The following is a 144179-nucleotide window of genomic DNA, read 5'->3' as shown; positions in this document are numbered from 1 at the left end:
ATGGTATCTGCTTTCTGATTGCTATCCAACATTATTTCTACATAATTTTGCAAACAAAACCCTCTTGCATTCCACATGTAGGGCTCAGGACAGTACCGTGAACCCCTTTGCAGAGGTGGAGCTTTAGCTTTGGTGAGGAGGAGCAGGGAGCCTCCAGGGGGAGAGGGTCAAGGGAAGCAACCCTGTTTCCCAGTCCTTGTCCAGCTGCTGGCGTGGCAGCACACACACTGCAGCTGTAACAAGAGTCTCAGCAAGTCTGCAAAGGTTGAGCTTCCTGCTGTCACTCGTCTTGTGTGACACAATGAAGGCACTAGAGCTGAGGAGAAGGTGACTGGCATGGAAGCTGTACAATGTTTACTTAAAAATTATTTTTCTCCTGGATTGTTGGACCTATCTCACAAGGACAATATAAAGCTACAGCCACAGAACAAAGATGAAGTTAGCAAAATACTGGTTTTGTTAATCTTGCCAGTTTGTCAATGTTCAGACTAGGCTTTAATAAATACGACCTTGAAGTTGCTCTCTTTCTTTCTGCTGCATTGTGCTGACAGTGAGAATGGAAGGAGTACCTGTCACTCCTCCCAAGGTAGCCTGGACTCTGATTCCTGTCCAGCTACCTCTTTTTGCCTGGACTGCTCTCCAATTCTGTGCCCATTTATAGATTCCAGGGCATTCCTTTGTCCTCATCTCTCTGTGTGACCAAGACATTTTCCCACCACATGGATCTGGTGGAGGAGCTGCTTTTGCAGCTATCCTCTCCCATTTGCCCTGACCTAAAAAGCACTGAAACTAAACAGCCTTGTTTGGAAGACTCTTATGCCAAGCTACAGGCTCCTTGCTCAGGCAGGTTCTTCTATTAAAGGCAGCTGGGTGGAGCATTAGCAGGCTTGCAGGTTACTGTCATTTGTCTTATGAGGTGACCTAAATCAACTGAGTGATCCACCTATCTGGGACAAACACCCACAGAGTTCCTTCCTTCTGCAGCATCTTTTGATGCCCTCATTCCAGTATAGATTACAAATACTTCTATGATCATGTTCGCTGCTTTATTCATCCCACACATTAACCAGAATCTTTATGTATTCTTGTGGATCACCTGTTAAGTTGGTTGACTTGGGGCAGGGAGGGGGGTTGGAAATTAGACAGCATCCAAGTGTATTTAAAGCAGAAGTAATCTCCTGGGGATGTAAAAGAGAATTGTGGGAATATACTGTAGGAGTTCCTAAATGTCAGCTCAGCTGTTCTCACTTCTGCTGTGTCCTCACTCTAAAGTGATTAGCTCAGGACTTTTCTGACATAAATACTTGTTTCTGCCTCTGCATCTAGCTGCAGAGGTGAGTATGGATTCAAAAGATGTGTCAGCATGAATACAGGGATGTATCTGCTGACCGTCAGGTTATCCGGGCCTGAGTCAGAGTCCAGAAGCCAGGGCAGGACTGAAGCTAAGTCCTACCCTCAGCTGGTTCTTGGTCATCTTAGTGACTTTTGAGAAAAAAAGCAGATGCAGTTTTGCATGTTTCCAGGATTAAGGGGTAAAAACCCCTTTCATTTACAGCCCTTTCTCACGGAAAAGTCTTGCCTGCTCTTGCAATCTCTTACTCTTTCCTCTTTTTAGCACATGTGATCAAAGAAATAATGAACCCTTTTTTTTTCTCCCCCTACTGAGGGTTGTGTGTTTCTTCCAGAAATGCCAAGGGACTTTGGCTCACCCAGCTAAGCAGGACATTCAAAACTGACCCTGGGTTTGTAGGCAGTGTGATTTTATTGTCCTTCCTGTTCCTATTGTTTCAACAGGTTCCCACAGCCAGCGTCACCATAGAAGGAGCCTCTGCCCTCAACCGTGTCCGCTGGGCCCAGGCTGGGAAGGAGGTAGCAGTTGGTGATTCAGAAGGCCACATATGGATCTATGATGTTGGAGAGGTATTATTGTTTTGGGGGGGTTTGTGGGTTTGGTTTGGCTTTTTGTTTGTTTGTTTGGGTTTGGTTTGGTTTGTTTGTTAAATTCATCCTGGGGATTGAAACATCCAAGTTTGAGAAAGAATAAGCCAGATTTCTTTCAGTGGAGTCCCCACTGAATTTGGGTTGCCAACGTGTGTTAGTCATAAAGTTACCTTGTAAAAGAGTTAACTCATTAAAAGCTCATGAGAGAAGTCTCTTTTGAAAGTTTTCACTGTTTTTAAAACTGTTTTTTTAATGGTTCTATGGGTACAGTTGGACAAACTTAAAAGAATATAAAGAGAAAAATCGAGGTGCAAAAAGAGACTGTGCTGTTCTGAAGTTAGTCCTGAAGGATTCACCTTTCCAGTAGCTCTTATTTTATGACTGGCTTAATGCTGTACATTTTTCTCAGCATGAGAGGTACAGAATGCATCTGTTCTTTTGATACTGCATGATGCTTCATATGTCTCAATATGTGCAAAAGTACTAACAGGAGGAAATGAGAGGTGTCATTGTGGAGGATGGTAGGTGCATGTGTGATAAAAGAGTATGCAGGTGCTGAGAATAGCAGGATGCATGTTTTATGTCTAAGGCTGCTCTCAATTCACTCTGCTACATCTTATAACAAATACCTAAACTGCAGTGTGTTTGGCAGTGATGAATCTACCTCTTTGTTGATGAATGCTGTATAAAGTGTTCCATTGGCATTACAATCCCTTGGAACAGTTAAGAGTGAATCTCTGAGCAATCAGCTTTTATGTAGAGAATTTGTTTTCCATCATTATCTGTGATAGGATACTGAGATATCCATCTCTACACAGTAGGGAAACATTATAGAATGCATACAGAATTATCTGTAACTCTCATAAAGTGATTTTATGGCCCATAGCAAAATTGCTTGTGTGTGACTCATATTTTTGGATTGCATTCACTTGTGCAGGAGTTGCCCTTCCTCACAAATGTTTGCTGAAACTTCTTGCCATATTGTTAGCATAATCTCTAAATTGTCTAAGGTTACTGTGCTCAGATTTCCACTGTGATGCTGGCAAGTCAGGCTGGTTTTATTTATTTTTCATTTTTACATGATTGTTCTGAAAAGGTGTTTTTTCTGTCTTTCAAGTGATACGACAGGCTATGGAAATGTCTTTGATGACAGCACAGAGCGATCTTTTCTGGGAGATGGGCTGTAGAAATGTCTCTTTTTCATATCATACACCAAATCATTCATAGGATTGTTTACTCCTGCAAACTCACTCAGGAGAAAATAGATTTAGTGTTCTATACAGAAGTAGTAATATTTTAAGGTTTTGGCCTTTCCTCTATGTAATCAGACGTCAGCTTGCAAAATGAGTCACAGCGATACACCCGGATAAAAAAAGACAGGCTTCTATTACTTGAAGAAGAAAAGAGAGTCATTCAACAGTATTGATTTGTGTGAGTCCAGTTCAGTGGTACATAAAGGGCTTTGCTTCACAGATGTTGCATGTCCTGCCCGTGCAGAGCCTCAGTATCTCCAGCTCAGCTCTGTATGCAGTTATGTAAACCAATGGATGTCCATTCACATGGCTGCTGACAGACCATTGTAAACCCTCCTCCTCTCCTGTAAGGAATGAAGGAACTCATTAATTTGTTGCCTTGTTCATTCTGGCAGTATCAGTCTCTGCCGTAATTCCTGTATCAAATTCAGAAGAGGTGATCTGGACTGCAGCAACTTCAGATGCTACTGGGGCTGCTGTATTGTAGTGCCTTTTTCTGATTTGGAAAAGAAGGGTGTTCATATATTCTCCAGCCCAGCTTTTCTCACTATAAAGCCTCAAGTGAGATGCAGAAATGCTTTGCAGCTCAAGAGTCTGGAACTGAGGGGGCATATACAGTGAATAACAACCTCTTTGGTCATTAACCCTGTATGCCAGTCCATAAAGAGCTCTTTGATGAGTGAATCCATGCTTAGCTGTCCTCAGCCATGACACATGGGGGACTCATAGCGTGCATATGCACTTTTGGAAGTGTCTGGCAGAAAAATGGCAGCCTCTAAGGCTCTGCTTTACTTCAGTGTGCAGTCACCAGCCAGTTCCTTGTCTCAGCTGGCATCCTCCTTTGACTGTCCTTTTTGTATGGGTTTGATTTTGGGATGTGGCGGGGTTGGTCTGACAGTTTAAAAGGGGCAGCCCTTCCCCTCCCAGCCACCTCTACCCATATTCCTCACTGCCCAGTTTTTGTGTAGGTAGCAGTGCTTGTTAGCACTCCTGTTGTGTGGTGGGAGGCAGATCAGTAGAGAAGTATTTATTTGTTTGGTTTGTTTTCTTTGGACTATTTTTCTTCATGAACTGACTCAGTGTAGGAATAGATGAGTGAGCATGTGGCTGGAGTCGAGGGGCTGGGAGCTGGACTGTACAGCACTTGGCAGGACCTAACTTTCGTATTTGACCCAGAAGTGTTGCAAATCCTGACACTAAGCTGTGACAGTTGACCTTTCAGCAATCGCTCTTCCCATCTCCTACAACATCAGCTTCTGAAAAGGCCTCATCACTGGAAGAACTCATCCCTGCCTGACTGATAACTCAGTAGCATCCACTTGTTTGAAGGTGCATCTCTCTGATTTGGGAAGATGGGTGTGATTACTTGCATTAGAAAGTCAGCAGGCCACTTTACAAAGACCCTAAATACACTACCAAAACCATTCATGCTCCACTTATACTGCACCCTTTTTAAAACCTTTCTTTTCTTGTGACTGTTCCAAATACCATGTTAGATTAGCTGTAAATGCATAAAACATTGCTTCCATTAGAAAAAAAGTGATTATATTTGTATTTTAATAAAGCACAGTGTCTTTGAATTTCACATCACCAGATAAACAATTTTTCTTACCTGTTTAAACAGACAGCATTGACTCCATTAATTTTGATTAAAACAGAAAACATCAGGTTATCAAATCATTAAGGAAAAGAAATAACTGGTAGGAATTTTTACTTTGGTAGATTCATCATGGTTTTAAGGAACTATCCTAGAGAGCAGTAAAGTTTACTGCTGCTATTAACCCATACGGTGTAAAGAGAAAACATATGACCGAAGTGAAAAACATAGGACATGAGGGCTAACCTTGCGTCCTTTGTGAAGGCAAGGAGTGTGAGATCTGGGATGCTTTTGCTTGTGTAAGAATTTAGGGTTTGGCCCTTGTTGATATGTTATCCAGTCATGGTTTTTATGACACAGGAAATGTCAGAAACATAAAGAACATGTCAGGGTCCATGACCAGGGAGTTTAAAATAGTGGTGACATTTTCAGTTAGGCTGTACAATGTTATCTCCTTAGAGTATGTAGTTTTAGTTGTTTGATTTCAGCATCGCATCTGAAAATAACTGAACACATTTATTTTCACAGTGAGGGGTCTATTTTCTCCTCTATGTGTGTGCTTTATGCCCATTAGCATTAATGGGAGTTACACACACACTTCCAGGGGAGAGGAGACTTAAATAGTCCATATAGATGTGCTCTCGTGGATCAGTAAGCACTGACTTAAAGAATGTAAATTATAAAATGAAATAAAAACCAAAACACAAAAAAATCTGATTGTTTCAATGTGATAGGATCTTAAACCTATATAACTTAAACAGAATATATAACCAGTCATTGTAAGTACACTTTACTCTCGGTAAGATCTAAATATTAAAACTTTTGCTGGCCTAGTAGCTGTGATATTATTATTCTGATAGTTTGTATAATATATTTTAACTTCTGTGGGCAGCAGAAGCTTATTTACTTATTTACTGGGCAGCAAGATTTCTGTATGGTAGAAGTTGATTTTAACAGAACATGGACCACTGACTTTAGATTTATTCACATGTCCAGATGATTGATAGTTAGACCTAACTGCATGTCTGTTTTGTAGATATATTTTCTAGAAAGCTTGCTCCCATTGTGCACGCTTCAGTGATGTTACACAGTGGATGCTGTCATAAATATTCTCTAACAACCATGTTTGTTGCTTACCTGGCTTATTGAGAATGCTCTTTGCACCTTTGGTTGTGAAAGAAGCAGCTTCTCATCTGCCTTCAATTATTTTTCTTTTTTTTTCCCATTTATCTCTTCCAGGTCACATTCTGCTTGCACTGTGAGTATATAGATAGAAACTGTAAATCAACAACTTATTATTTGATTGTAATGAAATACAAAGTAAGTTTGTAGCACAGGACTGCAGAGTTTGAAACTGTAATCATGAGTAGCTTAATGCAGTACATTATTTTGTTAAACTAGTTACAGGACAACCTGTTGCATCTGTTTGGCAGCCTTTCAGACCATTGGTTCTAGTCATCCTTTTCAAAGGTAGCTATTGTGACAGGTGGAACTGGAGAAAAGTGAGGAAAGTAAGAAAACGTCCTTTTCTAGACTCTCCAGGAAGGCTGGCTCTGCCAAAGAAAGCAGTTACCTAGGATTCTTGGTTCACTTATTCCCTCTGTCATCATTTCCTTACAGTGAAATCTGAATCATACGGGTGGTTATGTGATTTTGGTAGGTTTCAGAGCTACTATCGACTTAAGCCCTTTTAGTGCTGCTATGTTAGGTTGTTTGTGTACTTCCCTATTTGCTCCTTGATAGGTGTTAATCCTGTATCTCATTTTCGAGTATATGACCAGTGAGGGAGGAGCTGAAAACTGCCTGAAGTATGTGGATGAAGTGGTATAGTAAGGAATATCCCGCTGGTGCCTATAAAATAATTTCCTTTGATTTCAGCAGCCTTTAACAGCTGCCCTGAGATTTTTTGGGTTCTAGACAGAAATAAGTGTATATTTGTGATCAACTCTCACATTTCAGCGTGGCTATTGAGTCACTTGTTTTTCTGTCTAGAGTGGGAAGGATTTGTACTTTGTACTCCTGTCCTGTGATCCCTGTGTTTCACTATAGATGTCATATGGAAAACATATTCAGCATCTCTTTCATGCAGTTAAAAACTGCTGTATGCCCAGAGAGAGAAATATGAAGCTAGGTTTTGTGTCGTAGTCATCCAGGTAGATTTTCCAGTAGGTTTGCTTTTGCCATCATAAAGCTTCTGTAGAGCATATATTGAGTTGGGAAATGTTTTTGCCACAAAAGTGAAGTTGAGACTTACCATAAAATGTTTTATTTTAAAATCTCTGTTGAGTTGCAGGTATTCTTGGAACACAGATAAATGGCTCACGCACGTATCGTGAAGGCAAATTTGAGCAATAATAAAGGGTTGTGCTTACAACCAAGTTTTATTCAAAAGTGTTCAAAGATTAAGTAAGACATGGTAGTTACAACAATATGCACAATCCAGGCATAAAGGATAATTAAATGGATTGTGTGGCACTGCATGAATTTCACCATTGATATTTTGCTAGGGAGGTTGGAACGCTGGCCTCAGAGAATTTTAAAAGCATATTTTAACATGGCAGAATCTCTTACAAGTTTTTGGAAAATGTAAAGAGCTAAGGTTTTGATTTGCTTCCCTTCTACCCCCACTTTTATAATATTCAGTCTTGAAAGACTTTTAAAACAGGAAGCATTTAGAGATGACCAAAAAAAAAGTACTAGGAACTTCAGCTTTTTACTTGAATAATATCTGAACTATTGAGAAGAACAAGCTCCTCATCCCTCATCATTTGAATTTTGACTGATATAGTCAGTATTCACAAAGGGATTTTTGAAGTAGGTTAAAAAAGAACTCCCTAATGAAAAAAATGCACTAGTTTGAAATCAGTCAATTTAATTACTGTGTTTTATGAAGGCCATTACCCGTTGCTGATTACTAGGGTGATAAAATCTTTAAGCTTTGGTAGCCTCCATAGGGGGTGAGCCGATCTAAGTAGAGCAAAGTCCAGTCATTATCACCCTAAATACTTGTGTTTCTCATTACAATATTCATTACTTTAGGTTACTGTGAACGCTTTGAGGTCTTTTTGTAAGCACTGGTTTATTCTGTTGTAGAAAAACAATGTTATGTTGGTAAGTTAAAACCAAGCATTTATATACTTTTACAGTTTAAAATGGAACTTGGCTATATCCATACATAAAAATGTATAGATTTATACTTGTGATATCCCTATACATGCATATTGGTGGTGGAGTGCTTGTCAATGAGGTCATACTAGTCTGATAAGAAATGGAAAAGGATATGAGTTACCTTGTTCTTTCAGTGTGTTTTGATACTTAAAGAAGCTGTAATGGAGGCTTGTGTTCTTAATAACAATCTTTATTAGGGAAGGGAAAACCGAGCCATGGCCTAATTAATCTGAGTTACCTAAGGCTGGATGCTGAAGATTGGAGCTCTTTATCTCCAGTGCCAGCCTAGGGCCTTTTGCTTCCCTTTCCCTGCCACCTCTTGCACATCATGTGGAGTCAGTGGCTCTCTGCCCTTCTCAGTCTCCGTCATCGTGGCCTTCAGACTTACAAAGCAGCTTCATAAAACAGATATTATTTAAAAGATGATGCAAAATCATTTACTCTTTTGTTTAAAAATGTGTATTTTTAAAAAAAAGAACACTTGAAATATATCAGGGAGAGGTGTGGATCCGAGGTACTGGGAGAGAAGAGTAGCCTGTAAGAAGAGGCAGAAGAACTTGGTGTGACTAAGCTAGGGAACTCTGAACCTGGTGGCAATATAGATGTTCCATATCCTTTCATATCCTAGGAGTGCTTGGGGCCAGAGAGGGAGAAATAGTGAAGCTGAGGACATGCTGCCAACAGTGCATGTGGCTGCAAGCTGGCCATGTATTCAAGTCAAAAATTAGAATAATATTTTTAACTATCAGAAGGCTGAAGTTTCAGAGCAGGTAGAGGCAGTAGGACCTCTCAAAGCAGAGCCTGTCAACAGGATTTCGTGATGTGCTTGTGTGTGATACTGCAGTGGGTCACACCTGCTGTACAGGGTCACTCTCCTGCCTATGCCCTGATGTATGCTTGCTCTTGTTAACAACACAGTTCCTTCTGTTTCTCTCTCTAGAAAAGTGAACACGAAATTCCACTTTGATTCTACTATCTGAATATTACTTAATAAAATTAAAGGAGGAAGTACCAGATTTTTAATGAAAATATCCTTTTTCTCATTCATTGACTAGACAGTGAAAGTAAATGGACATTAGTGAAAACAGACAGAAAAAGGTGGGGGATTTAAAGAGTTATACTAAAAATTCAATTGATTCTTTATTCTTACCTTCCAGTTGCTTATGATGAAATATTTCAGTAATTCTCCAGAGACAGCTTACTTGTTCCCTGGAGAATTTCACGGGGTAAAAAGACATGAGTTTCCAATATGATACAAATGTCTTTTAAAATGATTCTTCAACTCCTCATCATGTGAAATAAAAGACTTAAGAAACCCAGTCAACCGACCAACAAAAATCTGGCCCTAGTCCTTTTTATTAATTTGCACACTATTTTAAAGCTGACTTATGTTTCCTTTTCCTTTGCAAAGGCACAGATCCTCCCCCTGCAGAGAGGATCAGAGAGAACAAGCCACATGTGACAGGAGTTAATCATGTAGCTTAATGCACTATTAGAAGGCACTCAGATAACAAAGTGATGAGAGTGGCAGAAGAGAAGCTGTAAGAGATCATTCCCTTTCTGCACAGTAAAGCCTGCAGAAGGGGGAGAAGAGAGAGCTGTATGGTATTTTCCTGTTGAACTGGGAAGCAATGGCAAGAGAGAAGGGGTAAAAGGAGGCCCAGATTGGACATACCAATCTGTCCACATCGGCACTACTGGTGGCTTCAGTGCTATCTCCTCAGTTACTGCTTCTCCTGAAAACTTGTCAAGAGGCTTAGTGGAAAAGATAATCTGTGTCCAGGCTTTCTGTGGTAGTTGTAGCTGAGGCAGTAAAACCTGAGCGAGTGCTGGTCTGCCCTGTCCTGACCCTGTATCCTGGAACACTGTGGGGGGATACAGCTATAGTCAATGCATGTTAATAGTGTCACAGAGTATGTATTTTAAATATCTAGTTATTCTGTTGGGTAACATTTTCTCTGAAAAATACAAAATTTAGTTTAAGCTCAGTTTGTGTGCAGCAATTTGCAAATTTCATTAGAATTCGTGAGTTATCACTGTGGTGTTAAAACACTTCAGGAACAAGAGCTGCTTTGTATAATTAATTTTCTTCATGGTGCTTTTGTGGTTTCAACCTGTCACATCCAGTAGCAGTTTTCATTTTGAGAATCCTTAACTATGTTTTCAATCTTTATGGTTTGCAAAATGGTCTGTATTTTGAACATGAAAAAATACTTAATTTGTGACTTGGAAAGTAACAGTAAAACCTAAATACCAGCTGAGGATAACTCTGGGCCTTAATGCATCCTATTTTGCAGCTAAAATTCTATATTCATTTAAATGTGAAATGTATACTCCAGTGCCTAGAGTGATGGAAGAATCTATATCTGAAATGAAGAAAAAAAAAAGGAAAAAGAACATAACAAAACCCCCTGCTATTTCATGGATGAGCTTTTGTAGATAATGGGATGTATTCAAAATCTCAGAGAAAACAGCAACTCTCCTGCAAACTTAAAATCTTTGAGCAGTTCATAAGCTACTTATGGTGAGAGTCCATATGCCAACTGAGAGTCAGAAAGCTCTGGCAAAAGTCCTTTACAGTTCCTACTCTGCCGAATTTCTGGGCATGAATCGTGACGTGGACACGGCCAACTTGGTTTAGATAGAAAGCAAGCTGAGCTGAAGATGATTTATTCCCTTCCCTGAGGCAATAGTCCTTCACTCAGCTGAACTTCCAGGGAGGCACCTCTGCCAGTGCAGCTACCCCATGGACTGAAGCTCTGGTGGTATTTCCAGTGAAACTCATGGGCTCGTTCTTCCAGTCAATGTAGTTGTCAGTAAAAAAAATGTAGATATTGGAAAGAACAATAGGTTATGGGCTCCTTCTAGTTTTGATTCATTTAGTATTTTTAGGCTTTCTTGTGCCGTGATGACAACTGATAACATAATTTGGTAGAGGAGGAATTCTGATCCCTTAGCTCTAAATGTTAAATGTCCTGACAGTCATAAAAAATTCGTGGAGTTTTCAATGGCTTTGAGAAATGACAATCGGAGCAGGACTGAGATCCCCATGGGAGATGAATGGCAGGCAGCATGACTGAATGTTTTTCTCAATCCACCTGTAAATTGATGCTGTTACAGAAGAAGTGGAATGGTAGGAACTACAAGAACTTTGTTTTTCAGGGCATCAGCTCTGTTGAATCAAAACTGTTGGCTTTCCTGAAGCGTGGCAGATGCTCTTTCTGCTCCTGTGGCTGATTAATTATATTAAATCTCTTCTCTTTCCAAGGACTTACAGGCCAATAGTCTCCGCCACTGAAAGTATCACTTGAGGAGACACATAGGAGAGGCTCCTCCCAACATGACTAAGTGAAAGCACTTCAGTGCTTAAGAACAAGCTATAAGCTTATAGTCAGTGTTACATTTTTAAAAATAAGAGATGATTTAAGGAAATAAAATTATTTAAATTTCAATTTTCAGTCACCTCTTTCTGGTGACTGGTGATTACTCAATATTTTATCCTCTGTAGTCTATATCAAGTGCAGCATTGTGATACATAAGTTGAGGAAGGCATAATCTGTTTGATAGCTTGGACATCAGCATGAGCCAACTCTGGTATTAGAGGTGGAACTGTAGCATTGTCTACAATTAAAGATACTTTTCACTTCCTTGTTTTCTTTTCCATATACCCTATCAAGTTGTAATCCTTCAGGGTGGAGTTTTTCATAATTGGTGTTTGCTTCTAGCACAGGTTTTGTTGTTTCTTACTTTTTTTTTTTAAGATTAAAGACAGTGTCATAAGGCAAAATGAGTAACATGCTCGAACTGAGGGAGTTAGCTTTAATTCTGACATTTCCTATCTTTGAAGTGTTACAGTCTGCAGTCTTAATGTTCTGTTAACATGCATTTATGTGTCATGTATGTATAATTTAAGGGCTATATTTTACTCTCTTCTCATGTTAGACTGGCATCAAGATGACTGATGCAGACAAAGAGTACTAAGTTTTCAAAAGAATTAATGGGCATTCAAATGCTTCAGTTCCTATGTAGGCCCTTTATACAGTGTATCTTTGCACATTACATATAAATTATTAAAATAACACCATTGTTAGCTTGGTATTCAAAACATAATTTGCCATTAACTGTGTAACAATTCAGCAGCTACTGTTCTTAGAAGAAAAAAGTCAAAGTCTGCTGAAAGCTGATTCAGTTTTTGTTTGAGATTGTTGTTTTTTTTTGATAGAAGCTAATATTTTGTCTTCTTTTTACTAAGGCAGCACTAGTTAAATCAGACTCTGCTGGTGAATTGCAAAGAAATAAATCACAACAGACATTAATCTAGATGAGGGCTAAGTAATTAACTTCATAGAAGGGTAGTGTATACTGTGTCTGTGACACTAGACTGACTGCTGTGCATAAAATAAATGCAGTATTTAGGCTGCCTATGGTATTCCACCCCTTCAATTAAGTAAACAAATATATATAGAGCTACTCTGGAGTGTATCCTTTGTGGTCTAAACACTGTATCTTATTAAAATCATCTGCATGCAGTATGTGGGGTTTGAGTTCCTGCCAGTGGTTTCATCCATTGTTAACAGTGATGTTCAGCTCTCCCAAGAGTTAAATACAGTGGTACTGTAGTTATGTGAAAAGGGTGCTCTTGGTTACTTCGGTGGCCATTTCCCTGCATATTACCTCCCACTTTGTTTCCATCCATGTGTGTGGCACAGGGTGTTGCCTGGAAAAATATAGACTTTTTCAGGACAAAAATTATCCATATAGGTTTAGAAAAATATCAAAGGCAATCTGTAATTGATTCTGAGGGGCAAGAGCAGGGCCAGAATAGGTGCATGCCTGCCTGCTCTATGTGTGTATCAAGGTATTTACATTTGCATATCTGTTTTCAACTCAACAATAGTGATAAAGCATCTGTTGAACTCCAGAAGATAGGATCAGTTCTTAAAGTGGAACTGTAATTGTTTGTTATTGTTTGTATTACAATCCTCATTCTGCAAGTGCTGTCTTTTACCCAGAAAACGAGACCAATTGCCTGTTCTACTTTTAGAAATCGTCAAGTTCAAGTAGTTGTATTTTGTCATCATGAAAAACATTTTTACCTACAATGTCATAACTGCATTCAGATGTTAATCTATTGCTCAAAGTATTTGCAGCAGATTTCTTTTCAGTACAGCATTTAATTTTAGAGGGTGACATGGACAATATAGGGTGACAAAAATTTTGCTCAGAGAATATATAGCTAAAATTACATTTGCCTGAAGCTATGTTTATTTGATGATGCTATTAAATTGAAAGAATATTAAAATGGTGATAAACCACATACAAAAATAACTTAGTGTGAAGTCTGAGATTTTAGTCATTAGTTTACCAGACTTGGTGTTGTCCACAAATTCAGATTAATCTGAATATTTACTAAGCTTTAATTAGCTCTCTCTTCAAAGGGAGTTTAACTTGCCCTTCTAAAAAGTTATAATACCAACAGAATAGTTTAGAACATTAGTTTTCATGGAGTTTTATTTAGTATTTATTTATATTTTTATCAGTTTTTACTTTCCCTGCTGAATTTTCTGGTAAATATGGCTGTGTGGAAGTGGAGACAGGTAAACAGAATTGTCTAAAATAAGGTCAGCCTTTTACTCCAAACAGCAACAAGCCCAAATGCAACTGATGAAAGATGCGTGTTAATGGGAAAGTTTCTGATCTCTGGGAGCACGGTGATTAGCTATAGAAACTCATCAGTTTAGATCTGAATGAGTTTTTTCTTAACACAAAAATAAGAAAGCATTGTATTTCCATGATGTGTGTTTGAATGGGTCGCAGATTTTTGAATTGGGGACCACTGTCACCCTTAGAGTGTATCTTGGACCACCATGCAGGCTTGTCTGCAAACTTCTAATTGAAAACAGTGTGCAGCAGTCGGGTTGTGCAGGCCACTGCAGACCACATACTTTGGCAGATCATTCCGAGTCGTGGTGTAACAGTTCATTTTCAGATTCTCCATTTACACCTGTGTCCATGGGATGTGTGTGTTAGAAGTGATTACAGGCCATTCTGGTTGGAAAAATTCGCCACTTTGGAACAACCCCTCCGTCAGTGACAATGCTGGGGAGGTTCTTCCCATGGCTATTTTTGCTTTGAGGCTTCTGAACTCTAGGTGAAGACAAAAAAAAAAGTGACTATTAAGCTGGTGATTGGGATTGCACAATTATTTCACCAGTGATCAGCGCTGCAGGTTATGACCCAGTGTCTCAGTGACAAGTAAATTAGTCCATGAGGTACAGTCATTAAAAGGAATGTAACAGGTTCAACATGGATGACTGTGCTCCCTTTGAGCCTATGGGACAGTAGGTTCTCCAAAGTGGAGGCTGCTGCTGCTGAAATTGCATTTTTTAGTTCTTCTCAGGAGAGTCCTCAGCCCTCAGAGGAGAGCTGTGATGGACAAGAGCATGGATGGATGAAGGCAGGAAGAGTTTGTCCACACCCATCCCAAAGATTTACAGGCTCCAGGGAAGGCAAGGAGCCAGGAATAAAGTGAAATATCCTCAATGAATAATTCATTTGTTGGAAAGTGGTTTTTCAGGGAAACTGATGCTATACAAAGATTTGGACAAATTCAGCTGAAACACACTCTCAGCCATAAAAAAGATGGATAGGAGGGGAATATACAAAAATCTTGAAATATGTTGTAATATTTTGTTTCAACCATCTGGATAGATTCCTTTAAAAGGCACATTCAAAGCCTTGGGTTTTTGTCTCAAAATAATTCATTTTTCTTTCTTTTTTTTTCTTTTTTTTTTTAAAATATACATAACTTAAAAGAGCAAATGTACTAGAAGGTGGTAAATGATCTGAAAAAGAAATTGATGCTGATTTGTGTCCTCAGGCACTGTTATTTTGTTCCTTTTATGCTTGCATAGGGAGCCCAGGACTAGCTGACACAGCGACCAGCATCGAGATTTGTCTGGTCAGAGCATCTCCTTTTCCTGAGTTCTGGTGTAGTTCAGTGAAGCTGCTAATAGCACAGTTTCTGGGAAAACACAGGAAACATAGCTTGTGTTTGTAAAATCTCTGGTGTATGGATTGGAAGGTTTGCACACCTCGGTGAGAAGATGGAGGAGGCCGGTTTTGGTGAAGTTCACATTCACACTGCTACCTGCGGCCAGGTGGCCTGGCGAGCCTCGGGGCTCCAGGTCATCCATCACTACTACTGACCATCTCCTTGGTCAGCAGTAGTGTGGAGCAGGGCACGTGTTGGTGCTTTAGGGCAGGAAAGGTAGCAGGTAAATAAAGCACTAGGCTAGAATGATCCCTCAAGAACAGAGAAGCTTCAGAAGGTTCAAGGGCTCTGTGGTGGCACTGTGGGATACAGTTTCGCTGTGCACTGTGTAAATCATGAGGAATTGTGACACATTGGCAAGGCAAAGACAGGAAGATCCTGGTAGTCGTTCCTTTTTGATAATACTGGTTTTCTTCATTAGAATTACTGTCTGATGCAACCTAAATGTACCATGGTGCTTAAGTTAAAGCAGTGTGAGTAATTTAGTCAATTAATTAGGTGGGGGTAGCACTTACCTTCCATTGCAAAGGGATCAAAGGAAAACACTTAATAGCATTTATATTCTTGTTGTTCTGCTCCATACCTTAGCATCAATTCATTCAAATAAACCTCTGACCCAAATGTTAATGTAAGTTATTATATTAAATTATTCTGCTTTGGTGAACATTTCTACCCTGTATCAATGTCACGACTGCTGGAACTCAACACATGCTGCTTTGTAGTAACTGGAAGTGGACAGAAAAATGGCCACACGAGTGAGGAACACCCAGATAGCTCTAAACCTCTGGCCTTCCTCTATGAAGTATTTCCTTGTTTCTTCCACCAAAAAAACATGTGCAGAGAAGCTGAGAGGGAGATTCCACAGATAGACCCGGGCCTCCAGCACTTGTGGGTGTCAGTGTCCCCAGATGAAGGAATCTGAATGGAAAATTACTAGAAGGGGAGCATTAATACAGAGAAGAATTTGAATTGGAGTTTGTGGATACTTTTTATTTGTGGTCTTCTGCTATTTAAGTGTTGTGGTTCAGTAGTGGGGCCTCTGCAGAAAGAAGGGGGCATGGAAAATAAAGGATAATTTTTCCTTTGACTTCATTATTGCCAAGGTTTCCCTCCACATCGCTGAGGAATTTATATTAGAGAGGTTTATTCTACTAACAATCTATTAGCAGGATTGGCCCCTTATTGAAAGCATGATGCAGTGCATAAGATTAAATAAGGTAAAATAAGATTAAGTTGTAAGAAGTTACTGTGTGTGGACACTGAATGTTTTTACTTCTGTGCTAGAGGTATTCACTTTGGTCGTTGATTGCATTGTGAACTGAGCCATTAGAAATGGCCCAGACCTTGCTAAGACTGTCAGCTAAGAGTAACACATGTAATACATACATTCCTGGGGAGATTCTTCAAGTTTGAGATACCAAGTTGTTTCAATAGCCTGGACTTCGATTTTATTTGTCTGTGGTCATGCTGTAGAGTAAAGGCAATTAAATTATCTCAATGTCATAAATATATTTATTTTTTTCTTTAGAATGACATATCATCTTCTTCAGCCATTTAATAGAATTTAATACTGTTTAGGATTTTAAAAGACAAGGAGAAATGAGGCTTTATTAAATTCAGTAAGTCCTTTGCCTAGGATATTTTTCTACTTTAAAGATTTTTCTACTTGAAATAAGTGAGACTCATTTCATGTTTCCATTCAAGAGTTTGACAAATGGTAGTGTTGTACACAATCACAAGAAATAAAATCTTTTAGGACACGAGCAGCAGTAAAAAGGAGATGGCTATACAGCTGGTTTTGGTTGTATCTCTGATAGAAGGATCTTTGCACTGTCCCTTAATACTATACAGAAGGTGGTATAGGTCTGTGGCTGTGACTAAATGTGTGCTATGGGTACTTGTGTGCTGGTTCACTGACCTCCACTCAAGTGTTACATTTTCCTCTGCTGAAGGTTTTTGAAAGAACAGAGCAGTCTTTCAGGTGTAGGCCATACCAGATCCACATCTCTGTGTGTGAGCATGAGAGACAGCTGTCTCGAATGATTTACTCCTGCAACTCTGGTCTCTGTCATCCACTTTTGGCATTTTTCTCCTTTACTTCTCTCAGGAACAAAGAAGGGAAAACCCAGAGACTGCAGTGACACCTATTAAGGCTTTCTCACGGATTGTATTTCTCAATCCATAGCCTCGACAAATGCTGAACTGTACTATATTCGGTGTTTCAACAGGCAAAAAACCAAACTCTTGCACACCAGCCCTTCATAATGTCGCTGATCACTGTCACTCAGTCACTCAAATATACCCAATACATGGGAAGCTTTAATACACATGCTGTGTTTTCTCCCAAAATACTGCATGTAGAGCCAAAGCTAGATACAAAATAGTTGAAAAACTGATAATCACCCATGAGATCTGTTTGGATCCAATATTGCATTCCTGTCCATCAGATTAACACTGCACTGCAGCAGTGTATGTGGAGTTTTCACATGCATAATCTTGGGAAAATATACAAGCTTTTTCCCCAGCTGGTCATGTAACAGATCCTTTTCTTAGTCTCCAGTTCTGTGCATCCAGTTGAGATGTAAGGAGAGGAAAATAATTTGACTGTATTCCAGTACCATGTACCCTAAAGCCTCGTGTGCACCTATGATCTACTAGTGCCAATTAGATGTAGTTAGCATGGTACTTTTGGTAGTGTTTGGTCTTTGTAAAGATTTAAGTCAGTTCAGATAGAATATTGGGTAGTACAAACTGGATTAGCTACAGTCATACTCATTCTTCAGTCTAAAGGTATCCATTTGCTAAGGTGGACAGCAGTTTATGTAAACCCTGTTGTTTCCAACCAGTTACGTTCTTCAGTACCAAGCACTGCGTAATGTCTTGAAACAGTTATTCTTTCATATTACATTCGGGACATGACTGAAGGGCTTCAAGAGGGCAGTAAAAATGTGTATGGTTCATCTGGATGTTTGTTGCTGTTTTCTGGAATTTGAGTTAATGAAAACAAAGTTTGAGAAAACTGCTTGTTTTGTTTTGGTATTTTGTTTTGGTTTTTTGTTTTGTTTTGGTTTTGGTTTTTTTGTTGTTGTTGTTGGTTTTTGTTGTTGTTTTTCCTTTTTAATTATCTCAATCCCAGCTTGCATTATCTTCCAGAAATTCAGTATTGAATCCAGCTGGAAGTGACTGCAGTATTATTTTGCCATAGCACTAAAGCGTTTTGTCTGGAAGCTCAGCTATTTAGATTACACGTCCCTCTTGAAGCTTAATGTTCAAGAGCTCTTCATTAGAAACATCAATGGTATTAAATAGAAATGGATCTAGCATGATGTTATAAAAAAATCAGACAGTAATGCAGTATCCACTTGGTATAACATTTCCATTATAATAAACTTAATGTAACTCTGAATTCTTTAACATAGAGGAGGGTAACTAAAATAACACAATATATTTATTTTACTACTATAAAAGCTTTAATGAACTTCAGGAAAATAGTTTCAGTACAGTGTTGTAAAAGCTCTGTTACCTTGTGCACACTGACCTCAGTCCTGCAAACAATTACACTTGGGCACAACCCCGCTGAATGCCAATGGCCAGCTCATCTGTAAAGTGAAACATGCATGTGTATACTTGTAGAGATCAAGGCCTTGCTCTAGTTTGGAAAATTTGAAATATTTTAACCAAGGGGTAGGTTTTGCAGCAACACTCCAGCAAGAAAGTTTTCCTTAAAATCAGGCAGATAAAGCTTTTTTTCTCTGCCACTGACTAAAAGCTCCTTCTAGCTGGTACTGAATAGGAAACTGCCAGGTGTGCCCTGTGAACTTGGCCATGCTTCATGGATAATCAGCCCACGGCAGGTTGGTGAGGCCTATGCCTTGGTCCTTCACCATGCACAGCCACCCTCATTGCGGTAGGAGCTCTCCTCAAAGGAGGTGTCTCAATTTTGGGCCAGAGAGAGAACCAGTTCCCTCTCCAGTCTCTTAATTCCCTGTTGGTTTCTCCCACAGCTGGCTGTTCCACACAACGACGAGTGGACCCGCTTTGCTCGGACCTTGGTGGAAATCCGTGCCAACCGAGCAGACAGTGAAGAGGAAGGGGCAGTGGAGCTGTCGGCCTAGAGGAAGAGGAGCTGCAGCGCCTGCCACCGCCAGAACAGCAGCTTTCACCCGCTGAGTACGCCGGTGTTCAGTGTCAGAGTCTGTCTTGCTGTGGCTTTTGATGCCAGTGTACATGCCAGTATTGCTCAAAGCATTCTATATTAATCACACTGCTTTACACAAGGCTGAAAATATCCAGAGCATTTTCATACTTTATATTTCTGTCTGAAAAGTAAGAAAGAAAAGACAAATCAACCCTTTATGGGTTTAGTTGTTGCCTTTTAACTACTTAGTAGCTGTATTTAATAGCTAGGAACCCCTGGTTAAACTTGTGCTCACATTGCCCTTCTGGCATAGTCCTATTAAATCCATATGAAGCCAGATATGATTATGTGCAGATGTGGTGTGCTTCACTGTATGGGACTGGGCCAAAGACTTTAGATGTGGTGTTTCACATGGTGACTTACATTATGAATGGATGTACTATACGAAAGTTGCTGCTCCTTATTTATTGCGGTGTGCTGCATGGAACATATTTATTTGAAAGCATTAAAATAAACGATCCTAAAGCATGTGCATAATGAGAGAACTGCATTGTCTGTGTGCTGCTGTAGAGGTTACATTAAAGTCCACGTAACAATTACAGTACATCAGTTGTGCTTAAGATATAAGATCTATAAAGGTTGGCTTGAGTGGATGGAATGAGTTTCCTTTCCTTTTTTTTTTAAGATGCCTATTATTTCTAGGCACTTTAACTATATTTCAAATACAGTTGGTCACTGATACTTGTCATGCAAGTTAACACTAACAGTCTGACTAAGGGTTGTGGTTCCTGAGTATGACACTAGTATTTGCCAATAAAATGTATCAGGCCTGTTCTGTTGCAGTGTGGTTAATCTTTCCTTGCCAGCAGTGCTCAGCGTGTTCATTACCAGTCACTGGTGAAGCACTGGGAAAATATGACTGCCCTGACTCACAGAATGCTCCTGCAGCTGCCACGTAAATAGATACCTTTGGTATGGGACTGGCCAGTAATGGACTTGAGCACATCAGATCCTGTTACAGATTTTACATGAGCAGGCACTAAGGAGTGTCAGCTTCTAGGCTAATTTTTATTTTTCCTCCGTCTTTAGCATGCTCACTTGCACACATGTGCACACACAGAGAAGCACTGTGCTGCCATATGGGCTAAGAGAAAAGGAATAGGAAAGACAAGGCCTCCTCAGACTGTCTTGAGAGACAGGTTGGAACAGGGGACAAGGGAATAGGCTCCTTTATGATAATCTCTTGTGGCCTGAGAAAAGAAACAGAGTGCAGACTGATTTCATTGAGTGCTGTGGTCCAGAGGGACGAGACTTGGTGCTGAGGCTGCTCGATACATTCATGTCACAAAACTGCTGGGCCAGAGCACAGCTCTGATGCCTGCATTTAGCAGTGGTTCACACTCAGAGCCATGGGGTGAGCCATTACAGCAAGAAATGCTGCGAGTCAGACAAGAAAGATCTTGTATGTTGCTTGTAGGGAGCCATGTCTTGTCTTTGCATAATCATGTTGAGGAATATATCATCTAATCATCTTTGAGGCTATAGTCTAAGACTAGGTTAAGAAAATGAATCCTTTGGAAAAGCTACATTTCCCTTATCCTCTTGGTGGTTAGAAATAACTCCCAGTGAGAGTGCATGAAGAAAGTGCTACTTTCTTCTTCACGGTGCAAAGTGCAACTATCTGCCAGTGCCCATGGAAGTGTTCTGCCATTGGGCTGAGAGGAGTGTGATGACCGACTACACACAGCAGAGATACATCAGCCACTGGTTCTGTAGCTCCCTGAGGTTGTAGCCATGTATTAAAAAGCTCTGTGTTCCTGCTGCTCCCCTGGGTGCTTTGGGAGCTGTCCTGAAGGACCAATGTAGCACTTGCAGCACTTCTGTAGCTTAAAGGTGAGTGCTAACAGCCAGGTGGGAAGCAGAGGTGGGTGCTTGCTACCCTTCCACCTGCTAAGTAAATCCACACCTCAAAGTGTGGGACACCCTCCTGTTACACTGTGGTGTAACAGGAAGGGTGTTTAACCAATGTCATCTCCTGTTCATCGTAACCAGTGCAGTGGGAATGGCTGGCAGATATGCTGCTTCTTTTTCCATATTACTGTTTGGGGGGCTGCATGTTCATGTCCAAGCTTCCTTACTTTATGGCATTAACAGCTTTTAAAATGGTTTTAAGGGCAGCCTCAGAAGACCTTCAGCATTTGCTGCTGCGTGCGAATCAATATAACCAACTCCTTTTTTAAAATTTTTCCTTTTTTTTTTGTTATGAGGTTTAGCAGCACACAGAGGGAACAAGGAAAAGATGCAGATTTCTACAGAAATGACCAGGTTTGTAAATACAGAGCAACAACATGAAAGGGCCATTTCACACAGCTAAAAGTAGATGGAAGAGCACCCAAGAAGAAGAGGCATTTACTCCCCTTCTGTTGCTCATGATGTTGTGTGGTGGAGTTTCTGACCTGCCCTTGTTGCTGCCCTTCCAGGAATCTCCCACAGTTCTTGTTTGTTTGATTTTCCTGCTGCTAAACAAATAGTTCCACTTTACTGGCTTTCCAAAAAGAGCCTGTATGACAAAATGTTCCTCAGAATCTGCCCAGTAGGGAAATAAATACAAAATTATCATTTATTTTGAGCAAAGAGATATCATCTTCTCCAGGCTCTTTAGCCTACAAACATACAGAGAACAGAAGGAAGAACATGAAGAGTATGTCCCATGCTCTAGCACTGCTGGGATGCTGCCATGACTGCTCCGGGTGTGGAATGAGTCAAAAACAGCCTGGCTCTGTTTTAGGACCATTGCAAGTAAGCTTTGGTAAGACATAAACTGTGTGCTCAGACTGATCTGGAGAGCACATCTGAACCACAGAGGTCAGAAAAAGCAAACCCAACTAGGACAGAAGCAGGCAAGTGGCAGGAAAAGGCTGAATTGAGGTTTAGGATGGAGGAGAGGACTGCGAGGTGGATGTGGAAGGGACACGTCTTGAACTTGATGAAGGGAAGACCTTGATTTTGGTGCCAAGGACTTGGGATTTGTTCTGAAAGAAGGTGCGAAAGGACATAGCGAAACATGACAGGTGGTCCTGGGGGTGGGAGCTGAAGGCATTTGCTAAAAGGGGAAGCAGGGTACTTCACCTTTATGACATGTACTCTGTTCAAGAGCCCCCATGGTAACATAGAAAGAAGATGAGCTCACAGAGCAAAACGGCATCCCATGTAGAGTGGGATGGTCTCCACTGACCAGTGACAAAGGAGACTCTGCTATCATCAGGGCAGCATCAGTCCTAAGGAAGGACTCAGCACCTAATGGTGCTGAAGAGTAGCCACCTGTCCTTGAGAAGCTCACAGAACTGGTTCTCCTTCAAAGTCACGAGCAAAGCTACTTCTGTAGTAGCACCACCATGCCTGGTACACAGTGTCTGCACAGCCTGGGGTGTGAGTAAGCACAGAGAGAGGCCAGGCAACCCTTTGCATTGTAACTACAGCAGCTGGAATGAATCTTGCAAGCAATGGTACTGCTTCCTGCTGCAATGAGGAACAGTGCAAGTAGCAGTTAAAATGATAAATATGCTTCTTAAAATGTCATGTCTCTGAGGGGCAACAGACACCTCAATGACGTTCAGCACTGGGAGAGGCTGCCCGAGCTCACAGCCTGAATTATCCAGTGGCAGGTGGCATTAAAGAAGCTGCTTCATGCCAGGCTGCTTCTGTGTTATTTGCTGTGTTTGAAGCTCTCTGGAGACACTTAAAATACAAATGTCTTGAGACTTCTATATTCCCAACCATTAAATAACTTACAAATGATCACCATCTCTAGAAATCGCCTTCTAGCTTATGCAAAAATGGCAAATATTTAAACTGAAAACAAAGTCTGAATTTCACAGCAGTGTTTAAAAAGCTGTAGGATTCCCAATAGTCCCTCTGCCACGTGTGCATTGGAGAGCTGAGGAGCTCAGCAGTAGGCAGCATGACATGTATGCACATCACGCAGACTGTCCCCTCCTAAGAAGATGCAGAGCAGTTTGTCAGGTTTTATATTTTTAGGAGGTTTAGAAAAACCTGCTCAAGTTATTTTTGAAGCCTGTGGTATGTTTGCTCACACAAGTGTCCCTGCAAACTGTCATTATTAAGTCACCTTAAACCCAACCAGTTCCCTGGTGACTAGGCAGAAAAGCATCTCTCGGCTTCTACTGGACTGAGAAACACAAATATGAGGTAACTGCTCCAGAGACACCCCTGATGGGTAACATCACCAGTATTTGGCCATTTCTTTTTTTCTAGAAGTGCTGTCACAGGGAGTTAGCTGGGCTGCAGGAAGCAAGTGAGGTTACATTTTATCCATTTGCATAATTCACTCAGAAACCCAGAGAGGACAAACATTGTCCTCAGGGCCTTTTGTTTGTTTGCAAGGCAATCTGACAATTTCTTGGCCTGTAAACTTTTCAGAGCAGGAATGCATCCTTTTGTGTCTAGAGGAAACCAACTGCGGGCACAGATCTTCCCCAAGATCTTTGAAATGTTTTGAACTGGGTTGCCTGTTAACCAAGCAGCCACTGGCTCTTCAACCCTTCTGCCCCTGCCTCCACTGTCTACTGGCTCTGAAAAGATGGGCGGAAGGAGAGAACAATCCTCCAGAAAAGTTAATGGGAAAGGGAAGGGCCACCATGGGTGGGAGAGTCAGTCAGCCCTGCTGATGTGCCTGCCAGGGAGAAGATGAAGGTTGTGGCCTTCTGAGATGGATCTGCCATAGGAGAGCTGTGCCTGACCTTTGTCCCTGGGATGAGAGCTTTCTCCTTCATCCCTGGAATAAAGAACAAGTCATAAATATACTGCCAGGCCCGGGAACGAGAGGGCACCAGGAAGCAGGGAAATCGGTCTGAGTTATGCTTTGTTTTGTGGAACACAAGCAATAGTCTTTACCACACAAGCCAAGAAGTTGTGCAAGCCCGACAATAACCCAGCTCTAATTCCTCTTCTGTTCCTGGCTGCAAAGCCCCAGCAGCACTGGGGTTTGGTGTCAGGCAGCAGAGGGACATGCTCTGGAGTGTACAGCCTGGGTGTCCCTCTCCAGGCTGAGCCAGGAGGGAGCAGCTGCCGGCCAAGCCCATGCACATGGTCAGGCACTTCCTCTCCTGGACCGGGAAGAAGGTGCAGTTCAGTGCTCAGACATCGCCCCTGAGCTCCTGACTTTCCACAGAAACCCTTGACAAAGTATGTCAGCAAATGCGAGGGATGAAGTGTAAAACCAGCTCTTATGCAGCCTGAAATCTCAGGTGTCAAGCACAGGCAGCTCCCAGAGAGAATGTTTAATTCTTATGACAAGCCTTAACCAAAAATCCTGACAGTTAATTTTGAAGTAATAAAAGGGGACAGCTTTTTTTCCTTCCATTTCTGAAATGAAGGAGCTGTCATTTGGGGAGACTCGGATACACAGGGCTGGGAGGAAGCAGCTGGTGGCTGTCAGAGCCCAGTGCAGTCTCTGCACACTGGTTTAGCCAGACTCCAAGATGCAGCTTCAGATGAATGTCATCTGCTCCCCACGTCTTAACATGCCTGAGTACTGCAGACCTCAATTTCACTGGTAACTTCAAAATACAAGTTAATCCAAGAGAATAATTTTTATGATGACCCAAATACAAATGAAAAACCAGAGGGATTTCCATTTCAGGATTTCCACAAGTTACAGCACAACAATATGATATTGCACACCAAACTCATTCTTCTCCAAAGATGCTGCATCTGTGCCTTCCCTCAGTTTACAGCCAAGGTTGAAGGCAACCACCCAAAGGAGACAAGCAAGACCAAATTCCTCCTGATCTTAGGAGATATTATAGAAGATATCCAACAGGACCTTCAAGTGACTAGGTAATTAAGCTGTTCATAACTGTTAACCTCCACCCAAAAGTAAAGGTCAAAATATCAAAGCTTACTCCAATCCTGGCTTTTGACTGAGGAAAATTTTTTTTTTTTTTTTTTTTTTTTTTTTTGAGTGACATCTCCATCAATAGATGTCTTTTTTATGCAGGGGAATTGAGGTAATTTGTTCACAAGCTGCAGGTGTTTTTGTAGCCTACAAGTGCAAATATTAACTTTATCTTAACCTGGCTTTGTAACTGAAGTTGAACAAGACATTTGATGTACTGCACTATTTCCGTAACAGAATACCATGTGTGCATCTGTTTGAAAGGTTTATTTCTATCTTCATAAATACAGAATTTTCTAAACACTGTGCAAGGCACCAAAAATTAAGTAAAATCTTTTATTTTAGATTATTTTAATCTCTTTTGACTTGATGAAGTAAATAAGAATCTGAAACCACCTATTTGCCAATTACAAGCCAGCAATTAAGGCAGGTACCATTGATACAGTGCATGAATTTTCTATTGCAGTTATTTAAACAAGCAGCGTTTTACTATAGAAGTGCATATACAAACTGAATTCCAAACACCAGCAACCCAAGATAGGCACCTAGTTATGAAATTTCCTTGTATGTGTAGTAGAATGCCAAAAGTTCTGCCATAAAGTGCAAAGACTATGGACAATAACACTTTCTTTTGAGCATTTTGATACCGGTAACATAATACAACGGCTAAACATTTATAAATGTGGTTTTCATTACAAAAACATGTTCCACATAAAAGCTTCATAATACGATCCAGAAACAGAAGTTGTGCGTGTACAGATTTAAAAAGTTGAAGCTGTACTGGCATACTTAGGTACCGGGTATGTATTTGCTGACCTCTGCAGACACGCACCAAGTTTATAACCAATTTACACATACAGTCAAAATCATTCTGCTTTGAGCACCGTGATATCCACTGAGTTTTTCCATTCGAGTGATGATGTGCGACATCTGCCCTGGTAATCTGCAACTGCGCACTGCCTGTAAAATGATCTGGTTCACAGCTCTCACCCAGCCCTCCCTAATAAACGGAACCTAAAATTAGTGTCTTCCCAACACAAGCACATGTCAGATGTGGACAAATACATTCATGGTCCCAAACTTAAAACAACTGGTAAGAATTTCACAGTGATCTGGTTACGGAAGCACAAAGACAAATGATTACGTTTAAGATGAAAATTACCTTAAAACTCAAATGAAGCTAAACTTTTATATGATGAGAAGCTAAAGGAACAAAGTATTAACCAATTAGAAAAGTGGCTCTTTCCCAACTAATAACAAAAACCCTACAGCGATAAACTTAGGGTCCTACTGCTGCAGCAGCCTTTGAGGTAGGTGGTGATGGCTTAAACCGAGGTAGGTAAAGTCCAAACTTGTTTTCAATCCCTGCAAAAGTGGCAACTGCCAATTTATAACCGCCAACATGGTCAGGGTTAGGAGCAGGGAGCGTGATCCTAGATTTAGGAACTGTATCTGATCCAGCTGGTTTTCTGCAAAATAATAAAAATAATAGATTAATTTCCATAGAGTAAAATCAGTATTCACAAAAATCTCCTCCATAAAGTAAGTTTAATAAGACATCTGAGTGTACTTCCCCATAAGTAACTAAATTAAATGATGCAATGTAAGGAGACATACCCTGTTTTAAAACCTTCCAGAACAGTTAGGAGCCTTCATGATGATGATGGCCAAATCCAGATAAAATTTGCAGTGCATTAATAGAGACTGCAGTGTGGAGCAGCAGGGGTTCATAAGTCTTTGCTTCAGTGCACAACCAATCCAGGAACCTAGCAGCATTTAAGTAATTTTTGTTGTGGTTTTCAAACTGCTGTCCCCAAAGATCCATAAACAGTCTGCAGCTGCTCCTGGGATCAAGTTTAACAGCAATATGCACATCCACCTGTATTGCTAACAAAGGCAGGAGGCAGACCTGAAGCCCCAACAACAGGTTTTGAACTTGGTGACAACTATAGACTTTTTTGGATGTCAAATGCCCTGTCTAATCAGGTACAGCTGATCAGGTACAGGGGTACAGCTCCTCCACCAAATAATGAGGATTAATGCAGAGCGTATCCTGACTTGGCAGGTATCACATTTCCCCTGCAGTTATATCCTCAGCCCATTATTTGGCCTCTCACTGTCTCTGTTTACACTAACATAGGTCCTCAGCTTGAAATGGTGATAAAAAATGTGGTAATACCTTGCTATGAAACAGGTACTGGAATATCATCCCAACCTCCACCAGTGTAGTGTGGTTTAAGTAATATCTACAAAGCCTTTGCAACATGTCCTGACATGTTGAGGAGCACCAAGACCCAAACAGAACCAAGTGTAGCTTCAGGGTCCCTGGTAGATTCAGGCAATATATACTTACACTCCTCCAAAGTCCACATACAACCATCTCTGCAGTAGCTCGTAAGTCACCAGAGTTACACCAAACTGAGGAGAAGATCGAAATACACGAGCTGGAAAGAAAAGAAAAGAGCTCCTAAGTGACAAAAGTCACAAATAGAAATCACTTGGCAATCCAAGCTCTTTTACACACCTCCTGCTCCTTTCCACAGAGCCTTTGGACCTTCCTCTCGCAGGATCTTGACAAAGCAGTCTACGACGCCGCTGTAGGTGGTCTGTCCTGCCCGGGCTGCCACCTGTAGCCTTGTTTTGATCACATCTGCAGGGGTGACCAAAGAGGCTGCAGGCATACCTGCACAACACAAAAATCATCAGGTGGATACCTCTGGCTTGTCACACATGATACACACCTCAATTACCCAGGGGTAAGCAGGCCTTTCCTCCTTACACCAGGAGAATCCAGTCACATTTGATTTAAGCAGAAGCTGGGAGGCAAAAAGAGGTGGTTGTTGTGGACATGGCTTCACCCAGAGAGAGCTTCTCCCTGAGAAACAACAATATCACATGCTTCCTGCCAAGCTAGGAGGCATGGACTGAAGTTTTCAGTGCTAAACAGAAACTGGCACAGTTAGTAAGAACAAAGTTTTTGGAGGTAAGGTTTACCCTTTTTCTTTTCATGCCTCTCTATGGTACCTGGCATCCTGGTTGTACACTGTGCTAGAACAGCCTGTACACAGATACACACACACACACACACACACCCACACACCCACACAAACATCCCTCATGCAGCAAGGTCCCCGTGAACCAGATAATGCCATGCATGCTCAGCAAGGCATGGGAGCTAAGGCTTACAAAAAGGGTCATTCTTCTCATCAGGAATGGCAGACAGCTCAGCTGCAAAGCCACAGCTGACATCCTCATCAGAATATTTGGAGAAAGATTTAAATTTACCCTGGCAGATAATCAACTGAAAGCAAAAAGTACCAAATTATCAATGGGTGGTATTTCTAAAATCATTCCTATCCAAACTGGGGCTGCCCATGTTTGGAATTGAAAAAAAAAACAAAACCAAAGAAAAGCACCGGGACTGTACCCAGAAGACACTGTCTCTTATGGTTTTATTACTTTTCCATTCTGCATCTGTTCCAAACCAACTTGGCTAGATGTATAAATCTCCTTTCCTTATTTTTTTTTTTTTCAGGCTTAATAATTCTGTAACAACTTTTGTCCAAACCAGCATGGTTTGGCTTCAAATTCCAGAGCACCCTTCCTGCAGAACTGCTCCAAGATATCTAAATGTGTGCATATCACCAAAAGAAGAGCTCCTCCTCCTCTCCTGGACCCCCCAAAATAATGCATACACTGAACTTGCACAGTGGGCTGTCTGGTAGGCAAGTGCTAAAACCTGGTCAGGGTTTCTGAACTCCAGAAACACTGAAATTCCTCTTTGCTTAGCCTTACCCACATCAGGATATTGCTTGAGTCTTCAATTTAAAGAAGGACTTTTGTCCTTCAAAAGCCAGCCAGTGTTTTCAAGGAAAACTGAAGGTCACACTTAGAAACAATTCTGCTTACTACACGTTGACTTCCATCTTCTTATTCCACACTCTGTATTACTGAGGATATTTTGCAGTTAAAGATGTTTTAAATCCTTTTTAGGAGCTATGTGTACAGGACAAAAGACTTTATAGACAAATTGAATTTACAGATTGTTGCCACGAGGAACTTACAATCAGAATGTGACAAATAGCACAGCAGGAGCTGACAAGAAAAAAGAGGAGTGAAGGGAGGAGAAGGAAGTTCACGGAGGCAATAAGCAGATGGAGCAAATTAAGGAGAGACCCTGTAGATGATATTAAAATCATTAGAAAATGCCATGGCACAACAGGTTGAAATGTCTGGTGAACAGCGAAAACCAGAAGCAGATCAAGCTAGAAGACATGCATGTTGCCTGTGACCCCACAACAATGAAAAGGAAGACAATGTAAGCAGTACAAGCAACACCCACTGGCAAAAGACACGTGCACATATGACCATGGCCAGCTTGAATAATCCAGCACCACGGGCTGTGGAAATGGGGAGTTTCAAATCTGCAGCCAGAGCTCATGCACACATCTGAAGTCCAATGACCAGGTGAGATCCCTGGCCACAGCAGAGACATCAGCCCAGAGACCGAAGCCAGAGTTTCAGAGGCGGTGGGGTTTTAGTTTTGTCTTCCCCTTGACTTTCTCATGGCAAAACAGTGGACACGTGCACCCCTGCAAGGCTTTACTTGTACCCAGTAAAATAAATTTCTTGTTTTTGTAAACAGTACGATGAACATTGTATCTCTAACACTATAATTTGCTCATGAGATTTAACCTAGGATGGGATTCACAGGAAGCACTGGATAAAATTCACATTATAGCTAGATTGGTGAGCCATATCGGCAACAATAAAGACTGCTTCTGTGCCTGAACTTCAAAGGGACGGTTATCTCAGTCTGCAATCACCTGACAATGGCTAGAATGAGAAAAATAGGAAAATCTAAGAAATGACTAGGCTTAAAAACGCCAGCTTATGTTTCAAGTCTGTAAATATGATCTAAAGTTCAAAAATTGTTTTGTTCCATTAAAATGGGTGAGAAATAAGCTGGCTGTAAAAACTCGTGTTGCGGGGCTTGGAGCCTGGCCTAGGAATGGGGTGGGGGAGGGGAGAGGACACGGGGGTTTAAGCAGCAGTCATTGGAACACAGCTGGTTTTGCTAGTGCCAGGTTGTTCCTCTGGACTATGAGCTACTGAATAGAGAGCTACATGCTTCAACAAGACAAATCAACTGATCTTAGCTATCATCTAAGACCAGATATTGGCTACAAAAGGACCCTCCTCCTCAAGGGACATGGCCCTGCATATAATCTTGACAAGAAGAGTTTTCTCAGGGAGAAGAAAGCTCAAAATCAAATGAGAAAGCATTGCTAAACCACCTTTCTGTACTGGATTCATGGCACTCCATCATTTTTCTCATGTGGCAGTTTGCAGCAGCCTGCCAGGGGCCACACTGGAGGAAGAACTTGGCTGCAGCTCAGACAGACCAACCAGCCTCCAATGAACATGGTGGAAATACCTCCTGATGTGAGCCCTCCTGCTTGCTACACACCCACCCAGAGGTCCTGTTGCACAAGTCTGCAAGACCACTTGTTTCCTGAGGGAAAAACCATGGACACAGCAGGAGGATGTCTCTCAAGCTGCCCTCTCCAGGGGGCAGCTACCAAATGGTGGTCCCCCTTGGATGTAGAAGTTGGGTGCTGTGGTGGAACCAGCTTTGCAGCAGATGCAAAGGCAAGATGAGGCTTACAAAGTGTGTCTCTGTCTTTTCCCTTAGGCTCTGGCATGCTCAAGTTAAATGCATCTGTGAGAATTTAAGCATGATTTGGCTTTTCTGTCTGTTATGCAGCAGACTAAAACAAACAAGTGCTCAAGATCACACTCAGCACCTCTGTCATATCTGGTACACTAGGAATTAGCAACCTGAACACCAGAAATGTTTTCAAGCTTTTCTGTTTTGTTTCTCTTTTGATATAAAAAAATGATAAACATAAAATCCTCAAGAGCCAAGTAACTTCATGGGACACTGAGGGTAGCAAGCACTGTCATCACTTTGTCACCTGTTAGTCATTGTGTTTGGACAGTTGCATTGCTAGTGTGGCTTCTGGACTCTATATACCAAAATTCAAGATTCATTTTATCATAAAGAATTTCATGAATGCCATGATTTCCTTTATAAATCATTTCAACAAAACATTACCAGTCAGTCAGACACAGCCAAAACCAGCACAGTAACTTCACAAGGAATGATGACATATGGTAACAAAATATCAGCACTTTATTTTCCTTTCTTTCACTTCCTGAACATTATGACTAAAACAGGAACTTGTAGTATCATTAACATCAACTCACTCTACAGCACGATAACTTTGTTGCTTCTGCATAAGGCTGCAAATGCAGTACTGTTGTATATAGTCCTTTAGGGCATCTTTTGTTGTTGTCCTCACTGCCATAACTATTGTGCTGCCTGTGCAATACAGTGCCATGCAAAACGAAATCTGGGCACTTACCAGCTATTGATCCAGCCAAGAGCAGATTTCCAGGGCTAACCCTCCCATCTTCACTTGCAAATGAAGCTTTCAAATGAGCATAACAAGGGAAGTAAATGGCAGAGAAGGGGATATCACGCAAAAAACATGCCTTAGCACCCTGTGTTGAAAAACAGAAGAAGTTTTGAAAATGAGCAAATTTAACACCATGAACTAGGAGCATCAGAGAACAGAGCAATATTGGGGTTTTTTGGTTTGTTGTTGTTTGTTGTTTTTATGGGGTTTTTTTGCTGCAAAGGGCTTATAGAAAGAGCAATTTCTCCTCTCAAAATTTTGAGAGATCCATGTATTTCACAGAGGAGTGTCTGTGTGTCGTTTCTTGGTTCAGTAATTTCTGTCACTATATGTATCTTGTCTACTTATGCTCCCTCACTCCATGGTACTGTAGTTATGTGCTGGTAAAGGAGAAAATGTCAGGTGTTTGAGTAAACTCTGATACACTTTAAACAGTTGACATTGTAGTCATGAACCTGTAGTGGGAATTTAGGATGTGTTTGAAGGAGATTGAGCCACAGGACAGGTCTGTCCTCTCCCATTCCCACTTAAAATAAATACTTCAGGGAAAACAGTGCCCAGTCCATACACCTAGAGAGACACTTTAATTTATAATGCAACATATATCAAGGGAAAGAGGCAAACAAAGAGAGTAGGGCCATAACACTAAGTCTTTTGTGGAACAGTAACAGTATGATTGACATATGAATTTTCAAGTACAAGTTATCTAGAATACAGTTTGTTTCAATAAATTTCATCTCCTACTGTTAAATTTGTGGCATAAACAGCCAACGAAGCTACCAGCAATACAGCTGGTTTCCAATCTAAGAGGGTGGTAAACAGGCAAGGAAAGTTTGGTACTAGCAAGCAATCAAAAAAAAAGAGCAAAAAGTCCACTAGGGAAAGTCAACCAAAATAAAATATCAAACAATATCCATGCTCCAACAGCAAAAGGGGCTTTCAATCTGCCTTTCCTCAATATGGAGATCTAGAGGACAACAGAGCCTGAACATACCAGCACTGAGACCAGGAGGAAGGCACAAACAAGAGGTGGCTTGGAAAAATGGGTAAAATGTTTCAAGCCTGAGAAAGAAATAGTTCATGAATGAGCCTAAGCCTCTTCTCTTTGAAGCAAGGGTGGAGACCTGGTGAAACAGCTTGAGGTTCATCCACGAACCCTCCTGGAGTGCTTTTATTACTGTACTTCTCTTGTGCACAGGTCTACCTGCTCACGGCTCAGTGCCAGACATTTCCCAGAGCACATGTTAATATCCACATAATTTAACTAAATCTAATTATATGCCTGGACACATCTGTAAGCTTAGCTTGTACTATGATATCAGTTAAAATATAGTGCTTCTCCAAGTTAGATGCTGGCTATCAAAGACAAAAGAGCTGCAAGGTGTCAGAAACACTGTAAAATTGCCTTCCCATGAGGCAAGCAGGATGTGTGACAGGTCCTGTAAGCCAGTTCTCAGGAGATGCTAATAAGTGCAGTTTGCAGTCTGAGAATGCCTATGAGAAAATAAAGGTTTATCTAAAAAGGCCATTAGGTCTTACAGTCAGACTTTTTGTGTGTCACAGACTCAGCACAACATGCTCTGCTCCAGCCCCTGCTGGTTCCCACCACACTTTCTCAGCTTATTTCTTGATGTTTTCAGACTGAGAACTGACCACTTCCCCTGACGCTCCCTTTGGAGGTTAATGACTCCTGCTGTTCAGACCCTTTGCCTTCTCACTCAGTGGATTTTCTCTGATTTATGCTGCCAGTCACTGGTTCTTGTATGCCTTTCTAAGAGACACTAAGGAAAATGCCATAAAGGAACTCAAAAAGTGCTGCCATTGTAGCTGCTCTGCTGTTTGCCCGCACTGAATGGGGTTATCAGCCACAGAACAAAGTGATGCTGGGCTGGATTCTCCTCTCAAAATTACCTGCAAAGCCCATACACTCTACCTTGAGGACACAGAGAAGGTGAATCTTTTGTATTCACCAGAGACAAGAATTATGGACTCTTGTGCACAACAGAAGCCTGTTTAACAATTTACCTTTAATCTTCACATAGAAAGACAAGACTAGGGTTTTACCAAGTTCTGTATGAAAAACTCCCACTTTTTAAGAATCAAATGTCTGCCCTGTATTCACTTCACAGAAAAATTATGAAACTCACTAACAAAACATTCACAGACTGACATGGTTTCTTCAAAGATTTATTTTTAGAGCATGCTTTTCCTCAGAGCAAATCTTCTCACTGCCTTTGCCCTCAGGGCACATTACTTTTATTTGCTTTGCAATGTTGTCATTAAATATTGTGCACATTTTTCCCTCTGCATTTTGTTCATACTCTGAAATATTTTGACATGATTAAAATAACTTACTGAAATCAGTAAACTCCAAATGCAAGCAACTCTTAGCTCAACCTGAGCTGTTAATATTCTTCCCCCTTCATTAAAAAGCTCTCTTTCATGGGGCAGAAGTGGCATATTGTTAATATTACTAATAGTATACATTCAGGTATAGAGGGAGGGATGTCCATCAACTTAGTTGGCTCAGTGTAAATAAACCTGGATCAAAACTTGGATCCACTTTAATAATAACGCAGCTTGGATCCAGTCCAGCATTGCAACAGTCTAAAGTTTCCCCCCACCGTTCCCGTTTAAAGTCTGGGAAAGCATGTTTCAAAGCAGGCTTCATTTAACTTCAAGTTAATCATCCACAACCAGCCTACGCCAATTAGGAAGGCTTAGGGAGATTGGCCACAGTATCTTGAAAAGCAAAAGACACATTTATTTTACTTCTTGCACCTTTTTGATGTGGACAACGTGCTGAAAGCCAAAAGGAGTTTTAATCAATCCCCAGAAAGCTGTAAGGATCATCCGCCCAAGTTTATTCTGGCAGCCAAGGTGCAGACCTGCCAGGCATGAAATTGTTGGGAGATCCTACACACCATGACATGCGCCTCCCTCGAACAAGAGCCAGTTGGCTCCCATCTTCAATCTCTTTAATAACCTTAAAGCTCTTAATCTGGGATAGTATCTTGCTGAATAAACCAACGGAGGAAAAAAAACCCTGATTGTCAAAGATTCTGATAAATAAACCCAAGTCAGTGCTGGGGCAGGTTCTTTAGCATGCTAATTCCTGCTTATACCAGCTCTACCTGCAAATAAGGCTCTAAACAAACTATTTCTACTACAAGGGGAGGGTAATTATACTGACAAAGGCACCTCTGTGTCGGGTTGGGCAGAAGGAGCCGGCAGGTCTGGGAGACGCAGGCTTAGCCTAGTCTCCTGCAGTGAATGCACATTGTCTAGTGCAGGGGGAAAAATGCCAGACTGGGGGGACCTAGCAGCATTCAAGACAACAGTGGTGCACCTTGTCTGAGAGGGTTATTTAATGCTTCTGGCACCTGTACTTACAGCCACCCCCTCTTTTTCTCTTTTACAGGTTTAGAATTTATTTGGCATGTATAATTGTTATTTTGATCCTATAGCTACAAACAATAGGCAGCATGTCATTTCTTGATCATTTTGCATTCTTCTTGGGTTTTACTACAGACTTAACCCTTTGGAATCAGAGCCCTAACAGCACCCAACAGGTTTTGTAACTGTCTGTCAAATATTACCGGTGTTTGCTTTCAAGGGCTGCAATTTTTTTTCTACTGTAAAATGACATTTCCTTAAAAGCTACCATAGGTTTTTATTCACATAGATTTATACCAACCAAAATAAGAAACTGATTTAGAACATCAAGTTAGAGGAATAAAACACTGCTTTCAAATGCTCTATCAGCAATTTTGATTCAGTTTGCAGAAAAAAAATATAGCAGTTTTTAGTTGGAAGAGCATTTTTTTGGTTAATTTCAAAGGAAATTTCTGAAAAGCAGGTTCTCATATATGACAACAGTCACAAATGCGTGTGTTCACAGGCAAGGTGGATGCAAATGAATGTAACTCAAAACTTTTATTACTCTGTTTTTCCTACGTTTATCATCCTGCTGTAAACTTTCAGCGTCAAAACTTGAAATACCTCAGCTGTTATCAAAGGAACCAGATGAGAGCTTGGTACACATCCTGTCACCTGAGATTACACTTTCCAGGTCAACACACCAGAAGCTCATTTTTTAAGTATTTGGAGGTGGGGGGAGGGGGGAAAGAGAAGATTTTGAAAGCTTTTCTGACCAATTTGGGAAATGAAAACCATGTTGGCAATATCAGCCAAAGCACAGAGCCGAGTTTAATACCTTGTAGTATTTCTAAAAATAAACATTACCACAACCAACATACCATTTCCTTGAAGAATCATTTACTACTGTATTGTTTAATGTCATCCTAGGATCCAGAATAACTTTGTTGTGTATAACTATGGAGTGGTACTGTCTATTATGCTGTAAAGTGCTATTCAGAATGAGTATTTATAAGAAGAATAACATTTTATTAAAAATTTTATAACAGATATTACATAGATATGAATTTCTATGATGTTCAAAATAAGCAGGTATACTTACAGTGTTTATTTACATGAACACTTTAAAGATGTCTTTCAAAACCAATAGAATATAAATTCAACTGACTTTACAGGACTATATGCATGTTAATGCATTAAAACAGGCAAAAGACAGAAAATGTATTAGCTAATCTTGGACTATGACTTCAATATTCAACTGTGACCAGAAATGAACTAAAATCTATTAAAAATACTGAAAACCAGAAACGTATCCTTTCCTATTTCTGCCAACACAAATGACTTTTGCATTAGATTAAATGCTATTTTCCCTGACTATGTTGTCTCTATATTTTTAAGAATGGTTGTCATCTACAGAACATCTGAAGCTAAAGAATTTACTAGTTACAAGCTTCCATGCCCTGGTGCTTTCAGAAGAACAATTACTGGCAGAAAGAACACAAATAGAGAAAACAAATTCCTTCTGCAAAAGTGTCGTTACATGCCTCCCCAAAGTAGAAGCTGGATCTTGAGAAGTACAATGTTTTAAAATACTTATTTATACAAATAGTTCAGAATTTTAGACAAAGGCAAAAAAGAAAATATTTGCTTTCTACCTTTAAAGAACTACGGGGGTTCAACCCAGCAGTCATCTTAACGACCTGTTTGTGTCCAATCTTTTTATTGCTGGAATTAACATGCATTTTATTTCTAAGCTGCATATCATTCCAGAGTGGTTAGTATCTGACCACCCAGTGAAGGCACAGTGAGTCTGGGAGGAAGCTCTGACTGTAAATTGTTGCACTTATTATGAGCCCTCTGTTTTTCCAGACCTACTGTTCTTTAGTTCTTTGGTGGGGAAGGAAAAGAAGAAGAGATAATTTATCTGACCTGGACCTCTATGAGCTGTGATAGAAATTTTCCCCCAAATAAAAAGTTCTAGAGTTACAAAGGTCCACCAAGGACAGTTTCCTCAAAGCACTAGGATGGTTCATTCCACTGTGTAGAAGGTTTTGAGCAATGATGTCGGAAGACCAGCACAATGAACTCATGACTGATGCAGAGGTGGGTATGGGCTTCCCAGGATATATAGAACCACTGCTTGGGCATGCAGCAATTGAGACAGAAAAGTGAAAGGACAGCAGCAAAAGGACTAACTAAATAAATAGTGAGGCTGTTGTACAATAGAAGCAAGAAACCTAGTGACAAAGTACATGGAAAAGGCAGAGAAATTACTTTTGCCTTGCTTTTTACTAGTAAAATCTGTCCCCAGGCCTTTCAGCTCCACAAGCTTACCAGAAAATCTGCAGAGTATTACCTACAGACAGAGCACCTAGAGCCACTGCACATACCTAATCCTGAGACCAGATTAGATACCTCCAGTGGTGCTGAGACAGCTGGCTGATGACCTCATCAGGTTGTTATTACCTTCAAAAGGTCAAGTCAGTCAAAGGAGTTCTGATAACTAGAACAGACAAACATCACACCCATCTTGAAGAAGAGTAAGAAGGGAGGTCTGGAAAACTACAAACTGTTGGGGCACACCTTTGTTCCTGGGAGGTTTATGGAGCAAATGTATTGTTATGGAGCAAATTTATGGAAGCCATTTCCAAGCATATGAAGGAGAAGAGAGAGATTGGGAACAACCAATATGGATTTACCAAATCACAGTAGAGCAACCAGTTTGCCAGATCTGTGGATAAGGGGACAGCAATGGATGTTGTACACCTTGACTAAAAGCAAGGCTTTTGAGATGGTCAGTCATAGTATCCCATAGTTAAACCAGTGAACATGAACTGCACTCTCAGCATATTAGCAGATGTTGCTGAATCAGGGAAATGACTATGCTGTAGGGCAAGGCTGCTATTTAGAGGCACCTTCACAGGATGGAGATAAGCTGAAATGAACATCATGAAGTTCAAATCAGCAAAGTCCTGCATCTGGATTGGAATTGCCCTGTGCAGCTGCACTGAGCGGCCAGAAAGCATCTTTGGAGAAAAGGTCTGGAGGGTACTGGTGGCCAAGTTGAGTATGGGTCAGCAATGCCTCTGCAGTAAAGTCAGACAGCCACACCCTGGGCTGTAGTAGCAAGAATGCAAGGGAAGTGATTATGGCCCTCCATTCAGCACTGCTGGGACCACATCTGGAGTCCTGTGTCCAGTTGTGGTCTCTCCCAAATGAGAAAGAAACTGCCACACTGCAGTCCCATCAAGCCAGTCGAGTAGCCCATTGTATATAAGGAGAGGAACTCAGTGTGCACAACTCTGAGAAGAGCAGGCTGGGGAGAGACCTTATTCTTTGCTTCAACTACTTAAAGGGAGGGCGCAGGGAAGAAAACTCCTCTTGGAGGTGCACAGTGGAAGGATCAGAGGCAATGGACAGATGTTTGAACGTCACCAATTTAATTAGGTATTAGAAAAAGGGTGAGAGTTTTTTGCTTTTGTTTGTTTTAAACCATGAAGGTAGTCAAATGCCAGGTCAGGTTGCCCAAACGACGGCCAGAACTGGTTTCCAGCACAAACTGTTCTATCATCAAGTCTACAAGTAAAGCAGACAGAGAGTAGAGTTCTGAGCACAGTACTACTGCAAACTATTTTCTGTCACTAGCACAGTAAAGTGTCACATTAACATGCCAATGAATGACCCAAAACAATATTAATCTCACTCATATAGAGGGGCATCAAAATTATGCAACTGAGTTTCTCAGTGATCCTCAAAGGCTATTCATTTGGACTAGAATGCTGGGATAATTATTATCATAATCAATACAAGATTCACTCAGCTGAGTGCAAAAAAGGTTTAAATAGCATTTCCTTTGTTAATTTTTTCACAAGAGACATAAGGCTTATTTATCAATGCCTTGGTTTTCTCTGTTAATGCAAGACAGGAACACTGAAATTATCTATATCAGGGGTGTGGGTGCACTTTATTTTAAAATCTTCTGGATGTGCTTCATAGGTAGAAAAATATATAAAATATAGGAATTCAAACAACAAGCAGTAGATCTCATCAAGACATGCAGGAATTTGTCTCATGGAGCTAAGACCAATTCTTAGCATCTTCCAGTTGCACTTATAATTAACAAAAGTACATACTTCCTTACTGATTACTATATGGGACTATTACAGATTTTTACCTGAATTTCAGCATAAATGATTCATATGAACTAAGCAGAGCATGCCAGATTGATCTGTGGCGCTAAGAACAGCTTTCAAGCTGATTTATCTCTGAACAGGAAAAAGAGAATTTTCACTGCAGTCCTTGCAATGCAGTAAACAAAACTTAGAGGGGGGAAAAAAAGGACACTCATTTCTTTCAATTGAAAATTTCTGAAATTAAAAGTCAAAAATTTTGCTTTCAACACTTGAAAAAGAAAGTTAATCAGTTAGTCTAAATCATGGCTCAAACAGACAAGTGTTTAAACACCTGCAATACTTACATGAAGGCCCTTTAAGCCAACAAAGAGACTCCAAGATTCACAAATAAAACTGCTTTCCAAAACAAGTATCTATTCTCATTCTTCCACAGCAGTATGTATGGTGTCTTACCTAGATCTACTAAAGTACATTCGGAGTTTGAGATGCAAACTTTGTGTCTTGAGACACAAAAGACAAAAGCTAAAGCAAAGATTTCAGGTGAAAATGAAAGAGTTGTTCATGTTAGAGTGAACAAAATGAAAGGTACGGAGACAGACACAAAATCCTCATTCCTATTCTGTAGTTTAGAGCTAATTTGACTGATTACGAGCATTCCAAATGTATCAAGATATTTCAGTTCTCATCAGTAGAACATTCATTATTATTTCATGTCTGTTTGGTCATTATACTCAGTAAATTAATCTGCTAGGAGCACCACCACAGAAGGCAGCATCTACCAAATCTAGTCTCATCTGAAATTCATTTTGGACAATTGATGTCTCTGAGTAGCATTTACTGGGGCAGGTGACTGATGCAATGAGTTATTAATGCCTGCCTGGCCTTACCAGCACTGCCAGCTCCAGCACAAGCATTCAGGAAAGGGTTGGTTTTGTCCCTAACACTGCTGTTCCACAAGCACCTCAAGGCAGTATAAAACTCCTCTGAGAAAGACTGATGGGCTCCCCATGCCACAGCCATTCCTCCCTTCACTGGGTACAACCATCCCGAGAAGCTACTGAGTGATCTGGTCTGAGTTCGAAACAAACCAAGCCTTAAGGAGGAAGAGTCTTCAGTTTTAATGACTTTCTTGTTGCAGATCATTATGTGGGTGCACAAGCACTCTCACTGGCTTACAGGGGAGGGGGCAGATAGGAGTGCCTTTTGGCTGCAGTGCCATGTGTTTGGTGGATAACAGCAGAAACTTGCCTAGTTACAAACCTAATTGCAACTGAGGGTGCACTTGGACACAAGCCTTCTGGCATGGCCTGTGCTCTCTTGGGTGGATGACTGTCATTGCGAGGTTAAATTCTCTAGTTTTGTCAAATCACTCTAGGCAATGAATCCAAACTGGACATACAAAAGGACATAAACATCAGGAGGGCTTGAGAAAGACAGAAACAGAGACCACAGATGAGTAAAACCAAAACCAAACCCTTCTGTGGCTTTTTTTTGTGGAGGTAAATGGACTTAATAAATGAACCAATGAAGCTGTGTGCCTTGTGATTAAATAAATGTCTGTTTCAGTGCAACACAGTGCTGTAACCAGCTCCTGTTCATGTGTATTCCTGACAAATATTTCCTCTAGAAAACAGAAATAATTCACGATATGACCCATGACATTAATGCTACTGAAAAATGTAGCAAATTCTGCTCAACCACCAAGAGCAGATATTCAGGGGGAAAAAAAAATCAAAAAAAATGCTAATTTAGTAAACTAGTTCATCACTCTTTCCCATTTTATGTTTTATTTTTGCTAGTCCAAGTAAAAGTCAGTAGCTGACCTCCATTCCAGTACCTCAGGGAAGTAGACTCTTTACAATATCCCTGTTTTCAGTTGTAAATGTTAACCTGATCAACATCATAATGCCATTTACTAGGAGTTTACACAATAGCCTCAGCTTGAGTAAAACACCTAAAAAATTAGCAAGTCAATTTAAAGGGAAAAATAACTCGCCATTAAATCCTATTCAGACCTGCAACTTCTCTCCAGGCCAAAACATACATACAAGTTCTCCAGGCAGGCTCCTTCTTTGTAATGTTAACAGAACAATTTAAAAGAACTGGATGCTTAAAAAAGGACATGGAATTTAAATATTGTGGCAGAGGGGGATGGGGCGCATTTTGTGTCTTTTGAAGCATCTTCAGTTTATGGTTGCACAGCTGTAAATAAGAAACAGGAATACTGCCTGCTTCACTGGCAATACTGTGACAAATTGGTAGTGTGAAAGCCTTCTCCCAAGTCACAGACTGCAGAATCTGAAGAAATGCCACACGGTGCTCTGCAGTATATGGTATTCATTACATTTTTTGTTTCAGTACTGTGTGTAATGGCTATCTCAGAGGACTTCAAGACCTTTCATATTTAAGACCCATATCTAGTCTTCTTCATCTAAAAGTAGAAGGCATCATAAAAGTATGTTAATCCTTTAAATTATTTGCAGGATATATCCTATTAGTTTCAAGAGAAGATGTTTTTAATCCTGCTGCTGTCATCAAACCTAACTTTACTTCTATATATTTGTGTATCTATGTGAACACAGTAGTGTAGAAAGCAGAACTGCAGTGTTTGTAGCATACACTCAAAATGGCAGCTTTTCCTTATATTATTTGTGGCAATATTCTTCTAAAGAAGCAAGGGGAAGCTTGCTTTAGAAGTTTATTTTAATGCTGGGCTCCCACTGTCTGTGTTTCTTCACTATTATTGTGCTGCAATTAATTCCCACCACCAAATGAACGATGACATCTGGGAAAGTTGTAGAATCAAACACAGAAGAGTAAAAGCACAGTTTCAAAACTGTAAGCTCTGTATCATCATGTAGCAGATGAAAATAAGCTTATTTTTACACCAGGCAGAATATCAGGAATCACAAACTAATCCTCAACAAACCTTAATCCTGCTGAAGTGAGTAAAGAAATTTTAGTAAGATTCACAAGAACCCTGTGCTCAAAAAGGTGACACAGTTTCTTCCCTTAGTCAGAAATGAAAATTGAAAATATGTTATCGCATAATAAAGAATTTTTTAAAAAGTAAAATTGTGAACACCTATGAGAGTTTGTGAGAACAATGAAATTATAAATTGATTTGGAAGATAGGCTTTTTTATCATTTTTTAAAAACATACCTTGTAGAGACCAAAGAAACCTAAGTCCCTTAATACACTGAGGGCACTAACTCGTGGACCAGTAGTAATTTCTCCAGCCACCTGCAATCGAATCTTGACAATTTCCAGTGGATTGGTAAAGATCACTTGAGAACCTCCAGCCTGAAATTAAAAGCAGAAATCAATACATTAACCTGTAACATCGTTTGTAGTGTATGTCCCGTTACATTCAAAATAGGACATTTTCATTTCTGCTGCAGTCAGTTAAGCTATTAGCAGACAAGAGTTTTAGTATTAGTTAATGCACCCAAGCTATGAAACCTACTCCCCCACAAGCTGAGTGGTCAGGAAAAAGAGAGAGGAAGAAGGTCAGCCACTGCAGGACACTGCAGTACACCAGACGGACATTAGCTCAATTCTTGTGACAATAATACATTCACCAACACCAAGTTATGCAATACTGACAATCCAAGAACACTGTAACACAAGTAATGAAGTGAAAGGAAAAATTTGTAACTAATAAAGAAACTGTGATGTGCATGCCAGTCTATAGAAAGTGAAGACATACTATTGAAGAGTAGAAATCTGGCAGAAACTTTTCAATTTTGACAAAGAACACGTGGTCCAAAGACAAGAACTTTTTAAAAAACCCTCTGAACTACCAGTTTCAATGCCATTAAATGCTGTTTGATTCAAGAGTCTGAGCTCTGCATCATTATTTATGCACCAGGCATTAAAGAAAAGAAGGTCCACAGACTGAAGGATTCTATTAATCAAGAACTGCTAAATGTTTTTAATGTGTCAGTCTCTGCTTGTTGGGATCGATTTTGAAAGTCAGTATTAAAACAACAGTGGCAAGCATTTTGGACTCCCCACTAGCTCTTGTAAAGTTTGTCTCATTCATAATATGTCACATAGGGCACAACCTTTCTGCTACACTGACAGATCCAGAGCTAAAAATTTGCAACAAGAAAAAAGGTAATGTGAAGGTTACCTAAGTGTATTCAAAAATAGTCATTCAAACTCCGTCTGGCTCAAATTCAACAGTGTCATTCTAACTTCTGCTAAGTTCATAACTCTGTGGCCCGACAGCTATGCTCTTCTTAATGTTCTGAAATCACATGAACTCACCCTCCCCACCATAAAACAAGTGTTCTGTTCTAGAAGGTAATGACTAAAATGAAATAAGATGCATTTAAAAACACTTGCATCTGGCCATGTCCAGTATGTAAACACCATGTGCATATCTTTTTTAAGTTATCCAAATGTTAAAAGAATTAATTGTAGCTCAGATTAGCTATCATTCAAAATAAAAAATAAATGCAATAATATGGTTTAAATGATGTGCTGAAGAAATGGCAAATCACACGAACAACTACTCTTGTCTACCACTTAGACTGAGCATACACAGTGTGGTTACAAATTAAAGTCTTTACATAACCCCCAAAATATCCCAAATGTTTCCTATTTTGACCAGAAAAAGCATGCTCTTGTGTAACTCAACTGGTTTTGACTTTCAAATTGGCATAATTTAATTTAACTGCTTTTACCAAACCAGAATCCTGGTACATTTAAAACTGCTATTCTTGTTGCCATCAGAAATTAGACTGATAAATTATTTGGCACATATGCTGCCTTCAGTTTTGCACTTAAACTGAAACATATTAAATAAGTAAGTATTCAAAACACAAAATTGTTTCTTTTACTTGTCTACTCATCTTGCAAATTCTCAAAATAAATAAAAAGAATCCTGGAAAGGTTCTCTGGTGAATTACATATTCCTATGTAATAAATATTTTGGTGTAGGTATTACAAATATTAAGCATTCCCACATGCCAACATACTCATTTTCTTCTTAAAGAGGATAAAATCTCAACTGCAGGAGATAATGTTCATTTGCAAGTTTGTTACATCACAGCCATCCTCTAAAAGCACACTACTGAAAAAGTCATATCAATTGATCTATTAGCACAATAAAACTACTTTCCCTCAGTATGATACTCTTGCAGTTCATTGTGCCATGACTCCATGAGAACTGTTCCTTTAATTTTCACTATGGGAAAACCATATTAAAATTTAAAAGATTACAAGAAAATTAAGTAGCAGTAGTATTATTAATGCACCAAAATATGGAACAATTTTAAAATCTATAAAAATGTTTATAAGTGAATGCCATATTTAAAAAAAGAAAACAGAAACACATCTCTGATTTTAAAAGAGAATAAAGGCAAATAAATTCTGAATACAAACAAACGGGAATTACTTCAGGTGCTAGCACATATAAATGTTTATGTTTGCATGTCCAACCTGGCTGTGTTGGCACTTCCAGCATTAGATGTTTGCTGCTCTGGCTAAATCATACAAGACTTCTTCTGCTTCAGCCTGCTATATAAAAACGGGGATGTCATTATTTACCCACCTCATACAATCAAGCTCCCAGTATTCAAATTTTTAAAAACACTGAGACATGCATGCACCAGGCAGTACTAAAAAGACTAACAATTTTGCTGTCCTCACAGCAAGTGTGAAGAAAGACACTGGTCATTTCCACTGAAGTCTCCAAAATGTCCAGGTACTAGCCCAGAACTCCCTGAACAATCTCTGAATTTGATCAAAGATATACTCCAAAAATCAAATTGTGAATAACTGAATGTGGTGAGCCAGACAATACCTGACAGAGGGTCTCAACAGGAGGGTTTCTACCACCTGCCTGCCTTGTGATGGAGAGGAAGCCTGGTTTATCAGCCTGTGCAGAGGCAGTTCCAGCGGTAACAAGTACAGTCGCCTGGTGGGGAGCTTTGATCATTCTGTTATTTAAGCATCTGTGCTGGTAACTGCAGCTCCTCACTCTCAAAATGGGGGGGGAAGCAAACCGGAGATGGCTACTATACTCTCTAATGAAATGATTTCTTGCTTATCTAGTACTGGTAACTCCTATTGTGCTATTCATCATCATAGTATGCAAGTGTCTCATAAATATTAATGTATTTTCTCCCAGTGCTCCTGTAAGGAAAGTACAATGACTCTGGTTTTACAAGAAGGGATTTTGAGGCAGAGAGGTTAATTGTATGCCCAGTGTGCATCCCCCCAGCTCAAACACACACAGCTTGTAAGAGTCTCCAGATATCCTGATCTCAAAGTCAGTGGTTTGAATCAAAATAACATGGTTTCTGTCTTCTTTCTGAGTTTTTGCATAGTGAATACAATGAAAGAAATCTCATCAATCTATTTGTTTGCAGTCTGTTCAAGGCACTGGTATAAACTGGTATGGAAAAAACAGACAAAACATCAGCAGCACATTGTATCACCCTGTTCGTTTGGCCAAAAGTTGAAGACTATGGCCTTTTTGTTTGCTAACTTTTGCAGTTAAAAGTGTATTTCATTACAAAATTTTGAAATATGCTCCCAAAGGGCAGAATTTGATTTTTTTTTTTTTGTCCAGATTAAGCACCATTTAAGCTCAGGTTGCTCAAGCTTAATGATTTCTCCAGTAAGTGTCAGAAAAATCAACTTCATCAACTGTTTAATATAGACAATTCCCAGTGACATCAATTTTTCTGTACTAAAGTTATAAACTTGAATACCCTTGACTCGACCCTTCCAATAATTTTTTAAAGAAACAAATTATCTGACTGTAAAAGCAAATCTATTACTTTTCAGTTATTATCATAAAACTACAATTTTTAATTACTTAGAGGAGTAGATACCTAGAGGTATTGCAGAGACAATTAACTGTAAGGGCCTCCAAAGGGTCCATATTATTCTGAAAGAATTTAATATTTGACCTAATCACAAGTAATTATGGTCTTGTTTGATTTAAAGTAAGAAAATAAAATATCTCTCTCATCCAAGAACTCCCCATACCCACATAACTAGAAATCTGCATGTCCTTAAATGTGCTTTAACACACAGTCAGCTAGCTATGCATTCACACACATGTGAATTTTTAAAAATAAGTTGTTTTTTTTTCCCATTTTTGCAGTTCTTTAACTCTGCTATTCGTATGATATCATCCAACACCTCTCGATGGCAGTATAGTCTTGTACAGTAATACAGCACTATCATGTCTCCTTCTACTTTCCTGCTTCACTGAACAGAATAGAGAAGTAGAAATAGCTAAAGGTTGGTTGGGGTTTTTGTCCATGGAGAAATAAAACCCACTATGTAGTGATAAAAAAAAGTTTAATAACAACCACTAAAAATACTCCAGTTCGAGAAGTCAGAATGTTTTCTACTTCTTCATGTGTTCAAATCACTCTGCAATAAACTTACTGGAAAATAAACAGATTTTCACTCCCCTCATTACACTAAGAGAAGAAATTCCTGTTCTTTTTAATGTAACTGCATTTTGTGCCCTTATGAGGTTAGATAAGAAATGAGCACACCAGACACAACTCTCCTCGGGCTTTCACATCTCCATTTGAAAGCTTCAGTGTACCTTCTGAAGAGAATACAGCTTGCAATTCAGGATGGAAATTCTCTGTTTTCCATTCCAGAAGAAAGTACTAGATTCTTTTCCTTTCAGTGCTACTGACCACCAAATGTTCTTGTTCCTCTAATTAAGCTTATTACCTACTTCAAATCATAGGTCCTTTCCTGCTTTCAGCTAACAGCCTTTAGGGTCAGCCTGGATCTTTCCTCTGCATCCCATCCGACTTACATATCCCCTCTTATGGTTTCACAGATGAAGAAAGGACTAGTACTTCTATTAGAGTGTTAATATTTCTCAACAATATCACCCAAGGATTGCAATTATGGCAATTAAAGGCAACCATTAAAATACATTAGTAACATATTATGCAATTATCAAAAATCAACCTCTGCAAAAGAAATTGTCTACAATGTCTTGTTACTTGTTTAATTCACAAAAAGACAAGCAGGTGCAAGTTCCAAAATTTTTAGTCAACTATTTATCACATTAAGTCCTACTGAACATTGTACTCTGTCCCAAGTCCTTACTCCTTGCCAGTTGCCAGATGCAGTTTGTTTTCCTGTGCACTTCCTATCATCCATTAATCTTATTTAAAATCAAGATTCCTAAAGTACAGACACAAAATAAAGATTGTTCTCTGTCATAAAAAAAAAATGTACTCAAGAGTTGCAAGAATGGAAGAACTGCCATCCTCACTGCATAATAAAAGGGAGCTAAGGCGCAGAACTATTCAATCATTTACCACAAAATCACATACTAACTCTACAAAAGAACAAGGCTAAGAAGCCAGATTTAGAGTGCCACTGTAGTGCTTCAAACTACCTCTAAAAGTCTTCATATTGTATGGCAACAGACCCCAAGAACATTAGATGAATTCAGTTGAACTGCTGACGAGGGGATTTTACTCTCCTGTAATTAGTCTGAACAGAAGTACATTCCTGCTATTGCTTCAGACAGATTTCCAAGACTTGATACAAGTTGTGAAGACTGTCCTACAATAGAATATTAATGACCTGGCTAAACAGAAACAAACAGGAGTATGGTTTGTTTATAAGCACTGACCAAGTCTGCAGTGAGAAAAAAATTAAAATTGTGGATTTGATATTTTCCACGTTATAGGTAATTCAGTTCTCAGAAGCCTAGCCAAAAAATCAAAGTGGAGCCTACTTGATTGGCATTATAAAAGCAATTAGGTTACAGACCTGTCAAATATGTTAACATTTGGCTCTGTCTGCTCTACTTGTATGTTTTGACTAGTTGTAGAATCATTTAATGATTTACCGACCTTTCAAGTCTTAAGGCATGGTAGCTGTATTAAAACTATGACCCATTATTTCTTGGTCACATTATAAATTACTGTGACATCATAAATATCTTTCTTTTTCTCATAGAAAGCTAGATTTTAATTCCTGATTTGAGTTTGAGCCTTTGTTTTTTGGTTTGTTTTTTTTTTTTTTGAACCTGCACTGGTAAACACTGTAATATTTTACTGCCAGTAAAAGAAGAAGTAATAGGAGAAAGGGATGTGTAATAAAATATAATTGTCAAAACAAATATATGTTTTAAACTGTAATGTCTGTTCATATAAAATTTTGCAGTCATTATTTCTAATATAATAGGAAAAAAGAGTACATTTCAAATACAATGAATATTAAGTATATGTTTTTTAGAAAAAAATGAGCTTTTTAAGCTTTCAGAATTGTTAGGTTCTGGAATCAGAAACATATCAACCTAAACCTATGAATCCCTCCTTGTTTTACAGTTTGAAAAATTTTCTCTCTCACTCTTTTCACGGGAGAAAGGAAGTGAAAAGAAAGAGGAGAGGAGACACAAAATAAGAAAGCATCCCTAATTTGTTATGGAAAAATACTTTTTGGAAAAGAATTAGAATTAGATTAACTAATCCAAAAGGAAAATTCAAAACGGAGTGAAATCATGTTCTGCAAAATTCACCACTGATTTGAGAAAGGCCAATTTAAACAGGTATGACTAGGTGAAAATTTCAGAAAACTGCAAGGAAATATGGGGTGAGCTCACAGAAAAGCAGGAACTTTTACACCAGGAACTTTCCCACCCTTTGATACAACCTCTTGGAAGGGGTATCATGTTACTGTATGTTGCCTTCCCAAACTTCATCATAAGGTTTAAATCTAAAATTAGATGAAAATTTATCAGAGACAATTAAAACAGAGCAGTGTTGAAATACGAGTTTCCAAATGTGAAGTGAAATTTAAGTCCAGATCTAGTTGGGGTTTTCGTACTAAAAATTTACACTTGGTTTAAAGGATTTTCAGTATGCTGAAAATAACTACAATTACAGTGGTTCAGAGAAGAAAACTACACTATAAAAATACCTAATTAATTATAGTATATTCTGTTACATTATATTAATTATATTAAATAGACTTTAAATCTAATTAATTCATTTAACAACATAAATTTTATGCAAGAAGAAAACAGCTTTAAACTTAATCAAGGAAAAAAAGTATGTTTTAGGAGATTCTGAACTTTTGCTTAAACCAGATGTGAATGTCGGGCATACACATGCAGGTAGAACTCTGCTTGAAAGTAATGGAACTACATTCCCTAACTACAGGGAGAATAGACCTCTGAGAATAAATCTTTTAAGCATTCAAGAGACATATGCCATTTGCTTTCAAAGCTAATATTAGCAATCATCAAGACGACCATCATTAGTTAACTATCCAATAAACTAGACCAAAACTTTTCTGTGTAACAGCACTTGTTTGCCTTTTATTTTTTTTCCAGATATACATGCAGGGATTTTTTTCCCCTGGCAAATATAATGCTCAGTTTCATTTTACCCACAGCTCAGCCTCCCTTGCCAGATATAACAGAATGTTATCAGATTTAGGTTTCTGAATAATGAAAGCGAGAATGACACCTTCAGTCTCCTTTAGTCTGAAACTTCCAAATACCTGAATTTTTGCAAGTAAGAGATCTAAGTGTGGGAACTGCAGTCTATACACCTTCTATCTCCATTGCAATGCCACAGAGAAAATGCAGCTCAGATGTGGACTTATCTTTATTACTCTCTGAAACATAAAATAAATATTGTAAGTAGCTTAATAAAACTATTTGCACTGGATCTGTTATTTGGCACAATTTATCTGGAATTTCACATCACATTCCTTTATAAAAATTAATTCTGGACAGGATTTTGCACTGCATCTTAACAGTATTTAATTTTTATCTTCCATAGCAGAGTTGAGGTTTTCCAAGCAGGTCCAATATGTTTTAACTTTATTACAATTACTATAAAGTCTCTAGAAATACATCTAAAATTGTCTTGACAATTTAAACAAAAGCAGATCTGTATGGGATCTGTAATTGTACCACGCTACATGATTTAAGCTGGCTAATAGTGAGCACACACTGAGCAGCTGGGAATGAAAAGACTGTGTGTGCTGGGAAAGAGGAGGGAGAGCAGAAGCAAAGGTTAATAAAGCAAAATGTATTTCTCTTTTCTTGTTCAAAATTTAGCCGCGTATTTACCTATATCATTGTATTAATATATGCAGACAAGGCAACATATATTATATAGTTAATTCTTTTTAGTCATCCTAATCCAATATTTCTGTTTTTCTTAGTATTTTTTCTGGTTTATGATTTTTTCTGTTTTACGATTTTGCATATTTGCATCTCTATCCCAGTTACACAAACGTAAATTTTTCATTAAATGTGGAAATGCTTTATTTATGGTACTAAGTAAAACGACTGTCTTACCTAAAAGTTAGTGTTAAAGGTAATACCTCAAAACCCCAAATATAATATTTATGACACTTTTACAAACAGAGGTTTCAGTTGGTTAATATAAGCAAAAAAAAAAAAATAATGACCAGAGCTACATAAAAAAATTCAGGTTTTTTTTATCAGAAGCCTCTAAGTGAATTAAGTTTATAAGAAGCAAGCAGCTAAACTTGGTATGACTTACAATTATTTTTTACTTAAAATATACAATCAAGTGAAAGACCATGAAAGAAAGCTACAGAAACTTCAAGATTATTGCCACTCTAAAAAAGAGATTTCAAGTCGTACTTATAGCTTATACAAGAGCATCTTTTTATTAAAGAACTCCCAAAGGTAAGTTATAGCATTAGCAGAAATCAAACCTAGCATATTTGTGCACATTTCCATTCAATAAGGTTAAGTCAGATTTGTGATTTAGATGCTCAGCAGATCCTAGTTCTACAGTATCATTACACTGTGCCTTGGAACTGAAGCTTTTTACTAGCCTAATAATGACAAGGGCTATATAGGATTTGCATGTGTCCTAAATGCACAGCACAGACCAGAGTTCATGGTGGGTGTCAGGCATTGCACAAATATGAAAGTTACATATATTTTTTATGCGTAACAAATATTATAGTCACTAGGAAAATTTCTTACAAACAAAGGAGATGGTAATTTTGAGTTAGTAATTTACATAACAACCCTTCCTAAGTATAAAGGTTATACTTTTAATTATATTCTTGGGGGTCCCCAAAAAACTCAACCGAACTATCGCTTTCATCTTCACATAATAAAAAGCTATGAAACAGGCTGTTAACTGAATTAAGTGCCACAAGGTCATGAAATAAAAGAACTATTTTCTTCTTTTCTTCTTTCTTTTTTTTTTTTTCAGGAGAGAAAACAGTTTACAAAACAGAAAAAGACTTGTTCAATGAAACAATCAGCTTTAGTTACAAGTGCAAAAGTCAGCCATGTGTACTAATTCTCAGTAATTATGATGCAAAGCGAACTCCTTGGGGACTTAAAAGTCAACGCCTGGCAATGGTTGGGCAAACAGCAGAGTGGAGCTAGTCAGGTGATACTGACCCCTTCAAAGCCCTTTGTGTTACTGAACAACCCAAACCATCCAAGTATCTGCTTGTCCTCCCTTTCTTAGGTGAATACAGGCTGGTATCTAAAACATTACAATCTAGAATGCATCCCAGCACACAGCTCTTGCATAAGCAATGAATACACTCTAAGGAAACAGAAGCACTGAAGAAGGAAAATCTAAATCTGTGTTTGTAACACAATCCCAGCTGAGAATTAGATGTGGAAAGCGGAAAGGTGGTAGGGCAGGTGTCTTATAAAATTCATCTTAGTTGGTTTCCCCATTTTAGACTCCAACACATTATGCACTCCTGTCTTCTTGCCTCCCACATAAGCGATTACTACATTGTGAAATTGGGTAAAAATCCAAGACTGAAAATTTTCAAAAGCGTTCAACAGTGTCCTTGCTGCTTCCACAGTGAAATCATAGGTTTCATGATGACTTAAACGAGGGCAAAAAGTTAGGCCAATACAATGCTGAAAGCTATAGGAAAAAAGCCTGTCTTGGGCATCTCATATTTTACACATATCTTTACATCATGAGAAAAAAACTCACCCCCCAAAAAATAGGCACTGCTGGTAATGAGAGACTCTGTTGCTAGTCTGAATTGGGTTTAAAATTACAAAAAAATCCCCAAAGACCACCTGCACAAGAAACAAGTTGCAACCTATCTACCTGGCACCAAACTATGCCCTTAAGTGGAGCATTCCAGTTAAAAGAAAACTCAGGGCACTCTGCCACCATACATCTACTGCTACAACTTTATGCAGCATCTCACTGTTAATATTAATTTCTAATATCAAAGAGGACAAGCCAACATTTACAGTACATTTAAAATACATCTCAAACCACCTATCTCTTAAAGCAGATCCTTAGTTTACAGTGAACTACTGGTAAAAAGCTTGCTGCAGCATTCTTATGAATGACAGGTCTCTATAAAGAGTGTTTCTCGTACTGCATTAAAAAATTCACAGCAGTCTGTAAAATAAAAACTCTAGATCAAATGACATTTTAAATGAAAATTTTGCTGAATTCTCTATGGCTGTTACGTTCATGAGACTTTTTATTAGCGTAAGGGGCAAATACTTTTTACTCTGCAAGCACTTTATTGCATTTTTCCTTCATTTACAGCATGCTTTTCATTTAGGGCTTTAAGAGACCCACATTCTTGTCTCCCTCCCCTTCTTTTTTTCTCCCCTGAGTGCTCCTAAAGTTACAGAACAAGGGGATCCTACCTGGCAGTCTACAACAGGTCAGTGATCAAACAGAAGGAGCAGTGAGACAGCAGCCAAATCCTGCCCCATCTCCTGAGAATTACAGAAAGCCAGGGCTTCTCAGCCTGTAACGCAACTGAGCCACTGCACCCTGAGGCTCAGATAATCGTAGTTCACTTTCTGCAAGCACATACAGCACAGATCTCTGCACCTACTGAGGTTAAGACACAAGCATTTGTTTTTAAGTTGCTGCTCACTGTAGTTTTCGACACAGGTAGAAGCTGCTTGAAAATGTGACCTCATCCGTCTTATGACAGCAGCAACAAAGACAGACTGAAAATATACCAACATTGCTCTGCCCCAGTGATCAAAGCCGGTTTAAATAAACAGTGTGCTTTATCTGTAGAATGCACTGTTCTTTGAACAACTATTCATTCTACCTAACTATTTACATTTGCTTGAACAAATCAATACACCAGAAAAAGTAAGCAGTAATATATATGAACAGACAGAACTAGACTAAATCATGGAGAATTATCATTTACTCAGTAATATGCCAGTTGTTCATTAAGATACTACTTTGTAAAAGCAAAACACTCTTAAAAACTTAGTGGGTTTTAAATACAACCTACATTCAGGAATGCATTATGCACTGAGTTAACATTACACAGCCTACGTCTGCTATGAACTCAAAGAAGCATGAGTAGTTTTTGCCATTTCAAAAAGCAAGTATCACTGCAAAAAGTGAAAATTAGTGGGTGCAATAACACATCAGGAAAGAAGTTACGTGGCAGAGTGGGTGCCACAAAGTAGTAACTAATTATTAACTTCTGGAAAGGTTAGCATGAATCCTCTTTAGGCCATAAGCTACAGCCAACACGAATAAAGACACATTCTTTATTAAGGAAACAAACTCTAAGATGTGAGAATTATAGAGCGCAGTTAAAAGGCATGATGCACAGAAACATTTACCCTTTCATCAAGAATGGCTGGCCTATCTAGGAAAGAACTGAGATGCTCTAGTAGAGTCTGCTCTTGAACCGGATCTGTGGTTAAACAGAAGCCTTAGTCCACATAGTTCATCTTCCACACCACATTTTCATGACTCTCATATATGAAGGAAATCAAAGATACTTACACAGCCACCAGCAAGAATTTCTGCAGCCAGTGGGACAGAGCCATCTTTACTCATAAACTTATCTCTCACAAAATCGTTAACCTTAAAAAACAAACATTTATGAAAGTCAATAAATTAAAAGGTCAGAGAAAACATTCATCAGTTGCAAATTCCGTGCAATTAAAAATGCAAATACATCCATGAAGTTACCAAACTGCAAGGTATCAAACAAATCTTAGATTTTGTATTAAACATTCTAAAGCTATGATTTTCTTTCTAACAAAAATTTGAAGCATAATTCAGATATTTATTATTGAAAAAATATAAATCACTAATTAAATTAAAAATCTGAAAAAATAAAATAATCTAATATTTTAGACATGCTCACTACATTTAAATATAATATCAAATTAATATCAGAATGTTCAATACTGAGTTTTAATACAATAGCAATTCAATTAATAGCATTAAGTACCTTTTTTTAAATTCATACTACTAGCTTTGGTGAATACTAGCTTACCAGTGAATAAACAATACATTATGTTGGGTTATAATAAGAAATTCTTCAGTGCCTTAAAATCGCTCAAGAAATAACAAAATTACAGAAGTAAGACATTTAGAAAAAACATCATGCAAACAAGTTCCTTTCTTACCAACAATTGATTACATGCTCATATAACCTCCTGTTGTGCTAGAGTCATACATACAGGAACCATGTGGAGATACAAAAACAAAAGCCCTCCAAGTCCAATAAATAATTATTCATAATTATTAGTCCAATAATAGTTACTAAGAAGTGAAACTAAAGGCCTGCATGACTTACAAACAAGGAGATGAGCTGAACAAGTTGAATAAGCTTGTTATATTTTGGAGTAAGTCCAAAAATAAGTTTTCACTAAGATTCTTAAAATGTACGTATATATCTCTGCACGTGACTTGTATGTCACTGATACTGTTCACAAGTAAGATATTAACAGCTGCTTTGTGCTTTTTGTAATTAAGTTTGTATCAAGTAAAAATGAAGGAATACACTCTACCATGTTGCTGACACATTAAGGATAAAAATCCTTAACAGGCTAATTGTAATTTGATGCCCTTTACAACGTGGAGAAATGTGAAAACCATCCATTTGCAAACTTACAGTTAGTTTTATGGCCTTCTCTGGTGCTACTCCTAATAGCTGCGGTAACAGACCTGTAACATGGAAATAGAGAATTCAAGCCATCGAGTAACTCGGTTTTAAATAAACAAATCAACAAATATATGTAGAGATCAGCACCCAGAAACGGGCAATTTTTACAGCAATTTTGTTATTATATTTAATGAGAGTACTTAAACATTCAATTTTGAGAACAAACTTGGTGCTACCACTTAAAGTGGTGCTACCACTGCCTATATATACTGGTTTCTTTATTTCTTTATATCCATACTAGCTCATTTTATGCTTAAACACTAGTTCAGATTTGACAACTATGTTTCTGTACTGTCCTAAACTAACATTTATTTTCTGCATCTTCACACAAAAATCAAGACTTTCTAATGAATTTTGTGAGATACGCAATGCACCCACTTTAAATGTCATAAGTGCAGTACCTTTTTCTGGCAGAAACAATGGCATTAGATGGCAGAACCCAAGGGGATAGGAATCAAAATAATGCAGAACATTCAAACGTGTATGACTGCATTCTTGAGCTCTTTGCCCTGCTAAATCACCAGTACTTAAAACAAAGGAAGTTATGCTGCTTTCTTCCCAGGCATGGAATTTCCTATTTTATTTTGTTAAAAAGTGGTGCGCTACAGAATTGGAAATGTGAATTTCTGACTGTCAGCTTCACTTGCTTGAAGTGAACAGTCAATATTTTGTAAACATTTGAATGACACAGACTAAAAATAGGCAAAGCTTACTAACAAAGCCTAGGGCTAGGATGGTGTTGCAAGCATTCATCAGCATAATGAAATTAGGACACCATCCAGAAATGTGAGAAAATCACAGCAGCTAGAGCTCCTAGTACAGACCCGATTGTTTTAGTAGCTCAGGCAGCACCTTAGCCTACTGTCTATAAAGCCTGACATTTTCACCTATCCATGGTTTTATTTTTGGGAAAAAATACAATTAAGGTTCCACCTCTAAAAGTTAACTTGCTGAAAAGCATTTTCCTGTAGAGTCAAACGTCAGAATAACACAGAGAAAAATACACTTGCACTAGTTTAGTATATTCTTCCATCCTGCTACCATCCATCAGCTTTACTAGTTCCTACTGATGCTCTTAATAAGGAAATGACATTGAAGAAAAGCACCATCTGACTTGTGGTATCAGAAGGCCCAAACATATTTATGTACTAATGTCCTTATACAGTACATATATATGCAACATTTACCCAAGACAACTATGACTGAATATTAAAATAAAAGGATAAAGTAACATTAAGTTCATATACAGTTGATCAAAACAAAAAGAAATTCTGCAGAGTAGGTTAAATTTCAAAATTTGAATTTCTAAACAGTTTTACTTGCACAGGTGACTTGAATCCAGACCTCAATGAAAAAACATTAAGACACAAAATTGTGTAATTAAATATTACATTATATGCAGCACTATGAAGAAAACACAAGAATACACAACATAAAGGATTGTTTTATTACAAAATTATCTTTGTAATTGTTATAATATTTACATCTTGCTATAAGACATGTGTGTCTCTATATAGACATTATGGCTAATGAATTTATATCTTCAGAGACTAAAAAAATGTTCTATATACTTTAAAAGGACACTACCTAATCCTAAACCTAATCCAGTAGAATTAGAGCAGGTCTGTAAGCAAAAGAGCACAGAGATAATTAATTTTAAAATCACATATACATATATTACACCTGAGTTATATATAACGTGACTTTGAAGCCATATTTTATCAAATAAATCACAGAAAAAGACATTCTAAAATATCAAGATATGAAATTATAAAAATAGTACAGTTAGTGATCTGTATAAAGCTCTAGTTCTAGAAGCAACATAAGCAGGACAAATCACTGAACTGATCTGAAGATGGCCTTTTAACCATTTTTCATTTTTCAGGTCCCAAGACTTTGCATTTGTAAAAACCCTTGTAAAGTTGCAGGAAAAATGAGTTTATCTTGGCACAAGTTATTTTTTCCCACCTGGTTCATTCCTTTTGCATTCAAATCTGAATTGGATGGTTACAACTCAAAACCTTCCACAAAACTTGAAGGTAGAAGAGAAAGATTAAATAGAGTAGGTAGCTGTTAAAAAAAAAAAATCCAACAGCAGAAAAACCCAACTGACAACCAAAAACTCAGACCATTTTTCTCTTTTTCTCTCTCTACTTCACACATGATTTTATAATATAAAAATGTTTTGTAAGTTTAATTTCAGATAATGCTGTGTATGTCTACTGCAGGGTAGATTACAGTATTTAAAGAAGGTAGCATAGATTTTAAAACTGCATTTTATAGCCTTGCCAGACATCAGCAAGGCCTACTGTGTCCAGCATCTTAGGAAGGTAGAGGGACCCTTTGTTTGATCTCATACCTATGCAATAAAGCCATCTTTAAGTGGTACCTGTGCATTCTATATGCTATGACCATCAAAATTAAATTTTCTTTTCTTTATTGTTTTGATGGGAGCCCTGAAACACTGTTGAAAGATTTCTAAACATGATAAAGATGCTAAGTTTTGAAAGAAAGCAAGCACATCAAGAGACCCATATGAAAATGTCACGTTTCCATTGGGGTTATCCTGACATGCTGGGAATTTTTCAGTGATACTAAGCATCAGCAGATCAGCAATATGACGCATACACAGATGGAGAACAGGCTTAGAAATGTCTGACAGTGTCTTAAAAATACGTGCCTTTTATAACATCAGAGAATAACATTTTGCACATAGGCAGCCTGCTAGTATAATACAGAGCAAACATGTTATTCAATGCATTTTTTTATACCCAAGGTTTTTTAGTAGCAATTATGATGTACCTCTTCATATTTGACACTGTTGTAGTAGGACGCTATGGGAAGGTGAAGGTATATGCAAGGGAGAGCACCAAGAGCTGCATTCAGTTTGTGACACTGTACAAGTTATTTTCTGAAAGCAGTCTAAATACATTGTGAATATACAATAGCTCATCCAGCCCAGTTGTGATAGCACTGAGTTAAAAAAAAATCTTATTTGGACAAAGTATTTTTTCAGATGTCTAACAGGGAAACTTCAGTTTCACACTGTGTAACAGATGCAATTTTCCCTTCATATTAGAAAAACCCACTGACTGAAGGAGTTGTTGCTCCACCTAGGTAAAATATTTGAAACCATTTGGGCATCTTATAGGAAGGCAGTAATGGAATACTGCCAAATTTTTCCATTGCAGGATTCACACTAGAAATTGAAATCACCAGTTGCCGTTCAAGTAAAGTTCCCTCAGACTGGAAAGGGGGTATTCCTTAAAAACTTTGTGCTTTGACAGAACTTGGGGTACAAGATGGTTTGTATTTCCATTCTACAGAGATGGTACTTCATTGCCTAATTTGGGAGGAAAGCTTCAGCCACAGTCTTGATGTAGCATTAGCATGGGAGTCCATCAGTAATAATGAAGCTGGATGATGAACAAATGATTAAACTCTAAGATTAGATGGCATTTGGAGTCGCTGCAGTGCCAGAAGTACCATCAAAAGAAATAAAACTAACAAGCTCCTAAACAGTTAACGATCACAGATGAGAGTGTCTTCAACAGCATTTCCTGTCTTTTCCACCCTTTAGGCAAAGTAGCATTAACGGCATGGCTACCAAATGTTTTCCTAAGCTACATTTTATCTCTGGTACCTAAATTTCCCATAAATTTTCTATCAAGAACAGGTGAAATAATCTCTACTAGATTCACTGCTTAAGACTGTGAAGCAGTCTGTGACTCATCAGGTGGACTTTTGATTTAAATAATATTAAGAAACGTAGGTGACCTCATCAGTTGGAAGAGACCTTGACAAATCACAGCTTTCAAAGTTTTCTTATATTTGCATATATGTATGTATATACCTGTAAGTTTCTAAATATGCATTTCAGGTATAAATGTAGACACAGTAGTAAATTACAGGCATGTGAGATAAGTATTCTTTTTAGCCATGCTGAGAAATAGACAGATAAAAAATTTTTCTCAAATATACAGTCTTAAAAAAAATTATCTAAAAACACAGTTTTCAAATAATACATATTATGAAAACTGCAGAGATTTATATAATGTTTGGGTTTGTGGGGTTTTTTTAATCAAAGTATCTTCTCAGTGGAAACATTGATTACCCTTAGTACCAAACTGACAACAAACAAAATTTAGTACTCTCTTTATATCCACAAGATGGTGTAATTTATCCTTACCTGAGATGGTGGTTTAGAACATGGTTTCCAAGTTTGGAAAAAAAATAATGATACAAAAAAGAAAAGTCAATTCACTTCACTAGGGGAAAATCTGTGCCTGGTGTTAAAAATATCATCTGAAATGCCTGAGTTCAGAGTGGGGCTTATAATTACTGCTTGCTTGAAGTGCGTCATGACAAAGGGACCACTCCTCCAAATGTTTCTACTACTGTTTTTTAAAAGGTTTTGCATCACTATTCAGCTAAGCAGGAGAACTCTACCAATGACTACTCCCTCCTTCACTGAGGACAAAACCACCCACATTGACTAAAGTCTGAACACATCACAGTGCAAGAAAGAATTGCAGCTACTGATGAGTAGCAAAAAGTAATGTACTCTGTAGTTTGTCTTATCTGGTGTAGTTTTCAAGACCAGAATGAGATGATTCTTGCTGTATGTATACTGCATTACATTGGGTAATTATCCTAATCTATAAAATGCTCCTTTCAAATTTTTTTGTCTTCTTAAGCTGAACTGGAAACTTCCTTCTGCACTCAGTTGCTCAACTTTCTCCAGCATGATCTCCTTAGAAAGTAAGTAACAGTGCAAATTTAAAGAACTCCATGGAGGAAGCTCCAGATTTTTAAGGAGTTTTCTTTATTTCTCTTTTAAAAGAGAAGCTAAGTCAGGAGGATGCCCTTTAAATAGAGAATCTGTAGAAATATAGGTCTCAATTTGCTTCTGAAATGATGGTGTTCTACTAAATAATCCAGAAATTAGATTATTGGCCTGAGTTTAGAATTTCAGATCCACTAAACTGCCTGAGATTCCACTTTTCAGTATTACTTGAAAGACTGAAAAGTAGTAAAGGGGATGGGGAATGGAAGGACAAGCTATACTGGTGAAGGTTCCTAAAGCTCCCTAAATTTGGCAATGAAAAAAAGCACTCCAAAGACAAGGCAAGCAAATGGAGGTAAGAACACACATTTCTGAGTTTTTGGTTTTTTTCCAGGTGAAAAAACCACTGTGCTTCAGAGTTTCAATAAGACAGAAGCAGGTAATAGTGGAATTCTGCATATTTATTCTTTCGAGATCCTGGAAGAAGCAGATATACATTTGCAGGGAGTACATTTGGCTCTTTAGTGAAAAACTGGGACTTTCAAAGATTCTGATTGTTATAAAGCCTCACAATTTAGAGACCATGTCAGTAATCTTTATTAAATTATTATGTCTACTCCAAAAATTGCCTCAAACTCAGTCAATAATAACAGACCTTTCCCATCTCCAATTGTGCTGAAATAATTAGAGAGTCTGTATTTTGCACAGAACCACTTAGCCAACCTCCAGTAACTCAGGTCATATGTGATAGAGTGCACATACATCACACCACCTAGTTTTAATGTTGTTTCCCACATTGTCTTATAAACTGTTAATTTTTTTTAAATTGCGCATAGTTTTGCCCGATCATTACACTATTTTATCAAAATCCTCTGTTCTTCATTCCTGACTCAACTGCTTTTAGCAATTCATTTCTTTCATTACAATATTCTTATTTTCAAAAGTGACAAAAAGTTTCTAAGCAAAAATGAATTTTCTGACTAAAAATGAAATAAAGATTTCAAGTTTGAAATTATCCTCAATGGATATGGCAGAGAAGAATAAAAGATCTCAATAACTGGGACACCAGAAATATAATTTACTTTAATTCTGTGACAGAGAAGAACTGCAGTCTCATGCAGTAGTTCCTGATTCTTTATGATTCCTTCTGAGTTACCTGAACTGACAGAGTTGATACCACAACTGGGACAAGGACAAAATAAATTAAAAAAGCCCCCATCTAACTACAGGCACTTAGATCTAAGATATCCAAAGTGAGGATGATTTACATCCTGAACAGAATCCTCAGTGGGGCCTTCTGCATTGACTACAAAGGCAGTTCGAAACAGATAACTTCCTAACTTGGGTGTATTGGTTATGTGTATATATATATAGCTAAGTGGGTTGAAACCCAGCAATTTGCTCTGGCTGACCTCACAGTGACAAGCTAAGAAGAGGTACATATAAAACTTGATAAAGATGACTATTTCCAATGATTAGTCATGCAAATGCAACTGGTTCAGACAGAACTTTTTTGCCTAAAACATATCACAAAGAGAGATCTGGTTAATAACAAGGCACCATATTTTCTTTGTTTTTAAATAGAAAGAAGACAGATAAGAAAGAACTGTGAAACAAAACAAAAAAACCCCAAAACCAAACAACAAATACTCACAGATGATCTAACTTCTTACCAAACAGGACAAAACACTACTGGTACTAAGGACTGCTAAGGAAATGAAAACTTGACTAATAGTGTATTTTTGCTGTAGGAAATTGCTATTGTTGCCCTATTGCAGATGAGGAGGGACAGGACAGAGAGGTCCTACAGAAATGTTCTCATTACAATGAAGTTTTAATTATCAATAAGTTTGCCAACCTTTCTCCTCTAACAGAGAAGAAGCAAAAGCACAAACTAGGCAGAACTGCAGTCTTAACAAAAAATGCTTAAAAATCCAAAGTGGCATGAAACTCTTATTAATATCTTATCATTACCTTTTAAACTTACCTCTATAAAGCCCAAAGAAACCTTCATAACGCAGCACTTTCTTGAAGCAATCAAAGCTGTTTTTGTACATAAGTTCGCCCACAAAAGAACCTGTAGAACGCTGGTTTTGCATTCGAGTTTTTACCAAATCAATTGGGTAGACTGCAGTGGCTCCAACAGCTGCAAATAAAAATCAAGGTATAAGAAAACACGATTTTGCATTTGCAGTGTTTGACTGCAACTGTCATCTTTCACATTTACATCTAACATATCAGTTGTATCTTTTTTCTCCATGATACATTCTGGATACATTGAACTACCTCCCACAGTTTTAACCAGAAGCACTTCCTGGCCCTACCTCACTGTTAATCGCGTTCTCCTGAAACTTGTTTGGTGACAAATCAGATAGCAACACCACCTGGAAACTCCAATGGCTCATAAATTCCAAAACTCTTGCAGACCAAATGATCTTATATGATCTTCAATCTTACAGTCATCCTGTCCCTTAGACAGAGCTCCAAGGGCAAGTCTGAGAAGCCTTCTACTCTTAAATGAGAGGCAGAAGGGGAAGAAGGGCAAAAGCAAAGAAGAAAAAACCCGAACAGTGAAGATGAATCTTCCTTTGCTCAGCCATGACTAACCTCCAGCAACTGAACCAAGGGCAAACCTGTACGCTGATTCTGCAATCTGGATGAGAATAGGTCGAGACGCATCACCTGAAGCTTTCTGTCAGGGCAGAATTTAAAGCAAAAGGAAAGAAGAAAAATAATCAGAACATCATATTTCACAAGAGAACACCTCATGAGCAGATAGATCTAAGAACAGAGATACCTGGAAAAAATCTCACCATACACTGGAGATTTTGTTTGCAATTATTTCTTTTTCACTGATTTGTAAGTGCCATATAACACAGCCTCTTCAGACTGGAATAGCAAAGAAAACAGACTGATACTACAACAAAATTATACAACTCTAAAATCAATGGTCTAAAGGGCATACATATTGCATCTTAAGTCATTAATTTTCTGCAGCTAAAAGCAACTCCAGTTTGGAATTTCTTTCTACTGTCGCCAAAACCGGGTATATCTATTACTTCTCAGGCTATCAAAACAAGTATGCAAGCACTGTTCATACACATTAGCTAAAGGAAAATAAAGTTTCATAAAACACCCGCACAGTTTCATTTTGTTCACAGTCTATGAGTGCTAGATTCAACCCAATGAAAAATAAATTTCAGAAGTGCTCCAGATTTAAAATTACTATCTGATGAAAGAAAATAATAAAGAAAAAGAAGTTCTGCAGGGGCTTTAAACCTTCCATACTTACTATCACTTTTTGTAATACAATATATTTTCCTGAAAAGGTTTTAGTTAATATTCCAGTGTAGGTGGAATTGGCCAGAAAAGAAATTGAAGGTATCAATGTAGCTGAAAATCTTTTCAGTCTCAGCATCAAACAGCTGACATTAAGAATGAATTGAATGGGAAAAATGAAAAGGTAGGACATATATGCAGAAGAAATTGTAAGATTTAAGCAGGTTCATATGTCCTAGCCTCTTAGAACGACGTAAATCATACTAGCAAAGACAGTGGTCCCAAAGCAAAAACTGAGGAAGCTGTTACTTTCATCACCACATTTTTGGCTACATTTTACCGCCACCTATTGTAACTTATATTCCTTGACATTCAGCCCAATGCAAATGCTTTTAACTCCTTTAGGAGTCTTCTAGGAATAGATGGTGAGCTTTTGGGAGCTAGCTCATCTGAATTCATCCCAGCATCATCAACATTTAGTCACTGCACAAACAAACCACCACCCCAGATACTGTCTTGGAGTGGTGGTGGGGGTGTTCACATGTAGGGGAGGGAGGAGAAGAAAAAAGAGAAGCAAAAGAGATGCATGTGTACACACACACACACAGAGGCCTGGCTTATGGCCTGGTAGTCCTAAAAATGTAGCCTACATCAACTCATTGTGGTCAAACTGGCGCCTCTGCACAGACCCAGAGCAGGAAAAAAGAAAACCAACAAAAAAACCCTTGGTCTCACAAGACACAAAGTTAAGACTGCCTTAAAATAGAGACAGAGAGAAACAGAAGAGTTAGTTTTAAATCTATGTGTATAGAAACTTGTCAAGGAAAATCTAAAATATAATAAAATAATATGAAAACTAAAAGATCAATAGGTTTTGACATTTAAAGAACACTCCTATTTCTTTTTGCCTCAAACACAAAAAAAAGTTCATTTGTGGTTATATCACTGAAAGTAAATACCCTATAGGTTTTGGAAATGAAGACAATAATAATGTTTTTACTGAAACTGTGATGTTAGTCTATACATAATCTCTCCTATTTTGATATTCAGCAGAGCATAAAGCAAAGCAGAGAACATTCTGAAGCCAGGAACACGGATGTATGTTCAGAACAAGGGCTGCCATTTAATAGGCTAGATACTGAATTTTACCATCCATATATGAAGCAGGATGTCTCTTTTCCTCATTAAAAAGAACAGAGAGCAACAGAATCACGAAACATAAACACCTTAATTAAGTATACACCTAATATTTACTGAATGGTGGGATGACACTCCTACACATTTTATCTTTCCAAAGTAAATTACATTTGACCTGTCAAAATACAGCCCAAGAGAAAGGGGCACAAAGAAGAGATGGAAAGAATATGACACAGGCTAAAACCAAATTCTAATAAGATGGTATTCTTCACAGATATTACAAAACACAAGAAAAAAGCAACTTAGATGACAACACAGAAGAAAGTTGGTTATCTATTTACCTGACACTGGAAACAAATAATAGAATAGCATTATACTAGATTCTGTTCTTACCTGCCTCTGAGCCTCTGCCAGATTGTAGGGCAATGTCCCTTCCTCCAGAGGAGCAATTCTTTCAATATCAGCTAACGTCATGCGCCTGAAGAAATTAGTTCAGCTTAGTGTTTGCTTAGAGATGGGTTTTCAGATCTCAAGAAGCTACTCGCACGTGGCCACTACACTACACTCTCCTGTTCCCCAACATTACCTTCTACTCCTTCCAAGAACTAGAGAGGAGGAAAGGAAAGAGAGGAAGATAGATAATTCTTCACTTACCCCCGTGGCTCATAAAGATCTGCTAACTGAAACAAGATGTCAACTTCCATGGGTGTAACCTGACCAAATTTCTGAGCTGCCAGAACAAACTCTTCTGCAACAGAATAAAAATACAGAAAAGAAAATGCAATCAAACCAGAAGAAATAATCCAGAGCACCCGAAGGTTGCTCTGTATTTTAGTATAAAGTACAAGAGGCTGGTTGGAGGGGGGTAAAAGGGGAATAAAATTGACTCAACACTAAAGTGGTTTTGCCACTACATAAACGTGTGATTTAAATAGTCTGTCCTTCATGCAAGTAACTACAACTCTCTGGCCTTAAAGCTTAGTGCTACCAGCAGAATTTAGGATATTTGACATACGGTATCAATCAGTTGCAGGTCAGAAGGAAAAAATAAAATAAAAAGCAAACAAAAAACCCCCCAAAACAGGAGTCAAGGGATGTGGTACTTTTCATGCATAGTCCCAGTAGGCCACATTAATGAAACTCTGGCATTGCACAGGGAATTCTCTATAAAAGTGGTTAGATATAGCAGATAACATCTTGTTCCAAGCTTGTAGATCAGCTTACTGTGCCGCCAATACAAGTTTATGGAATTCTTCAACTACCCTTGAAGGTCACTTTAATAGGCTGCCAATTTGGCAGGAGTCCTAGGAAGTTTTTGAAACTTTTAAATATCTTTACATACTTTCCTCACCCTGCCCCCCCCACCAGTTTACTAGGACCTTTTTCTGATTGAAACAAAATGAAAAACCTGGAGGGTGGACTCCAACAGGAGTTTACAAAACTGAGTGGCAAACCAAGGAATGCTAATGAGGCAGGATTTTTTCTCCCTCCCATTGATTTAAAAGCATACAGATGAGGTCTTTCCCTCCATCCGCCCCAACCAAATGCCCAAGAAAACTTCCAGACTGCAAACATTTCTACCAACCCTTAGTGACTTCCACGTCTTTTCTATTTCCAGCCAGAGTACTGTAGATCTTTCTAATGAGCTCCATGTTGTTAAGGAGAGAATTAAATCCATTAAAATAGGAAAAGCTGACCTGATGGGAAGTGGTACCTCCAGCAGCCTGGAGTAGAGACAGTAAAAGAAGAAAAGAGAAAGGAGACTGTTACAAGCCTAGGAAAAATATCAAAATAAAGATTTTTAAACATTATTTTAAAAGAACAACAGTAGCACGGGTTTGTTTTTTAAAAAATGTGCAAAATAAAGAAAACTATGAAAGATTATTATGTTACTGAAACTAATCATGACCAGAATATAAAACTCCCCCATCCTAAAAATCTAAACAAATACATATGCAGGATTATAACAACATAACTAGAAGTAATTTACAAAGTTCAAGTTTCAGTACTGCTTCAGTTGGAAATGTTTCATAAGTTGGCTTATTTCTAGTAATGAGGAAATCTACTTCTACATGTAAAGCATATTACTAGACAGAAAATTTCAACAAAATCAAAACATATTCTGAAAAAGGTCAACTGAAACATTTAAATTCACAGGCATTTCAAGTCATGGAAAACCAGCAATAAGCTCTCAGGCTTATATCAGGCAGTCAAACATAATAGGAACAATAAGGTTCAGTTATTCATTCTCAGGTAAGAACTGAACCTAAACCTTTGTTTTAAAGTGGTGTTGGGTCTGCACATAGAAAAATTACTGGATCAATTCTCTATTTAAATTACAAAATCAGCGATCAAGCAAATTTCAGAAAAAAATGCATAAGCTTGCCAAAATTTAATTGACCTTGAGGGAAAAATCAAAATCTTATCTGATGTTTTATGAGAGAGCATATAACCTGAGAAAGCTGGTAACAAGACTGTGAGGGAACCATGGAAGTATCAGATCTCACTGTCAGTCTCTAAGTCTTCTGGTTATGTTTTTTGCTGTTTGCATCTTCCAAAGTTCTGATCAGACTTTGCAATTCTCATCACTCATTTCCCTGGAATTCTTCCTTGCAAGTCAAAGAATAACAGATTTCTTTAAACCTGCATATAGCCAGGCTTTGCATTACTTGGAAAGTGCTGCTACAAGTTCCTCAGATTAGAAATTGTGGTCAAACCCAAATGTACCTTTTTTTAATTTCTTCAGTGAAATTGCAGAATTGCAATATTTAATTTGGTTTGTGCACTTCAAACTGATACAAAATGTACAGCCAAGTGTAACAACTACCAGTCAATATATAGTGAATGCCCTTGGGTAATGTTCTGGTTCATAAGTTGTCCCAGGTACTTGGAAATTACACTCAGGAGCTTAGAATTTACACTACAAACCAAGTTCTTTGAGAAGGATATCCTAAGTGGGATGCAATGGCGTTCTGACATACTGACACAGTCTACTATGATGGAGTGACTGCAAATAGCCAGGAAAATGCTAATTTGTAGGCCATTACTAAGGTCCATATACATGCTTTGTCTTTTTTCTCAGGAGACCAGGAACATTGAGGATATGTATTCTGTAATAAGGGTTAACTTGCATATTGTGTAGATAACAACTGCTGAACTTAAAACATCCATCCTCGAGATGGACTACATGTCACATAGAGTGGTCAAGGTACATAAAAAAGGAATCCCGCATCTGTATTCCAGGTCTTTGCCAGCTGGAATACCAGAACTACTCACAGCTACTAGACATTCTTCTACAAATGGTGTCAGCATGTGTGGCCGGATAGTGACCATAATGTCCCTGAAGTCCATAGCTGTGACTCTTCCAGACTGAGCACTGTCTCTCTGTACAAAAGCTTGTTTTGCATGTTCTAACTGTATCTCCTGAAAACATAGAGGGGAAAAAAATAGTTAAGTTCAAAACCATCATCTTAACACTTAGATTTAATATAAATAATGCAGTCTTACAAGATTTCTCATACTTAACAAAACAGGACTACATTTAATCTAATTGGATATTGTACCTCTAAGTTTTGTCCTTTTCTATCAGGAGCATATATGGTCTCCATCACTGAGCTCAATATCTAGGACAACATCATGATTTCTTTGCCTTCTGGACATTACATCGCACAATTCATTTAACTGAGAAACGGAGGACACATATCAACACCCAGTGCAGGTAATCTCCCACTCATGAGCATTAAAGTGTTCCATGATGTGCATTATCCAGTATATTGAATGTGTCACAGCAGGTCAAAATACTTTCTGTAAAAGTGCTCACTACTCCTTGAACAAGGACAATGCAATCATCAGAGACTTCCATGTAGAAACCTACTAATCTGGAAAGCATTCCCTGAAAAAGCATCCCCATTTAAAACATAAAGGTTTTTGTCTACAAAAGACACCAGCAGTTTAATTCAGAACTCCTTGTATCGTGACTGATTAAAGATCAGTTCTCAATATTTCAACAGTAGTAACGGGCATAAGCATTATCTGATAATATCATTTTGTGATTCTAATGTACCACTGAGAGAAAAGAGGAGAAAAAAAGGCATTTAATCCCTCATAGCTGTATCTTTCCTACTGTGACCTTCACCCTTTCTTCTTAAATTACTGTTAGATTACTTTTTTTTTCCCATTTAAAAGAAACAATCAAGCACAGATAGTAACTTGATAATACATGTGAACATTTTGTTCAGTTCTACAGGTTTGCAAAAAAACAGAAATATATCTTTTGGTGATGTAGTCAGAGCTCCCAGTCTGTATTTCTCAGCTGAATGGAGGAAAACAAATCATTGTCATGTCTTCCCTTTAAACTGCAAGGATTATAAAAACTTCTTCATTGGAAATATAGGGCTTAGTCCGAATACATACTCATAATCAGTTATTCAGAAAATGGAATCAGAGCAAAAATATGTCAGCAATACTAAGCAAGTCTTGTGGTGGACCATGACACTATCCAATTATTTCCATTATATTTGCAAATATATGCCTTAAAAGACATATTAATCCAGGACTCAGGCTAGTCAAGAACCACCATCATGTTGTATTCATAGTGAATATGATCTCCTGTAAGTTGATATTTGTCTTACAGCAGCCTTCAAGGAAATAAAGAGTGAAAGGCAAAAGGCAAATTCAGACAGAGTAGGATCAGACATGCCAGAGGCCTGTATCTGCCACTCCCTCCCTTCTTCTGTTCATTCAGCTCACACTGCCACTCAAACCATGATTGTCTTTTCATTTCCCTCCTGATTCCCCCAATTTTAGTCCTAATTTCTAATTAGAACACTGTACCATAACCTGAAAGGTACGATGAAAACCTCCTACTACATTAGGCAGAAGGAGGAAAGGAATGGAGGGAAAGGACTGATCTGTGCTTCACTCACAAAATTATTCAGAAATTTCTTCTTTTGATGGGAAATGCTTGTGGGGCTTATAATTTGAAGTGGTACAATTTCAGTTCTGCCACGTTTCCTTTACATTACAGACCCCTATGTGGAGGTGTTACAATTCAGCAATAATACTCACTCTGGCTGGATGCAGCCATGTAAGCTCTTACTTCAATTCATTCGAGACTATAATTTGAACAGAAATTTGGAAGTAAGCAATTTTGGAAGGTTTATGGTGGACGAGCACATGAACATGAAAAGACTTCATCAGCTTGAGGCTGGCAGTTACTTGGGAGGCAGAGAGCTCTGAAAAGGAATTAGGTATAAAAACTCTTGTATCTTAAATACTCACCACCTGGCAGGTGTTTGTTATTAAATGGAAGCATCACCAAAGAAAAAAATAAATTTTATTTAGCAAAAGGATTACATGGGAAACTCTGAATATTGCTTTCTTCACCTTCCCTCATTCAATTTGTTTTAACCACTGAAACTGCTGGCAGTTGTTATGTTAGAATCCAGCACTAAGATGCAGTAAAAAAACCTGTACACCATTTGCAAAAGTCCAATCTGTTACCATCCCTGTAGACCCATCAGTGAGTCTGGAGGTATGTATACCATTGGTGGGACTTTGGCTGACAGCGACGTCTCAGCCACAGAACAAAGCAGGGCTTACGCTCCAAAGAGATACATCAAGTGCATGTTTCTTGTCATCACCTAGCTAATTGCAAAAAGGCTACTAGTACTACAGTTGAGCACTAGCACTAGAAAGAATTATCCCGCTTGGTTAAAACACCTGGTCAAGGACTCAGTGCTGCCATTTGCTCATCTTTGTCAGCCAGAAAAAAACCCATTTAGCTGCAGACAGACAGCAAGACAAAACCCTGAATGGGATGATGTCAGTCTTCTGGAACTCCCTATTCACACCTCCTTAGTTCAGAATGTAAGTTCCAGTTCAAAATGGTTTAAGCATACTGCAAATAGATAGAGAAGATTGATACCACCTTCTCAGAAAGATAGAGACCTTCTAGGCTACAATTATTTTGACCAGTGCTACATGTTTTCCACTTACATCAAGTGGAAAGAAGCACAGGGATCTTCAGCCACCTGACATTGCCAAACCATGACCATGGATGGCAGCATGGCATACAAGAACGTGCAGACCATTACATTGTAACACAGTCTCAAAACTAAATTTCACCTATAAAGTCTGTCACAAACAAACCAGACATGCCACTTTTCTAATCATTGCACAATGCATAACAATGCACTAAACTCCTTGAAGTGTTTACCTCAAAAGAAAGGCTATCCCCTCAGTCTCCACACCTGAATGCTGAGATAACTCACAGCACGACTAACTACATTTCAAAATGAGGCTCAGTAGCTGCCAGCAATTTATCCTGGAATTCTTTATGAGATGTTTGTAACATCACCTGTGTTGGGTGTATGCAGCTAATATAAAAAATACCACCTTAAAAATGAACTGAAAAACAATAAAGCAAAGCTGTAGTCTTCAGAGTTGCTATCTGAGTTGCAATAATTTTTATTATTTCACCTATTTCGGTCCCTTATTGTTTACCTAGACAAATAAAGGTTTAAAGAAACACAATCCTCATTACTTTGCAATACAAATCACACATCCTAAAGAACCTTCTCTGACTAGACTTTCTGTAAACTTAGATATACATAGAAAATGAGCTTCTTCCTTGATGTTGGAAGTCTAGAATTCTCCCAAGTAGCATATGATTTTGTGAAAAATCAACTTGTACATCATGGCAGGCACACTGGCACTAGAATTTTAATGAAATTATATCCTATCTAGAGATTTCACCTCAGCTTCCACTTACAGCTCATTAAAAGCTTCTTTACTTTCCACTTAGGTAGAAATTTATGTTTGCATTCCATCCCAATGGATCTACAAGCCACCAGATACAGCACAATCCTTGCCATTGGAGCAGATCCCAGGGTTCAATTACAGAGAGTACTACTTCATCAACTAATACGCTGGGTATAAATGAATTCCCAGACAATGTGGAAATGGATTTACCAGGCCCACATATAAGCATATGTTAAAATTCATCCTGTGGAATAGATTCTACATGCCAAGAAAGGGGCTGATGTTGCTCTTCATAAGGTAGACTTGCCAATTAAGTGATGATGGAACATGACCATATTCAAACAGATGTGATGGATATATACTGGAGATATATGAGCTAATTTTAAGCTAGTAAAATGAGAAGCAGGGTAAAACAACACACCTTGAGCTCTAACTTGATGCAAATAGATTGTTAACTGTATTAGAGCCAAGGAATTTGGAGGCTATACTTTCAGGCATTTCAGTTACTGCAGACAGAAAAAGTGCTGGCACGATATAAATATTCAGCATCCCATATAAACTCCTCTTATTTAAAGCCACAAGAGATCCATCTCGTGCATGGATAAAATATACTAATGTTATTTTCCAAGTACCTTCAGCATTGCCAGAAGTGATGATTAGCTCAAATGCTGTGACAGATATCAAACATGAATGCAAAAGAATTTGAATCTAGCTAGATTATTACATTAAAATTTGCAAACTGCATTGTACTTACAAAGCAGTACCTGAAGCACCATACAGAACCATCAGGTCCACGTTAAGTGCAATGTAAGTGCATTCACACATCAGGAATGCAGAAAGGTAATTTGATATCCACTGTGGTCTCCTGTTGTCTAAGGTCCAAGGTCTAGACACCTGATCAAGAAGACTGACTCACGCACAGGCAGAAGGAAAGGCTGAATACCAAAGGTTACAGAGCTTAAAGAAGATTTCTATGCCTGTGAACACTAACTCTCCAGATTGTGCTGAGAACCATTTCTGTGCCCAAACTTCTGCATCTATAATAAATCAGCAGAGAAACTTATGTGATTCAAAGATTTACAGGTCTAGAAAGTGAGTAACAGATGTACCCAGTTACTGGGACTGACTGAGCATCCTAATAGACTGTACTGATAGCGGGAAGCTTCAGTCTTAGGAGAATTAATTTATTTGAAAGTCCTTACTTTCTGCACCAATGTTGAGAGTATCTTTATTAGCAGCCTTTGAACTTATCCTAAGTGTATCCCACTTCTCTAGAGGACACTCAGAATCATCATCCTCATTCTCCAGTGTTCTTCCTCCCTCTTTCTTGTCCTACATGGATCATCACCAAAAGGGCTGTCTGGCTTATGAGGACCACTGACATGCTCCAACACAACCTTTCACTCTGCCCTGAAACTAGCTAAGATTCACTTTTGCAGTAGAGCCAGTTTAAAAAAAAAAAAAAAGGAGGCAGTGGCAAGACGCACCAAAATGAAATACAACTATCCCCAAAATATGATCACATCCAAAAAAATCCTTTCAGATAGTAGAAAGGAACAGCCCTCCACAGGATGAGAGAGCCTAGTAGTTAGGACTCATCTCCAAAGCTAGAAAGCTAGAAAGATATTATAATTCCTTATTCTGTCAGAAAACTGGTCTGTGCCTTAGCTACTTAGGAGTTACAATAGTCAGTACAAAACCTGGGGGAATACAATTTCATCATATGATACCTGACGTCCTCTTCATACAAAGTTAATTAGGCTCTGTTCTACAAAGTCAATTTGAAACATTTGTCTCAATAGCATTATCTTAATTATTCTTCATCAAAATGATACCACCTCCTACTGTGAACTAACATACTTGTGTAAACAAGAAAAAAAAGAAACGTTGCAATCTTGAAGCAGGTTTCCATTTGAAAACTCTCTAGTGTAAATACTAATACAGGCATTAAATATTCAGGAGGCATTCAAATAAAAACTCACGTGTTTCACCACTTCAAGGATTACTCTTCCTACCAAAAACTACTTTTAACAGTACCACTGAAATACAGATAATGTTTATTTTTTTATTAGCATAATATTTTACTTCCTGTAACATCCACAAGTATGAACAGCAAAGAATTCCTTGCAAAAAATAGTATTCTCTTCTCTATATAGCACAAGCAAACTATGTAGCATTGCCCTATCTGAGAGTGTGTGGAAATGGCTTGCAACAAAACATTTTTATTGGATATCATCTCTGAATTAAATACATATTTGGTAAACATGCTGTTTACAGACAAAAGTACTTAATACTAGTCTAGCAGGTGAATTCAAAATGTTCAGCAACATTCTTTGACTCATGGATTTAAATAAACAGGAGATTTTCAGACATAAAAGCCTAGGTTTTTAATTTCATGTCTCTGTCTACACAACAGTGTAGAAAAAAATCACCTTCTGCATTCAGGTGCTAAAAACAAAGGAAAAGGAGAAAACCTGCGCTAGCCTGAATCACCAATTTTACCAATAGCATATCCTATTTATCAACATACTATACAAGTCCAGCAGTCTGACTGTAGAAGCCTCCACTTGGTCTATATTTCAACTTTCCTAACAGCATGGTATTTGGCAAGTTCGCAAATACTTTGATTCTTGCATCCTTCTTATTACTCTTGACAAACTGTATTGTATTAGACCCACCAGTAAAAACTGAGTGAACTCCGCATATGTTAGGTGTCTTTTTCTATCCTTTCCAAAATGCAGCTGTACGAACTCTGAATTCCAGTTAAAAGGAATGTGCTGATGAATTGTGGTCTGGCCAAAAACTTGCTTAGCATCCTCTGGGAAGAAAAGAAAAATGTTTATTTAATAATAAAATAAAACAACAATAGAGACAAGCATATAAACAAACATGATATTTTGTAACAGGAAAGCAATACTATTCTTATAAATTACTAACATATTGTGAAGTAAACTTAAGTTTTTTTGTTTACCAAAACCATCATCCTCACAAATAGTTTCCAAATAATCTTTTTATTTGTGAAGTTTTATACACACAGCATTTGATTAGAAGAAATGCAGATATTTCAAGTTTCAAAGTCAAGCAAGAAAAGATTAAAATTAAAAGACAATTTATAAAAAGATGACTAAAGCTAGTCGATTTTCATCATAATCTTTTCAAGCTCCTAACAATGAAAGTTTTGTGTCACTATAATTCAGGCTTTTGAATTACTCTGAGCTCTCATGATTCAAACAAATCAACTTTATTTCAATTATTTCAAGATCTACTTTTCTGTAGTTAGTTACAGGAGCAGTGACATGCAGGACAGGGGATGGAGGAGACATGGCAGGCAGGAAGAAAAACTTATCATCACCTCCAGCACTAAGCAGACTTTAACCCTAAATATCTTCTACAAGGAGGGGGGCAGTGCGACAAGTATGTTTGATCATACCTAAATGCAAGCTTCAAAGTTTAGTTCAGGTTAGTAGTCACAGCTGGTTTATAAAACACTCTGCAGACTGGTAATACTCAGCAGTTTTGGTGAAGAAGAAACTATTTGATACACACCAAGCTCTACAGTAGTAAGGACCATACATTGTGTATATTTAACTAATGAAAACAACAATAAGATAGCAATGAGATCTGAGGAAGTACTTGTCTCAAATGACAGTGCCCACTTGTCTCAGTCAAAAATATAGGGCAAAGATATCTTCCAAAGACAAGCTCAAGGCCAGAGGTTCCCAGCTGCTATACACCTTCCTAATTGCTGTACGACTCCTCCAGCAACACGAGCCAAGAGCCAGTTCTTGTCTCCTGCTAGTTCCTGTGGGCACAGAGAGCTGGTTCCCATGAGACACTCCCTACCCACAGGCTGGGCCAAGAGCTGGTCTGTTTCCTTCACACTTCGTGGAAGAAAGACCAGGAGTCCAAACCACGAGCTCCTGTCTGTCTCTGTGAGCAGTAGAGCTGCAAGACAGTTCCCAAGCATGGTTGGTGCCTGGGGTTGAGAAAATCAGCACAGCTTTGTGCTTGCCTGTGTGCAGAACAAGCTGGGAGCCACCTTGCTGGAGCCAGTCTCTGACTGGGAGCCACCTTCCAGTTCATATTAGTGCCACAAGCAAAGGTGGGAACTGACTCCTTGGGGCCAAGAGGCACCTCTCCTGCACACATGGAGTTCTGGCTTCTCATTCAGTCCATGCCAGCCAGGCACAGCAGCTCTGCTGACCCGGGAAACCCAACCAGTGTGGAATCCCCCATTTTAAGCAAGAAAGCAGGAAAAAGTGAGAGCAAAGTGGCACAGCTGAGAGCCAGGAAGATCTCAGGAAGAGTCCACATGAATGAAGAAAAAACGGTCCCAAGGAAATGAAAGGGGCAGGTGTCCTGTTGCACAGCCTCTAATGCCCTGCAGTTGGTGTTACCCACAGGGACAGCTTGTCCTAAAGCAAGAAGGCTTTACAGAGAGAGCAGAGACGAAAGTGCAGACATCTTCCCATCTCTCAACATAGTCAATAGTTTCACCTTTACAAATACAGCACCCACCGATCCCAGCGAATCAGTGGTGAAAGAGCAAGTTGGATTTAACTTACAAACAGAAAGACTGACCCCAGTTAGCCTCAAATTCATAAAACTCATAACTTCAAGTCTTAATGTACTATGAGAATTTTCTCCCAGCAAAGTCAGTGCCCCCAGGACAGCCTCATTGTTCATTTGTATCTTCAAGCCCCATCCCAACCAGCTTGGATCTTGTCTGCCAGCATTCTCCAGGAGCAAAATTCTGCTCTCAAGGCAGTGGGAGGGAAAGTCTATTTGTTCAGGGTGAGGTCCTATCCTTCCACTTGAAGTCTTCCATTTAGGATGTTTCCCCCTGACACAGCTTGAGGCACCTTGCCACATGTCATTGAAGATCAAACTGCTTTCTGCCAGATTTTCTACAAAGAAGGCAACGGCAACCAGCATGAAGAAAATAGCCTGTCTTGCCAGTAAACAAGAGGAAATAAAGATTGTCTCTTCCTGGTAGTAACCACTCTGCTTTTCAGAGGAAAAAAGATATTCCCAAAACATCTCTGTCACCTGTCTCTACACAGAAATCAGATGCTCATCTTCTTCCTCTTTCCCTCTCATCCCACCTTCAGAATTTCCCCAGAGCAAGACACTGATATTGTGTGGATTAGATTAGGAATCCATCACCATTAACCAAAAGCTATGTTTGGTTGGACTCCAGACTTGCCTCTGTTAAGAGAAAAAAAGGCGCATTCTTACCTGATGTAAGGTAAGAGAGAGGAAAACCTTAGCTAGTATAAAAGTAGTCTCAAACTCCTTTTGATGCAGCCAGGCTCCACACAATCTTTACTTCAACTTGTTAACATATGAAAGTTGCAGAGTGTCCTTTGATTATGCCACTGTAATTTTATTTTAGTTTGTTATCATACATTAGCCACCTTAAAGGAACAATGCATCTTGCTCCCCCAGCTCTATGTCTTGTAAACCCTCTTTGGTTGGGGTCTTAATGAAATACTCCAGTTCAAGAAAATCAAACACAGAATCATAGAATGGTTTGGGTTAGAAAGGACCTTAAAGACCATCCCATTCCAATTCCTCTGCCATGGGCAGGGACACCTTTCACTAGACCAGGTTGCTCAAAGCTCCATCCAACCTATCCTTGAACACCTCTAGGAATGGTGCATCCACAACTTCTCTGGGTAACCTGTCCCAGGGTCTTACCACCCTCACAGTAAAGAATTTCTTCCTAACATCTAATCTAAACCTACTCTCTTTCAGTTTATAAACATTCCCCCTTGTCCCATCACTACATGCCCTTGTAAAAAGTCCCTCTCCCTCTTTCTTATAGGTTCCCTTCAGGGACTGGAAAGCTGCAGTTAGGTCACCCTGAAGCCTTTTCTTTTCCAGGCTGAACAATCCCAATTCTCGTAGGAGATGTGCTCTGTCCCTCTAATCATCTTGTTGTCCCTCCTCTGGACTCAGTCCAACAAGTCTATGTCCTTCCTGTGCTGGGGACCGCAAAGATGGATGCAGCACTGCAGGTGGGGTCCCACCAGAGTGGGCAGAATCACCTCCCTCAACCTCCTGACCACATTGCCGATGACGCACCCCTGGATACAGCTGGCTTTCTGGGCTGCAGACACACATTGCTGGCTCATGTCCAAACATCAAGTGAAAAGAATGGCAGTTTCAGACTAAATACGATGTTTAATTATTGGCATTATAAATGGCAAAGGAACCCACAGCAATGAAACTAAAAACCTCATCCAGCCAATTAGGAGTATAGTAAGGTCTATATCCAGGCCATTTGCATTTCCTTGTCTGTTTCAGAGATTAAAGGCTACAAGCATGCCTCAGAAGTTCATGAAAGTACAAATACCCTCCAAACAGCCCAAGCCAGAGATGCACACTTAATTTTTGCTATGACTGGGAAAACACAGACTACCACATTAGTGTAGATATAGTCAGAGAACTCCACATGCTACTTGATGTTTTCACAATCATACTGTATATTGATGTCAATATGACTTGGCAACTAATACCAGATGCTTTTCTGACAGAGTGTATGTTTGATTATACAGTGCAGGTAGCTGACTGGAAGACTGCCTACTGTGCTTCTACTGATTCTTTGATGGCATGAGACGTGGTATCCTGTTTGCCACTGCCTTTTTACACATACCCTGTACTTCCTTTTTGCACTTATTTATGGTTCACAAACTCCTATGCTCAGTGAACAAACTCACATATGCTCAGTGAACAGTGTTTTTCCGTCTTTCCTTGCTAGGTCTCATCATCCATTCATCTACCACAATGTCACTGTCTCAAGTCTCATCTGTAGTCAGATTGCCCAATTCAGACAATAAAGACCATTCATTCATACCCCATGAACAAATCTGAAGTGTTTAGCCTGTGATTTAACCCTCAAAAGGTATCCAAATACATACCAGAAGTCATTCAAAGTTATTGTTCAGTTCTAACAGTATCATCTCCTAATCATCTAAGTCCAGTATTAAACAAAAAATGGACAAATAAAAATGTATTTTTGCCTTAAACCTGCAGCTGAAGTTCCACAGCTACCCATAAGTCACTTAAAACAGCAAAACAGAGAAGCTGCAGTGTGCTCCAGTAGCCAGGAGTTATTACATCTTTTTTAAAGGAACCTGTCTCAGAGAGCTACGGAACAATTTGTGATGAAAAGGACATCTGATTGCTATTAGAGCAACCAGCCAATTAGATCAGGTTAATTAGGGCCATGGCCAGTTGAGGTTTGAATATCCCCTCAATAATCTCTGACCCAGAAGACCAGGGTAAAGGAATGTCAGAAGGAAGATTTTCCCTTGGTCAAGGCGGATTGGGTTAGAGAACACCTAGGCAGACTTGACATGTTCATGGGCCCTAACGGGATGAATCCATGAGTGCTGAGGGAGCTGTGAGCTGACACCATAGCTAGGCTGCTCATTATCATCTTGGAAAGATTTTGATGATCAGAAGAGATGCCTGGAAGAAAGCAAATGTCAGCCCAGTCTTCAAAAAGGGCAGGAAGGAGGACCTAGGGAACTACCAGCCAGTCAGCCTCACCTCAATCCCTGGAAAGGTGATGGAGCACCTCACTCTGAGGCTATCTCTATCCACATGGATGATGTGGTCAACATGGATTCACTAAAGGTAAATCATGCTTGACCAACCTGATGGTTGGTGAAACAACTACCTGGACAGATGAGGGGAGAGCAGTGGATATTGTCTTCCGTGACTTCAGCAAGGCTTTCGACACTGTCTCACAACATCCTCATAGACAATCTGAGGAAGGGTAGACTGGATGGGTGGATAGTGAGGTGGATTGAGAACTGGATGAATGTTAAGTCCCCAGAGGGTCATAATCAGTGGCACAGGGTCTAGTTGGAGGCTTGTCACTGGTGGGGTACCCCAAGATTCAATACTGGAGCCAGTATTGTTTAACTTGTTCATCAATCACTTGAATGAAGGCGTAGATGCCTCCTTAGCAAGTTCCCTGACAACACAACGCTGTGAGGAGTGGCCAATACCCCAGAAGGTTGTGCTGCCCATCAGAAGAACTTAGACAGGTTGGAGAGATGGACAGAGAACTGTCTGAAATTCAACAAAGGCAAATGCAGGGTCTTGCACCTGGGGAGGGATAACCCTGGGCACCAGGACAGGCTAGGAGATGACCTGCTGGAAAGCAGCTCTACAAAGAAGGACCTAGGTGTCCTGGTGGACAAGCTGTCCATGAGCCACCAGTGTGCCTTTGTGGCCAAGACCAACAATATCCTAGGGTGCATTAGGAAGAGCACTGCCAGCAGGTCGGGGGAGGTGATCCTGCCCCTCTACTCAGCCCCAGCGATGCCGCATCTGGAGTGCTGTGACCAGTTCTGGGCTCCTTGGTAAAAGAGAGACACTACTGGAGAGGGTTCCGTGGAGGGCTACAACAATAATTAGGGACTGGAGCACCTCTCTTACAAAGATGGGCTGAGGGAGCTGGGTCTGTTCAGCCTCCAGAAGAGAAGACTGAGAGGGGACCTTATCAATGCAAGTATCTTAAGGGAGGGTATCAAGAGGATGGAGCCAGGCTCTTCCCAGTGGTGCCAAGCAATGGGACAAGAGGCAACGGCCAGAAAATGATGCCCAGGAAGTTCCACTTGAATATGAGGAAGAACTTTATTGTGTGGGTGTCATGGTTTGAGAGCCCTAAAAATTTAATTCCCTATCTTCAAACCCCCTCAAACATCTCAACTCAATGTGAGATGGTTTTTTCCAGACAACCACACGAGACTTAAAATGGGGAAAGGGAATATATTACGACTGTACACATAAATATTATAATACATTACACACATGATCTCAACTATCTCTACTATGATAGATCAGTATTTACAATGGATCAGATCTCTTCTCCCCTCCAAATAAAAGTCCAGGAGGGAAGAAGGAAAGGTCCTGCTGCTCTCCTACCCCTGCAGCCATCTCACATTGAGTTGAGATGTTTGAGGGGGTTTGAAGATAGGGACTTAAATTTTTAGGGCTCTCAAACCATGACAGTGGGTGACTGAGCACTGAACAGATTGCCCAGAGAGGTTGTGGTGTCTCCCTCACTGGAAATATTCAAGAACTCTCTGGACACAATTCTGTGCCGTGTGCTCCAGGATGGCCTGATTGAGCAGGGAGGTTGGACAAGGTGACCCACTGTGGTTCCTTCCAACTTTACCCATTCTGTGATTCTGTGAGCACCTCCAAGGACGGAGATTCCACAACTGTGGAACTGGGCAACTGCGCGACACTAAAGCAGTATTTAATCAAAATATCTCATAAATGGAAGCTTTAAAATACATTTTAAAACACTTTTTAATTGCTTTAGTTTTAAAAAGGCAAAATGTTAATGCTTTAGTGTCAAGAGCCGTAACAGCACAACAAAAAATCTAAAACTAGAAAAAATTACAACCATTTGTGTGTTTGCGTTGGTTGAACCAGAGCTGTCAGAAAACAAAACAAACAACAGATATTGAAGATTTTAAATATTCATTTTTAGAAATCCATGCCATCACTTTTATCAATCTTTAAAAGAAAAATCAACTTTGAAACTCAAATTTAAAATAAATTGCAAGGTTCTAAAACAAATAATTGTCTCTCCCTGCATGGTCTCTAACTAAGAAATAGCTACCTTGTCATTTATTTCTGATCACTGTATGAAAGAGTTGTTCTGTTTTCCCTCCAGGTGAACTGCCTGCTGATTTACAGTGGGGATTTTTGGTCCTTTAAGTCTTGGGGACTTTCTTCTCTGCAGTGTACTGATGTGTATGTTTAAATGCTTACTGTACAACCAACCATACTGCATTCAAATTTCCATTCCTGTGATTCCATTTCATTTTCATTCTTATGACATTCCATTTCCTGTGATTAAGAAGTATAATAGAAATAAAGCATGCTTTGGAATAACTACAGACACTCTTGACACAAGCACCATCAATATTCCCCAAATGAAATCTGGATTTATAAATATTAAATTTTAAAAGGAAAAAACTAAAAATCCCACTGTATTTTACATTTATGAAAAGTCAATTGACAGAACAAGCTAGTAAAATCTTTACTGAGTACAATCCATAAATATCTGGCATATAAAATCTGAAATTTTTTCAAACTATTTATTCCTGCAAGGATATATATTTTTCACACAGTGTCATCAAGTCCAGTAAAGTTAATACAATCCCAACACAATCTCAAAAATTTCATGATCATATACAAAAATCCCACTGACCTTACAAAATAGCTGCAAAATTTTTGCAAAAATGCTGTCATCCTCAGCTCTATTTTATAGATGTTCCATACATTTTTTATTTGTAACTCCTTTACACAATTAAATTATCTGAACATGGTATAGAAAACCTGTGCCAAAACCCTGGGCCTTGAGAAAAAAATGAGATTATCCTGATGATATTTGTAATAACAGCTTCTGTGAAGAACACAAGCTATCTCCTGCAAAGAGGAAAACAATTTTGCTTTGATAAGAGTAGCTGTTTCAACATTATGACTAGAAAACCCCAGTCCTTTGCCAACTACCAAGCAAGACCTCACCTAAAGCCCAGAGAAGATGAGGATAGAATGATTTCCACAGGCTTTGGTCCTCACTGACCACATGAAACAACTCCACATTCTCCATAAGCTCCATGACCCTGAGTGCACCACCAGGTTCTGCAACCTCTTTCCCATGACTCAGGCACACGCACAAGGGATAAGGGGCCAGGCAAAGCGTTGCAGGAGAAAGAGGTGAGAGAAGCCTCATCTCAGCTCCTTTATCCCTCTTGCTTGAGGCTTGCTGTAGGGATGCCTGCACCTTGGTGATTCTAACCCCATGACCTAACTTCCCAGCCTTACCTCAGATCTGCCTCATCCCTATGGACTTGTCTGGCTGACCCTGGTCACTGTCACCAGACCTGCTTTTCTGTCTGTGCTCAAGTAGTGTGGGACTGTACCCTTCATTAGTGAGAGCTGTGCCCATGTCCCAGCCTCCTGGCACCCACACTCAGCTCAGCATCACCAGCCTGGTGGACCAGCTCTTGCTGCTTCTGGAAACAATAAAATCACAGAATCTTAGAATATCCTGAGTTGGATGGGACCCACAACAATGAGTGAAGTCTATCTCCTGGCCCTGCACAGGACACCCCAAGAGTCACACCATGTGCCCAAGAGCATTGTCCAAATGCTTCTTTAACTCTATCAGGCTTTGGTGCTGTGACCACTACCTTAGAGGGTCTGTTCCAGTACCCAGCCATGCTCTGAGTGAAGAACCTTTTTCTATAATCTGACTTAAATCTCCCCTAACACAGCTTCATAACATTCCCTACGGTACTCCAGCTCAGGACACTGGGACCCTCTTAGCCCATCACTGGTGTTGAAGACAGAGGCAAAGAAAGTATTAAACATCTGTGCCTTGCCAATGTCCCTGTTTGTAAGGTGACCATCCTCGTCATGTAACGAGCCAACTACCTTTTGCAATTAGAGTATTTAAAAAAACTTTCTATTTTTCTCCACAATACTGGCCATCTTCAACTCCAATTGAGCTTGGGCCACATGAATTTTCTCTCTGTAGTGGTGAGTAGACTGTCTATATTCCTCCCATATCACCTGACCTTGCCTTGACTGGGCATACACCTTCTTTTTTTGCCTTAGCTCCAAACAAGATCCCTGCTCAGCCAAACTGGCATTCTACCACACTTGTTTGACTACAACATTTTGGAAGTACAATAAACTTGTGCAAAAACATATGTGTACAGAGATACGTGTGTATATGGACATCAGAAATACTCCAGTGACAATACTTTGTATTATCTTGTTTTACTGAAAGTGTTGAGGTTTATCCAAGGTTTGGGTTGGCTTTTGTTTGGGCTTTTTGTTTTGTTGTGTTTTTATTTAGTGTTAAGAACTTCAAAACACAGCTAGTTAGAGTTTATTTCCATCCTCTAGAATGATAACTTTTATTTTGGAAAACATATGTTGACATCACATCTGCTCAGCTAAGATGTGGAACAATGGGTAGCCCAAGTACTGTGCTGGGTTTTCCATTTATCCATATTCATCCAGAACAGGTACACTGTGAATGTACAACCACTACAATCACCTTCTTCACCGCTGCACTGCTTTATTGAGGAAATAGTTTTATAGTGGCCATGCTGTAAACTAAATAACATATTGAAATAGTTTGATTACTAAGGACAGCAAAGGAAAGGTACTCACCCTTCCAACTTCCCTCAACAAAGCAGTAAGAGCAGGAAGGGCTGTCATAGTCACCTTTTTCCACAGGTTAGAAGCCCTGAAATAATAAACTAATGCTGTACTTCTGTACTTTAACTTCCTCTTAATTCCTCACAGAACATGGACCACAGCCTATTTTGCAATTCTGAATTTAAAAAAAAAATTAAATTAGGTTATTTCCTTCTTAAAATATGACAAGGAAAGTATTTGGTAGAACACTCAAAGTGAAGCTGGTAGGGTAGAAATGGAGCACATAATTCAAAGATAATGGGAGTATATTACACAACTCAAGAAGGGTGGAGGGGTTGCTTTGAAAAAAGATAGCAGCTCAGGTCAATGCAATTTATTTGTGCTCTATCATGTAGTATCACCACCATTTTAAAAAAAAGATGCATTCAAAAGAGCCCAAAACCCTCCATTAGTCCACCTGGTCTATTTAGACCAAGATCAGTTTCACCTGCATCTGAAAAATGTGGCTGCACATATATACTTGCATATAAACACCTGAATCCTCCAGAATTTACTTCTTTTGATAATTTTCTGTGTATGTGCAGGCCTGTGTAAGTGGTAGCTTATTTTTTCATAGAACTAGTTACTCCAAATTCAGAGAAAATTCCCAAAGACAACATTTAACTCAAATAATAAAAACTATAATTTTAACCAATTCAACTACGTTGAGCTAGTCCAACTGTGGACTAGTGCTGAATTGTAATGGATAAGCAGGGGTTTTTGCAGCTTAACATAAGCCAGTGTTGCTTGTGTGTAACCAAAGCTGTCATATCAAAGTCAGTGGGCAAGTGAAATCATCATCTGGACTCGTTTCTGTCTTCCCTATCATGGAGATGTTAAAAACACAGGACTTAAAATCCAGACTGAGTGAACACTCTTTTTTTTTTTTTTTTTTTTTTATTTTTAACACTGGCAGGGGCTGATTTCACTTCAGTTGTCCAGGAATAAAAATTTACCTCAGAATTCACATGATCGTTTCCTACAGCAATTTAATATACCAACTAAAGTGACAAAAGCAAACTCCCACCTTGAAGAAATTATCCTAAACTTTACACTTTACTCTCCAGCATAGACTTGAGAGCTCTATGTCTTTAACAGCTATTTTGCTGAGATAGGTGATATAAAAAAAAAAATCAATTTCTCGTAAAGCATTTACATACATTTTCCCTCACTTAAATACTTCAATTTCAAATACACCACAAAATGTACTCCCACAACAGTACTGTATTAGTATAAAACTATTTTAGTTCAATTAAAATGTCTAACTATCTACCCCCAAATCTATCTAAACTGTAATTTTCACTTTGAGCACTTCCAACACGTTCTCAGTTTTGTTTTCTTTTATCAGCTTATCAAATCAGGTCCTGCATTCCAAATGTTAGGAAAAAATAGTCATTAACTGCTAGGTAACAGCAGATTTTCCAATTTAGAAAACTAAATTACACACACCACAAAAATATGTGTATTTTGCTATCTAAAATTTCATATTAAAATCTGTAATTACAAAAAATCTTCCTAACTACTAAAACCTGCTGAAGTTTTTACCTTCTAATCTGCAATTCCAGGACAATTTGAAAAGAGGATGGGAAAAAAAAATCTTGATAAAAAACAAGTTTAAAGTGATATACTGCTCCTGACACGTTAAATACATTCTGTTGTGGAAGCTTCTGGTTCCTCCCTAAATGCTGCCTAGTAATCATGATGGGCTTTTTCTTTTTCCAACAGGATATACAGATGGCTAACCCTCAGCTTACTGTTAACCAAAGAGTGACCTCATATAGTTGAAACTTACTGTCAAATTGGCATGTTCCCACCTTTTCCACACCTATTTTTTTTCTTTTTTAAGTAGCATGAAGTAGCAGCAGAAAGCACAATATTTTAGCCATCTGAGCATGTGGTATTCTTGAATTATCCCTCCAACTGGAAGTGCTCTCTGTTACCTCTATCTTTTAAAATTGGAGCCATTATAGTCAATTGTGCAAATCTACAGTTGGCCTTTCATAAAAAGTGGATTTTTGACCCACTGAACTGGAATAGCTTCTGAGCAGTTCTTCAGATCTCTGACAAGATACCATACAATACCTGCATGCCAATCTGATACTCGTATGTATCTACATTCAGTTGTTCAGAAAACACTGCTCATAAGTCATTCTAAAAGTTCCAAAAATCAAAGTGGTTCTTTTTGTAGTAAAAGCTGATCATTTAAACAAGTGCAATAAAGCTCCACATATATAAAAAAATGGATGCCTTCACAATGGTTTTTCACCTCCAGATAACATATTAACACCTGGAGTCCATCAATGGAAAGAAAAAACTTATGGTATTTGTTGGGCTGCCCTTAGAAAATGTATTGGTTGACTTGGCACATCTCCAGGTAGAAAATAGACTGTACTGTGACAGCCCCAATGGAGGCAGTCACAGCAGGGCAGTGAAGTAGGAGACTGGAGCCTCCCACTAAAAGTGGTCACTTCTGTTCAGATGTGAACCACATCCATTTTGTGGTTGGAAGAAGCAACAAAGGCTGTACAACACCTGTTATACACAGATATGAGATTAAGACCAGTATTGGTAAACAAATGCCTTTCAGATGTTGTAAGCAAACTTTAAAGAAGACAACAACATAAATTCCCCAAATGCCCCCAGTAAACCATAAAGTCCAGTACAAATCCTAACAAAAAGTTCAGCATGCATTCCTTCTCAGGAGAGAGGCACTAGCTACCAAACTCAATCAATTTGGTTATAACCTCATTGCCCTATCCAAACTTTTCAACAAGGACAGCAAAGTCATACAGGTTAATTTTACATTAATGAAAACACTAGAACATGCTTGTGCCTTCATGATTTTTCCCAACCCAAATATCCATAATAAGCTTCAACTTCCACCTCTTTGCTGAAATTGTTCTCACTTTTTTTATCCTTTTACCTTTCCCGTGCTCTGGTTATTCGTGCTCTTGTCATATCTAAAACCTACTAATTCACTTCCTCATGACACATCCATACAGCATCCAAATTTCTCTTGGCCCTGATTTTTGACTGAGATATGTGTGCACTTCTGTTACCTGTGCTAAACACTGCAAATACCACAAAAAAACTCACAAAAAAACCCAAAAAAGCAAAACCAAAAACAACAACAACAACAAAAAACCCCCAAAACAAAACAACAACAACAACAAAAGTAGGCTCTTTCTAAAAGTACCATCATCCTCATCATCCTTTTAAGTAAGCCATCCATTACTGGCTTACTTAAAGGGTTTTCAAATTTTTTCCATTTCCCTTAAAAATATTTCTACTTGAGCTGTGAAGATCCATAATATCAGTTCACTGGCAACAGCTTTACATTTCTTTATTAGCTTTCCTGGCCTCCTTAGAAGTGAGCAACAAACTGCCAGCACCCAAAGACCTCAAGTTTGAAAAGCACTAGTCTCCACGTGGGCATAAAAATTAAATTTACCCCTTTTGCTCTGAATAATAATAATTAAAAAAATCAGACCACTTTCATCAAGGTAAACAGCACAACCTGGCTAACTAAAATAAAGGATCACTTCTATTTTCTCCATTTAAGGTAGTTGGTGGATAATGCATGTGACTCACATGGAACAGCTGATGGAATGGGGTTTTCTTAATCCGGAAAAGAGTGGGCTAAAGGAGGCCCTCATTGTTGTCTAAGTTACCCAACGGGAGAGCGAAGGGAAGACAGAGACACACAGTGGAAGGACGAGAGGTAATGGATGCAGGCTGGAACATGGGCAATCCCAGACAGGCCTCAGGAAATTATTTCCCACTATAACAGTGGTCAAACACTGGAAGATGCTTGCTCATGGTGGCTGCAATCTCCATCCCCAAAGATATGTAAAACCTTGATTAGATGTTGCCCCCAGAGCAACCTGGTCTTGATGATGCTGCAAGGCTTTGAACCAGACGGCTGCCACAGTCCCTTCCATCAAACAGAATTGTTTGATGATTCTATGATCATTCCCAACAAAACAACAGAACGTAACCAATAACAAAGAACAAACTGAAACACCAAATTTCAGTTATGGATGATTCAGAAAACTAAATTGCATTTTCTTGACCAAATGAAATCCAGCAGTGTAAAAGGACAAAGCTTCTCATAATATTTAGAATGACAGATTCATTTTGTATCTAAACAGGCTCTATTTTACTGAAGATGCCTGCGTCAAAGTCTGTCTGGTTATGTAACATTAGTTAAAAGTAAAAAAACAAAAAGTTGACATATGTCTAGAAATGAAATTCTCCAAAAATAGTCAGAGAAGATTTCAAAAATCATTTTGAAGAAAACAAATATACTAACAAGTCTACTTTACATCCTCTTGTAATTAAAACTGGCAATTATTTGTGCAAAATCCAGTACAAATAACAAAAAATATCCGAGACTAAACAGGTTTTGCATTTGTAGTGTTGCCAGTGGAATCATCCTATCTAGGCAGCTGTCATTTATAAACCAACACGTTTCACTGTATAGGTGAAACTGTGATGTGTAAGCTAACACATCACTAGCTACAAATGGTTTCTAAGCAATTTGAACCAGCAAGGGAAATGTCACTAATAAATACTGAATATTGCAGTTTATCAAGTGATCAAAGCTTACAGTTCCAGCAATTTATTTTGTTGGTTCAGATTTCATTTTTCCTTGCTTTACATGGTATTGACTGTACCACGCTGGGCATCACTAAGCTAGGTGTTGTGCAAGAAATAAAAAAAATTATAGATTCTATGAGAAGAACCAAGTCATATCAGCAATTACAGTGCAAAGCACAAAATAAATAACCCTCTGTAACAAAAGCAAGAGCTGCCTCACACAATCTGAACCTAATTCTTTGGTCATGAAAGCAATTGTGAAACTCCTGTAATAATTCTTTGCATATTGAAAAAGTATCACAGCATTATCATAGAAAAAACTCTGAAGCTCATCACAATAGCTGTATAGCTATTTAAACCTCTGTTAAGAGCTAGTCCTTTTAGAAAGTTTACAAACAAGTATTCAGGCAATTTAAGTATCAGATAAGCAAACAAGAATGCTTAGTAAGATGCATAATGTGTTTATCTAAGAACTGTACTGAAATAATTAATAACAGAAGCAGCGACCCACAATAGCTGCTGCCTGCATGTCAATAAAGTCTTGTTTAGAGACAAAAGCAGAATACATTACTCAATTCTGCAGTTGTTATGCTTAGCAAACAAAAACTTGGGCTTTGCGTTCCCCATTTCCTTTGTGTTTTTGGTGGGTTTGGGGGGGGGGGTGTTATACTTTTTTTTTTTAAATTAAAGAACTGACATTCTACATCATACTCATATTTCTCAAAGCAGTGCAGCACAGCATCCATTTTGAAACAGCTTCAGATTGAATTAGAAGACCTTTAAAAAAGAAAACCAAAACCATAAAATCACATAGTATACCACAGCTACATTTCACTAAGAACAAGAGCAAGAATGTCTGGTGGAAAATTCTACTTTAAAACAAATCAGAATTAAAATGTCCAAAGCCAGATTCATGATGGTTAGCAGCACAGACTCAGGTAACCTCATCTCTTTTTATTTCCTTTCTCTGTGAGCAAAACCAACATGGACAATACTCATTTTGCCCTTCACTGAGGCTGGGAGAATTGATATCAGACAAGGAAGGTTCCAGTTTGTGGATATCACTGCTATGGTATTCACTGCTCAGAACTGCTAGGTCCCATCTTTTCATTTACCCATTCAAAATTAAAGATGAAGGTTACGATGAGTTAGTTTTTAAACACTGACATTTTTATCCAACCATCTTGCCTTTTTTTAAATGCCATCTAGTAAAGAATTTCAAAGGGCTCAGCTTCTTTAATGAGGCATTAAAATACAGTCATACGACAAAAAAGCAACTCTACTAAGTCTCTTAAACCCCTGGACTTACATTATCAGCTTTTATGTGCCTGTCAACACTCAACAGCAAGAAGCAATGGTTTGCTCTTTGCCTCGAATTTAAAAGCCAGCTAAACTTCCTCTCACTTTCCTGCTGAGAGCTTTAACTCCTTGCAAACTGTCAAAGCTTTGACACTTCAGCAGCAGGTAAATCTAAGACATGATGCAACAGCCAGGTGTACTCTCAATCAAGCACCGGCCACTAATTTACTAGTGGCTATTTAATTCACCTCAAAAAGCAATAAACTATATATACTTCCCCCCCCTCCACATACCCACACTGCTTGCAGATCAGCCCTTTAAACAGATATTAGCCCTGTCAAAGAACCAGGCACAGTTAACTTTCAACTTGAAAGAAGTGAAACATTTAAAATTGTAGAGATGTCAACATATGGCTAAAATGCAAATGCATTTCCAATCCAGAAGCTAATGTAATAGTGCAGTATTTTTCAAGAAAAGTACATGCAAAGCGTTAAATACTAGAACTTCTTTAACCAGAACATTTCTCTGAATATCCACAGCCTGGATGTGGCATTCAGTGTAAAAGCTAATTGACATAAAGCCCATTATTAATTCATTTTACAAAGGTGCCAAGCTAAGTGCAGCTGTGGAAGAATAAGATTTGGACAATTTGCTTAGTAGAAAATGTGAAGTTCACAGCTGAGAAGCCCTATATTCTGTTTGGTATAAGCTAAAATATTTACACCATTATTTTACTGTACAGAAAAACAGTGACTGCACAGATAAGCCATGCTGTTTCTTTACCAAAAAAAATGAGATACAGACTTAAAATGAGATCCTTGATATACTACACTTAACAGCAGTATACTGAAAAACGATCCCTTCCCTTTTCTTCTGCTCTTTTCACACCATAATTCCACAGTATACAAACCCCCTATTTAAGTCTCCTAACCTTGATAAGGACTTGATCCCACTCTCATTCAGGTGAATGGAAAAAGACCTCATAATTAACTTCAAAGATGCATGACTAAGGCACCGAGTGCCAAAGCTACAGGACAGTATTTTAGTAATTTATTTATGAAAATATTAGGTGGTTTTTTCACAATGCTATTTTTTTTAATTTTCAAAAAACTTTTTTTTTTTCCTTGTGACAGGAAAAAAGATAGCTTTATCTAAAGATCAACCATTTCTGCTGAGAATGCACAACACTGAGACAGCTCTCCCACTCTCCTCACTCCAGGCATTTGCTGGGGTAGTAGCCACAAGGCACTATACAGAAGTTACAAATACATTTATGGTTTCAAAGGGGGAGACGAATGAATTAAAAAAAAGTTATCTGAGGTTCTGCCAATGTTGGCTTGTCTCTTTTTTTCAAATATCTTAAATACAGCCTGGCATGGGATTTTGTCTCATCACTAGAAGGACTTCGATGGACTTCAAATGTCAAACAAATCCTTTGACTCACTGTGTCAAACCCCAAGGGAAACACTTGACAGCAAGAAATATATGAACAAGAATGCCAAGAGTTAAAAAGTTAAGTTGGACTGATTCAGCATTCAGATCAAACGACTACAGTTATTCCAAGATTATTAATGAGTACTCCAAGCAACCGGAGGCTCTGACGCAGACAAGAACCTGCACATCACAGGCATTCCAGGAACCCTGGCTTGTCTTCTCTGGAACAAAACCTTAGCAAAATGCACACTCCCTCCTGCTTTAAAAGCATGGCACCTCTCATTGCCTCTCTGTCCACAAACACAAGATTGAAAGCCACAAAATATTTCCTTTATCAAGGTTATGATCTGCAGAAATTTTTCCTGAAATTCTTGCAAATCTCTTAGCATCTGTAGTAACTTTTAAAACATTGCACACAAAAAGTCTTTCACAATCTCAACAGACAACCAAAGTAATGAAAAAACAAAACAGACACAAGAAGAGACAGCAAGTCTTCTCACCTGCTGCAACTTCAAATACAGATTTTTGGAGATGGTAGAATGAATACAATGATGCTTCAAGCAACGATAACAGAACCTTGTTAGTTCAAATGGAAAGGGAAGGGCTTTTTTAACTGAGTCAACACCATCCAATTTTCGTCTTACTTAAAACTATTTAACAACCAATTAATAAAACTTGATACACAGGGATAACCATGCCCAAATGTAGATTAAAAGTAGCAATTTTATACAGTTTAGGTACTTAGCAAAATAACCCCCAATACTTTTTGAAGAGCAAACTCAGTAGCAGAAGTTATTAAAACTGCTAATTTCTGAATCCTTTTTCCAGATAGAATGGCAGGTGGTAGATATTCCTACAGATATCAAAAGCCGTCTCTAGGGGATCTAGAAATAAACAGTCTTCCTAATAAAGTTTTTAGCTGGCCTGAGTATTTTTCATGTTATCAGTGCAAACACCACACTTCCAACGCAACCTGAATTTGGTGGGGTGGGGCAGCAAGGGGACATGTAATAAATAATTTATTACTGTAAAACCTCATTGAATAAATGTTTAAGCTTTAAAATTCAGCCATCTTGAAATATAGCCAATTTAAACAAAAAATAATTCAGGATAATTTTAGACCCAACATTCACCCAAGTCTTCTGGAAACTTTCCTGTGGTTTTACAATCATTTCCTCACCTTTCACTGCTCGTCTGAAGACCTGCACAAGCATGTTGGGGAAGAGAAAAAGAGAAGTGACCAGTTCTCCAGAGAAAACCATGATAATTACCATGACCTTGGCTTTATACTGTGCATAACTAAATGATTAAAAGAATTCAGACATAAAACTGCTTGGCACTAGTGTAGTCCCACTGCCAATCACTGCATCTCCTACAGTAAATAGAAGGTGAAATAGTTTGGCATAGGTAGAGATTTTTACATTAGGAATGTAAAACAATCTTACCAAAAGTAACTTCTCCTTTGCCAGTCTTGTCAAACAGCTGAAAGGCTACTATGAACAATGCATCTGGAGCACACAGGACTGATTCAAATGCCACAAACTCTTGAAAGGATATCAACCTAAGGGATGAAGTAAAAAGCAAGAGCTATGAAACCACTTGTTTGCAGAATACTGAAATACAATACATATATTATACAAAAGAAATAAGATCACAACCAAAATGTGTACAAACTGTTATCAACAGGGATTAAAATGGAACCTAAAATGCCCTATCCTCAATGCTTTCAGGAGGCCTTTATATCACTAGACGGAAATGTCTGTTAGACAAGGAATTATTACTCTTAGCAAGTCACAACAGAACATAAGCAAAACACTCAGTGTGGCTACTCACCTCAGCTTTAATGTCTAACTGAACTGCCCTCTGGGGGAGCATGCCTCTCTCCACTGGCAAGACAGAGGTAATAAAGACATGAGTAACTTCCCTCAAGACTCAGTACTTAGGGCTTTTGGAAAGCAAATCCATTCAAGACCTACATGCTGCCACTCACTCTAGAAGGAACCGATCAGAATGTGTTATCCGTTTGCTAGCAACTTATTAGTCACCCATCACAGCCCTCCAGTCCTGCGTGTTGAATCATTAATTTCAAGTAGTAGTCTGCATATTCTTCCTTAGCCCAAGAGCAGCTTATTCAAATTCATCATTACAGCCAGGTTCCCCATATGCAAGCACAGTAGCAGAGCACAGATAAAAGCAGAGATGCCCTTCCTTAAGTTAGTTCATAAGCAGAAATATTTAATTAGACAACCTGGCATTGTTTCTAGCAGTAGATTTGATACAGCAAAGACCTTGAGCTGTTCTAATTTCCCTGGGTCACACCCAAGAGTTCAAATGGAGATCAGACTCCTACTCTTAAAGAGGCAAAGGCCAACCATTCTTCTGTTTTGCTACTTCTTTAATGTCTAGGTTGTACAGCTTAAAATCATCTTCAAATGTGTGGCTGCAGGGCCTGCTGGCAGTCTGGGAGACTTAAGATTGCCCTCTCTCAGGCTGCTGTATGTCAGTGTAGCCAGTGTGTAGCTTTAATGGGTTCACATGGCAGCACCTGGAGAACAAAGATTTATTTCTGAGAAGCACAAAATTTAATGTACCAAATGTCAAGAAACACACAAAACCCCTTGGGACTTTGACTCAAAACAATACTGCAGCCAGTTCAATGAAAACTTATACTCAGCATGCAGTAACAGTGAAGAACCGAGGGCTTCAACAGGTTGGAAAAGACATTCATTCCATCAAGTTATGATGACCCATGACTATACAGCAATTTCCAGTCACCCTGTCTTAAAGGAATTAATTTCAAGTCACACAGAAGTGTGCTTGCTGCATGTCAGCAGCCAAACATCCACTGGGTAAGAAAAGCTGACTTCCATGAGGAACATAAAAACACGAGACGATGAACAAAAGAGGACATTTTTTTAAAAGCACAGCACAGAGAGGGCCTAAAAGCTGTTCTACGTTACCTCCCTCAATATATATGCATAAATAAAAGTAAAAGATATGTAGAATTTAACAATTAACTCTGAGAACTTGCCACCATAGGTTATTACATAGTGAGAGAAGTAAATAAAAAGAAACCTCCTCAGGTATTCTTAAGATTAAACTCACAACTGACGATGCCAGCAAACATATAAGCAGGCCTTAGGCTTTACTGGCAAAGAAGCCAGTGACTTATTACATATGCGCATTTTAGCACACAGGAAGCCATCAAATGGTTTACTTTAAACTCCTTGGGAACTCTCAGTACTCCTCACTGTTAGACACAGAATACACAGATACTCAGCCTTTAAAAGGAAGAAAACTTCCATCTCTTCTAAACTAATTTTTTTCAAAAGTAACATTTCCTTCAATTTTAAACCAATATATCACAACCTATTTACACATATTTACTGTTACAATGTGACTTACAGTCTATAAAAGGTCATTATTAGTCATTATTATTGGTTACATACCTGACAGAACAGTAAAAAGATGCAAAGCACTGAGTTCTGTCCCAAAGATTATAATGCACACACAGAGAAAGAACAGAACAGAACAAACAGCAGGTGACAAGACTCTAGAACAGGACTGTTTAGAATTATAAATGTACAATCTTTGTCAACACCATTATGGTAAAGCCGTTTTCTGTGTGAAACAACTAGTGCATGTCCTTACCAATGGATCCCAATACAGTGATGAGAATACAGAAAACAAATACAGCACCTATACCAGCAGAATCCCACCACCATGCTAAAAACACATTCTATGCTACTAGGCCTGGATTTGATTAAAACTCCATGTATTAACACTGCTACAAGATTTTATACTGGTAGAAGCACTCTTTTTCTGTACTTGGAAGCAATAATCCCCATATTAAGTCACAGATAGATGCTTAAAATAACCCTTTATCCATTTTTTAAAACAGTTATTCACAGTACTAGGAATATTAAAAGTATACAAATTGTGTGGCTGTAGCCAGACTGTTAAAGAAGAGACATTAATATCTGCTGTGCCAGCTGAATTCAAATTAACCCAATTTTTACATGTTAATTAAACCAGCTATTTTCTTCTTATTGTATTTTTGCTCCCTAAGTAGACTAGCCTGCTAGTGATTCCCAACAGATCTATTCTAACAACGACGTATTCATTTACTTCTATTATGACCATACAATACAGTAACTGAGCAGTAATTTTTCACAGTCAATTACACGTGTGATTCTTAATGCTTAAAGATGCTGAAATAATGTGTACTACATAGCCATATGCTCACTTCTCTATACTGCACAAGGGTAGTTGCCTGGGTAACACATTTTCTCTCCAGTTTAGCATCACCCTTTTGGGTTTACCATAGCCCTTCACTGAATAACATTAGGTGTCATTAAACAGCACATATTAACACGGACTTCAATATACTACTTAAGTAGTATATTTTATCTACCTAAACAAGTACTCATTTATGTTACAAAAGCAGAGAAAAACCCAGTGATTTTAACAGCACAAAGAGAGGAAGCTGAAATGTTTACGAAATTTTATTTCAGTTTTGAAGATATTCTACCCAAATGGTCAAAGTCTTCCTTCACCTTCGCATCCTCATTATCAGTGTCAATACTGCATGACTTATTCAGGAAGAGTCAGATCTTGATATTTTAAAAGCATCCACACACAAGAGCTTCAGTCCAAACACAACAACTGGGTATGGTGCAGCAAACCCACTATTTTACTGCTCTCTCCTTTCTTCCATGCTGCTTCTTTTGCTGCTCACACCCGTGGTATCTGGACATCACATAGACATGATGCATTCCCACCCGAGAAAGTCCACATATAGCCATGCAAAGAAAAAAAAGCCACTACCCACTGTAATAATACATACAAATGCAATGATGAAGAGTTTTCTTCAGAAATCAATGCATATGTTTTTACTGTATCAGCAATTTAAACACGGTAACATAATGGGACACAAATTGAAGCGACATCTATTATTTTACACTGCAAGCTAGGTAAACTAAGTATAGTGCAAATTGGTCCATTAGTGGATAAATTTATACCCAAAAATAATGAAAAATGCTGGCATTTCCAAGTGTTATTTTTGAATACTTTGTCCTTTCTAAAAATAAAGCAATGGTATTTCTCAGTAAAGAGTTAGTTACTACAGTCCAAACAGAGACATGCAGTAAATACTTATTTTGTTAGAGACATGTTTAAAAGTAAAACAAAAAATTGAAAAACAATGTTACAGTAGGCAGGACGGAAAATGCTTGGCCTGTTGCTGGCGGGCCTTGAGAAAGCCACTGTATTCTGGGGGAATTTCTGATCCAGCTGAAGCCAAATAAAGCATATTTTTAAACTAAGATTAGCTATGAGAGGTTTAAGGCCAGGAACTAGTCAAGGTTCTTCAATCTGTTTTATACAAACAACAACCATGCAATATAACACTTTAAAAACCCTGTGTTATTACCAATCAACTACTTTGAAAGGTTCATCTGGCCATCAGCAAGGTAACTATTTCCTTTTCTTAGGGGAAACCTTAAAATCATGCCTTCAGAAGAGAACAGCAGGAAAGCCTACCTCCAAATAAACCTCTGCCCTGACTTAAGATGGAGGCAAAACTTGCTCCCATGGTAACAGATATTCACTGAATGACAGAATATGCTTTAAGAGGTCTTGTACCTTTGTCACAACAACAGCAGCTCCTGTAGGTACGCTCAAATCCTTAATCTCTGGCAATACAGGAATTGTGCTAAAGCTACATGAGATTTTGTCTACAGTACACTGTGGGATTGTATGTAAGAGCTGCTGTTCTTTCCACTTTACACTCAGAACTTCTTCAGCTCTGGGGTAAGCAATTCTTTGCCCATTTATATCCTCTGCTCATGAGTCAGAAGCTGTTGAGCTGTCTGTCTTTCACCTGTGTGACTTACCAAGTTTAGTATTTCACACTGATTACATTTGGTACCCCTACCTACCTTCTCACCAAAATGAGAAGAAATTGAAAAGCATTCTAAAGAATGCAAGGAACAGCCCTTGTGATCCTGGCTCAGACCTTTTAGTGACAAGTGGTCATGCTCACCAGTCATGAACAACAGCTGCTTCTTCAGAGCAAACCAGGGACCCAAGACAGTGGATAAAATGCTTCTAGAAATATCCTAGCAGTATTCTCAGAACTAAACTACTTTTAGCCACTAACACTGTAACAAAATTAACTTGTCATTGCTCTTGCAAGATACTTTCTATTTTATACTAAAGCTAAATTATTGAACATACTCTCATGACCTTGAATATGTGTAAGTCTCTAAACACCGACAAGCCTACTAAAAATGAACACTAACAAAAGCCGTTTTGTGCTTCACTTTAAAAACTGGGAGCTCTGGCCTGCCAAGTTGGAAAGCATTCAAAAGAAGACCAATACATCCTCTAGGAGGACGTCCTCCTAGACGTTTTCACCTCTAGATTTCATGCCAGGAATCAAAAAGCAACTGGTCCTTGTCTCAGAGGATCACTCTGTCACTTACATTATACACCACAAGAACAAGATGCAAATGCAGACTAAACAGATGGATGCCAATCACTTTCCAAACTTTCTCCATTCTTTCATATATTAGTGTAGCAGCTAAATAAAAAGACAGCCTGAACATCAGAAGAGACTCTCCAAAGACACATTAGGAACATGCAGTCCCCTGTCACTGCACAGTGTGGATTACAGAAACAATCCTTGCCCATAGCAGAAAGCAGCAATTAGAAGCCTCAATACTCCACCACAAAACTCCCACAAGATCATGCCAAGTTATGAAATCCCAACTTGTCAACAAGTTCACATAGGCTACAGTATTACATTTTGTTCTTCCTGACACCAGCTTCTGTTTGTGAGGGAGATCCAAATCACAAGGTATGGATTATGCTCTCAATCTTCTTATTACAAAACGGATTTGAAGCCATGTAATTTGGAAAATGACATTTTTGCAGGCATCAAACCAAGGGAAGAAATCTGAGAAATGCTTAATGTTTTCAGTCAAACATTACCTGAAGCCACTGCTTTCTTGATGCCATCAATGTTATCAACATAACCTTTTACAGAATTCTTTTACTAGAGTAACAATCACCACATTAACTCATCTGCAAGGTTTAAGGTGCCCAGCTGTCAGATACATGGAACTGGCTGAGCAGAAAAGAGAGCACAGAAACTACTGCAGAAGTTCTCAGTTATCCCTAAGAAGCCTGCATTCTCTAGTCATACTTTATTTTCCTCACATTTTACTCTCTGCAACCACTGATATGAGTCATGCCTGAAGTTTTCTGGTTTCTAAAAATGCCACTACTATACACTTTAAGTCCACAGCTAATTATTCTAAAGTTTCTCTAAGGATACTTTAAAGGGAGGGTTCAAAAAATGCATTCATATGGGTGAAGAGACAGCTTGCCTGGGCAAGTACCAAAAGCAAAAGCTAAGATTTCATTTAAGTAGGGGGAGAAAGATGGAGGGGTAGCTGATCTTGCCCATTGGCAAAGTCAGCCTTTCAAATGCAAACCATGTGCAAACAACTTCACTGCTGTGACTCCCTAAATACCTTAGATGCTCCTCCTCCCTCTTGAAGGAAAAAAACAGCAGCAAAAAAACCTTTAACAGAGCCATGGCAAAATAAAGCAGGGTAACTTTTTCTAGGATCTCTTCCTACACCATCTAAACTTATTTTAGATTGCAATTTGGATGTGTTTGTGACAGATACATAAAGTAAACAGAGACAGAAAGACTCATGGAAGGAAAGAAAAGCAGGAGTTAGGGGAGCCAGCCAACAAACATGAAAGGTTCCGTGAATTAAAAATACATAGTAGACAGAAAATGGTTTGCGTCAAATGGTAGGTGCTGTTGAAAACATTGTTTCTACTCTTGATACTTAGAAGATACTGTATTCCTTTATGCATCCGCAAGGGGGGGGTGAAAAACAAAACACCACCCTTCAGGGATTAGACTTCTCAGAAGAATGGTTTTGAATTTTAAAAATGAACAAAGAAAAACAGAAAAAGAAACGTAAACCAAACAACTACCAAAAAAAGAAAAAAGAAGCAAAACCAAAAAATAAACCCAAAACCAAGCAAACAAAAAAGAACCCAAACAAAAAAACCCTCACCTAAACAAACAAAAACAAAATCACAAAAAAACACTTACCCATCTTTTGTCTGATCCACCACACCTGCAAGGAGCTGTACAGTGCTTGCATTAGGCAAACCATCTCCAATTATCTTCAGGTACCGGGTGACAAAGTCGTGAGGAGACATGAAGAATTCTCCATTCTTCTCCACACTTGCATACTGTTAAAAGAATACAATATTTAGTGCCTCAATACATCCTTCTCCAGGCATTTATTACCACCACCCATGGTTTCCAGTCAGGAGCAGGCCTATGTTACAGCAGATGACAGTTCTGCTCCAAAGAACCTACAACCTAGATGCAAACAAGGTCTAGAAAAAGGGGGAAACACTCAGGTAGCTGAAGACTTGGCTTCCTAGCCAAAGAATCACAAATATATGATTTTTTGGTTATCAGGTCAACAATTTCTCCATGGTAGACTAGAAATGCTCCAGTATCGAATACTTCTTTTGAAGTAGAACAAGAAGCACACACACATTTGCAAGCATTTCATGTGGAATCTCAGGCCCACTGAAACTCTGACATCAACAGGATACTCTGGCACAACTTATTTATCTGAAATTACTCCTGTGTGCAGTCACTGTACTCCAGGACAAGGCAGGGTTACAGCCGCGAAATGCCAGTGGAGCAAATGATCCCACAAGAGCGTCCACCTGGGGGTGCTGTTTTGAAGAACTCCACCTCACCACCTCCAGCCACAGCTGGTCCCTAAGGAAAGGAGAATCTACAGATACTCCTCCTCTTTGGTTGAAATGCTGAAAGGAAGCCAAAGAATAGAATTTACAGAAAAATGTAAAGAAAACAAGAACTTTGACAGTTCAGCACACTAAGAAAAAAGAAAAGAGGTCTAACATCTCACCAAACACCACTGGCATAAATTACTCCTGCTTTACACCACAGTTACTGGCATACTACTCCAGAAAACAGCTATTGACAGACCTAAGCATATTTACTCCAAAGGGAAGCCTCCAGTAACATGTTACAAACAAAAGTAATACTAACACTTTTGAAGATAATATCTAAATAAAAAAATACAATTCCCTTTGTTACCACCCCTACACTGATTCCTAGGTCATCCCTCAAATTTTAAAGTCCTCATTTTCTGCAGAAGGTTAAATTTGAAATCAACTCTAAAAACGTATTTCTAGTAAAGAAAAAGGATAAGGACAGCAATTAAGAGGAAGAACACATTTGCAGAACCATGTGTTAGCTTTAAAAGGAAACAGGTCTGTCTTGGGATAACAAATGTACACTGAGAACAGGAAAGAATCTGCTAATTTCTCTTTTCTTTCTATTTTTTTTTTAAGGCAAGGTAGGATGATAAACCATCGTTGCAGCTCCCCATAGAGCATTATCCACAGTAAAGTAATAAATAAATTAGATGCCTACTGCTATTTTGTAGTGTACTTCAAAGACGTGTTTTCTTTCACATTACTATGGCTCTGCTAAGGGACGAAAACTGCCAGTTTTCATTTCTTACCAGTGCCTGCAGCATACCGCTATACCTGCTGTAGGCATATAACTCTCAGAGGGATGCCAAAGTGTAACAGTAAGTAGATTATTTTCTTACAGTGCTATATAAATACCATTTTCAGGTACAACAATATCTTCAAGAAACAAGGCTTCAGAGAATCAAGCCCAAACAAAACATAACTTGCTTTGGCATCTATATATTGGTTAGTGCTTAAGGATTCCTTTTTCAATAGACACTGTAACGCAAACTTTCTAGTTTCTACACTGCAAGGAATTTTGAATTGTATACTTTTGAAAGAACTAAAAGATCAATTGATTTCAATGTAATCATTTGCAGAAAGACAGAATCCTTCAGAATCCCAGCCTTAGAAACTTTTAACACAGCTGCTATTGAGAAACAAATCAAATAAGTCAGACAGTCTATCCTTCTATATTTCATTTTTTTCATCCAGGCTAACCCCCTGCTAGGGCACTCAATAACAGAAAACAGCACAAGGTTTCAGGTCCCCCTGTTTCTTGCCATTGTGATTTACTCGAGTGTATTTGAAATCCAATCATGTACTCTCTACTACCTATAGAAAATGACCTTGAAAAATGTCAGCTTGATCACTTTGACTAAAATCTAATCTCTTAGGGGTTATGGTAGAAGACTTAGAAAAAGTAGAGGTACTCCTGGAAATTATCATAACAGAAAAAAACTCCGAACATCAATTCTATTGGGTTTGGACTAGAAACATTTAAAAATTGGTTCTTTACAATTTTATTTTTCCCCACTTTGGCAATTACACCCACAGAGAATTTGATATTATACAACAGTACGTAACAGCTTTTTGGTAACTTATTTACATATATTTTAGATAGTCAAGTAATAACAAGTTCAATCCCATTTAAAGTAAGATTTGCAAATATTTTATCGGGGGGTTGACATAATAAATATGCTAAAAGTTGACTGCAATCAACTGTATTTAAGCTGATTGTTTCATACTTATTTCCACACTGTGGGTATCACTCCTTCATGGTGATCATATTTTTTAATTCTTAATTGAAGTAGAAGTAATGGTTGTCAAGTTATTTTGTAAGTGAAGATCCCACTATCCGCAGAAGCAACTGTATTGGCCTCTCCACTTAAAATCATCTGAAGCAGCTTAATTAACACTGGCCATCATTTATCTGTAGAGCATGAAACAACATACCACATTCACTCATGCTTTTTCCTTCTCACTAGTAAGTGGCACGACAATTCTGTATTACACTGAACAAAATGTTTAGCTCATATTCCATTACTCCACGTTACTGAGACTCCTTTTTTTTAGTGAAAGGGGAAGCAGAAAAGGAAGAAAAAGAAGCCAGAGGTGGCATTTAGTGTGCTCAAGTAAGACCCATTCAATCCACCGAAACAGTAAGGGTGCTACAACCTTCAGAAACGCCCACAGGCAGGTAGGAAACAATTTTCACACTATTCTCAGCAAACCAACTAGCCAACCTCCCCCCCGCTCCAAATGAGCATCACCTCATATTGCAGAAGGGACCAGGCTTCTCTCTAGTGTGTTTATTTCTTCTCTCACTGCTACCATCTTCTCAGGTCAGTGGTCTACTGTGTGCCTTATCTGCTGCCCTGCTCCTGCTCTTTAAGCATACACCTCTGTAAATCACATAACCCATTCTTTTTCAAGAGTCTTTTTGCTCTCCTGACAGACAGAAGATTCCAGGACTTAATAAGTTAAATTGTAGCTTTCTCAACTAAAAATCTGATTTCAGAGCTATAAATACTGACAGTATATGATAAAACTATAAATACTGGCAATATACATTCTGACACCTACACATATTGTTAAGAATAGCTCATAAGGGACAATGGAAAACATACCAAGAAGTACATGGAGAGTGGGGCATGATACTGGAGAAAGCAAAGGTGGAGAGAAGAACTGGGAAATGTATGAGCTCTCTTAGGCACTCAACACCTTCATAAAAATAATTCAGATACAACAGCTCTCTACAGCACTGTGGCACCTACCTCGCATACATTATTCAGGACCACCAATTTCTGTACTCTTTTTATTCATACCAGAATACCAAGCTAATATAGATACTGTACTAATAAATCTTAGGAAGGTTAGGAATAATTATTTAAATTTAGGAAACAGGCCAAAGAAAGTCAGTTTCACAGAATCATACAATAATTTGGTTTGGGTTAGAAGGGACCTTAAAGATCATCTAGTTCCAACCTCCCTGCCAGGGGCACATACATCTTCCATTAGGCCAGGTTACTCAAAGCCCAATTCAACCTGGCCTTGAACACTTCCAGGGATGGGGCATCCACAACTTCTCTGGGCAACCTGTTCCAGGGTCTTACCACCCTCACAGTAAGAGTTTCTTCCTAATATCTAATCTAAACCTCCTCTCCTTCTGTTTAAAGTCATTCCCCCTTGTCCTCTCACTACATGTCCTTGTAAAGTGGCCCTCTCCACATTACTTGTAGGCCTCTCCAGGTACTGGAAGGCCGCAGTAAGATCTCCCTGGAGTCTCTTCTTCTCCAGGCTGAACGATCATAACTCTCAGTCTGTCTTCATAGGAGAGCTTCTTCAGCCCTCTGAGCATCTTTGTGACCCTTCTCTGGATTCACTCCAACAGGTTCATATCCTTCTTGTGCTGAAGGCCCCAGAGCTGGATGCAGTACTTCAAGTGGGGTCTCAGAGGAATGGAGTAGAGTTGGATAATCACATCCCAACTTCCAGCAAAATACTAAAGCACACTTCCCTCAAGTTCACAAGCAAGTAAATGAGTCATTTCTTTACTTGCACACTTCTACAGCAGGCCAGCACAGAAAGAATTTTAGTCATATAATAAATATGGCCAGCACTTCACAAGGTGATCTTCCCAATACTTCTAGAAATTAGAGAAGCAGAGATAACCGTAAAGGAAGAAAGGAAACAAGGACGGAATAAGAAAATTTACCAAAGGGTCTAACAGCAAGGTGTCTACACGAACATTTTACCATGTGTAGGAACAATACTGAAACTCCTACCACATTCTCTGAACAATAAGGTTTTTTTCTAAGATAGCAATACTTCTGAGTCAATACAATAATCACTCAGGAATGTATGTGGCTTCTTGGTGAGCATTGTTCAATTCTGATAATGGTATTTAAGTCTAACATGGTAATAATACAGAGAATGATTAATGGTTGGAAAAAATATCAAGAGTTGTACGCTGCAATAATGGAGCAAAAGATACAAAAAATTTAAGCAGAAAGAGTAAAATATTTACTTTACACATACCTTCAAAAATATTGTTTTCAACTCAGCTGGATCAGCTCTCTTGGTTAGAGCCACCTACAAGTAAATACAATTACATTAATATGCATAATTTATATAAAAGATGTCAAAGTGTCATTTAAAAAGAACTCAAACAACAGAATGAGTGAGGAAAATAAATGTTCACCTTACATAAATTAGGTACTGCTTTAGCTGGCCATGTTTATTTTACTCATTTCACACTTTACGTAAAGATATTCAAGATTTTTGTTCTAACTGCTTTCTTTATGCAATCCTGCAATTCTTAAACAAGCACACAGTAACAAGTCATAAAGACATTCAAGAATCAAATCTTTACAACATACCTCTCTGCTGGGATGCAGCATTACACCATCTTTACCATACAGATTTTTACGCTTCTAGCACCTTTCACCTAAGGATTTCAGAGTACCATACACAGCCCACAACTGATAAATGGCAAGAATAAAATACTCTTACAAACTTTTCCAAGAAAGCAGCTCCATAAAAGACTGAATTTCAATGTATTCATCTGGTTTATTACTTCCAACATTTTAAACTTACAGTGTAGATCTTTCTGATGAGGTGAATTCAGAACACAGAGTATCTGGATTTTCTGCAGATCAGACAACTAGCCGGTTCCAACTAAAATCTAAGTTACATTTACCACCACAAACCCAAAATAGTTACACTCTTTTGTCCCAAAACACTGAATCAAAAAACATTCAACTCACTCTGGAGTAAGTCCATCAGTATTATCATGGTTGACACACCATACAATCCATTTGCTGCTTTTGGCAGTAAGTGGATTCATCCCCTCAGTCTGTGCCTGCTATAGAGTTTCCCTTTCCTTCTTCAGGATACTTTGATAAAATCTTGCTTGCCAGCATAATAACCACCATCAGATAAGTCAAGTCAATACAGAACATCAACCTATTTCTAATAAAAAGTAAATTACTTTGTAAGCAGACCTGGATTTTAAAAAAAAATTGGGAAAACATCTCTGTAATGAGGAATAAACAGCCAAAGGGCAAGACATAAAATCTTACCCTCACCTAAGAATTAGACATCAGAAACGCTATCAATAAAACACTATCTCCCTTTCTGACTCTTAAGAGCAATGTAGACTGTAAAGGCAAATGTGACTGCAAATGCATTTCTAGTGTCAGTCTGTACAACAGCATTACATCCTCACATGTATATTTAATAAAGAATCTTTAGTAAGCTTTTCCTCACCCTAAATGCATCATTTAAAAACTAAACAAAAACAAAAGACAACAAAAAAGTCCCACCAAAAAACCAAAACCCAGAGTATTTTAGAAAAAGTGTATGATTAAAGTTTCTTATCAAATTTTAGAGGGCTTTTTAAAAGGGAAAACCCACGCCTGAAGTTATGCTAGGACTCAACTGACAAAGTCCACAGCTGGAATCCCAATTCTGTGCTTGCACAGAAATCCGCATGAAACCACTTGCAAAAAATCAAAGTGTAATTGTGACATTGGGAACGTAAAAATATGTATTTTCTAAAGTGCAAGTTGTCTTAAATATAATCACTGTAAGCAAAGACTTAATTAACCCCATTTGTAAAAATCCATTAGTCTAGAGCAATTGGGAATTTTGTGGAAATCAAAAAAAAACATGTCTATGCTGCTTCAGTTCAGAATCTTGTCATAGTATAGGCAAACAAATGACATTTCAAACACTTATAGCCATTAAATATAAATCAGTATCACACTTCATCTGCCTAAAGTTTAAATTTTATACTGCACAGAAATCTAAGCCTAAAGAAGCCAGGGGTGGAAAAAAAAAAAAAAAAAGGAAAAGGTACATGCTGATAGCTGAACTTACACTCACTTCCCTTTGGTTTCACTGAAATTAACAGTCTTGAGAAACCTGGGAGCTGTGCTCACAGTCCAGCTGCCATTTTTCAGCCCCCTTTTGATTATCAGGGAATTTAAGTGGTGTTTTTGAACAGTTAGTTTGTTCGAACCATAGGTTGAAGTTGGTCAGGTCAATGAATGCACAGAAGCACTGCAGACTGGCAGTCCAAGCAGTGGCTGCAGACCATGGCTTTCCTCCATTTCCCAGCAAACAGGAGAGGAAAGGCATGGTTAACACCGTGTTAATTGGTACATCAGTGTGTCATCCACCAATGTCCACTTTGAAAGGCGTATCTGACCCCAATTAAGGAAAAGAGCCTCTATTAAGTTACATTAGAAGCTTCAGGAGGACCGATGCTAATGCAGCCATACCAGTGCTAAGAGAAGTATTTAATTCAGCTTTTCATCCATACCCAGCTATGGGCAAGGCTGAAGCTGCACAGACTCAAAAACTGATCCTGATAACAGTTGTCACTAGCAGATTTCCACTTTGGAAAAGGTCAAAATATCACTTTCCATACCATTCTGTAAATTGTTCCCAGTTATGTCAGCAGTTGAAGGTGGGCTAAGTAATCTGATGCCAACAAGACTGCAAGTTGACAGGTAGCATGCCTGATGAAAAGTGACCCACAGACAAAAGCTGCTTCTCTTCCAGTCAACTCAGGTGATATTTACTGACTCTCACATAACTGGGCTTAGGTAATGTGTTTTGTTAGTGGAAAGACTTCTCCATTTTACTTAATCTTCTCTCCACAAAGATAAAACCAGCTATGAGGTGGCAGGCCTAACATCTCTAGTTGCTTGAGGAGGCATTTGATAAAGCAGATCTGAGGGAAATAATGTTTGTTACTGCTCTTTACAAGAAAATTCTGTGTAACAGACACTAACACTTAAAACAGTAACTTTATTAAGTAAGGTTCACTGAGGAAAGCTCTTCAACAAACAACATTTATCATTAAAAAAAACCCCCATGAGACAACAGGGCATACAGAAACTAAAGGGCAGGATTATAACCAAGTTAGAACATTCTACAGGAAAGGTTGGGATAATGTACAGAAAATGTCAGTGGGGATTTTTTTATTCCTAAGGTAGACATCTGAAAGTCTTTATCAACATACTATGTGTACATGTGTGGTATAATGTGTGCGAAGAACCAGACAGAACAGGTAATATAAGAATTGAACTTAAAAATGTTGAATCCCTCCCATTAGCAGTAACGTTCAGCAAAGGGGGACATAGGGTGCACAGAGAAAGGGAAAGCTCTGTAAGTGAGAGACAGTAACACACAGACTGATTTGCATGCTGGAGCTCTTCATATCCTTAGACTTCTTTGCACCTTGATCTTAATTTTCTCCAGCAGACCTCTTTTCTCCTCGTTGACTTATGCTCAATTTACACACACATGCATTTTCAGTCTCACTTCCATACTCAAACCAAATGCAAAAAGTCTTCCCAGAAAAATAAAACTGCACAACACAAGAAAACAGAATCCATTGAGAATCAAAGAAAATTATATTACATTTCCAATCAATTGTATTAATATATTTGTCATTCATAAGGTAGAAGAAATAGGTTGTCAAAGTGTATGATATCAAAAGACACAAAGGACTAATAATGTATCAAGTGTGTTCCACCCAGTAAAGAACAACAACATGGGTGGGCAAGAGAGAAAAAGGACAGTAGGAAAATCAGCATTTATGGCAAGACAGCATTAATCTGATGGCAAAAATATAATGTTCAACTTTCTCACCATTATGGCAAAGATGACTTTAGTAGTCACAATTTGGAGAGAGACAAAAGGTGACTGGAATACTTGGAATGGCTACAATATTACAGAAAGTTTATTGGGACAACAGCAAGTCCTAAACAAAGAAGAAGACATAAACATCTTTCATATTGTTCTTTTCTCTTGGTTTAATCTGAATAGAACTCAGCTGAAGGAGAAAGTTGATAGAGGTAAATATGTCCCCCCTGACACCAAGCAGGTAAGATGCTGGAGAGCAGTCCTTCTTCAAGTACAGAGCCGGAGCTGTGGCAGGGCTGCCTTGCTGGTGGACAGTGGTGAGCTCAGTCTGTTTAGTCCTAGAGAACATCATCCATAGGCATATACAGAGAGATGTTTGATGAAAAGCCCAACAAGTGATCACAAGCTCTAGTAGCCTGTGTTGAAATTAAGATTATTTTTCTGAAGTTCATCCATTCTTAAACACAACTAAAGAACACAATTTCACACCACTAAAAGACCACAAATCAAGATTGAGACCTCATGTCTTCTAGAGGTATTCTTTAGTTTCATCACAAGTTATTGAGTCCACCTGCACGACTCAAACACATGTGGCCCAGTTCATGTAAGAGGTCCCATTAGATCGTCATAATGTTTCCTTCTGGCTAAAAGTATACATATACACTTCATATGTGCGACTCTAAAGGAGATCAAACCAGGGTTTGACCTTACCTTCTTGTTTAAATGCATGACTGGAATACTGGAAACCAGTTAAAGTGCAGTTAGTTAAAGTTAGTTATAGTTCAGATCAGAAACCTACTACTACTGTTTAAGTATTATGCTAAAACAACACTCTATTTTTTATTTTAATACAACTAACTTGCTTACTTAGATGAAAATCACCTTTCTTCCATCCTTGCACTAATACTACCACAAATCTTTCTTCTAACCTAACAAGTCCCTTTGGTCACTTTCCATCATCACACCCACATCCCAGGTTACAAGTGTTCTGCATCAACATCTGTCTAGGGTACTGTCTCCTATTTCAGCTGCCTCAGTAAGCATTTTTTGTTAGTCCAACATGCACATTCTCCTCTCAGCAAAAGGACTGCCATTCCTTCTGCAGTAAAAGAACTTCACTGTGATCTGCAGTGGAAAGCAAACTATGCAGAACTCGGCATTACAGGGAAGATTTGAAGCAAGATGTGGACCAGCTCACCAAGCAGAGAAGTACAGAACCAGACAACTACAAGGAAAGCTGGCACTGAATGCAGATCAAAAACCTTCTTGCCAGAGCTCCCAAACAGTAAACCGAGTATTTCTCCCAAGTAAATGTAGTCAGATGGCATGTGGCACAACCACCCAAAGGCTTAGGGTAAGGACTGTAAGAGAAGCTGATAACTACCAAGCAGGTACATTCAGTCTGATCAGTCTGAGCACAATAAGCCTTTAGTCAAAAACATTTATTTTCTAAAAGCAGTTCTGATCCTCAAACATTACAACTACACTTTGCAAAAGTGTAACCTTACACTAAGCAGCAGTTACTGCATCTCTTTGTCTAATAACACCCAGCAAACCTAAGAAAAATGAATGCTATTAACAAGAACCAGTAGTTTTTTCAGATCCTACAGGCTGATTCAGTATGAAGAGATACAGAATAAACACTATTGAAACTAGACAGTTGTGCTGAGTCTACCTCACACATTGGTGAAGCAAAACAAAATTTGCTAGCTAACAGAAACAGCAAATCTCAAACAAAACTATTCACATCCATCCACACTCCATCACAATTATAAGTCTTTGGCAATTCCCAGTCCAGCTTCTCCACCACAATAAGTGGAACCTTCACTTCTCTCAAGTGCATCAAAGCTAACAAGTCTCCTTTACTGTGCAATTACCTTCTAGCTTTGATCCTACTGTCCAAGTCCCAGAACAAATGCAGCTGGCTTGTTCATAAGACGGTTTCCCCACAAGGATATTCCCAATGAACCACAGTATTTTTGCACACAAACAGATTAGGGACCTACACACAGTTACCAATTACATACAGACAGGAAAATCCTTGTCCAGTTTGTCCAATCCTTCCAAGGAGGTACAGAAACCAAGGTGGAAGTAGTACATATCTTCACAAAAACTGCTACAAGAATTTCCAAGAATACCTAATTGATGTTATGTAAAAATACATTTAGACTGTGTACTTCTGCAATTTTTCTACTTAAAGACCTGGAAAACAAAAGGACAATAAAACTGCGCTGATACTAAGGTAAAAATAGCTAGGCATTGTCATTACTCAGTAAAATTGTTTCGCTAAAGGAAAAAGCCAATACTGGGTCCAATACTATCCACTCCAAACTTTAAGCACATATCAGAAAATGCAGTTAGGAACAAACTGAACTATTGGTTTGTAGTCAGTCTCCAGACTAGGACAAGGATACAATTGCTGTCACTCCTACCACAAAAATCGATGCACCACACTACAGCAAGAAACTGAACCAGAAAACAAAATCTTTATTAAAACCAGAAATTTCTTTCACTTTTCCTATTGTTACGAGAAAAGGCTCAGCTCTCAAATCACTTTACCAATCCACCAAAAAGTGCTACCATAGTCTGCATGGTAGCAGATGCATCAGTCCATCTTCTTTCTCAAAGTAATATTCCCTATTGTCTCATAGTTCCCCTACCACACATTTTTACTCATATGATCTTCAGGATGGTGATCCAAAGATACACCAGCAAGGTATGTTGCGATGGCCACTATGCTGTGTTAAGAATGTATGTCACTGTTATCCCAATGTTTCTCATCAAACTAGAGCTCATGGCTCACTTGAAGAAATGCAATAAGTATACGTAAGATATATTATGGGTCCCTCAATAAAAAAGTTTATTTCCAAATGAGCTACTGAGAATGGTCAAATGACACTTTCATCCAGTCATGGGGATTTTTCAAAAATACCTGTCCCTCCTGCTCACCACAGATGGATGAGATGATAGATGCTAACACTGTTACTTTGCTCTCCGTTTTGCTTCCTTACACCTTTCAGAAATGGAAGCATTATAAACCCGATAAAACACATTTGGCGGCTACCTCAGCCCAGATTATAGATTCTCCCTTTTGATTCTCCCAGGGCGTGTTTTGTTACGACAGTACTACTGTACAGCCAATGTGCTGACCATAAACTCAAGACATCAACTGCCTCATGTTCATCTTCTGAAAGCAGTCATCCCAGTTCCAGCAATTTGTCTTCTAGAGCTAAACTTCAGGTTTACATCTAGCAGGAAAATGTTCATCTCACCCAAAGAAGCAAAGGATTGGAAAATTCTCCTGTGTAACAGCAGGATTCAAAGTACTTCCTGAAAAAAGCAGACAGTTAAGATACCTATTATCACTCAGAAATTATAAGGGAGAAGTGGCAGACTATTAGGCCAGAATGAATCTTATCTGGTACTCAATGTTACTAGCAAAAAATATGTATTTGGACCAGGATTAAGCAATGGTTAAGTGACAACTAAGACAAAAGGCTGTTTAACGCCATCGTTCTCACAAGGCAGCACCTTCAGGAAGCATCATCTCACAGCTAGGCAGAGCACTCGTGAGCTCTGGGAGACCCACCTCTGAATCCAATATACAAGTTATAACTTCAAGGTCCCCATGCCCATGTTGCTCAAGGTTCCCAACAGCAACAATCACTATGGGTTTCACCTGTCTTCGAGCTTCACACCCCAACAATCACCCAAATGCTCACTCTGCCCCTGGCATGGCACAAAGCAGCTTTAACACCCTAAATATCAGGAGCTTCCACCAAGAGGAGTCACAATCAAAAGATACAACACACCAGTATGATGCTGCACCCCCAGGGAACTTCTTGAGAGTCCTGCATTGTGCCTGACACCATGCAGTACACACAGCAACCTAAAAAAAAAAAAATCCCATGCTTTATCTGACACCTTCATAATTGCAGAACCAAAATAGCAAACAATGGCGGGAATAGAAATCTTGAACAGTATTACAAAAGGTTTCTCAGTGATTTTCTCCCCAAATGTCAACATAAGGTCCCAGTGACTGAGCAGGATGGTTTGCAGCAATAAACAAAAATCTGTTGCCTTTTGAAGAAAACAAACCAGGAGCAGTGCCACACAGGGGTATTGTAAGATAATCATCTGCTCTTATGTAACTACTAATTCTATGATAAGGAAAAAAAATGCATATAGATGTGCAATCAGTCCCTATAAATGTGTGGAAAGTTTATAGACACTGTCTGAGGTTGTTGCTAGAGTAACTTGTTATTTGTGACTTCATGCTTGTGAATGAGCAATTGAAACAAATATGCTGGAGGAAAGTTCCTATACATTACATACCTTGACTAATACTTGCATGACAGGAACTATGTAGGAATAACTGACAGATAAATGTGTTTTGTTTCAGTGTTGTGTTTTCTTCTTTGAACACAAAAGTTCACTTTTCAAGATCCTATTTTTAATCAATTCCATCTATTCAACTCTATTTAAAATCCTACACCTCAGCAGCTCAGAGAACTGGGAAGGGTGTGGGAGTGGGCATGAATCCTTATGTGAGCATGGATCCAATCTACTACCTTGAAAAGAACAAAAGACAACTGCACAAGGGAAACAGCACCACATGCGCAAAGTAAACCTATTAAAGGCTATAAATGGTGAGACTCAAAGAAAAGCTGCAGTCAGGAACCCTTCCTCACAGCTAACAAAAATAACAGGAGCATTCCAACACATACTTTGGAAAATGATAACACAGCGCTACTTCAAACAAAAAAAAATGTTTTTTATTTCTTTTTTTTCTCTACAGCACTAACCATAGTGGCACATTGTGTCATGAGAAGCATGGTCTGTGAAAGCCGAGTCAGAGTAAAGATCTACCTTATCTACCTTTTCCAGGTAAACATAGTCAACCTCTGAGTATGGAAAACCTGACCTTTCACATTACAAAATATCTGTCTCCCTTAAAGGCCTGTCATCTTAAAATATATATGCCAAAACATGTGTTTGCAAACATGCTCTCTTTTGCCCGTGAGCAAGGGTATAATTGTTTGTTCAACTCCCATCATATGGGTTTAAGTTTAAAATTATTACGTCATCTCCCTGAAGACAGGGAGTACAAAGTAAAGGCAGATTAACATTTTATTTCACAATTCTTACCTTCAGTATTAACAACAAACAAATGTCTGGTGTTTAAATATTAGCAGATTACACAGTTGCCACAGGACACTACAGTTGCATGACCTTCGTTCTTGCTGAAGATCTGAACAGAAAGGTGAAGCTATCAAAGAGGGTACTTGCAAATAATTTCAGTTTCATGTGGGAATATAAAATAACCCAATGAAGATTTATATCATTTATGTAAGGCACTGTAATACTAGAGGTTTATCTACCAATGACGCTGCGGATGCTTTTGAGAATGCACACAGGATCACCCTTGAGGAGAAAGGACAATGCAAAAAGAATCGTGTCTTGCAGAATATACCACCTAAGGAGTCTTTCTGCTGTGCCTTTGGCAACCGGACATGCCTGTCTCGTATTGGCCTTTTTAGCCACCAACGCGCTTGTAACAAACGTGGGTAGAGCCCTTCCCAAATCTTCGTTTGCGAAGCCCAGCCATGATGATCTACCAATGACTTGATGCAATCCAGTCAAGATTGTTAAAGAGTTCACAATAGTTCTCCATAATTTACAGAAGTTGTAAGATATCTGACAACAATAACTCAAACCTTCTAATCTCCTTAAGAAACTGTGGAAATATTTTCAGCATTTTAATACATTTTAATTACAAATGATTCTGATTTTAGCTTGAATGATTTTGGCTTCTCATCCGTAAGTCTATTTTATGATAGATACTTGCATAAAGCAATAACTGTTTCATTAAAACATTAAATTTACTTCTGCTGCATTGCCCTCAGAATATTTTTGTGAGATCACTTGGTTGCAGTGGAAATAATAATGATGTCAAACTGAACATTTTTATTAAAGATAGGAATTTAAAAAAAAAATCCTTAAATTACTTTCAGGCAGGCATCTTTAGAAGAGGGGAAAACAGATTTAAACCCTTTTTTTTTCCCAAGAAAGGAATTTTCATTTTCTTTGGGCACATTGTAGTTAAACTAAAATCTAAAAATACCAGATTAAACAAACACAGAGCAGAGTTTAAGATATTAGAGAAATTCTGCCACTATTCTTTCAATGTCTCATCAACCAGGAGCTCTTCCATTTTGTTCCTTGGGCATTTGGGCTGATGTCAGCACCCTGACATGACTAAACTAATTCAGAACAGTATGTCTGCTGTTCCACAGTACTCTACTTTTTAGCATCAACTGTCAAAACCATAGTAAAGTTCCAAAAACTTCTTTCTGATCAGTTGATCCAGCATTTTGAAATGCAAAAAATTAATGCTTCACCTCAAGAATATGCTGAGTTATCAATCAGTGGTTACACCTCAAAGCTTTCACAACCAGTCCAGAAAGTCTCCAGCGAACAGAAAAGCCAGGAGACCTCACACTGGTATTTATTATATACCCCTTTGTTTGATCAAACTGTGGGTCATGGACAACACAAAGTAGCACCCCCAGGCTTTCAAAAGCCTCATAAGAATTGTAGGCACATAATCTGTATAAAACTTCCTAAAAACATTGAAGGAAAATAAGTGAATTTGGCAGTCTTTCTGTGAATACTTTGCTAAGCTCCTTCCATCATTTTCAAAAGTTCAGTGCCCTCTTTCCCTCCTTCTCGCCCCACACATCCACAAGAAAAAGGGAAAAAGCTGGTTTACTATCCTTAACTTGTCAAAGGCACACAGAATAAGGAACTACTAAGTGCCATTTCAATTATACAGGATTTGGGTTGAATGTTTACACACTTGCGAATTAAGTATTCTGGTTTGGGCTATTCTCACAATTGAGATACTGAAGCTGTATGTTACATGTTATGGAAAATCAAAAGCAAATTGCAAGAGTTTTACAGTCACTATCATTTTCTTTACTCTGAGAAGCTCAAAACTTTTGTAGTATAATGTTCACAATGCAGAAAAGACTGAACCTGCTGCTCAACACCAGTCGGTCTTGAAAGAAAAGATGCAGATTGACCTAGGTCTGTTAACAGAGCAAAAGCAATTGCAGAAAGTTTGTTGTTGCCATGTTTTTCTTCCTTTCGAACAGCATCAACATGGGACTAATTCATGATCTTTAGCAAGTAGTTTCCAGTTAGACTGACACACAATGGCAAGCAGTCTTAGACAGGTGAAGTGACAGGAAGGAGGAAGGCTGACTTGATGTCAGTGACAAAAACTATTTTAATGGAAATGTGAAATTATTCAAAAATTTCTTCCCCTAAACACGTGAAGATTTCTCCAGTCAGGTTCAGACTGCACAATGGGCTGAGAGCAGGAATCAGGCAGACGCAGTATTTTTACATACCGTGGTTTTTCTAATGGCTTTTCATACTCAGTGCCTCACTTAAAGGTTTCTTCTGTCAAAGATCTGTTAAATGAGTGATGTTTCATCAAATAGTAGTTGTCAAACATGATAAAGACCTACAATAATAAAATACGTGACCAAGAGGTTTTAGTAGCCAAGGATCCAGGGAAGAGTGGAAATAGATTGTATTTCCAAGGCACAGAAAATGACAATAGTAACTAACAGCTGTTTGTTCAGAAATACAAATTTTCAGATCTTTTCTATCCTAAATTAAGATCTATATACCAGGTCATGCAATGGATGGATGTGACAGGGAAGTCCCATAACAAAGGACAGATGATAATGCTTGACTTCTTCTGCAGAATATACTTTTCAATTAAGTCCTTTAAGCAGGGAGACTCCTGCCTTGCTACTGATATGGGGCAACATCCTAGTCTCTCTCCCTCAGTTAAGAGCACATACCAGACCCAGACTTGACCAAGTAGATGTAGTGGGCATCTGGCGTAAAAGAACTGCAGAAAAGATGCAAAGCAACACCACAAACACACAAAAGTACTAAGAGGTATTAAAGGGGGAGATTTCATTTCTCAGTATTGGAAACGATACGTGCACACATTTGAACACACACCTCTAAACCAGAGCTGCATGCACAGACATAGAATGTTTGTGTCATGATCCCACTGACAGCCCTTTATGTTTTGGAGATGTTACCTGCATTTTGATTAACATCTATCAGTCTTTGATGAAAGATGTAGTCAGATGGCACTCAAGCTAGTCCAACACTGAATAATTTTCTCTAATTTATTCCTTTAATACCATTCTAATTTACTGCTTTACTCTGATGAAGTGGGCACATCTGGTAACTTCCCAGAATTAAATATCCATTGGCTGAGGCAAAACCCCAAATAAATGATGATTCTACTGGCTGAGAGAGTTCAGGAAAGTTGGGATAAGAAACAGCAACTTAAATATAAAGACAATTAGAATTTCTTCCTCCTACTAGCTGGATGATTGGCATCTGGCTTAGGATCATCCTTGTGAAAGCATCCTCCCCTGTCAACTAAGTGCACTTTTAGGCAGTATGCAAACACTATCAGAAAGAAGGTAGAAAAATGTGTGCCCTTCCATATCCTGAAATCTACAGGCATTTTTCTGTCTTTCAGAAAGAAAAACAAAGCATAGACAGTGCTAGTTATTTTTCTCTTCTCATCTCCTTGCAAAGCTAGCACTAAAAAAAGACTCCAACCTGCCACAGTGCCTTCTTTGAACCTTCCATTTCCTGTTAAGTTTAAACTTCATTTCTCAGATAGAAATGAAGGTTGGCTCCAGGAAAGAACATTTTTAAATCCTCAGTGAAAAAAGAACAGAGACTGAAAAATGTGAAGAGATAAATACAAAATAGCACATGGAGCTGGAAAAATCTGTGATCAATGACATTTTACATAACAATTTGAAGTCCAGTAAATCGATTTCAATTACAAAGGAAGTACCAACAAGATCACAGTGTCAAAAATAGAAGGAGAAAGAACAAACTCTATTGGGGAAATGATAAATGCAATTCAAATACATCAAATCACTGTTCTCATTCTTTTCCTAAAGTTTTTAGTCTAAGAAATTTGTTCAACTATATAAGAAATACTAAGACTTTGATCCCCCACACTTCCCTCCCTGTGCAGTTCCACAACTGCTCAGAAATGTTATATTTTAAATTTGCTTTACAGCTGTTCAACAGCCATGGTTTTAATACTTCAGAACACTAATTACATAAAGACATCTGAAGGAGGAGGGAAAACAAGGTCTGCTTCTACCTATTTATAAAGCTGGCAAATAACTGTAGTCATCTAGCTACACAACACCTTCTTCTGTATTCCACCTTTGGAATTAAGGTTACTCTTTCCAATTCTTCAATTGCCCTAATCATCAAGGCCATAACAATCATAGTTGTAAAAAGCACGTGTATTACTCTTCTGATAGGGTCCCATCAATGCAAAAATAGCATTTAAAAGCCTTGAAATTTTCATACTGATGGAATTTTTTTAAAAAAAACAGACTTCAAGAGTTTCAGAGTATATTATCTTCGCATGGGACTGATTTACAATGAGACTTGAAGATTGGAAAATAACTTAAAGACTACATGCTAATACTCTTCAAGTAAAAGTATTCTCTTGATATTTCTATTTTGAACAGAAGACACAAGCAAGTTCCAGCTACATAATCTGTGGCTAATCTCAATATAATATAACAATAGTTCTACAGATAACTACAACTCTAGGACTATCATCGCTGGCTTACCAAAACTTAGACCTTAGCAGCTAAATTTAATTCTGTATTCTTGCAGCTTTTAGCAAATAATATATGCTGGTCAAAAAGTACTTAATGCGCTTCAAAAAAGTCAATTTCTAAAAGATTCTTCTTCAAATTACAGTATATCATTTTTGTATATCAAATTTGTATATCAGTATATCAAATTTGCCTCCCTGATCAGTCTGTTTTGCTGTCAGACAGTCTGTCTCAGATACCCAAGAGAGGTGCTGGAGCAGTACAGTCTTTATCTGCTTTCTGTGAAGCACTGCACTTTACAAAAGAGATGATCCTACAGGTCTCAATAAAGACACGTTTGTGTGTCTCACTCCACATTAAAACAAATTTCTTTAATCCAGCAGTATGCAATATGATGCTGTGTTAACACCTTTTTTCATTATTTGCACCTGTTTTTAATCAAAGAGAAGTAGTAATATTTTAAACAGCACTAGTATGGCTGGGAACTCTTCACCTGTCATAAGGACAGTCTGTAATAAAGAATTAACAGTTTCAACAGAGGTTATCTGTCCTATTCATTGCAATCACAGCCACCTAAAATATTAACAGTATGAATGCCAAAAATGTGGAAAGACTAAGGAGAGAAGACAGGCTGAGAGAAGAGCAAAGAAAAATTGTCACTCAAGAATGGAAAAGTATTTTAGAATAACTAAGGCAATCACAAGTTACAGTAGTACTATTTATTACAATAAACTCAGATTGGCCAAGTTTTCCAAATATGGTATCGGGGGGGGTGGGGGGTGGGGAAACAAACCAAAACAACAAAAAACCAACACAATGATAACTCCCATAAAAGGTCTCAGGTATCTGTTCACAGAGGAAGCTCCATCCAGCTCTGATCCAAAGTCTTTGAGACTGGGTCTTCTGCTGAAGAGACAACCCGAAGTTATTTATGCTAAGGTGGACTGGACGATGAGGAACAAGACTGAGGTCATGTGGAAGTCATAGTCATAAAGGTAACAGTAACCTCAAACACAAACGCGTGAAATCTCCCTGTAACTAGGTTTTTAATTTTGATCTCTATACGTTTGGATATGGATAATTCATAAAATGTCATAGTGCTTAACAATTCACATATGTATCAATGATTCAAAAACTACCGACCCAAGGAAAAAAAACACAAATTACTGCATGGCACTCAAGGTTTCTTCACCTTCAGCACTAAGGTCATCCCCCTTTAATTTCTCACATTTCTGAAGAGTTAGGATTTCATTTCTGAGAGTTAGGATTTCATCAGCTGCCTGACTCCTACAGAGTAAGACTGTAGTCATCTTCTGTGTGTGGTGGTGAGCTAGGACTGATCAGCAGTGTTAGAAAAACATGTAGGAACCAGAGAGAATAATTAAGGCAAATACAACTATAAACTTGCCTAACACAAGAGGCAGTCACTCCTTCTACAGCAAAGTCAGTTCACATTTGAATATATAAATAAGCCAATCAGAGAAACATCTTTTTAAAACAAAAACAACACAACACTACAAACCATTCACAAGGGCAGTCTGATTTTTTATTTCTGCTTTCTTGGAAAATTTCTTTTAAAAATGTTCCTATCAGTCCAGTTCCTGGAACATATAGAGAAAATGGGACAAAACACTTTCAAAGAGTTGAGTATAAATACTTAAAAGGAAAACAATTACAAAGTTTTCTTGATATTTCAGGTCCATTTTTCACTCTCTCTTCTGAACATTTAAACTATTGCCCACTGGCATTTAAATAACTAGTGGATAAATAGTTGAACAATTAGTTCTATGACAACCTCACAGTTTTGCCTATGTAATACTTACAGTTATATCCCCATGGCTATATTCTTGTACCATGGCTCCTACCTTTAGGAAAAAAGTCCTGCCCATGGGATGGCTATCCCAGCATGAATCAAGCATGAAGGGCTGACAACAAACAAAACTGCCTGATACCCAAGCATAGAGCATTTTGGTAAAAAAACCCTGCCTTCTCATTTTTCTGCTGAGAAGTGGAAAATGCAAAAGTATCTATAAATGCAAGGCAGTAAATAGTCCTATAGTGGTCATACAAAACCCTCTGCAGGTTTCCAGCCTAATGTATTTCTGTGCTCAGAGACATCCACATAACTCTTTAAGCTGCTTTGCTGTGAACCATATTAGGGAACTGATCTGATTTAAAGAAACAAAACTAATATTTAAAAAAAAAAAAAAAGCTGTCACTTTTTGCTAACTCAGTTATCCCCTATAATTCAACCCAGGACCCTTACATTACTACTGAATTATCCAAGTCAAATCACAGCTTCATGGCTACCACTGGCTTTTAAAAAATGCAGTGACCTGGCAGTTCAGGAAACAAACAGCTACCTCTCCACACCAACCTAACCAAAAGAACAGCTACACCGAGTTCAGCCCTGGCATCAGAGAAGAAAGACAAACAGCCCGGTATTAGGAAGGCAAAACAGGCAAAGAACCAGTCACAGAGATCTGGTCTAGCCTAGCCTTGGACTCCAAAAAAGAACCAATAAGCTCCTAAAACTATGGAAGTAGTGATGATACTAAGAAGATTTTAAAATTATTTTAAAAGGTTTGGCTGTCTGGGCACAAGTCTGCCAATCTCAGTGTGCTCTCTACAAATAAAACGTGTTTGTTATTTCCAAACTCCACTTTGACCCACTTTGAGGGTCAGATCCATTAGCATTCTCCACTACCTCAGTTACAGCATGATGCAAAAACCATTCCATACATGAGCAGAAAGTCACATGCAATTTAAGGTTTTCAGGATTCCAGAAGTTTCACCAAGGTGCACACCCAGCACTGCCACAGCCCTGCCTGAGCATGTAGAGACATTTCAGATATGCTGACCCTGCACCCCAGCTCCAGCCCAGCAACCACACATGCAACATGTCTAATGTGCATTGGCACAACTGTAGTAAGCATCAAGCAGAGCAACCCTCCAAAACTGTGGCGGGTGGAGGTATCATTCATGCAAAATGCATCAACATCACTGGCAACAGAGAATCCAAATGTCCCCCCTCCCAGCTGGGTACCCTAATTGCTAGAAACTGAATCAGGTTCCGGCCCACTTGTCTGTCGTCCCAGTCCTTGTATTGTGTTGTGACTACACAACAGTCCTGCCTGAAACAGAGGTGCAAACCTTGCTGTTTGAAGGTCCTTCTGGGACATTGCTATCTTTTAATTTCCCACTGGCTGCCTTAGATGCCCTCTATTCAGCACACCAGCTGTTGTGGTACCTATTCCTGACACCTCAAGTAGGTTTCCTAATTCTATTTCCAAAGTCAAGTGGATAAAAAAGTTAAAGTATGTAGATGTTAATTTAAAGAGCACCAAAAAGTCACCTTTGCCTAAATTGTAGGTTCAGGTTTTCACATGGCCAAGAGTAAGCCAGAGTGCAAGGCAGATCTCCAAGGATCCAAAGAGTGGACCTTACTGGTCAGCATAAAAACACTTCTTGCAGGCTGCCTAGGCATGCAAAACATTATAAGTATACGAATCCAGCAACTGACATTAGGGACCTCACAAGTATCCAACAAGAGCAATGTGATTAGTCCTGCAACAAGCTGTATTTCTTCTGTTCCTTCTCTACAGTTTAGTGTACAAGCATTTATTTCCCCTCTCTCTCTCAAATATTTCTTTTTTTCCTCTTCAGAGAAAAAGAAAAATGCCAACAACCAATTCCTTAAGAGCAATTTCATCCTTTAACATGCTGGATTTTGTGCAGGTCAAGTAACATTTTTGGTAAAGAATATAATTGCAATTACATGTTTCTAAGAACTTGTAAATAGCATGACATTATTTGAAAAATTTATGAAAAATGCATTTACGGTGTTCTTTTAAGTGTTTTCACACAGCTTCAGTTGAAATTGCTTTACTCCAAAGCAATTGAATACAGAGTATTTTTATAAAGACCTCTTTGTCTCCCTGCAAATGATTGAAATACAAATACCTTCCAGAAAGAAAATGCACCAGAAAATATGCAACCTCACATTTTACTAGCCATAGTTATCTAGCACCATAAAACATCAGTTGCTCTTTCTGAAGATTGTGTTGTAGCTGAAGCAAAACAGCATTATTAGTAAAGTCAAGTAGTGCACAGAGGCCTTATGCAAGTTTAGGTTTGGCACCATACAAACATACAGGCTCTATTCAGTATGATAAAGCCATTCTACAGCCAAAGCAGTGGCAATTCCATAGATAAAAAGCAAAAATGAAGCAGCACATTCATGCCATCTTCCAGGAAATACAGTATCACGTACCTCCTTGTCATACTCCTGGGACAACATAGATAAATAAAATAAACATTGGCCTAAACAAGGTGGTCAGAAGACACATGGTTACCATTCAGGGCTGTAAGCTTCTGCACATTACAGCATGAGGAGCAGTGCCTTTAACATATTGTTTGAAGCACATTTGGAAATGCTTCTCTAACCTCCTGGTACCCAAAGCTGCATGGAAAGAGGAATTCATTTCTTGACTTGGTAAGATCCAGGTAACTTTAAACACTTTTCAGCAGGCATCACGAGAGACAAGACGTACACATAACTACCAGGTCTAGTAGCACTCTCCTAGGCTGTACTTGAAGCAAAGTCACCCTGCAATTCCTCTTACAGGGACAACATAACAGAAAAGAGCAAATTTCAAAAACTTGTTAAAACAAGTGGTAGTTGCAACACGTGATGCCATCAGTACCTCTCTAACACATTGAAGACATACAGCAACCTCGTTCATCACCTCCTCTAGCCCTCACCTTGCTCTGAGAAAGAAAGGTGGGGGGCAGGGAGGAAATAGTAGTACAAAGAAACAGATAAATTCAATTGAAACAAAAACCCCAGTGTAATAAAGCTCCTTTTCGGGGTAACTCAGTGTTCACTGTAGAAGAGAGCTGTATGGATTTCTTCCATGGCAGAGTCTCTCCACAAGTGCCTTTCCTAGGATTATTCTTGCCAGTTGGCCCTGTAAACTGCTGTGTGTCTTGTGAGACTAGGACTCAAGCATTCCTCCTAAGAGTAAATGTCATAAGCAAAGACTTAAGTAGTAAAAGAAACCAAATGAAACTAAACACATAAACAATGGCAGGGAGGACAGCAAAGGGGAGTAAATTATTTGGTTTCTCCTCTATTTCAGCTGCAGTCATCATTCATGCTACTTTGCACTTAGAGAAGGTTTGAAGTTATCAGCGCTCATACAAATTCAATGTTCCTCTATCAGGCAAATGCTGCTCTCTTAAGGTATCAAGATGCAGTAATAAGTCATAAGCAGCATAAATACATGTTTTTTCTGAGGGGGAAAGTGGAAAGAAGAGTCTCATGATACATATAGTGTTTAAGAATTTACATACTTCTGCACAATTCCAAAATATAACTACACATCAGCAAGCACCACTGGACCTGTACAGACTAGCAACAGGACTGTCCATGTGGATATTACTTAGTGATATCACATCCAAAAAAATTACCACAGTACCATTAAGTGCTATGATGGTATTAAGTCATGTACTATTAAGTACACAAACTCAGTTGTGCTTCAGGTAAACAGAGATGGACCTCTCCTTACTCACCAACCATGTTTCTCAAAGAGTGGTTGGAGCCTGTCCACAAGGGACTCCATTCCTTTCATGGACACAGTAGCCCATCGTGCTAGAATCCCTCACCTCTTCCTTTCTGAGGGCCCAACAAATTCATATGCAATGCAATGCAATTCTTCTCTTCCATTTTGATGGAGGAAGGGAAGAATGGCATCACTGAGGGCAAGAAGAGCGAATCCAGTCTGTTCCCAGGCACATCCCACCCTACTGCTAGCACAGGGGAGAGAAGTATGGGAGAAGGAGCTGAACGAACAGGCTCAATGGAGGTGGATGATGCATGAAGGGACATGCTGGGTGTGCATGATAGCAAAATAATCCAAAAAGTATGGTTGCACCAGCATCCAATAGTTTCGGCACTGTTTGGAATTGTGTTCACTTAGACTTGCATTGCCATGATGTCTGCATTTCAACCATCGCTTATGCAAACCTCACTAATTCACATCACCGAGTGCAAGCACTGGATCATTTCTGCAAATAAAAAGGCTTGTACAGTCAGGGCCTGAGGCAACTCCAATTAATTCAGCCAAGGTGATGCATATTGCAGGACTGGGGTGTTCAGCGGGAAATGTCTGACTATAATAACACCAAGGCATACAAGGAGCCTGTGATTGGGATTAACTGGTTTTGATATGGTACGGTTTAGGATTTTAGAGGTAAATATGGCAGTAACTAGAAAGAACATGTAACTCCACTGATACAGCTTCCATAGTAAACAGTTCCAGAAAAACACAAGAGGAAAGAAAATTAAAAAAACCTGTTAAATACATGAAAACTGCAAAATAAATTTTCTTTACCTTGCATTAGAACTATCCCAAATATTGTCACATAGCAACAAATCTCTTTGTGTTACATTATGTATATATTTCAGACAGTCAGGCACTTGTTCTTCGAAAGACTTATGCATGCACATAAAATTAAAGCATGCAAATAGTCTCACCAGGTACTGATATAAGGTTCATGCCTTCACCTTAACAGCCATTTTACAAGCTTTTTTAGCATGCAATATTTATGTTCACTTTGTACATAAGACAACAATTTTAAATCTGGGTAATACAGGCAACCAGTATATGTCCAATGGATAAAAGTTCACACGCGCACACGAAAAAACCAATTACATCACAAGTAGAGAGATACTCCACAGTATTTAAAAATTAACTCTTGTATCATTACTATGCAGTTCAGTACAAGTACTGAAATTTACTCACATGCTATTCATAGCATAGATGAAGTTTAATGGTGTTCAAGTGCTTCCGTGCTAGGCCCACTGTTTTTACAGTTTTCTAGGCTTTGATTTATCTCACAAAATTATTTGAGTTTGGAATTTTCATTAATGCAATTTTTAACTGTTTTGAATGCAGCTTAGTGGTTATGAAATACAGTTTAAAAATATTATATATACTAGCTCCCATTACAAAAATAAGCTTCTGACCTTAAGTTGAACAGACAAAGTAGCACAATAGCACAGGCAAAATCAGCTACAGAAAGAAGTCTCACAGAGAAGTATGTCAGAACTTCCCAATGAAAATATGTTTATATTTTACCAAGCAGTAGGACTTTAAAAAGACAGCAAGTCACAATTTGCACAAGCATGAGACAACAGCTGTGTCCAGAACTGTGTAGCAGTATAGGGATCAAGGGTAACTGACAGTCGCTCAACACAAACATTTAATTTTGCTGAAAAATACACACCAAGCAAGGGGCATTAGCTAGACTGTGTAACTTCTCTTTAAAACTATCTGGCTAAAGAGCAGAAAAACAACATTGTGGTTGCATTGTTAAACACTCAAAATGAAGAAATAAGCATGACACAGTATATAAAACATTAGTGCTTTGTACATGCGTTGTCATAAAGATGTTCCACATAGCCTATTTTTTGCACAATGCAGAAATAGAAGCCAGCACCTAGGATGGTAATTTAGTTACCAATGGGGTAATAATCAACTGGAAAATCTCACCTGTGGTTTTCACTGGTAATTTGTGTGAATACAATTTACAGCCGAGTTTTCCCAAAACATTTTCAGAAAATTTCTTCAAAGTTTAAGAAAAGACACGGATGTGCAACATACATTGTTGAAACATTGTGTAAGTTGCAAAACATCGAGTAATATACAACAAAGAAAATTAAATGGGACTGTAATGCCCATTTCTTGATACCTGAGTGCTTAACTACGCAGCCTTAACAGTATCCCGTTTGTGTTTTCCTTTTGACAGATTGAATTCCTAGAGTCTGCTTAAAATGTCAACATTTGAAATCTTGCAAGCGAAGACCAATTACATTCAATCCCAAATACTCATATGGCCAAAAAGGTATAATTAAAAAATTAAAGGAAGCAGTCATGCAGGATACTGGCAAGGAAAAGGTACTGAAGAAATTTTAGAAAAAGCATTTGACTCACCAGTCCATTGTTTGGCTGAGGTGAAAAAGGCAAACATTACTGAGATGCATCAGTGAGGAAGTTAGAACACAAATCAAGGCCCATGCCTGCAAGCACATGTGAGTAACTTCAGGCCCAGAAGCTCTTTCCGTGGCAAAGTTATCCATATGTGTGCTTGCAGAACCTAAGCTCAGATGTTACTGTTAGAGCAGAAATGCTACTTACATTTTGCTACTGATCTCAATAAAAATAGAAATTCACCTGAACAGCAACTGTTTCAACTCAAGAAGACAAAAGCGCCTTGAGGCCTCACAAGGTAACATAATAATTGATCCATTCTAGCTGCTCCCAGTTTTTTGTTGTTTTTTTTTTTAACATAAGTCACTCAAAACACATCTAAGCTTGCAAATGGAAGCCTTCTTAGGTGTACAGCCCCTATGTGAGGGCTGTACACCCTGCGGCACAAAGTGCTGTATCTATGTTTTGCAATGCACCAAGGTTGCTCATAATGCTAGGATTAAGCCATTATTCTTTTTATTGGATATCTCTCTGCCAAGCCTGATGTCACCCAAAATGTACAATATTCAGTTCAGTGTCTTGTTAAGTGTTGAGTCTTTCCAACACATGCTTCTGTAGATTTTGGAGGTATTAACTGCGTAATAAACCTCACTAAGAGAAAAAGGACACCACGCAAATGTGTAGAATGGACCATGCATGTTTACCTGATTAGACAAACACTAACTATATATACAGCATTTTTAAAGTGTATGTGACTAGTATGGATTCAAAGATTGCCAATTACGAACTACTGCTTGGAGAGGAAAAGGTAAGTAACACGTTTATAAATTCAGTGAATGGAAGACTTTAAAGTCTTTAAACACCAATAGTTTGGTAAGATGTAACTGATATGCTGTGTGTATGGAACGGTGGGCAATCAAAAATAAAAAAAAAGCTAGACAGGACAGCTGAGATTTACAAATAGTAAACGCAAGATCTGGGGATGATTGTTTCATATATCCTTGCAATGACGAATTGCATACTGCTCAATTTATTAAAACAGCATGCTGTTCAGATAACCTAAGTTCATACTGAGGAAGGTCCTGTCAGGAGCAGCTCTGTCATGCACTCACTGAAATAAAGGGGCATACAAATCCAGCCAGACTGGGCACATGTGCTGCACTGAGTTGTTTGAGGATGCTTTGTTTTCTGATGTTTCCTCAGTGTATGCTTTATCACACATGTCAACAAAAGAAGTACATGGAGTAATTTCTTTTTAAACTCTCAGTATTCAAAAATGAAACGTAACAAAAGTAGTTAAGTTGTGAAATGCCAACACTACTCATAATTTTATCTGCCATTAGATATGGCCTTGATCCAGATAATAGCTAATTTTTTTTCTGGGATGAAAGTGTATTACTAGGCAATTAATTAAAGTATTTCAATTAATTTATCCTTCTGATCAGCAAAAAAAACTAAATAGCAGGTATCAGCCTGACAGGAGAGCACTGAGTAGTGAAAAGGGTTGAAAATTATAACCAAATGTGGAAAGAGAAAGTAAAAACGGGTATATATGGTCAAAATGGGAGAAAAAGCAAAAAGGGACTACGGTGCTAAGGCCTGCAAGCAGGACAGGGCCAACATCTGTGCCCACTCCCGGCCCCCCCAGCCACTGTCCCGAGGACCCGCTGCATCCTCTCCAAAAGCGTGTGCGTGTGTAACATGTGTGTGCGCCTATATTTATGCGCCTCTACATTGTGTAACCATGTGCCCGGCGGGGCTCTCACTGAGGCATGCCGGCCCAGCAGCGCCGGCGGAGCCGCGCCGGGCCGGGGCGCGGGTTTTCCCGCGGCGGGCAGTGTGGGTTCAAGCGGCACCGGCACTGGCACCGTGGAACCGGTCAAGGGCACGGCGGGACGGGCACCGGCACGGGCAGAGCGGCCGCGCTAGTGTCATTGCCCGCCGATGGTGCAGCGCAGCAAGAAGGCGCAGGCCGCTGCTCCCGGGCGAAGGGCAGGTGCGGACCTGCCGCGCCGGCAACCCCAGCCCCGCCTGGCTGGGGGGCCGCCCGTAACCCAGCCCCGGCCTCCCCCGGGGCCGCCGAGCGTAGCGAGGAGGAAGGAGGGCCACCACGCCGGGTTTCAACCAAGGACAGGCCCGAGGTCCAAGCCTGGGGCAGCCGCCGCGCGCCGCGGCCCTTCCCGCCGCCGCCCGCGCCGCCCGCCGCCTCCCCGCCCGCCGGCGGCGGTGCCTTACCTTGGCAGCCATGCTGTGCCCGGCGCGGCCACCCCTTCCCCGTCCTTCCTTCCTGCGTCCCTCCCTTCCGACCCGCGCGCGCAGCTTCCCCGCCTGGCGCACTCAGCCCGCAGCGCCAGGCCGTCACCGCCGCTTTCCCAGGAGGACGGGGCGCCGCCTCCGCCCGGCCCGCGGGGCCCCGTGAATCGCCCGGCACGGCCGCGGCCGGCCGCGGTTCCACGCTGGGCCCGGGCGAGGCGGCGGGAGATGCGGACCTCGGCCCCGTGCCGGCGGGCCGCCGGCGTTGCGGAGCGAGCACTGCCTCACCCCTGCGAGGGGACCCGATCGCCCTCGGGACTCCTCCTCGGTTACCGCCGGTGGCCCAGCGGGCGCAGAGACACTCCGAGCTCCGAGGGCCTCTGCGGCCGCTGGAGACAGTGACCCTGTCGCCAGCTGGAGGCTCGTGCTGCTGACCCCAGGGATGTCCCCGCCGTGTGCCGGACACGAGGACACCGGGACAAGCAGCAGGATACCGACACCTGCACAGCAAACCCTGATGTTTGCTTCCCTGCGAGTCAGGCTGCTGTTTGAGGGATGCTTCATCGAGTTGCAGCATCCCCAGTTATTCTGGGATGTCCCAAGAACGATCTGTGCCTTCAATCAAATTTTACCAATGCTGTTTTAGTTTCCAAGTCAGCATGAGCATGACACACAAGCAGCCCCAGGCCTGTACCCGGGATGATCACACCTACGGCACGCTCAGCACCACAGGCAGTTTGCAGACTGCCCGCGGACAGCCTGTCCGGGCATGTTTGCCGATGCACCATTTGCCATGCGGGCTGTGGCTGCCACCAGGGCAATCGCCAGCGCTGCCAATGTCCGCTCTGGCTGGCCTCAGAGCTTCTGGCTCCTGGGGGGATTTTAGGATAGACTGGGGTCGGTAGAGGAGGCAGAGACCTTGCCCCGTGTGTGTAACTAAAAGGTTACTTGTAAGAATGGCTCCGGGGCTAGTTTTTGAGTTGATAATTATGTATCAAGTTAGTCATAGCTTTGAGGTAGGTCTTCCAGCACTTTCTCTAAACGGAGTTCTGTAAAGATATTAAAAAGGCAAAGGATCTCAAAGACAGATACAAAACAGGTTATAAAACAGAACAATTAACTCTTTAATTGTTTTTAATTGTCTTGGAGACAGTAGAGGAATGATCAGGGTTCCTAAATGCATCTTCACAGTAGAGAAATTATAAGGATTCATAAACACATCTACACTTGCCCCCTATAAATGTTGACAGGATGGCTCTTTTTATGTTTTCAGTTCAATGAATTAACTACTTTCTGTGTTTCAGCAGACTATACAGTCTCCCCTGTGTCCCTGTGAGGCCCAGCAACATATCTATCTCCTCAGCAGTTTCCCAGTCTCACCTTATAAAAACCCTCCCACTTGCTGGATTCGCTTTCTTTTCTACCTGCCCCACATCCCTGTGCCTGCTGCATGTGCTCAGCTGTTCCATGAGACAGCACAACCTTTCTCTTCTTGCTGCATCTCCCTGACCTAGAAAATAGGAGACTTGGAGCCTTCCTCCAACCTGAAACACCTTTTCAAATAAACACAAGAAACAGATTATGTAGTGCCTATCTGCAAACTAGATAAGTAAATACTGTCACCTTGTCATAAATGAATAGATAATAGCAGTCCATTTATAAACAATGGAAAACAATCTTCAATTATTTTAATGATACCACTAAGAAGAGAAAAACTACATAGAGAAAATAGCATAACAATTGTCTTAGAATACAAATACAACATTCTGTGTATATTCAGAAGTCAGGATATTTAGATGTGAGACTGAAAGTCAGTCCTATTGAGCTTTATTTTTGTGAAAACGGGCTTCAATGGGACTTTTTTTTCCATATTAAGACTGCTAAGAAAATTACTACAATTCTCACGTTATACTGCCACATGGTCCTGAGCCAGTTGCCTTTATCTAGTCTGAATCTGCCTCACTTCCCATCCTTTGAGAGCTTCGTGTGCCTCAAGTCCTGAGCACGCCTTCAGCACTGCCTTTCTCCTGACAAGACTGGAAGGTCCTTGCCCTGTTTACATGAGAATCTGAGTTCGACCTGAGAGATCTCTGACCATGTCCAATGTGCACATACAGGCCCAAGTTCCTTATCTTCATAGAAAAGACAATGAGGGCTAAGGTCACATTTTAAATGGCATGCAATATGACTGTAGTGGATTATAGCACTCTCCTTGGCCACATAAGCAACTTGTTTTCAAAGTCTCCGGTTGACTGAGGTTAGATTCAGGCCCATGTGTCATACTCCTTTCAGTATGTTTTAACCACAAAGCCATAGACTGCTCTGGGGAGTAGAGGAGGAACATTTTTCATTCTTTCTAGTGAAGACTTGTCATTGTGCAGAGGAGAATCCAAGATCAGCTGGACTGGAGAGAAGCATGACTCTTTTGTATGATAAAATGCAATGGGATGAGGGTAAAGTTGTGAGTCAGTTTTCATTACAAAGCACAAAAGTATTTCTTGGAGAAGTTAGGACATTGTGTCTCCCCAGCCAATGGGTTTTTATGTGTTTTACATGTAGCGCTCCCAAACAGAGCACACTGATTCCAGGGCTCCCTTCTACAGTGAGAAACAACCTAGAGTTAGCTTCTTCTTGTTCCCTCTTCTAATACAGGGCATCTTGAGTTTGTTTTTACATACATGGGTTTTGCAGGAAGAGCTGTAGCTTGTTTCCAAAAGAAGCCACAAACAAGTATCTGGACACAGTCCTTTAGATGAAAAATTAGGCTTTGATTGTTTTCATGTAGAAGAGAGAATGAGAGTTGATTCCCTACTTGGTGCTTTAACTATTAGGGTGTTGTATAACAAGGCAACTCTATCTCAATAGGCACATAAGATCTTTGCTGAACTTACTGGCAATTACCCTGGAGAGACTGACAGCCTGGGATTCATGATTTTTTAGACTTGATAAAGGACTGATAAAGAATTAACATCTACATGTTCAGTAGTTTAATGCAGAGCTCAGTGTGTCAGCTATTTTGGATCTTATTCATTACTCTGTTACTACCTTCGTTACTCTTTCTATGACTTCTCATACAGTGTTTTGGATTTTGCTTGGGCAGACAGATGCCTACAATTTAGGCATTGCAGTGTGTACCTTAAAGACAAGAAAATATCTTCTTGGATCTAGAAAGATCCAAGTGCATTGGGGGAGGTCTGGAGAAGACTGGATCAGGAGAATTCAGATCTGGAAAGATCTGGACGCACTACTTACCTTAGTGAAAGGCTGAGATAAAGCAAAGACTGACCCAAGGCCCTCAAGACCTGTGACACTATCCAAATTATTGAGCTGTTTTCTTCAGTACATCTTCTCTGTGTCTCACAATATCGAAACTGTCTTCCAGGTAGCTTCTTTTGGGTTATATTGTATGTTCAGCACCATGGATATTTTGCTAACTTTCCACAAAACTTGCACCAAGTATGTTTTCCCAAAAGTGTAGCTTATAGTAGAAATAAACGAGTGGCCTCATTCCTAGTAGGAAAGAGCTGAATGTTAAAAAGAAATGAGTACAAGGTTTTCCTGAGCAGATCTCATTTCTTAAAACTCTTTATTGACTCCTGTCCTTCAGGAAAGTCTCAAGGAAAGGCAGGAAGCAGTATCCCCTTTCTTAGGTCAAGGATTTGGTGTGGGTTTTTTGTTCTTTCTGTGGGTTTTTTGTTTTTGTTTTGTTTTTAATAAAGGATGTCTGGCTGATGTGAATTAGCACATCAGTTTTAGTGACTCTTAGCCAAGAATTTGTGCTCGCACAGTAGGCCTAACCCTGAGAATTTCTCTAATAAAATAAAGTATGACTCAGTCTGAATGAATCATTCACAATTCTTCTTTCTCTGTTTGAAGGATATTCACTGCAGATCACGATTTCCTCAAATATATTTGCTGTTTTTCTGGTTATTTTATAACATTGTCTGATGATTGTCAGTATTTTCTTTTTTTTTGCTGGTATTTTTAAAGTCACACATATTTGTATTTTAAAGTCTGTTGTTTATCTGTGATTGCTGAGAAGGTCAGCCAAACACGATCTTATTCCCTGTTTCTTAGAACAAGATTTTCAAGTACTTTTATGTGCATGTCTAAAATTCATTGTCTACCAGTATTTCTTCCAGTGAAAAACTAAACTGGTCATTTAAATAGTTCAAGGAAAAGTGAATGTAAAAGCAGAATGCAGAAGTATGAATAATTCATTAAAAAATCCATACAAATGGTAGCATATTTTCATGGCTTTCCCATCTGAAAATGCAACACTATCCCCCAGTGTGTTGTATCACGTCTACCAGGAGAGTAGAATTCGCAAAGTTGGAAGGAGACAACTATGATTCTGTCTTATGGCTGATAATGGCATTTACACAGGCATTGCTGCTGAAAATGCTTTACCAGGGCTATGTTTTAGGAATGCCTCTGAAATAACTCAAGAAACATTGCTGCTGATGATGAGTAGGGGTTTAGTTCTTCTGTTGGTGTAAATTAGCATAGGTGGTAGATTTGTGCTGATTTACATTGGTAAATCCCAGAAAATAGAGGGGATATAGGACAAATGAAAGATGCTATATTTATTTCATAAGGGAAAAATACTTCATAACTCAGGCACACCATTGGCATGAATAAGTTATGAAAAATCTTCACAGCCAAAAGAACATAATCATCCTTCATGTATAACAGATTTGTTTATTCTGTAAAGATTCATTTCAGTTGATTAATTATCAGTATCTGCTGATGGTGGAGGTAACAAGCCATCTCTGATGAGAGAATCATTTTAGGACATGCTCAGAATATTTTATCACCTAGCACAAGTTGTGTATGCTTAGAATATTTATCATACTCTGTACTAATAGTATCACATTTTGTAAGATAAGTACTGAATGTAAATTATATTATAGATATAGGAGTTATCTATATTTTTCTTGGGTTTTATTAATAAGAGGGATATAAAAAAATAAATTAAATCACAGTAACAGTTGTGTTTACATGTCAAGTGCTGAACTGTGCTGCTGCATTAAGTCATTGTTATTCTGAACCGGTGAAAATTTACATAAATGCAAATGCCGGCTCCTAACAATAACATTAGAATTGTTTCACCTTACACCAAATCGAACCTGTACCAGCCACATTGCATGCTCACTGGCCATTATTCACGGCTGGAAGCTAACATGGAGGTTTATCAAAGCGTAAATTACCTTTTTGTTTTTGTAATTTTATTTATTAACTAAACAAAATTGTGACTCCAAATTAAAATGCCAAAAGAGAGATTAGATCATCTCAAAACTGAAGCATTTATGAAGAGGAAAAAAATTATAATAGCTCAGTCAATCACTGCAAAATAAAAAGCAAAAGTAGATCAGATCTTTAACACAGTATATTAATTTGCTATTTATAAAGTTAACCTTAGTCACCAAAATACCTAGAATATAAACTATTATCCCTAACAAGATAAACTGAAATCTGTTACTAAATCCATTGAATAGATACACTACTTTAATCAGACTTTACTCACAGAAGAGACTAGGCATCATTTAACAACATTTGTAGGTCTATAAACTGTATGTATGAGTGTCTGCACACACTGAACATTGTGTGCAAGAGGACAGCTGGATTTTCATTAGCTAAGACTTTGCAGAAAGTAATAGAACCTCTGCAGAGTTTTATAAAAAGCACTGAGTTTCTTTTAGCTTCGACCTGTGTGTTTGAAAATACAAACATTTGGTCATCCTGAAACTCTGTGTTTTCTTTCATTCTCTGGCCAAAACCCATCATTTTTTATTTTCCATGGAGATGCAACTTCTATTAATTATTAATACACATTTCCAAAATACCCACTATGAGCTAGACTTTTTCCATAGCTGAAGAAAGATGGTCTGGTTCAAAGTCCATTAAAGCCAATTGGAGCTTTTCCATTACTTTCAGTGCTTTGCTTAAAGTCAAAGACTATCACCCACCTTGGTATTTACACCTCTCTGTTATCAGCATATGCCAGCTTTTCATATTTGTTTTGTTAAAATAAGATGGATTAAGGCAAAAGTTCAAAAGGTTTTTAATGACTTAGGAGATTGGGAGCATTGATAGCAAGTGTGTTTACCTTGGGAAGATGGTAACTTCTAATTATTTGGAGTACTTGTTTTTAATTTCATTACCAAGAAATGCAGGTCACATTGCTTTTGTATGCATCTGGTCAGAAGTCAGCAGGTATCCAGTTTCAATCAGGCCTGAGGTATTACATTCATCCACATTTTGTAAAAAACAATGGCGCGATAAAGAGTAAAGACTTCTTATTTCTTCCACTGAAGAACACACTACACTGTAAGTTCGTATCCTGATAGATTCCAAAGAATCCATATCTAAAGAGGGACTAGGAAAGCCTAACTACAGGGAAAGACGTCGGCCCAGCTACTGATCTCTTTAAACTCCAGAAGAATCCACAGGAAATCACTTTCTAGGCTACTGTGTTCACACAGCTTCTTTCTTGGTAAATTGCTTCTCTCCTCTTTTCTCTTTTAATTTTGTTTGCTGTTGTTTTCAGTTTGGTTGGAACAGCCTTAGTGAGGTGGAAAGAAACCATCTGGATCTACTGTTTCATGATTCAGAACTAGGTTTGATATTTCTCAGGATGAGTTGTATGGTTGGTGGTGACTCAGTAAAAGAGCATTGTGCAGCTTTTGTTTGGCATCTCAGAGCTTTTCCAGCCCAATGTCCACACTGTACCTATCAAAAGGAGATTTTCACGGCTTTCCACTAAGTTCCTGAAAGTTGAACTGAGACAGATGTTTTGATTGTTTAGTCCACTATTTCTGAAGTTAGCAAGATTTAAACAATAGATAAAGAAAATCCCCTGCTATGCTCACTGAAATCAGTAGGAAAATTCCAATCTGGGAATACGATTTATCCTTTATTATATTGAGGGTAGATAGAGATGTATAGGGCAGAAAAGAATCCAGATCTTTTCTCCTTTTCCACTGCTTCTACTACAGTAACAGAGCTAATCAGACGTGAGTCAGCAAAGTGTCCTTTTCCAGAGAAAGAAAGGAAAACTTGCAAAAGGAAAAAAAATGTTCTTCTGTGCTGTGGTAAGAAGAACCACTTTGTCATGTACTGCTTTCTTGTTTATATTAATATAGAGTGACTTAAAGTGCTTATTACTTAAATGTTCATTGCCTGGTGAGGAAATCCTTTACCTTAGCCTTCTCTAGGAGCATCAGAGAAATAGTCATAAAAGGCACTCGAGGCCTGTGTAGTTTCCTCTTCTTCTAGAATATCCCTGTCAGTGAAGAGCACACACAATCACTGTGAGGCTTGTTACTAAATTCAGCCAGATAACTCAAATTGGTAGGGTGTATTTATTGAGAGAATATGTGCAGCTTTTGCTCCCAAGATTTTAAAGCAATACCCTTCTTGAATCCTCAGCCACGAATCAGATGCTAAGGTGATCACCAGCACTGAAGACCTAGAGTTTGGTTTGTTCTTCCATAAGGGACTGGCACTTTCTTTTCACATGGATCCACTCACTTTCATTTTGCCTCTTTGATACTGGGCTTGATGAGGTCCACATAGATTTTTAATCTGAAAAACATTTGGAACTTCAGAAAAGTATTGGTGCCTACTTAATATTATGGGTTACTGGGGGAATTGAATCTCTAAGAGACTCCTAAAGGTACCTACTAATATTGTTATATTGTTCAGAATTCCATATAGAATAGCACTTAGCAGCTGGAACTCTTATAGTGAATGAGACACATCTGTCAGACTTCTTGACTCTGGGCAGTTGCAAAATACAATGCTTATCTTCCAGTCTGTCATTCTTGACTTGGTTCCCAAATATGTTCCTAGGTATATAATGGAGATTCTGGTCGTGGTTTATTTTGCCTTAAAAACTAAGCAAACTAACAGCCTGCTCTCTATTCCCTTGTTCTATTTGACATCAAGTAGGGGATTCGTATTGTTCAAAGATTGGGCATGAGCAGAAATGACTTTCAGCTCCCGAACATGCTTTCCTTATTATTCTGAAAGGCCTGAGTTTTCTGACCTGCAATGCCTTTTGCACGCCTGTTGTTCAGGACTTTTTGGACAAGAACTGAGGAGATGAGTTCTGATCGTTTTTTGTGGGATTGTCTACCGAAATTTTCATTGGCACATTTTAAGTGAAGCTTAACAAAGCGTATCTTTTGAGAGTCTTTTTAGTTCAAGTCAGAGCCTTATCTCTGGAGGAAGAAAATAGTCCATGAGTGATTATGTAGAAACAAGCTGAGCCTAAGTGTCTATGATCCCACTTTCTATTTCAGGGAGGAACTTTAGATACTGAAGTATCATGATAGCTGAGCTTTCAGATTCCCTTCAGACAGATCTTCTATATTCTTATTGCTAAAATCAAAGATACTCACTTTGGTGCCAGGGAGTTTAAAATGCTTATGTAAATCATTAACATGAACCATTTATTCTGACCTCAGCTATGTGGTCTAAAGTTGATATATGGAATTTGTTAATCATTACTTGTCAGCTAGTTGATGCATATCAGAAGGTGATTCCAAGAGCTCCTGCCAGCTTTTCAGAGGTCAGTATCTCTGGCTGTCTTGCATAACTAACCTGCATCCAGCTTCTATTAAAGGTCCTGAAATGCCTAGTCAGATGTTTTTCATAACCTGTGACACCTGAAGAGATATCCTAGCTTCACTGTGTAATGCCCATGAAAGGATGGTGAAATAGCTGGGAACGTGATCCCAAAGTTGTGTTTTTTCTTGAATAGAGTCAGAAGGTACTGCAGCCCCAGAGAAGCCTCCTTGTAAGGTTCTGCAGGTCCAAGGTCCACGAACTGACGTTGCCTCAGAACACTTGATCCCACAGGGACTTTGGCCACTGAGCAAATTCTCACACAGTGTGACACACAGTGGGCACGTGACAGCCAGAGAAAACTTCAGAAATACCTGCTGAAATAGTGGTGGTCCTCAGTTGCTTGGTGGCAGATGATTTTAATTATTCCTAACTCATTTTCCTCTGGTGCAGAAAATGTCTTGATTTTTTCCCAACAGCCACTCCTCAAGAAATTACATATCTGGCCAATTGCCTTTCTCTTCATGGTCCCCCTTACATTCTTTCTGTCAATGAGCAGCCTTGCCCTCTCTGACTCATTTCTAATCTGAGTAGTTGCAACCTCATCCTTCTTCAGTTCATCTGGTTTCCTTTCCTAGTCCAGTGCTTGAAGTCCTTTGCCATCTCATTTAAAATTTTTCAATAATTCCTATTGCTTGGTGTCAGTTTTTTTACCTCAAATTCTGCTTCTTTTTCCCAATACGTCAGTTCTGAATTGTTTCTCTTGCGCCTTGGTCGAGCCATTTTATCCTCTTTTGTGCACTGGAAGCAGAAAAGAAATTCTCTAATTGTAGTTTGGGTCTAAAATGCTGCATTAGCCAACAACAACAAAGAGTAGCCATTCTGTGGAAATGCGGAGAGCCAACATCCTTCAGCTGCTGGCTCAATGTAGAACAAATATTTGAAGAATTTAGGTACCAACCCTGAGCAAACCATTACTGCAAATCTGTGGACTTAAAATTTTCCGAAGTTTTCATCTTGTCCAAATTAGGTCATTTTACTGGCATGAGGTAATAAAAAAGCACGTCTCTAATACAAGCATTAGCTGTCTATTAGTTTTCATCCATCTGCCCCAGAGTACAGTGGATGCCACAGCTAACTTTCTGAAAAAAATTAGCATTGAAAAGACATTCCTTTCACCTTGTTCTTCAGAATGACTGCATCAGTTCTGTTCAAACTTTCGAAAAAATATTACTGTGAGCAGCCAGCTATTTATGGCCCAGAGTGATGGTTTAATCTGTAGGCAGTTGAAAATAAGATTTTATAATAGCAAATGCTGAAATAAACTTTATATTTTATCTCCAATTGTATGATGAATAAGTTATTTGTGTAATCCCATTTTTTCTTTATTGCATTCTTTTCTTTTTTGAGACATAGAATGTAAGTAGGTATAATTAGAAACAGTAGAATGGCAGAAAAATATGTGTGATTACTTGTTGTATTGAAGTGCTAGATGAGAGATTCCACTTGCTTTGAAGAAAAGGACAAGTTACAAAAAATAGCTCAGATTAAACAGTATTTTTTGTCAGAATTAAAATGCTTTGTATGTTCTGTCTTCTAGAAGAGTAAAAGGCTGCACAGAATGGACTCAATAGACAATTTTGACATCCCTTGAAATGATCATTGATCAGACATTTTAAAGCCTCAAACAGATGTATGTTGGTCCTTAAAGCATGACAAAAATTGCAACAGATTAAGAATATTTACTTTGGCAAGACAGAACTAAAATTTCTGGAGGAAAATGTTTTTTGTCGCAGTTGTAGAAATAATCTTGTAACAGTAGAAAGCATTCCAACTAGAAATGGAGTTTGTACAGTTCACTAATTTCTTTGTTGCCTTTTGCTTCAGCTGGTATCCAGTTTTATTTCTGTAACTATTCTTTGATTTAGAACTAATTGTAAGTGTAGGGTTAAAATGGGTTGCAATTTATATTTGCAAATGCAAAAGGAATATCAATTCTACACTACTGGAGAAAATAAAAACATTTACATGAATACAGCTTTGGACGTAAAAGTTGGGATCCCAGCTTTAAAAACAAAAGCTAACAGATTACAGATACTATTGCAACACTGATGGTTTAGCAGTGTTCTCTAGAGATACACTCTTCCTTAATGGTTTTCTCAGGGATTTCATTCCTCATGATGAGCAGTAGCCTAAAGCATAACTTGTTTCATGGAGGAGTGAGGTGCACACCTGAATTTGGAAGTTAGTGTTAATAAAGATCACAGATCCCATCTTTAGGTTTGCACAGTTCTCTTGCTGAATAAATAAAAAATAATAAATTACACTGACAATATGCACACTCATTTTAAGCGGAAAGTGAAGTTTTGATGTGCTGCAGTGTATTCTTACAGTTCTCTGGAGTCGAAGTCACATATATATGACTGCTTTCATCTGATGCCAGGAAGAAATTCTGAGTTCACTCTGCGGTTGTCATGCTGGGTTGTCTGAAGGTTGAGGGAAAAGCTTTTTAATAAAGTCACAGAAAAAAAAACTGGTTAAAGGCTACAGCTATTGAAGAACAAAGTTAACTGAGAAGAAACCAAAGGCTGAACTGAAAGGTTTAATTTGTTAATTATAGATTAATTAATTATAAATTGTTAATGTTCACTGCTCCTTGAAAAACAAAACAAAGCAATGCTCTAATTTTATTCTAAAGGTGTCATTAGCTGTAAATCCTATTTCTCATTAAAGCAAAGTGAACACAAAAAATAATCTTCCATTGCGGAGATGTATTGATAGTTCTGAGAAATTCAGTTTTTCTTCAGTGTGTCCCATTTTATAAAGGATCGCTTTTCAAGCTAAAGGACATTCCTGAAAACTTGTCATTTTCTTCTGAATGTTTCTCTGCTGTTTCTGCATTGTTGTGACATTTTTAAGTTGCAGATCTCCAATGTTATTTTCCAAGGGAAGCTATTTCCATGGCCTGAGTGAGTGAACTGTGCAAAACAGGCCACAGAGCAGGAAAAGGAGAGCAAGCGTCCAAAGGAAAACAACCACAGCTATGAGCAACAATTGCAATGAATGAACTGGAGGAGTCTGAGGTTTTGCAACTCTCTCAAACCATCCTTTAGAAAGCAAAAGTAGACTCAGGTTACAAACATGTTTACTTGTTAGGACAGTTTTGTGATGAGTATTTTCCTTAAGGTCCCAGGCAGGCAATTTTAGCTAAGGGGTGTATGACAGCATAAACAATGGCTTAGAATTCAGATTTCAACATAGGATACATACAGCAAGACTTTGTTAAAGAAACTAATCACATTCTCCAGAGCAGATCTAGTGGCCTTGGTTCATGTGAGTTAAATCCTTCTGAGGTCAACAGGTTTATTTGCTGGAGTAGAGAAGGCTCTAAAGAAAAATGAGCCATTGATCCAAACTCTGTATACAGTCTATAACTTTAGGTAAAGCTGATATTTGCCCACACTGTATGTTCTGGCATTTATAGTAGTTGACCACTGGCTATGGAATGCAGTCACAAGGGTGTCCTCTTCTTCACTTTTGTCTGTAGTTCTTCCCTCATGTCATACCATAGCCATAACTGATTCAGGAAGCAACTTACAGAAGTTCTCTCCTCAATTGAATAACCATGAATTCTAGCACCTCTGATTATTTGCTGTGAGCTTTCCTTAGATGAATCCACATTCATATTTAGGATCATGTCTGCTTGTCTGAAAACTGTCTTCTGTAAATCCTGGCATGTGAACATAGCAAGGATTAATTAAGCCAATTTCATCCCAAGGAAAAGTCCATCCTGTTCAGCTTCTTAGTTGTTTCTCTAGTTCAGCTAGAATAGATTCAAGTGATACAAATGTCAACATTTTCCATGGAAACTGGTAATAATAAATACTGAAATTAGGAGAATATTCATAATGTTACACCTAAATTTTCTTTTGTTTATGTCTGCATTTCTTTTACTTGTTTCCAGCTCTGGCTAGGTGAAACTGGGCATCCATAGGGATTCCTTTTTGAGGTAGAACTACAAGGGGGAAGAGGATATGGGCATGGAGGGAATGGTGAGGAAATCCTTTTAGTTTATGTACTTGACTCCTTAGGGTCTACAGGAAAAATCAGTGATGGTAAGCAGGAAAATGTATTTAAATGCTGGTTTGGTACTTCCTCTGTCTCTGTACAGGCTCACACACTGTGAGATTAATAGAAAAGACGAAAACTGCTGTGAAAGGTACCTGCTCCTTTTAGCCCATTACATCACTTGTGGAGTCCTTAGGCTGCTTTCAGCATCCTACCATACACATCAAAGTCACCAGGGAGAAAACAGAAAGCAGGAGCCAAAAACATGCTAGGTTATTAAGAGTGAAAGAAACTAATAGTCCTTATAATGTAATGGAATTATAGCAGTAAACAATGATGGTATTTCTGATACAGCTGCATTTGTGGGTATCTGACTCTGGATATCATATTTGATTTCCATCATGTTAATCTCAAAACATTGATCAAGTAAAAGTAAGCAAAAGTCTAGGGGCTACAGGGCAGAAAAGAGAAGAGTCTGAGAGGACACTGAAAGCATCTGAAGGTGTTTGCTTCCTGAAGAAGATAGTTTTTATGTTGTAAGAAAAGGATTACTCCAGAAAAAAAAAAGATCTTGATAGTCTCTGCTCTCTCAAAAATTCAAAAGCAGACTGACTTTCAAAGAAACTGAAAGGCAATAAATCTAAAACTACAAAAAGAGATGCCCTTTTCCACTGCATATAACTACATTTTTGAACACACCACTACACAATGCCGCTACTCAAGACCAAGCAGATTATTATTTTTTGTTATGAATACTAAGAATCCCATCCTGTCACATTTACTAGAATAAAACTGTGTTGAGTCCACAAATTGTGTTTGAATTTTAGAAAATGCTGCTGGAGCCAAGAGAAAATAACTTCTCTACACTGATCTTTTCTTTCTGAGATTTTTTTCTTTTTTTTTTTTTAACTTAGAATTGTGTTCTGTGGGTAATTTTTATTGTGCATTGAAAGAATGACTACTTTTGAGTAATAAGAATGCTGTATTACCTGAGATGGAACTCAGGCTGCACATACATCCTGAGATAAGAAGCTCTCTTTTTATATTGCTTCATCATTTTTGCCTTCTTTTGGATGCTTTGTTCATCAGATAGTTACCTCTTCAGATTTGAGTTTGATTACAAGCATTTGCATTACCTCAAAAGAACTTTTTACTGTCTGTTCTCTTTGGTTCCACTTTTTCCTAAAGCTCATGGATTTTCTAGCATTTGAGTAATCCAGTTTAAGTATTCAGCTGTTCCCTATTATGGTTTGTTTTGTTACCATTTATTCATTTTATGTTAGTAGCAATGACTCCAGCAGAGATTGGACCTTTGCTATGTTAGATGTGATATAATGAATGAGTAGGATTTAAAAAATGTATTATTTTTTCGATAGAATGCAAAATAATAAATTTAATTTATAAATCATAAATTTTGTCTTCACAAAAATATATTAGAGATGTGCTTGTTGTTTTCTTTGTCTTTGAAAAGGACTCCAAAATATCTTCGGTGGAGTGTCTGGCCCGTTGGTCATAGTTTTTATTCAATCCAGGTTAGGTTTGATCCATGCTGATGAGACAGGGGTGTTGTACTGCTAGTCTCAGCATTGGAAAGGGTGATTTTATTTCTTCTGATGCCAGAGCTGGCTTGTTTGGAACAAACAGGGATCTCTCTGCTTGTTACTATATTACACTGTGTAAGAATAAGCTTTACAGTGGTATAAAAGAGACTTAATTCCATGGAATTATCAACAGGTAATTATTAGTTGTGCCCAGCAATGAGGAACTGTAGTGATATGCCCTTTTTAGGCACACTTTGGCCCTGCTATCATCACATCACACAAGACGCCTGTAGCCATGTGTCTGTGCTGCCCCACAGCAGAGCTCGTTGTCTCCCTGGCCTCAAGAAGCCTCAGCTTCTGCTTTTTGCTATTTACAAGGTGCACTCCATTTTTAAAGGTGCTCAGCTCTATGAAATGTCAGACTGGTTTCACCGCCCAGTTCAACCAGCCTTTCACACATAAAATGTTGAAGGCAATGACAAAATGGTCTCCAATGTGGCCAGAAGAATCCACATATGTAGTCCACTGAGGTCTGCAGAGGTCATTCAGGATTGTGTCTCAATATAGGAGCGACAGAGCTTTTTATAAACTTCAAAAGAAAGAATGAAGGTCACCACAAAAGCCCCGAAGCCACTTTCACTGTAAAGTAAAAAAAAAATGTATTTTACAGCTGACATCTTAATGGGCTTACTATTTTGGATACAAGGATGAAAATTATGCAGTTCTTCCATTTTCCCTTTTTCTAGACTTGCATTGGTTACAGTGTGGTAATCAGATCAGAGCCTTTTCTGTGTAAAGTGGTGAACATTCAAAGACCTACCACATGAAGTCCCAGTCGTGCAATCAGGCACAAGGGGAGAGCTTCCCATGAGTCCAGAGGCCCACTTCAGCCAACAGAAACATCAAAGATCACTTTCAAAGGTGGAAGCTCAGAAACTGAGACAAATTTACTTTGATATTTTCCTCCAATCAAAATGCAAATAAATTTTATATTTTTTATTAATGTCTTTAATTGTTAATGTTTTTCATTATCTAAAATGTGCAAAAGCTCCTAAGGTGCAACATAAGAGAAGTGATATGAAAATGCATTTTAATTCCTAATATAGACAGTTATAATTATGTGATTCTATGATATTTTTTTTCCTTCCCTGATGTTTTCCAGAATGTGCTATGAAAATAAAAACTTACCACTGTCTCCTGGCATGTGGTAACACGGTACTGGCTTTCTTTATTTTTCTTTTCCGGCCAATTCAAAGTCACTATTTTGAAAAATCAAAGTCTTTTTTATTTATTTTCCTCTGGATCACTTTGTCCAGAATAAGTGTCCAATATCAACAAAGAAAAGACATAGTAGCTTAGCATGTCCCTTTGTTCCCTCAGTGAAAAACGGCAGCTATACATCTTTGCTCCCACTGGCTGCATGGCTGTCAGACAGCAGCATAGCAGCATTTTGGGAGTAACTTTCTCAAACGTGGTTTGTATTTATACAGACTAATTTATGTGTAACAGAGGACTCTTCTAGTAAAGGAAGTAGAGCTCCTGAATAAACCAGCATTTCCTCTCCTACAGAAAGCTGGAAACAGGAGCTAGCAGAGGCCTCTTTAAATCGGTGTTAGTTTATAGAAAACAGCATAAAGCTAAATCTAACTGCTTGTTTTTATTGATATCTTCCTCCTGGCAATGTGTGGAAAATCATGTCATTACAGAACTAGATAATTTCAGGCACTTAAAAAATACACATATATTATGATAAGTAACTTCAAAAAAGAAAAGTTAGGCTATGACCAGTAAGTGAAAGATGATTTGGTATAAATGTCATACCTTGCCATATATGTTACAGAAAGCTGTTACATGCCATGTGACCACTTAGTAGATGAGACCTTTTTCTTCATCTTCACTGCCTGGGAAGTCTAGTCCTAATGACTGTTCACATTACTGAAATACCCTCAGACCAGAGATTTGGGTGGGTTAGTGTGATGCAGTACACGTGCCCGTTCTCAAAAATAGGTGCCTGCCCCAAAGAACCTTCAGTTTTAAAAGGTCTTAATTTGCTGTCATGGAGAGGGCTTGAAATTCAAACACTTGATTAAATCATTAGCAATTATACAGTAAGAGGTTTTGTAGCAATCGTAACATACAAATAAGCCTTTAGGCTTTAAGTATATGTTGTATTTATTATACTCTAACTAGTTTACTATTATGTTTCCTTGTGACAGATTGTTTTCTTCCCTGTGGAACACAGCCATTGCTAATATTTCCATTATGCTAATATTCTAAGGGCCAATTATTGATGTTGACATCACAACCTTTTGAAAAAAACTACCATGCCATTCATTTTCCTAGAATGAGTTAATTTTTTTTTAACCATTAACATGTCAATTACTTGAGTCTCCATAGATTACCCAGTTCCTGTGGATACTGCTGTCTGTCATAGCTGCTGAACACTGATTGCTATTCAAGAGCCTGTCATACTGTAGAATATTTTTGCAAAACCAAACTGGTTTGCTTCAGACACACAAAACCTAGGAATTCAGATGGCCAACCCCAGACTCCAAGAACTAAACAAACCACACAGCTAAGCTCAGATACAAAAAACCCTGCAAACCGAACATCTAACTCGGTACACATAGTAAGCCAAAAAGTCTCCTAGATACAGAGCCAGGACAGCCAGCTGAGAGTGGCTATTGCTAAACAGGAGAGTGCACAGGCAGGAGCTGCTTAAGTGAGTGAAAAGTAGGCAAGAATATTTAAGCTAAAGCAGGGTTTAGCACAGCAGTGACGTAATCTGAATGACTTGCTCTGCAAAGTATTGCACCTTGTCAAGATGATGCTTCTTTCGCCCTCAGTGCTCATGGAGCAGGAGTTCTGCAGAGGGTGTGCAAAGAAGTCAGGGTGAGGGTAGCAAGAAGTCTCAGGTGGAGGCATCCCCCAGACATATGCCCAGGTGGTCATGAATTGCTTCTTTTGGCTGCAGCACCAATAGCTCACATGGACAGTTAAGTTTACCAGCATCCTCGCCTGCCTGG

General features: G+C 38.8%; 2 protein-coding genes across 9 annotated transcripts in view; one reads left to right on the top strand and one right to left on the bottom strand.

Moving 5' to 3' along the window:
* The window catches only part of DYNC1I1 (dynein cytoplasmic 1 intermediate chain 1), a 178606-nt gene extending 158620 nt beyond the window's left edge, over positions 1-19986 (top strand). For all 6 annotated transcript variants that reach the window (XM_029961801.1, XM_029961799.1, XM_029961804.1 and 3 more), the window contains 2 exons: positions 1795-1920; positions 19018-19986. In XM_029961801.1, coding sequence (XP_029817661.1) covers positions 1795-1920; positions 19018-19128 — 237 coding nt within the window. In that variant the 3' untranslated portion in view covers positions 19129-19986. The remainder of the gene's footprint in view (positions 1-1794; positions 1921-19017) is intronic.
* Positions 19987-25320: 5334 nt separating this feature from the next.
* SLC25A13 (solute carrier family 25 member 13) lies at positions 25321-127033 on the bottom strand. 3 transcript variants are annotated; one of them, XM_018075497.2, is made up of 20 exons: positions 126956-126988; positions 124724-124738; positions 121000-121014; positions 103414-103467; positions 98681-98823; positions 91989-92104; positions 73644-73783; positions 67480-67626; positions 65789-65927; positions 64858-64951; positions 64597-64681; positions 62395-62479; positions 61775-61933; positions 54951-55003; positions 53831-53911; positions 42225-42365; positions 31497-31635; positions 27593-27751; positions 27422-27512; positions 25321-26537 (listed from the first exon to the last, which is right to left on the bottom strand). In XM_018075497.2, exons 1-20 carry the CDS (start codon positions 126965-126967, stop codon positions 26348-26350), a joined length of 2058 nt encoding a protein of 685 aa, XP_017930986.1. In that variant the 5' UTR covers positions 126968-126988; the 3' UTR covers positions 25321-26347. The 3 variants fall into 3 exon arrangements, with proteins under 3 accessions (XP_017930986.1, XP_017930987.1, XP_017930988.1); XM_018075498.2 differs by lacking the exon at positions 121000-121014 and having other exon boundaries at positions 126956-126998; XM_018075499.2 differs by lacking the exons at positions 121000-121014; positions 124724-124738 and having other exon boundaries at positions 126956-127033.
* Positions 127034-144179: the final 17146 nt, after the last annotated feature.

The sequence above is a fragment of the Manacus vitellinus genome, unplaced genomic scaffold, assembly GCF_001715985.3.
Source record: "Manacus vitellinus isolate BGI_N305 unplaced genomic scaffold, ASM171598v3 scaffold_3_pilon, whole genome shotgun sequence".
In the NCBI taxonomy this organism is placed as follows: domain Eukaryota; kingdom Metazoa; phylum Chordata; class Aves; order Passeriformes; family Pipridae; genus Manacus; species Manacus vitellinus.
The sequence above is the reverse complement of the archived record's forward strand: the minus strand, read 5'-3'. Positions and strand labels throughout refer to the sequence as shown.

Coding starts and splice junctions, on each gene's coding strand:
- SLC25A13 (XM_018075497.2), bottom strand. Junction 64,952..65,788: donor AGACGTGGAAGTCACTAAGG/GTTGGTAGAAAT, acceptor ATTCTGTTGCAG/AAGAGTTTGTTCTGGCAGCT. Junction 55,004..61,774: donor TTTCTTTGGGCTTTATAGAG/GTAAGTTTAAAA, acceptor TCCATGTTACAG/GTCTGTTACCGCAGCTATTA.